Below are 107,106 nucleotides of genomic sequence, written 5' to 3' on the forward strand. Positions count from 1 at the left end.
AGTGGAAGCCGGGCCCCTGGGCCACAGGAATGGGGGCAGGTCCCCTGGGCTGGGCAGACCAGGAAGGGAGGTGGCTCCTTGGCTTTGAAGCTTAAGAGTCCTTATGGGCCATTGTTCTATACTCTTAGCAGCCTCGGCCCAGTTTAAATAACCACCAAACTTCTCATTCTACAATTAAAGAATTCCACAAACACATGCCTACCTGCACTGGGTCCTTTATCATCTTAAAGGGCCCTGGGTTAAAGAAGCACTTTTTTTTTTTTTTGGTGCACATATGCATAAGTAGAGCCCAGAGGGCCTCTCAGCTGACTGGGTCCCCCCCAGCCCCCCAGTGGAGGAGGCTTCGCAAGGCCGGCTGCTACAAAGCACCAAGCTTGGCTGCATAGATTTTAATGAGAGCGTCAGGCAGAGCTGTGCTGTTGCTCTCCGGGACTTGCAGATCATTACCAAACCAGCTGTAGGATGAGAACACAGCACATGGAAACCCTAGGAGGTCACTGAGCTAATGATCTAATCCTACCTTCCGCAGGCAGGCCCTCCCCATCTCCTCCTGCCCCCAGCCCTTTCCACGGTGGACTCTGTCCATTCCAGAAGCTAGGCCAACACCGCCCCCTTCAAGGTCAGAGAGAATGATAGCAGTGGCTCCGGCTCCCCCTTTTTCCGGAAAGGAGGAGGATGGGGGTAATTTAGTCAAAGCCATTAGGCCCAAACCCTGGCCTGGCTAGGCCCCAGGACTCCTATTTGGAAGAACCACCGCCCTCCGCCTGCCTGCCTCTCCAGCCACTGCTGGGCTGCAGCCGGGCACCTTCAACGGCCATTTTAGGGTTCTGATGAAAGCGGAGGGCAAGGTGGGAAGTGTAACAGAGCAGGCAAGCGGGTGGGCTCAGCATGGGGCGCGGTGCCCAGCCCTGTGGCCCAGCCCCGGATGGGGGTACGACACTGGAGGAGCGGCAGGAGGGCCTCTGGCATCTGCAGACTGAGTCAGAGGGAAGCAGAGGGAGGCACTGGGTAAGGGCAGCAGCATGGCCGTGATTACGCACTCTCTCCTCACTCCCCTCAAGCCGGAGGGGTTTATGAGGGCTTTGGCAATTACTACAACCATTTGCTGTGCTGGGTAGAGGCAGATCCTGTTTCTCTTTGTTTCAGGCTCTCAACGCCGGAGAAGCCAGGAGAAGCTGATTTCAGCCTAAGAGGCTACACAATAGTTGGAGCAGAAGGGAAGAAACCTTGCTGCTGGCCAGAGCTGACCAGTTTTTGTTTTCCTGAAAAATAGCACCTGTGTATTAGCTCTGGGCAGGGAGGCAGAGGGGGAGCCAACACCATCACATCCGTGAGTGGGGAGCTGGGAGGAAGACCCTGAGTCCTTCTCCTTTCAGCCGCCTTCATGGCTGCCAGCCCCCGCCCTCAGGCAGGTATCTTGCGGCAGGCAGCTGCCAGCCTGAGCGACTGAAGTTTCTACTGCTGGCAGAATCCTGGCTGAAAATGGAGAAATAAAAGGGGACGGGGCGGCAGAGGGACTGAAAATAGCACTTGTCAAGGCTGCCTGCCCCCTTTCTTCTCTCCCTATTCCTGGTCCCTCAAAGTGCAGCTCCTTGGCCACCTGAGTGGCTGGAAGTAGCAAGGGGTGACAAGCGGCTACAAGGGAGGCCACAAGGATCAGAAGCGCATAGACAGGGCTGGCACAGGCCCTGGGTCCTCCAACAGGGACCTCTGCCTACAGGCAGTCTCAAGCAGCACAGTCAGAACTGCTTTGCCCTGACTCCAGCAGGTGCCCATTATTTGGTCCTAGAAAGCACAGGTGACTTGGAGTTTGGAAGTTTGGGCTCTGCTCTGTCACTATCCAACTGTGAACCTGAGCAAGTCCCTTCCTACTGGCAAGCCTCAGTATCCTTCAGAGAGCTGGACCCCAGGAATTCGACTCTCCTTGGAGTTCCAAGTCTCTATGCTTTCTTCCTGACAACCAGCAGAGGCCCAGGTCCCTGTGTGTCAGGGCGAGTTTGGTCATGGATATTGGAGGTTAAAACTGGGCTATGCAGCTGAAAGGCACCTGGGGGTGAGGGAGAAAGACATTTAAAAGACACTTGAACACCAGGAGTTCAGGAGGGAGTCTGGGAGAAAGATAACAGCCAGGCAGGGCAAGATGCCTCCTGGAGCAGAGGCAGCCAAGCCTAGAGATCACTGAGCAAAAGCAGCCCGCCTGCTAAAAAGGGTGGCGCAGGGGGCAGAAGCCTGCCACAGCCTGGCTATGGACACTTGCCCTCGCTGCCTTCCTCCTGGGCGCGGGAAGCGCCGGCTCCATCCACACAGGCCATTCTCACTGCTTTAGACTAGAATAATGGCTGGCATTATTTGAAGTAGCTGAGGGCAAGGATTTTGGAAGAAGGCCACCATTGAAAATGGCTCTTAGGGGAAGGCACTATCTCCAACTGCAACCCAATCAAAGGATCTGCTTTGGGGGTTTTCTTCCTTCCAATATGCACCAGTCACTTGAAGGGAAGAGGGAGCGACTTGGCTAGAGACCCTCAGGAGCCCACGGGCCCTGCAAAGGAGAAAATGCATGGCAATTTGGAGGAAGCACTTGGATATATCTTTGGTTGCTTCAGGGAAGGCTTTGGCCCCTTGAAATTCTTTTTTCCTTCCTTTCTCCCATGGGATTGTTAGATATCAAAGATGGGAGGGAAGGGAAGAAAAGGGAAGGCAGCAGGCAGCACGAGTTAATCCGACCAGTCATCTTCATCAAACTCGGAGGAGTCATCTTCAGAGTCGCTGTACTCAACAGCGATGCGACGTGACAGTATGGTGGCCACATCATTGCCCACGACATCACGCTTCTCTTGCTCCCGCTGTTCTTCAACCCTGCGCAGCTGAAAGCCTGGTGACAGAGAGGGAGAAGGGTGAAAAAGGAGCTTCCAGCTGCAGAACCCATTCAGCACTAAGGGACGTGGCCTCTGATGGAGGGAGAGATTGTAAAAGGACAGGAAAAAGAAGGATCCTTTAGGAATGTGAAGAGGCAGGGCAAGCAGGAAGAGAAGACAGGCTTCATGAGATGGGTGTTCCAGTGCTGTGGGCGTGTGTGGTTGCTGAGGATGGCACTTTCTTGTCAGGCTCTGAGTGGGGAGTGCCGCAATAACCCATCCAGTAAACGTACAGACTGCTCAAGTCCCCAGCTGCAATAGGACTCAGCAGCTCCCGACTGTCTCTTGAGGCTCACCCTCAGAACAAACCCACTCGAACTCTTTGGGACCAGATGTAGGCCCTGGCAAAGAACAAATGCTCCAGGAGGGTCAGATCAGCTGGGGAGGGCAAAGGGGAAAAAAGGGATAAGAGAAAAACAGGCTACGACCCACCCAGTAGCAATTCTTACATGTAAATACACACACACAGCACATATTTCAAGCAGTGCCAAGGGCCCAAGAATCTTTGCAATTCTTCACTGTAGCCAGGCAAAGTGCTATTTAACTGTAATCCTAGCTATGCAGGGCTGGGAATGTGGCCTAGTGGTAGAGTGCTTGCCTAGCAGGAATAAAGCCCTGGGTTCAATTCCTTAGTACCACATAAATAGAAAAGGCTGGAAGTGGTGCTGTGGCTCAAGTGGTAGAGTGCTAGCCTTGAGCAAAAGCAGCTCAGGGAGGGTTGGGAATGTGGCTTAGTGGTAGGTGCTTGCCTTGTATACATAAAGCACCAAATATATAGAAAAAGCCAGAAGTGGCACTGTGGCTCAAGTGGTAGAGTGCTAGCCTTGAGCAAAAAAGAAGCCAGGGACAGTGTTCAGGCCCAGAATCCAGACCCCAGGACTGGTTAAAAAAAAAAAAAGTTCCAAGCCCAGTTCAGACAAAAATGCTGATGAGATTTTAAAAAACAAAAACAAATGGCCACTGAGTTGGGCATGGTACTCCACGGTAGGAGGTGGGTCCCAGGCAAAAGCACCAGCACCAGATCCTATTTAAAAACAAACTGTAACAAAAAGAACTAGAGAAAGTGGCTCTATGGGTCCAAGTAGTAGAGCACTAGCTCTGACTGACAGTGTCCAGGGAGTTTAAGCACCATGACAGGGGAAAAAACAACCAAAAGAACTAGAGCTGTGGGCTGGGGATATGGCCTAGTGGCAAAAGTGCTTGTCGCATATACATGAAGCCCTGGGTTCAATTCCCCAGCACCACATATACAGAAAATGGCCAGAAGTGGCGCTGTGGCTCATGTGTCAGAGTGCTAGTAGCCTTGAGCAAAAAAAAGCCAGGGACAGTGCTCAGGCCCTGAGTCTAAGGCTCAGGACTGGCCAAAAAAAAAAAAAAAGAACTAGAGCTGTGGCTCAGATGGGAAAGCATTTGCCTAGCAAGCAAGAGGTCCTGAGTTCAATCCACACATATTCTGCCAATAAACAAACAAACAAGAAAGCCTTCAATTTTGATCAATGCAATAAAAAAAATCTGATTCTTCACATTTTTAGGACAAAGCTTTTGTCCAGCCTAAGGCCCCGATTGTTCTCTGTACTCCATGAATGCTGTCCCTTGAGAAGGCTGAGCCCCCTCCCAACCCTTAGTCATACCAGTGACAGAATGATAAGGCTCCGGAGCCCCAGACCCACCATGGGGATTTACCTTGACGACCACGGGGACCCGCCACGGGATTTACCTTGCCGGATGGCAGAAAGCAGGTCGCTCCGGGCATCACTCACAGCAGGCAAGGAAGACCTGGGCTTGGTGGTATCAGAAGGTGGTGATGGCATGGCAGGCTGGCCATCTGCACCACTGAAGGGGGGAGGTGGGGGTCCCGGGGGAGGGGGGGGAGGAGGAGGCGGAGGGGCTCCTCCTGAGGGTTGGGACAAGGGAGGTGGTGGGGGGTAGTCAGCTGCTGGTGGTGGGGGAGGAGGGGGAGGGGCAGCAAAATCAGGGTGAGGTGGAAAAGATGGGGGCGAGGGTGGCGGTGGAGTCCCTGGAGACCCAAATCCTGCAGGTGGCGGTGGAGGCGGCACACTCATGGGTGGGGGAGGGGGAGGGGCAGGGGGAGGGGCAAACCCAGGTTTGGGGCCTGGCGGAGAGCCCAGAGGAGGAGCTGGAGGCGGGTGGCTTGGGCTGACCACACTGGTTCTTTTGGGTCCAGCCAAGCCAGATCCTCTTTGGTTGTCTGCTGGGTAGCTAGAGGGACAAAGAAGACACACCTTCACTTTGAGGGCAGACACACTCACCTAGAGGTAGGCTCGCCTACAGGCCCAGGCTCCCCTTAGCTGGCCATGTTCACTGGCTTCACTTAGGCCTAAACAGAACTGACCAAGCAGGAACTGAACAGCCTTATAAGGAGCTAGCTTCCTGATGGCAGGGAGGCACCATCGGAAAGTGAGGGGAACTACCTGGGAGAAGGGGACTTCAGATGCCCCTAGCAGTTAAGAGCTAGCCGAGACACCTCAGGGGAAGGAAGGCATGCTCTCAAACTGGAACCTGAGCCTGCGCTCTCCTCAAGAGGAATGGCCCATGGTGACCACCAGTTTAAGCCTGGAGCCAGGATTCAGAACACATACAAGAAAGAACTGGGATGAAAATTCAAACACCACCCACCCACTGGGCTCTGTTTCTCAGGTTATTAACATTCAGCAGATTTTGTGAGGAAAGGAACCCACGCTGAGCTGACCAAGCCTGAGCGGGTATAGATTTAGGTGCATGCATCTTCACTTGAAGGAGAGTAAATCTCTATCTGAGGATCTGAAAGATGGAAACGCCCGGGCTACCAACTCTTGATCCAGGCTGGAAAAAGGATTAAGGCTCCTCTTCTCCTGGGAACAGATTCGTGGGCCTGTAACTGCAGCAGGTCATGTGTGAGCCTGAAGCTTTTCTTCTACCTTTGCATCTGCCCTGCACTAATAGCTACTCTTTAGAAAAGCATCCATCTTGGAATTTTCCACAGACCTTCAAGCCTTAGCTGCATCTGACAGGGCAGCCAGCAGGAAGTGATTTGGGAGGCAGAAGGAGATTTGGGATTAGTGGTTCCAAGGGCCAAGAAGAATGGGGGAGGGGAGGACAGCACTGCTTTAGACGGCCTCTAAGGGGCCTCCACATACTCACTAATTAAACAGTGCAAGGAGAAAAGTGCACCTTTCAATGTGCTCATTTGTCAGGCATCAGAAAGGAAAAAAGTAACTGTAAGGAAATAGTTCACTGCAAACCACCCTCAGCCCTCTTTCCAGCCATTACTGGCAGGCAATCTTCTCCGTACATCTCTGCCAGAGACGCTAAGCTTCATTCCCCTTTCTCTCTGCTTTCATTCTTTCTGAATGTCTACAGAGCAGTGAAAATTTCCAGAGCAACAGGAGGTTGCGGGGCAGGGTGGTGGTGGTGGTGGTGGTGGTGGTAGCTATCTGCAAGATTCCCAGATTCTGGGCAAGGTGTCTGCTAACTCCTGTACGGACTGGACCACTTTACTTCCTACTAGTTAAAGCTGGTGACTTCCATCTGTTCCTACAGGCAGAATAGCAAGTAGTAAGAATTAGGCTTGACTAATCATGGCTCTGCCTCTTGCTGGCTGTGTGACTTTAGGTAATTATATTCACTGACCTTTCTGTGCCTCAGTATACTCATCTGTAACATGGGGATAATAACAGTACCTACCTCAAGAGGCCTCCTGTGAGAATAAGTAACATATACAGTGTTCAGTACAATATCCAGCACCTTCAGACACTTGATAAGGGCTCATTATTTCTATCACCTGGACAGACTTGCCTAACATCATTCCAGTGGTCCTGTCCTGTATTTTGGACTCTGGAACTTATTAGCCTCACAGGATGGGTGGAAGAGGTTCTACCACTTACCTGAATTCTGCTGGTGGGGGAGGCAAGTTGTCCTCGGAGAAGGAAGGAGAAGGTGAAGAGGCAGAGTCCGACTGTGGCGGTGGTGGGTAGCTGCCTGCATCCACGTTTTCAACAGAGCCAATGCTGCCATTCTGATACACCAAGGATGGTGAGTAACTGACAATAAACCCAAGGTGAAAAGCTGTCATTTAAAGAGTAGTTCCAGCACAAAAAAAGTAAAAATAAAATAAAGAACCTGAATGGTACCCCTTTCCTCTTAGATACTACAAAAATATATGTGAAAAGCTACTTGGGAGAAATAAAGTCAGTAGATTTCCCACCTATTTTCTGATATACTGAAATTTTATTTTAGGACTAAATGTCCTATTGTTATTCATCTTTCAGACATTTTTGCTGATGATCAAAACCATGCTGTTCTCTTCTGGTATCAGCCCTATCAACTCTACCATTCTTTCAAATTTTCTCTAAATATTAGGGACAGCTATACCCGAAGCCCAAAGGCTGCCGTGGTCAAAGGGTGAAGCCAAACCCACAGGCCGTTGAGCTGCAAACACCTGACGGGCCCACAGCCTGATTCTGAGTGCTCAAAGGCCAAGGAAGCATTTGATTGCAAAAATCATGCCAAGGTTGCTATGTGGTAGTAAATGCGGTCCCTACACCAGATCGCTCATCCAACAAAATGAGCTGCTGCTTAAAGCAGGGTGCTAAGGGCTTGCCTCGTGGAAATCTTTCCCTCAAAACACTGGACCTTGAGTGAACTTGCTCTGAGTGAATGGTATCAAAATGTCACACAAGGATGGGTGCTGTGGCATGCCTATAATCCTCGCTACTCAGTACACCGAGATCGGAAGATTGAGGTTTGAAGCCAGCCTAGGGAAGAAAGTTTTTGATATTCTTATCTCCCATAAACCATCAAAAATCCAAAAGTAGAGCTGTGGCTCAAGTGCTAGAGTGCTAGCCTTGAGCATAAAAGTAGGGACAGCACATAGGCTCTGAGTTCAAGTACCAGAACTGGAAAAAACAAAAAACAAAACACCAAAAAAACAAAAAACAACCCAGAACAAAAACACCACAAAAATCCTTCAAGTAAGCACACATGCACGAAGCACTGAGACGCTATAAATGTACAAACACATCAAGTACCAGTTAGCAAAATTTCAGTCTACTCTGCTTCCCCTCGCTCTTTTTTCTACCATTGCTGGAAGAATTGATCCAAACAGATCCTAGGGAGAAGAGTTAGAGGGAAATAACTAGATGAAAAGATATGATGAGGCTGGGAATATGGCCCAGTGGCAAGAGTGCTTGCCTGGTATACATGAAGCTCTAGGTTCGATTCCTCAGCACCACATATATAGAAAATGGCCAGGGGCTGGGGATATAGCCTAGTGGCAAGAGTGCCTGCCTCGGATACACGAGGCCCTAGGTTCGATTCCCCAGCACCACATATACAGAAAATGGCCAGAAGCGGCGCTGTGGCTCAGGTGGCAGAGTGCTAGCCTTGAGCGAGAAGAAGCCAGGGACAGTGCTCAGGCCCTGAGTCCAAGGCCCAGGACTGGCCAAAAAAAAAAAAAAAAAGAAAATGGCCAGAAGTGGCGCTGTGGCTCAAGTGGCTAGCCTTAAGCAAAAGGAAGCCAGGGACAGTGCTCAGGCCCTGAGTTCAAGGCCCAGGACTAGCCAAAAAAAAAAAAAAAAAAGATGGTATGATATGGAACTACTGCGGCTTGGCACACTCTTTTTATTTATGTATGTATGTACTTATTTATTCATTTTTTATGTGATACTAAGGGACTGAACCCAGGGCATCATGCATGTTAGGCAAGCACTCTACCACTAAGCCACATTCCTAGCCCCGTCTTTTTTTCTTTTATCAGTCATGGGGCTTGAACTCAGGGCCTGTGTGCCATTCCTGAGTTCTTTCACTCAAGGTTAGCGCTCTACCTCTTTAAGCCACAGCTTCACTTCTGGTTTTCTGGAGGGTAACTGGAGATCAAGAGTCTCACAGATTTTCCTACCTGGGATAGCTTTAAACCATGATCCTCCAATCTTAGCCTTCTGAGTGGCTAGGATTATAGAGGTGAGCCACCAGTGCCCGGCTTGACACACTGCTTGGTAAGTTCATCAACAAGCATGTCTAGATAGACCAAGCATGTAGCCCAACACCAAACTTTCTGGGCAGCAGGAAAACGACAGGCAAACTCCTCATCTTCACTACCCCCACTTCACAAAACAGGACAAAGAGGCTGGCATCCTAAACATGTGCGTTTCTGGCCTTAAGAGTCACTGAACCTAGCAGATGTGCCTGTCTCAACAGGATGGTACCACAGAACAAAATAGCCCCTTGTACTAGGCAATGAAGGCACCCTCGGGGCTGAATTCTCCATAGAAAGAAAGGTTCATTTTCCCTCTCACCATCTTCTTCACTCTTTAAAACAAATCTCTTAATCCAGGAAGAACGAGTGTCAGAAGTGTCAAGATTTTTAAAAGTCAAGGTTTTCATGGTAGAGTTACTCCTAAAAGCAAGAACAACTTAAGTCTTTCTTTTTATCATCCCTAGACGCCCAGCATGGACTGGCATGGATCTCTGACAGCAAGGATGCAATGTATTTAGAGGAAAAACCAGAGTGACAATATGCCAAGCAGTCGTGGTGACTTGGTTCTCAATGTCACACAGGTCAGACAACAGGATAAGCATCAAACCAAGCTTTACAACCCATTTCCCCCTTTAAAACTCCCGTATGATTTGGTATTGGGAAATGGGGTCAGAATGACATCTCCTATTTCTCCACAGAGATATATAGCCTCCACAGTGGCCGAGCAACCTTTCCCACAGTGACTCTGAGCTCTGCATTCAGCCCCTTGGCCAGCCTTTCTCCCAACCCTGACAAAGGCTGTCTGAGAAGTTGCTTTGGCAATGCACGACTTCCCTGCCTGGCCCTTCCTACTCCCTCAAAATGACGGGCTCTTAGGCTTGACCTTCAAGAATCCACGCTCCGGAAGCAAAGGGCTCCTCGGACCACTTTTCTTCCTTTCCAATCTTGAGTCCCTTAGACGTATGAGTGTCTGGCAGAGTAAGGCACTAGAAGCCATGGGTCTTTTTTTTTTCCAGACCACTCCAGTCACTTCATTTAAATTGCTGAGTCTCTTGATTTATTTAGCAAATTTTAATCACCAGATGGCTGCACTTAAAAGTAGCTGATTAATGGTGGTATTGATCTAAACCCCATAGCCAAATTTCAGACAGTGTGAAAGGTATTATGCCAGACCGTTACCCCAGGTCCCCAATCTCTTCAAAGAAGGCTATGGATAGTACAAAAGCATCACCTACCCAGAAGGCCCCAGCTTTTCTTTGGACTCCACAAATTCTTGTCCCATCTTCATTTTCTCCCACTCTTCCTTACGCGTCTTGATTTTACGTGGGTTTACATTTCCTCGATTTGGATTATCTTTCTTTTCTTTCTATAATAAGAGGGAACAAAAAAGCCTTGGTAAAATATTTTCCAAAGTTCTTCATTAAAATTCCACCCATCTTCCAGGATGCACATTCAAGAGATGATTTGCCTAGACAACACTCGATAACAGCAGAATTTATAGAATTGCTAGGTTTGGAGTGACCTAGAGGCCATCTAATTCAAACCACCTCCTGGGCAAAACATTTGCTCAGTCCCACACTCCACACCTCTAGCAATGGGAAACCGTTACATCTCTGGGTAACTCTTTCACGTCTTTGAACAGTTCTAATTGTGAGGAAGTGAGTAAACAGCTATTTGTTATTTGCTCTGCCACAAAGGTCAGTTTAAAGAGATGAAAAAGAATAATAGCTGTTGATATCATGGGTAGATAGAAGGAAATAGTTAAAAACAAAACAAAACAAAAACCACTAAAGAATTTTCCAGCCCATGCAGCTGCACTAGCCTCTGGCAGTCTCTTGGGTCTGCTAGCAGCCATGCTAATGGGATTGTGGGGTCGAAACTGGTAGGTCACGTATAGCATCAGGAGCCTAAGGGGAGAGAAGGAGCTCCACAACCCAGGCATATCCCCCCTCCCTCAGCCCCACCCAGGAGCAAAGGGGTTAACCTGCTCCTGTTGTAAATTGTACTGCAGAACTGGGTGCTGGTCTCAGAACTGAGCTGCAAAGCTGGTGGGAAAGGGACTAGCCTCATGTCCAGCAGGGTCAGGTGCAATTTGCAAGAGAAATAAATGGTGACCAGAAAAGTCTATTCCTAAAACCCAGCCTGAATATACTCAATTGTTAATAGTGCTAGAGGGAACAAACACATTTTTGGTGTGATTTATACTTTCATCTTGGTGGTGCTTAGTGTAGACACTTTTTTTTTTTTAAGAGTTTCACCTGGCATTCTCCATGCAAGCAGTCACTTGGAATTACTTCACATAAGACTGGTTTCCTTTTTATCCCCCCTCCACAAGCGTGCCTACTGATGTGTAGAACAGAGGCCCTCTTCCCCTCACCCTATGCTTTCTCTTCTCTTTCATGATATCCTTGGTGTCCTGCAGCATCTTCTCCCTCCAAAGATCAAAGAAGTACGAAGGGTTGGTGTAGAATTTGAGTGCCTCTTTTCCATCATCCCTGGGATAGAAATGAAGACAAGTAGCTGTCAGTAGACAGATGAGCTCTCAACCAAATCCAATATTCCAAACACCTACCAGTGAGCAGTTTTACAGTAAGGAATCAAGAAGTCATTCAAATCAATTGCGTATTTCCTCTCCCATACCCGCATTCCAATGCCCCTGAGTGGCACCTCTCTGCTACTTAAGAACCTTGGTTTTCCTTTCAACTCCTGATAGGAAAATCTGCACAGTCAGGGCAAGAACAGGCTACAGCAACAGGGATGTTGATTGTTTCTAATGATCTGCATGGCCACAGACAGTCTCTGAGGATATCTGGATATTCTGGTACCTGTGAGAGGATTTCTGGCACGGGTTGCTACTCCCCCGACAATTTCTCAAGATTCTCTAGAATGAGTTAGTGGCTTTCCACCCACCTGTGTAGGTTCACACGTACCCAAATATGTGCTTTAAACAACTCTATTTCTCTATGAAGATAATCAGTGCATAGCACCTTCTGGCTCCGTCCTAGAATAGGCTGGCATCCAATAATGCCCCAACCACAAGGGGGCCTCACTGAGAACAGACCACCAGCTGTTTCAAGACCACAAGCATTTTTTTTGGGGGGGGGGGGGGGAAGCGGTACCAGTCCTGGGGCTTGAACTCAGGGCCTGGGTGCTGTCTCTTAAGCTTTTTATTAAAGGCTGGTGCTCTACCACTTTCAGGTTAATTGGAGGTAAGAGTTTCATGAATTTTTCTTCTTTTTTTTTGCCAGTCCTGGGCCTTGGACTCAGGGCCTGAGCACTGTCCCTGGCTTCTTCCTGCTCAAGGCTAGCACTCTGCCACCTGAGCCACAGCGCCCCTTCTGGCCGTTTTCCATATATGTGGTGCTGGGGAATCGAACCGAGAGCTTCATGTGTAGGAGGCAAGCACTCTTGCCACTAGGCCATATTCCCAGCCCTCATGAATTTTTCTGTCTAGACTGGCTTTACAACCCTTAGATCTCAGCCTGCTGAGTGTCTAGGATTACAGATGTGAGCCACTGGCATCACAAAGTTTTAATCACCACTTTTTTTTTTTTTTTTGCCAGTCCTGGGGCTTGGACTCAGGGCCTGAGCACTGTCCCTGGCTTCTTTTTGCTCAAGGCTAGCACTCTGCCACTTGAGCCACAGCGCCACTTCTGGCCTTTTCTATATATGTGGTGCTGGGGTATTGAACCCAGGGCTTCATGTATACGAGGCAAGCACTTTGCCACTAGGCTATATTCCCAGCGCCGAGAGAATTAATTTCTAAATCAAATACTAATGAGTCTGAGATAGGCATGGGTGCTGGGTGAGGCAGAAGAATCATGAGCTCAAGGCCAGGCTAAGTTACACAGTGAGACCCTATCTCAAAAAAAAGTACTGGTTGGGGCTGGGAATGTGGCCTAGTGGCAAGAGCGCTTACCTCGTATACATGAAGCCCTGGGTTCAATTCCCCAGCACCACATATATAGAAAAGGCCAGAAGTGGCGCTGTGGCTCAAGTGGCAGAGTGCTAGCCTTGAGCAAAAAGAAGCCAGGGACAGTGCTCAGGCCCTGAGTCCAAGCCCCAGGACTGGCAAAAAAAAAAAAAAAAAAAAGTGGTGATTAAAACTTTGTGATGCCAGTGGCTCACATCTGTAATCCTAGACACTCAGCAGGCTGAGATCTAAGGGTTGTAAAGCCAGTCTAGACAGAAAAATTCATGAGGGCTGGGAATATGGCCTAGTGGCAAGAGTGCTTGCCTCCTACACATGAAGCTCTCGGTTCGATTCCCCAGCACCACATATATGGAAAACGGCCAGAAGGGGCGCTGTGGCTCAGGTGGCAGAGTGCTAGCCTTGAGCAAAAAGAAGCCAGGGACAGTGCTCAGGCCCTGAGTCCAAGGCCCAGGACTGGCCAAAAAAAAAAAAAAAAAAAAGTACTGGGCACCAGTGGTCATGCCCATAATCCTAGCTACTCAGGAGCCTGGGATCAGAGGATCAAAGTTCAAAAGCAGCCTGGGCAGAATAGTCCATGATACTCCTATCTCCAATTAATTACCAAATAGCCAGAAGTGGAGCTGTGCTTCAAGAGGTAAAGTGCTAGCCTTGAGAACAAAAAAAAAGCTCAAGGATAGCGCCCAATAAAGGCTAAAAAAAGAAAAAGTGAAACACGAATGATTCCTATGTTATATCTTGTTCTGCGTTAGACATTCCATGCTTGTTTTTCTTTTCTTTTCTTTTTTTCTTTCCAGTCCTGGGGCTTGAACTCAGGGCCCGAGCACTGTCCCTGGCTTTGTTTTGCTCAAGGCTAGCACTCTGCCACTTGAGCCACAGCGCCACTTCTGGCCGTTTTCTATATATGTGGTGCTGGGGTATCGAACCCAGGGCTTCATGTATACAAGGCAAGCACCCTTGCCACTAGGTCATATCCCCAGCCCCGCCATGCTTGTTTTTCTTAGGATAAATCTATAGTTAAATGAAAGGAGATACTAATTCTGCACTAATTTCTAATTTCTTTCTTTCTTTCTTTCTTTCTTTCTTTCTTTCTTTCTTTCTTTCTTTCTTTCCTTCCTTCCTTCCCTCCTTCCTTCCTTCATTCCTTCCTTCTTTTTTTGTTTGTCATGGGCTTGAACTCTGGGCCTGGGTGCTGTCCCTGAGCTCTTCAGCCCAAGGCTATAGCACTCTACCACGACTTGAGCCACAGAACCACTTCCAGTTTTCTGGTGGTTATTAGAGATAAGAGTCTCACAGACTTTCCTGCCTGGGCTGGCTTTTTTTTTTTTGGCCAGTCCTGGGTCTTGGACTCAGGGCCTGAGCACTGTCCCTGGCTTCTTCCTGCCCAAGGCTAGCACTCTGCCACCTGAGCCACAGCGCCCCTTCTGGCTGTTTTCCATATATGTGGTGCTGGGGAATCGAACCGAGAGCTTCATGTGTAGGAGGCAAGCACTCTTGCCACTAGGCCATATTCCCAGCCCGACTGGGCTGGCTTTGAACCACAATCTTTAGATCTTAGGCTCCTAAGTGGCTAGGGTTACAAGTGTGAGCCACTGGTGCCTGGCAAATTCTGGTATTATATATGTAAAAGGAAAATAGTGTTATCAGAAAAATGGATTCCCCATAGAATATCATTCGCTTATTCTATCCTATCATACAAACCCTGCATTATATTCCATCTAAACACAACTAAACTCGAGGATGGAGGGAGACCAGAATCAAAACTGTCTTGCCAGCTGGATGCTGGTGGCCCATGTCTGAGTTGCTAGGGCAACTCAGAAGGCTGAGATCTGAGGATCACAGTTCAAAGCCAGCCCGGGCAGTAAAGTCTGTGAGACGCTCATCTCCCATTAACTCCAAAAAACTGGAAGTGGTGCTATGGCTCAAGTGGTAGAGTGCTAGTTTGGGCTGAAGAGATCAGGGACAGCACTCAGGCCCAGAGTTCAAGCCTCACGACTGTCAAAAGGAAAAACAAAACAAAACAAAAAATTGTCTTACTATGCTCGCTAGCCCCTTTGACAGCCAAGAAATGAGTCTAATAGTTGAAAAGAACAGATGCCATAGACTTCATGTATGTGTGAGAAGCTACCAAGCTCTTGTTCCAGGCTCCCTGAATCAGAATGATGTCCTTGAATTTCACAGGGGTACACACACACAAACATTCCACTTTGCAGTATATGTGCCTGATGGAAGACATTGTCCTTCAGCTATCAGAATTACTTTTTAACCTGTCCCAAAGATATACATGGATACAAACAAGACAGATATTCATTTTCTGCCCCTGTTTAGTGTTTCTATGTAGGATGACAACACCCCCACACTACAAGGGGGAAGGAAAGGGCTTTGAGTTGTCTTTGAGGCTGCATTCTTTTGCAAGTCCAGCTGCAACAGGGTAGGTCCTTGCAGAAGGAAATGTCAAAAGGATGTTCAAAACAAAGCAAATGACACTCACTTGGAAGAATGCCAACTGCTCTTTTTGGAAGGACCCCTCTGAGCCCAGAGCAGCCAGTCCATGAAGATGGTCCCACTAACACGTCCAAACATCTGGCAATCTGGTGGTTTTTCCAAGTTAGCAGGAGCCTTTCTAGAATGTTGCCCCTGGGACTCAGGCTGTAGGACTGCCTTGGAACAAAGGCCTTTTGGTTCTATAATAACTAAATTCTTTGGATGGAATCCAAGATGGACCTGGCTTTTACCAAATTAAACTCTGCAGCATGTAATGGTACAGCAAACCTTCGATATGTATTATACTCACTAGGAATTTCAGGAGCCCAACAACCAAACAGTAAATGACAACTGTTTATAGTATAAACCTAGCTTCTGCTGCCACAAGCAACTTTGGGGTAGATAGTAAGCTTTTGATACAATCCTCTATCAACAACATCCTTACATATTTTAAGCAATCTCATTGTTAGCCTCAGGCCTTAAACAAGGAAAGCTAGCCAGTTACCTGTAAGGGGTAAGATTGTTGAGGGGAGGTGGGGTGTCACAGGTATTGTAGGTCTCCAACACAGGCACTGGGAGAGAGTTTCGGTCAAAAAGCTTCTGGTCTTGAATGGTAGAGCTTCTGAAGGCCTTTCGAGTGTTGATTCCTTGTAGTGACACTGAGACAAGATGGAAGGTGTTAGGAAATGGACGGCAGGCTATTTGAGCAAACACTGAGTCACACCAGTCAGAGCAACCTCAGCTGCTGCATTTCTTGGCTGCGGCTGTCTGCAGCCAGGTTTTTTTTTTCCCTCCCCCTCTGGGGAGGCCCCATGAGGCTGTCAGCAGCCCAGCCATTTCACGACTGAACAGCATGAGGCAACACAAAGGTTTCCTATGAGGCCTGATCTAGCAGGCCTCTCCTCCAGCAGAGAGAATCTTCTGAGTACTATGGTAGCAAACAGGGCCACAGGAAGGGAAGCTTGAGAGCAAGGGAACTGGTGAGTATGGAGGGGAGTGGTAGAGCTCAAAAGGTTTCTTACACAACCCAGTCTTGTGTCATTTCAAGGTACAACTGCATAGATGTAGGCGATTTCTCCTTTTCCTTCTTTTTATACATCAGGGGAAAAAAAATTCTAAGAAACTGCTCAGCAGAGCCTGCAAATGCTGAGCTCAGCTTCCTTACCTTCTTCTTCCTTGGGATCCAGCTGAGTGACTTTAACTTGTAGTCGGTCGACCCTCTCAGCAAGTGAGCTTACTCGGCAGGCAAAGGTGTTTGCCTGAGTAAAGAGCTCTCCAAAAATGTCCTCTGCATATTTACCTGGAAAGAGCAAAAGAACCAAGTCACTAGTAGTACACAGAAGTGATTTAAAGAGAATTAGCCAATGAAGTCTGCTTTCCTCATTCCCCCCCCCACACGTAGACATTTACACATGCACACACACATACATCTCCTTTAAGATATACTCTCCATAGCTGGTATAGTCTGCATATATTCTATACCTCACAGCAGGCTAAATAAAAGCACAAGGTATAATGCCAAAAACTGACCCTGAATGAACAGACAGTATGTCTACACATTTGCCCAGGGCCCTCAGTCACTTGCTACTATTGTTCTACAAAGCACCTTGTACTTGGTATGGAAAACAGATTGAGAGTTAAGGGGACCTACTAATCCAAAATTACTATGATAAATAATAAACTACTTCCTCAATGGAGCTTCAAAAGTCCATTAAACAGCCAGGCACACACCTATAATCCCAGCTACTTGGGAGGCAGAGACAAGAGGATTTCAAATTCAAGGCCAGTCTGGGCAAAGATAGTGAAGGTGAAGGCATGTCTCAAAGGCAAATACAAACTAAAGGGCCAGGGTATGGCTAAAGTGATTAGAAGACTTAGTGCCCAATTCAAGCCCTGTACTCAAAAAGCAAAAAGTTCACTTAACAACCAAGATGAGTTACGACTAAGTGGCTATGAACTTATCAATATCCCTCAAGAGAAAAAATATATATAACTTTTTCTAAAGGAAGAAAAGGTTACTTTATGCTCTAGAACCAAGAACTTCCAAAGTATTTGCTCTAGGTTACATTCCTCACATCTATGTCTAGTGTAGAAGTGAACAGCTAAAACGTTCAAGGCCTCCCGGAAAAACAACATACCAGTGGTACATTTTCCACAATCTTTTGTTTTTAAGAGTTCTGTACTTCCAACCCTGGAATGCAAGGAGAATTTGTAGCCAAAGAAACACAGGAGTTGGGCTGGGAATATGACCTATGGGTTCGATTTCTCAGCACCACATATATAGAAAAGGCCAGAGGTGGAGCTGTGGCTCAAGTGGCAGAGTGCTAGCCTTGAGTTCAAGACCCAGGACTGGAAGGAAGGAAGGAAGGAAGGAAGGAAGGAAGGAAGGAAGGAAGGAAGGAAGGAAGGAAGGAAGAAACATAGCAGCAATTGGAACCTACCTCTACACTGTCATTCCGAGCCACAAGGTACTTTCTTTTTTTGTTCTTTAAGGTCCAAGACTGGGACTCAACTCTGTACCTGATGCTTTCACTCATTGGCTAGTGCTCTACCAATTGAGCCACAAGAACCAAAGGGTTCTCTCTTTCTTCTCTCCCCCCCCCCCCGCCCCCGGGCCTTTCTTTCAGCACTCTTACTAAGGATGCAAAGTGGTACATATGGCAAGGTGCTGGTGGCTCAGGCCTGTAATCCTAGCTACTAAGGAAGCTGAGATCTCAAGTCTGTGGTTTGAAGCCAGCCTGGCGCAGGAAAGTCTGTGAGACTTTTATTTCCAATTAACCAGCAAAAAGTCAGAAGTGGAGCTGTGGCTCAAGTGGTAGAGCACTAGTCAGGGACAGTGCCCAAGCCTTGAGATCTAGCCCCAGGACCTGGACACTCTCCACCCCCGCCCTCAAAGTGTTGCATATGAATAAATATACCTATCAGAGTAAGCGTTTATCTTTATTAATGCTTATTAGTCCATATTTGGAGGGATTAATCTGAGAAGCTAAAACAGCACTTTTTGAGTGAACTGTTGCTCATCTTTCCAGTATAACCTGGAGAATAAGGATAACACCAATCAACTTCATAGTTTGAATTGGTGGAAAAGAGAAGTGAATTAAGGAGGTTCTAATCAAGGAAGAGGAGAGAGAGTCCTTGCATACGGAATGGTTCTGTAATCTACACAACTATGGGAGGCTCCACAGCTTAAAGGCCTCAAGCTGCTTTAACAAGCTGTATGAATACTCTGCAGGTGAAGGGTCTGATCTGATCCCTGTCCACAAGGCTATACTCTATAAATAAGCTACATTGCATCGTGGTAGGCAAGGTAAGGAAAGCTGCATTTGAAGCAAAAGAAATATGTGCCAGGTGCTGGTGGCTCACACCTTGTAATCCTAGCTAATCAGGAGGCTGATATCTGAGGATTGTGGTTCAAAGCCGACCTGGGCAGGACTGGCTCATGAGACTCCAATTAATCATCAGGAAACCGGAAAAGTAGAGCTGTGGCTCAAAGTGGTAGAGCACAAACCTTGAGTGAAAAAGCTCAGGGACACAGCACCCAGGTCCTGAGGTCAAGCCCCACAACTGACAACAAGAAAAACAAACAAACAAACATGTGGAAAATAAATCAGGCTCAAAAACATTCAAGTGTTCTGGAGGCAAAGAAAATCCAAAATCATCATGTCCTTGGGTCATCAAAAGAGACTCCAGGATTTCTTTCTCTTCAATGTAGGGGCAGTGACAGTGGGAGCAGTAACTCAAGTGTTGCAGAGTGGTTTTCTGGATAAAATCTTAACTCAAACATATAATAAGATTAATAACTTTTGTGTGTGAGAGTGCTGATATTAGGGCTTGAGCTCTCACAGCTTGGAAACACTCACTTGCTTTTTTAAATTTTTTGGTGCTGATACTGAGGTTGAACTCAGGGCCTTGCACTCTTGCTTTAACTCTAAAGCTGGCATTCTATCACTTGAGCAGAACTTCCTCTTCCAGCTTTTTACTGATTAATTATAGATACAGTCTCTTTTATACCTGTGTTGGCTTCAAACTAGGATCCTCAAATCTCAGCCCCGAGTAGTTAGTATTCATAAGAGTGAGCCATCAGTGCCTGGAAAAGCATATTCCTCTAGTCAGGGAAATGGGGACAGGAGGGTCTTGAGTCTATCAAGACTAGAAGTTGGGTTATTTTATTTTTCCCAGTACTGAGTTTGAACTCGAACTTTGTGCTTGCTCAGCTTGCTTGTCTGGCAGATAATCTACTATCTAAGCCACCTTCTACCCCAGGACCTTTTAAAACAGGGTGATGACTGGGGCTGGGGATATGGCCTAGTGGCAAGAGGCCTAGTGGCAAGAGTGCTTGCCTCATATACATGAGGCCCTGGGTTCGATTCCCAAGCACCACATATACAGAAAGCAGCCAGAAGTGGCGCTGTGGCTCAAGTGGCAGAGTGCTAGCCTTGAGCAAAAAGGAAGCCAGGGACAGTGCTCAGGCCCTGAGTCCAAGGCCCAGGACTGGCCAAAAAACAACAACACACACACAAAAAAAAACCAGGGTGGTGAGGTGAAAGTTTTCCACTGTCACCTTAGCTTGAGTCCTAAGCAGATTCAGAATTGCACTACTGCATGTGCAAGGAACAGTGGACCTTAAGTCTGAAGACCTGGATTTTATACTCAGCTTTTCCTAATCATACCTGTACATTCCTTAGCAAGTCACAATTTCTCAAGTGTAGTTTCCTTTCTGTAAACTAGGTATAATAATTTTATGTACCTCAATAATTTATCATAAGAATTAACAAGCTAAAAATCTCAGTTGTTAGAATGAAATACTACTTTATATTGTTGAGTCACATCGCTTAGCACCTTTCTAATTAGGCCTTGAATTCAGGGCCTGAGCACTGTCCCTGGCTTCCTTTTGCTCAAGGCTAGCACTCTGCCACTTGAGCCACAGCACCACTTCTAGCCATTTTCTATATATGTGGTGCTGAGGAATCGAACCAAGAGCTTCATGTATACAAGGCAAGCACTCTTGCAACTAGGCCATATTCCCAGCCCATTGAGTCACATAGGAGATTTTTAACTAATCCAGATATAGTGCTATATAACTATAGTCCCAGCTACTTGGGTAGACTGAGGTGAATCACTTGAACACCTAAGTTCAAGTGCAACTTAGGAAACATAGCAAGATCTTGTCTCTAAAACAAAAACTAGGCACTGGTGCCTCATGTATGTGATCCTAAATACTCAGAAGGTGGAGAGATCTGAAAATCTAGGTTCAAAACCGCCCTGGTTTTTTTTTTTGTTGTTGTTGTTTTTTTAAAGCACAGGAGACTCTTATCTCCAATTAACCAGCAAAAAGCTGGAAGGAGAGGTGTGGCTCAAGTGGCAGAGCACTAACCTAGAGCAAAAAAGCTAAGCAATGGCACTCAGCCCTGCGTTCAAGCCCCAGTACACTACACTACACACACACACACCAACAAACAAAATCCTAATTTTAAAGAAAATTGTAAATACAATTCTGATTGGTGATTTGATAGTCCCTTAAACTCAGGGCTTCACGCTTGCTAGGCAAGTCCTCTACCATGTGAGGCACACAGCCACTTTTTCTTTTTTTGGTCAGTCATATGGCTTGAACTCAGTGACTGAGCACTGCCCTGAGCTTTTGTGCTCAAGGCTAACATTCTACCACTTTGAATCACAGCACCACTTCTGGTTTCCTAGTGGCTAATTGGAGGTAAGAGTCTCAGGGAATTTCCAGCCCCAGCTGCCTTCAAACCATGATCCTCAGATCTCAGCCTCTTGAGTAGCTAGGATTATAGGCATGAGCCACAAGTGCCCAGCCCCACTTCCTTATTGTTTTATTTATTTATTTATTTTTGGCCAGTCCTGGGCCTTGGACGCAGGGCCTGAGCACTGTCCCTGGCTTCTTCCTGCTCAAGGCTAGCACTCTGCCACCTGAGCCACAGCGCCCCTTCTGGCCGTTTTCCATATATGTGGTGCTGGGGAATCGAACCTAGAGCTTCATGTGTAGGAGGCAAGCACTCTTGCCACTAGGCCATATTCCCAGCCCCTTATTGTTTTATTTTTGAATAGGGTCTTTTTTTATTTTTATTTTTTGCCTTGGCTGGTCTTACGTCAGTGATCTACCTACTTATGCCTCCCCAAGAGCTGAAATTACAGGTGCACTATTACCACACTCAGTTTACTGGTTGAGAGGAAAATAAAAAGTCTTTTTCACTTTTGTATGGGCTGGCACTGAACTGCAATCTTCCTAATCTCTAACTCTAGAGCACCTATGACTGATGGAGTAATCTACTATTCTTGGCCTAATAGTCCCTACTAAAACTTCTGAAAACAGAGGTGTGACACCTAGATACTTAAACCAAAGCTAAATTTCACTCATCCAGATTACCAAGGTAGACAATACCCATCACAATATTCATTAAGAGATACTACATTTGGCAAAAAGATTTCAGGGCAGTCTTATTGTTTTTAACAAAACTCCTCAAATGAAATGCTACATGTAGAATAGGTAACCTGGTATTTACAAACATGTAGCTGCTCTTGTTGATGTCCGAGTGGGAGTTTTGGTGTTTTTTTTGGTTGATAAAATCTTTTTTTTTCTTTATTGTCAAAGTGAAGTACAGAGGGGTTACAGATTCATATGTAAGGTAGTGAGTACATTTCTGTTCAACTTGTTACCTTCCTCCCTCATTTCCCCTCTCCCCCTTTCCCTCTCCCCCCATGAGTTGTACAGTTGGTTTACACCAAATGGTTTTGTAAGTATTGCTTTTGGAATGGTTTGTCTTTTTATCCTTTGTCTCTCAATTTTGATATTCCCTTTCCCTTCTCTAGTTCTAATACACACACACACACACACACACACACACACACACACACATATAGTATCCAGGGTACTCAGATGAGATACAGTGATAGTGGCAGTACAACCACAGGAAGGGAATATAAGAGAAACAAAACAAACAAACAAAAAAGGCACAGTTTCACATGGCATGTTGAAAATAACTACAACAATGATATCACACTTGTTTCTATAACGTGGAGTTCATTTTACTTAGCATCATCTTATGTGTTCATATGGGTATAGCTACTGGGCTATTTTGATCATCTGCTATGACTAGCCTAATCATGTACTAGCTATTCCCTATGAAGGACACCATAGGGTTTCTGTCCTTTGGGTCTGGGTCACTTCACTTAGTATGATTTTGTCCAAGTCCTTCTATTTCCTTACGAATGGAGCAGTATCATTCCTTCTGATAGAAGCATAGAATTCCATTGTGTATATTTACCACATTTTCCTGATTGAGTGGGAGTTCTTGAAGACCTGATGGCTTGGGATGCCCTTCCACCCCAATGCAATCAGTCTGAAATAGTATCATGGCATGATTTCCCAGTGACCCATGTCACCCCTCCTAGATGGCCACAGTACAGATGGAAAGTGCCAGCTGAGGGGGCTGGGAAAGTGGCCTACTAGTAGAGTGCTTGCTTCATATACATGAAGTCCTGGGTTCGATTCCTCAGCACCACATATACAGAAAAAGCCAGAAGTGGCACTGAGGCTCAAGTGGTAGAGTGTGCCTTGAGCACAAAGAAGGGACAGTGCTCAGGCCTTGAGTTCAAACCCCAGGATTGGCCAAAAAAAAAAGAAAGAAAAAAAAAGTTCCAGCTGGGCTTGTATTTCCTGATTGTGGCAACCTAATCTGTGAAACATAATTTCATTATACTTAGGAAAAATAAAAATACTGAATGTGTTACCATGGAGGGAGTCATGGCTATGGAATTTATGTTTTATGTTTTATTTATCCATAATCACAGTTTCACAGTTAGAAAGCAGTTCTAGCTGTGGTACAATGAACAAAGCCAAGGTCTGGAGCACACAGGAACCACTTCTGAAGCTCTCTTTGCTAGGTGAAATCCTAGTTATCTTTTGAGGCCCAGTTCAAGTGTAACCTCTTCTCAAAAGCCTTCCTTTATTCTCCCTGTCCCCATGAGCAGGCCTCTTCCACAGAAATTATCCCTTCCTCCTTTATATTCTCTCTAGTGACAACACGGAACATACAGGCACAAATCATTCAGCTTCTACTGGGTTCGTTATTATATTGATACTGAAGCTCAAGGATAACACATGAGGTCTTGCTTTAAAAAAAATTCATTTAGTATAAGAAACTATTATTTGCAATGTTATCTGGTAGGTCATAATACAGGCATGTAATTGGAGTTCATAGGAATATTTCAACAGAAGTCTTATTTAAAAATTGTAAAATGAGAGCCAGGACATGACTCAATTAGTACAGTACCTGCCTAGTAAGTGTGAGGCCCTGAGTTCAAACCTCCACACCACCAAAAACAGGGAGGAAAAAAAAATTCATGATAAAGGTTATAAAATGGGAGATGACAAACTGCGAACATTGAGACCCTATGGAAAGGAAGGCAGGTCTTAGATGCCAGGCCAAGGAACTTAAGATTATTCCATAGTGTGGAACAGGAGAGACAAAAAGATTTGTATTCTTAGTTTACAAACTTCTTTTAAGATGGGTATGTTGGCAGTTGTTAAGAAAGGCATGGTGGCACACAACTGCAATCCAGCTATTCAGGAAGCTGTGACAGGAGGATAACAAGTTCAACAAGTGAATGAACGAACAAACAAAAAAAAAACTGACTGGCTAGGTTGTAGCTAAATGTTCCTGAGTTTATCCCCCAGTAGTACAAACAAAAACAAAAAACTTGAAAAATTACATGTTAATGCCAGGAGCTAGTGACTCATGCCTGTGATCAGAAGGCTGAGATAAGAGGATCGTGGTTCAGAGCCAGTCTGGGCAGGAAAGTCCATGAGACTCTTATCTCCAATTAACTACCAGAAAACTGGAAGTGTCGCTGTGGCTCAAAGTGGTAGGACCACTAGCCTTGAGTGAAAAGTGCAAGGACAGCACCCAGGCCCTGAGTTCAAGCCCTACAATTGACTGAAAAAAATAGCAAAAAGCTGGGACTGGAGGTGTGGCTCAAATGACAGAGTGCTAGCTGAAAACAAAAACAAGCCAAGTAAGAAGTGTCACCCAGGGGCTGGGAATATGGCCTAGTGGCAAGAGTGCTTGCCTCGAATACATGAAGCCCTGGATTCAATTCCTCAGCACCACATACCTCAGCACCACATATATAGAAAATGGCCAGAAGTGGCGCTGTGGCTCAAGTGGCAGAGTGCTAGCTTTGAGCAAAAAGAAGCCAGGGACAGTGCTCAGGCCCTGAGTTCAAGGCCCAGGACTGGCAGAAAAAAAAAATCAGCCCCAGGCAAAATGTAAGATTCTATTAAAGAAGAGAAAGAAAAGAAAGTGGGTGCCAGTGGCTCATGCCACTTAGTAGCTAATCCTAGCTACTAAGGAGGTTGTGATTTGAGGATGGCAGATCAAGGCCCAACTAGGAAAATCTGTGAGACTCTTATTTTCAATTAACCACCAGAAGACAGAAAATGGCCTGTAGGTCAAAGTGGTAGAGCACTAACAAGAGGTCAAGGATAGCACCCAAGCCCAGAGTTCGAGCCCCACAACTGACAAGAAAAATAGAGCTGAAGGTAGGCTGGGCACCAGTGGCTTAATCAGGAGGCTGAGATCTGAGGATCACAGTTGAAGCCAGCCTGGGCAGAAAAGTTTGTGATACTCTTATTTCCAATAAACCACTCAGAAAAGCCCAAAGTGGTGCTGTGGCTCAAAGTGGTAGAGTGCACTAGCCTTGAGCAGAAAGAGCTCAGGGACAGCACCCAGGCTCTGAATTCAAGCTCCTTTACTGACCCAAAAAAAAAAAAAAAAAAAAAAAAAAAGAGTTGAGGGTGCGATGTTACAGTGCCTGCTTAGAACAAGGTCCTTAGTTCAAACCCCACTACTGCCACCGCCCCCAAATGAAATTCTTGGTTTTTTTGTTTTTTTTTTGTTTTTGGCCAGTCCTGGGGCTTGGACTCAGGGCCTGAGCACTGTCCCTGGCTTCTTTTTTTTGCTCAAGGCTAGCACTCTGCCACTTGAGCCACAGCGCCACTTCTGGCCATTTTCTGTATATGTGGTGCTGGGGAATTGAACCCAGGGCCTCACGTATACGAGGCAAGCACTCTTGCCACTAGGCCATGTCCCCAGCCCCCAAATGAAATTCTTAGGGAAGTTTAAATATTCATTTTTGGAGACTGAGGTGTGGGTGGGTGAGTGAGCTTCACATGTATATACTAGTGTCAGGGCTTAAGTCCCAATACCAAAAAGTTACATAGCTAGATCGATTGATGAGACAGATAAACCAATATTGGCTGTGTCTCTTTGGGAATGTTACTTCATGCTTCTGAGCTTTCATGTCTTCATCTGAAAAGTGGGAACAGCATTTCCTACAATCTCAGGATTATTGAGGATTATTGACTAAATGAGATGATGTCAAGATCCCGTAAAAACCTGGCACAAAGCAGGCAATCAGCAAATGTAAGTTTCCTTCTCACCCTCTCCCCATTGTCTCCTCAAGAATTATTTATTTTTTTCTCCCTTGATAGATAATGAGCTCCTGGTAGGCAGAGACCATTTCTTCTCATCCTTTATCTTCTCCTCAGTATCCAGCACAGGAAATACGCCCATTACATGTTTACTGGATGGATAAAGGTCAGTCAGATTCATACTGTCAGGAAATCTTGTTTCTTAGGCAAAAGCTCCCCCTGGCCCAAGCTGAGATCAGCTTCCTGAAGACAGGAATGGTCTGGTCTCAAGTTGGAGAATCCACAATGGCATCCATCAACACTATTCTAGAAAAGCACCTCAGAGGAGCCTAACTCCTGCTGGGTGGGAATAAGAACCATCATTAGCTACATGTTCTTTGTCCCATGGAGAAGGAAGCAGTGTGTGATTGACTTCCAGCCATTTGGCCTTCTCTGGGTGACAGAAGCAGAAATGATGCTTTTAAGAAGCAGTTCGGCTCTCTGCAGCTTTCATGTGCTTCACTGTCAGCTGCACTGCCGTTGCGCTGCTGTCAATGTTCCTTTGTATAAGACAGGCACTGGCAGGGTTTCATTTCTTTGTGACGCCCCTTCCAGGTTTCCCTAAGCCCTGGATCAACTGAGATGGTCCTGGAGCTAGGCGCAGGCTTAGGAACCCGGACTCCATACATCATCTGCTCGCAAAGCTCACACAGCTCTGGCTCCTCCGGCTCCTATTTTAAAGGTAGGGCCTATTACTATCTGGGGGAATGCAGGCTTTCTTGATATTCCGTTGATTTTACTAAGGGCTGTGATGCGACAGGAGGGGTGAATGTCTGAAATAATTCACACCAAGATGCCTTTGCTAAAGAAGATCACTAGGACAGCATTTTGATAGAGGTGCTTGTGGGAGCTGGAGTGGCAGTAGAGAAATGTAGAGCCAGTCCAAGCATCTGCCTTTCCTACACCTCAGCTTCAAGCAAACATCATCCCAATTCGGAATGAATGAAATCCAAACCACATGCATGTACCCCACTCAATGCAGTCTCATCATTCATGCCATTTAAAAACATGATAGTTAAGTTGGATTTCCCTTATTTCCAGAAAATACCGGGCTAACTTTCATCTTCCTTTTAGAGAAGAAAGGAAGGCTCCGGCTACTACCTGTGTCACTGTGTGTTCCTGAAACCTGCAAAACTCCCAATGCCCCTGAGAATGCAGAAGTAATCTGCATTCTCTGTACCCTGAACTTGGACCTGGGGGCTTGCTGCACAATTAAATGTGTACCACAGTAGACAAGCCTGCTAGAATATCTGAGTGCGTGTTTGTGTTCCTTCTCTTTGGGAAGAAAGTGGGGAGGGTGTTGAGTAGATAAAGACTATTGGCACATTTGAGGCTTCCACAGAGTCAGGCTGCATGGAACAGCTCATATAATTACAGGCACATTCTCCAACCCTAGACACTGCTCTCGGAACCTCCCACTTTACACGGAGAATTCTGCTCTGTCATTCCATCTGCAGCTTTCACTGCAGCTCTTCCTGCCACCCTTCCCACAGATTTCTTTTGAAGCAGGTGGAGGGGAAGGTGGAAGAAACCTACAGGGTGGTGGTAAGTGAAGATAGGGTAGAAGGGAAGACTCAGTACCAAAAAAGGAGGCTCTCTTGGGGAAGGAGGATGGGCTACATTTTCATATTACCTAGGGAAGGCAGATGGAGGAGAAATAGGAACATGGGAAGAGAAGGAAACTAAATAAAGAGCACCAACGACCCCTGAGGGCAAAGCACAGGCTCTCGGAGGCACTCACTCAGGCTGCCCAGCTGTCGGATGACATTTGCCAGGGTGATGTTGGTCACGCATTCCAGCTCGTTGCTTCTAACGCTAGGCAACGTCTGACGGCACAGGTGCCTTGGCTCGATGTTCCTCGTTACTAACGGCATGGTGGACCTGCTTCAGGCAATGTTCTAAATGATGAAAAACAACCTAAAAAAGAAATAACAGGAAAGTATTACTCAACCACAAATTCCAGGCACATTAGGGCTGTGTGTCTTTTGTTTTTGTTGTGTTTTTTTTTTAAAGCTGACTCTGATCTAAAACAGCTTTCCTTTTCTTCTTTTCTTTCCTCCCTCCTTTCTTCCCTGCCTCTCTCTCTCCTTCCTTCCTTCCTTCCTTTCTTTTTTTTTAAAGACAAGATCTTGTCTAAACTGGCCTACAACTTGCAATCCTCCTGCCTAGGTCTCTCCCAAATGCTGACATTATAAAGGTGTAGCATTGTGCCTAGCTTTACAAAAAAAAAAAAAAAACCTTTACTCATCTTTTTCTTTTCTATTCTTTTGTCTGCTTGTTTGTTTTTGCCAGTCCTAAGGCTTGAACTCAGAGCCTGAGCACTGTCCCTGGCTTCTTTTTGCTCAAGGCTAGCACTCTATCACAGCGCCACTTCTGGCTTTTTCTATATATGTGGTGCTGAGGAATCAAACCCAGGGCTTCATGTACAAGGCAAGCACTTTACCACTAGGCCATATTCCCAGCCCTCTATTCTTTTTTTTTTTTTTTAAAGTCCCTCAATCATTTCAAGGTTTGCTACTAGAATACTTGCTATGGAACTTTAGACAACCTAAACTGGTAAGTGCTAGCTAAGGTACACAGGCAGCACAAAAGCCTAAGTGACAACCATTACTCCAGCTAACAACAGTCCCCAGAGACAAGGAGATGTGGTCACAAAACAGTCCATTCAGCAGGCCTTGGATGGTAAAAACCCTATCCTTGGGTATCCGTAACCAAGACAAATCAGACCCACCAATTGTAAGGATCAAAAAAGACCTCCTCTCAAATAATAATTTCTACACTGAAATAAAGCTGCCAACAGTGATTCTGGTGCTCTACATCTGGACATAACTTCTCCAGTTCTTCCTGGGTGGATAATCGTCACTGTACAAGTAATGCTAGCTGCCAGCATCTATTAACACTACCAAAGTATAGTCTGTAAGCTGACACAATGAAAGAATATCAAGGAAAACTAAACATGCTGAATAGATTCAACCTGATGCTGAGCATGCTATGCTGTGCTAAGGTTCCCTGGTCTTTTCTCTTCTATCCAGCAGCTCCCTTCCTCTCTCCCATCCTGTTCAATACACCTGGGCCAAAGAGCTTTAGAGACAGCAGGAAGTGTCTGGAGCAGATCCGGAAACCTTCCAGTTACTGTTTTATCCTGGCAGCTGAGCCCCTTTCCCTAGGAAATCCCCTAGCACTTCAGGCTTATGCTATGCTGAGCCATTGTTTCAGATTTAGATTACCAAATGCTTAATTTTACCAGTTTAGGAGGAGGTTTTAATTTCAACAAAATGGCACACTGGATTGGTCTTATGTTCACAGACTGTAAAACAACAACAAAAATCTAAAATACTCTAATGGTAAAATGACAAAATTCATTTCAAAGGAAAAGACAAGACATAAAAGGTAACTTATCTAAGTACACAATAATATAAATTTTTCTTTAAGTACAAAACAAAGAGGTTTACTTACATCAAATCTTAAAACACCAGCTCACCATCAAAACTGATTGTGCATACAAAATGCTTAAACCAAACTAATCATCGCAGATCCAACAAATTGGGAACCAAGGTATTATCTGGCCAAAAGAAAAGAAAAAAAAGTCCTTTGGGTTCAAAGGGGGAGAAGAGCCCTTTGGAACAGACTGCTCCAAGTTATGGACACTCTGGTCTGCTACAGTAAAAATAAAACAGGAAGCCAGCAGCTTGGGGAACAAGATTTCCTGTCTCTAACAGCAACAGCCCAAGAACCAAGAGAATCAGCTGTTTGCTTGCAAATGCGATCCTCCCTTTAATAGTTACTGCGTGGCAGCTGTGCCTATCTTTGGGGTGCAGAGGTGTTTCCTGAATACTTGCCTACTGTCTTAGGAAATGACCTCCATTCCATTTCTCTGCTAAGTTCCTCCTTTGACTCAACAGGTTTTTAAGTCCAAACTCCAGACTTTCCAGTTTAAAACTTCCCTCTTTTCTTTATTATAAAGAGTCTCAGGTAGAAGATTGTAGAAGAAAGGCAAGTATAAAAACCTCACAGAGCTCTGTACACATCCTTGGGCTTTTTTTTTTTTTTAAAGAGAAACAGGCATTCAGGACACCGCAGAATGACTGGAAAGGGTCACTGTGCTTCATTCTTCTGAGTACCATTCCAGCTTCTTAGAGGAACTACAGGAGCTAGACCATGTTGAAATTCTGTGTTCAATGTGATCAGTCAGTGCATTCTCAACTTTCCTTCTGGACATCTAATGGGAACAGATCCCAGGTGGCTAGTAACTTGTCATCTGAGGAGCAGAGAAGCAAATGCTAACATCCTGGTACTTTAGTATTTATACATTCCCAGGACCTTGAGTTAGCAGCCACAAGCAGAATTAACTCCTATCACCTGCATGGTGTTTCCTTAGAAACAAATATTCAGTAACAAGATGTCTCCTCTTGCCAAGATAAGTCAGCTCCCAAAACTAACTAGAAAGAACCCCCAAAAAAGAGGCTGGGCATCAGGGGTGCCGGTGGCTCACATCTGTAATCCTAGCTACTCAGAGGCTGAGATCCGAGAATCATGGTTCAAAGCCAGCCTAGGCAGGAAAGTCCATGAGACTCAGCTGAAGAGTTCAGGGACAGCCCCAGGACCAGGGTTCAAACCCCATGACCGACAAAAAAAAAAAGGAGCCTGGGTATGTCATACCTATAATCGCAGCTACTTGGAAACTCGGAGCACTAGGACTTGGCAAAAGAGCACTAGCCTGGGGAAAAAAAAAAATTAGGCCATCTTTACCCAGCACTGGTGGCTTAAACCTATAATCTTAGCTACTCAGGAGACTGAGACCTAAGGATCACAGTTTAAAGCCAACCCAGGCAGGAAAACAGGAAAGTGTGAGATTCCTACCTCCAACTAATCACCCAAAAGTTGAAAGTAGAGGCGTGGCTCAAGTGGGAGAGCACCAGACTTGAACAAAAAAAAAAGCTCAGGGCTCCAAGACTCCAATTCTTACTATTTAAACAAGGTTAAGCTCTTTGAAGAGGAAGATGAGACAGTTAAAATGGGCTGAAGTGCTATCTTCCCTGGTATGTCTTTGCATGTTGCTCTATTTCTCTGTCACAATTCTCTTCCAAAAAATTTCCTATCACCTTTACTATACTCATTTGTCTTGCCTGAATTCTTCTCTTTCCACAGGAAAGGACTGAGGTCAACTTAGCTGTCCTAAATTCCTGGTAACATATTTGGTGCACTGGCTGGGAAGTCAGGGATTAAGTATGACCTTTTCTGATTAGTACGACCCCATTTCAATAAATAAACTAGGCATGGTAGTTCATATATAATGACAGCCATGTGGAGTTAGGATATTCAAAGCCTGAGCAGGTTTGTTTTATCTTTTGCACAACAGATATGGAATTATACGTGATTTGAACTATAATGACAACTTGGGCTAGAATGTAGCTCAGTGACAAAGTGCTTGCCTAGCAAGTGCAATGTCCTGGGTTTGATCTCCAGTACCAAAAAAAAAAAAGTACAGTTACAATAGTAACTTGACTAAGAAAGTCCTATGTTCCAATAAAGATAACTTAGAAATGACAAAAAGATTTCCAGCCTCTTAACTCTCTCAATTTAATTTCAAGCTGTTTTAGAAAACACATGCATTGTGGAGCTGAGATGCATCTAGGTTAGTACCTTGACTCTGACACTTTACCAATTGTGTGATCTTGGCAATTTTCCAATAGACACTAAATAATATGACATATATAAAATGCCTCAGGCTAAACATGGTAGCACTTGCCTATAAACTTAGCACTGAAGTAGCTAAGGCAGGAAAACCCAGACTGGGGATTAGGACCAGTCTGGGAAATTTAGTGAAATACTGTCTCCAAACAACAGTAACAAAAATTGATAAATAATAATAACAAAGAACTCGGTAGCTGGGTACCAGTGGCTCATGCCTGTAATCCTAGCTATTCAGGAGGCTGAGATCTGAGGGTCATGATTCAAAGCCAGTCCAGGCAAGAAAGTCTTTTAGACTCGTATCTTCAATTAGCCACCGAAAAAAAGCTGGCAGTGGAGCTGTAGCTCACATGGGAAGAGCACTAGCCTTGAACAAAAATAAAACGTTCAGGGACAGTGCCCAGGCCTCAATTTCAAGCCTCACCCAGGTCTGGCAAACACACAAACAAATAAATAAATAAAAATTAAAATAGTTTTAACCATAGAAGAATAATGCAGTAGAATGGAACCTTCACATAAAATCCCAGGCTTGACTGAAATTTGATGGGGTTTTCCCCTAAAATCCACTTTTAACTATGTGCTCCTGGACCTTCTGAAAAAGATTCTCTCTTTTCTAATCTTTCCTAACTGGGTTCCTCTGACCAACAAACAGAACAAAGAAAATGATTAGAGTAACTGTACTCTCAATTTACATAACTAGCACCGTTCTAAATTAAGTGGAGAAAAGCTAACACATTACACACAGTACAGACGCTGAATGGCATCATGGTTTCATTCTCTCATGAAAACTATTTGAGAAAGGCTCCTCCAAGACCAGAAGCACTCACTTTCCCGTAAAAACTGTAGAACACTGGGGTGCTGAGGGGTCACTGAATTAAGGAAGTAAAGGCTCAAATGTGCATTTTAGAGAAATCATTCCCACATAGCGGTAGAAGTTACATTGGGACAGGAGAAGGCCAACTAGGATACTTGAGAGGCTCAGAGGAAGAACAGAACTAGAAAGGCTCCCCGTATCACCGCTAGCACATACACACCAGGAAGTCCAGGCAGGCTGCAGAAGTGATCCTGCCCTTCACATCCACCTGCTTTTCTCCTTACAGCTTCATACAGTTATAAGCACAAAGTGTTCTTGTTTTTAATGTATGTTTCCTTATTAAAAAGTGCCAGGAAAGAGCTAGTGCTTGTGACAGAAATGAAAAATGAAGAGATTCAAGAAAGTAGTGGTTCCTCAGTAGAAAAAAAGTTATGGTGGACTAATAGAACACTTATTTAGCATAAACAAGGTCCTAGGTTCAATCCCTAGCACTTATGTGCACTGTGCATGCTTGCATGCGTGTATGTGACACACACACTCACACACACTCGATTATAAGCATATAAAAGAGTAGATCAGGGCTGGGAATAGGGCCTAGTGGCAAGAGTGCTTGCCTCATATACATGAAGCTCTGGGTTGGATTCCTCAGCACCACATATATATAAAAAGGCCAGAAGTGGCACTGTGGCTCAAGTGGTAGAGTGCTAACCTTGAGCAAAAAGAAGCCAGGGACAGTGCCCAAGCCCTGAGTCCAAGGCCCAGGACTGGCCAAAAATAAATAAAAAAAATGAGTAGATCACTGTCTTTATAGAATCAGCAAAGGTCTTTTTTTTTTTTTTTTTTAAGGTCTAAGACTGGGATTCAAATTAGATACCTGACATGTAAGACTGTAAGACTGGGATTCAAATTAGATACCTGACACGTAAGACTGGGATTCAAATTTGATACCTGACATGTTCCTTCACTGGCAAGCGTTCTACCTACTGAGCCAGGCCTCCAACCAATGTTGGCCTCCAGCAAAGGTTTTTTTATTAGGTAAAGTATATATTATAGTAATACTTGCTAATTTGAAGATTTAAGATCTTACCTTTGGAGATGTTACAGAGGAGATAAACTGAATTAGAACTGTCAAGAAAATAAAAGTCATAGGGAAGTAATATTTAGTTCCTTTTAAATTAAAGCTGTTCTAAAGTAGAATGGAGTTCTCCTTTTTTTTTTGGTGTTGGTCCTGGTGCTTGAACTCAGAGCCTAGGCGCTGTCCCTGAGCATTTTTGCTCAGGGCCAGGACTCTACCACTTGAGCCACAGCTCCACTTCCAGCTTTTTGCTGGTTAATTGGAGAAAATAATCTCAGGGGCTGGGAACGTGGCTTAGTGGTAAAGTGCTTGCCTAGCATGCATGAAGCCTGGGTTCGATTCCTCACTACCACAAAAGCCGGAAGTGGTGCTGTGGCTCAAGAGGTTGAGAACTAGCCCTGAGCAAAAGAAGCTCATGGACAGTGCCCAGGCCCTGACTGGTTCAAGCCCCAGGACTGGCAAAAAAAAAAAAAAAAAAGAATCTCAGGGACTTTCTTGCCTGGGCTGGCTTTCAACCGTGATCCTCAAATCTTAGCTTCCAGAATAGCTAGGATTACAGGTATGAGCCACTAGCACCCAGTATGGATTCTCTTTAGATACAGTTGCATGAACAGCTATCAGCCATGTTGAAGGAAAACATTCCTAGAGCTTAAGAAGTACTGGGACTGGAACATGGAATATAGGTCAGTGGTAGAGCCCATGCCTGGTGCATGCCAGGTGGATTTTACCCCTGCACTACGTGTCTGAGCCATGCTGGGATTTATATCTTGAAAGGGAAACTGGATAAGAAGCTTTCTCCAATCTCCCTCCAACAATGAGATTGTTAAGTCTGCAGACTAGAAGTTACCATTGAATACTTGCATGCCACATTTGGTCAATGTAAAGTCAAAGGGAGACTGACCACTTTCTGAACTCCCACAACCCTTGCCAAGTGCCTTGGATAGAGGGGAGGGAGGGAGGAGGCACTCATCTTTACCCCTCCTCTGAACCTTTGCTATTACCAGGACAGAAGACAGATGACTGCTTGTTCTGAAAATGATATTTATTATTACTGTTTATCACAAATAATCAAGTGCTGCACTGAGAAACATGATCACTGATAATACCTGTAGATTTCTATGGGTCACATCCCAAACACCAAGTATCCATGAGCTATAAAGTAACTATCACACAATAGAAATGCTTCTAAAGGCAGTTCCTCTTTGAAACATACCCTCAGAATGCTGACCAGCAGTAGCAGGAGATGAGACCATGTGAGGATGTTGTATTTGTGGCAATTAGGACTTCTGCTTTCACTTCAGCACTTCCCACTATTGTGCAGTTAACAATATTTCGAAAGGAAGTATATGAAAAGTTTACTTTGTAGTTTCCACTTGCAAGAGGCATATATCTTTCTGCTTAAAAGTATGCATTCCAGGGCTGGGGATATGGCCTAGTGGCGAGAGAGCTTGCCTCGTATACATGAGGCCCTGGGTTCGATTCCCCAGCACCACATATACAGAAAACGGCCAGAAGTGGCACTGTGGCTCAAGTGGCAGAGTGCTATCCTTGAGCAAAAAGGAAGCCAGGGACAGTGCTCAGGAGGCCCAGGACTGGCCAAAAAAAAAAAAAAAAAAAAAAAAAGTATGCATTCCAACAAAGGTTGATAATAAATGGCTATTATATGGGACTAAAGGCCTGGCGTGATGGTGAATATCTGCAATCCCAGCACTGAGGAAAATAAGGCAGGAGGATCTTGAGTTTGAGGCTAGTTTGGGCAACATAATGAGACCTCTTCTTAAAAAAATAAAATAAAACAGGCAAGGCACTGGCAGCTCACATCTGTAATTGTAGTTACACAGGAGGCTGGGATCTGGAGGCTTTCTGTTTGAACCCAGCCCAAACAGAAAAATCTTCAAAATAACCAGTAAAAAGCTGGGCTGCAGCATGGATCAAGTGGCAGAGCACCGCCTAAACCCAGAGTTTAAACCCCAGTACTGGCTAAACAAATAAATAGCTACATAGATTATTTTTCTCTTTGGTTAGTGCTGGGGTTTAAATTCAGGGCCTCTGCTACTTGAACCACTACACCAGGTTTTCAGGTAAGATTTATATTCTTTCCTAGGGGCTGACAAGACCATGTAGCTGAGAAGACAGATAAGTATCATAATTAATGCCCATTCAGATGGAGTACTGCTAGCCCATCAAGCCCACCTATGACTAGCCTTGAACAAGCATGCAGTTATATCTCCACCTCCTGAGTAGCAAAAATTACAGATGTAAGTCATCGCTCCTGGCTTGAATTCAATACTTTTTACTGAAAATGTGCATTAATTGTACAAAGGGGTTTCATGAATGTGCTATTTTTACACATGTAATGTACTCTGATCAAATTCACTCCCTATCAATTGATTTTAAAATGACAGGTAACACAGTCTTCCTGTAATCTAAGCTGGCACTAAGTATGATTTTACTATTCAACATAGCAGTTCTCCTGGTGCAGCATCTATGAAAGAATGCTTCATTATAGGATTGAGTACCCATCCACTTCCTGTTAAATCTCCTTCACTTCCTGTTAAAATAGAGTAAGACTAAACTGACAAATACAACCACTTTGTGCAAACACAGGGAATTACTAACAAATCAGTTTAGATCACTATGACAATGTGCAATAGATCTATCTAACAAGACAGAAATGGAACTCCTAGGGTGGACAGCATGTGACAATGAGAACAGCAGCAACAACAACAACAAAACCCAACTTGTTCATAATCTAAAACCAGGAGAAATTTCCAACTTTACAAAGGAATGATACTAAGCCCAGCTCTAACCTATAGGCAATCAACATAACGGACATTCTTGTCTTACTTGGCGTTGGAATGGTAACCCAGGGAACAGGATTTCCAAACTTCAAAATCTTACTGATTGACTCTGAGCACACTGAACATTTCTCAAGGACCATTCATTCACACCTGGTAATCCCTGAACTTTCCATTATCTTTTGGGGTAATTCCACCTTTTGTTCATACCTTTATTACTCTTCAGGCTCTAGTCATAGATTTGCTCTGAGTAGATCACTTTCACCTTCAAAACTGGCTTCTTCTAGTATCAACTTTTCCACAAGTTTTTTTTTTTACCATAAATGATCAAAATTAGGCTTTTTGATAAAAATCTATCTATTTATCCAAAAGAAAGTACATTTAAACTGCAAGTTAGAAACCTGGGCTCTACTTCTTAGTCTAATGATGACTGGTAATCAAGGATAAAATTTCAGATATGCTCTATAGTTCAGCATTTATCTAGACTTAGAAAAGGCTTGAGAGATGCTATATAGAATTGACATTTTGTTTCTATTTTTTTTTTCCTTTTTTTGCCAGTCCTGGGCCCTGGACTCAGGGCCTGAGCACTGTCCCTGGCTTCTTTTTGCTCAAGGCTACCACTCTGCCACTTGAGCCACAGATACACTTCTGGCTTTTTGGTAGTTAGCTGGAGTCTCAGATATTTCTGACCCCCGCTGGTTTCAAATCTTGATCCTGTATCTCAACCTCCTGTGTAGCTAGGATTACAGGCATGACCCAATACTGCCCAGATTAAAGTATTTCTTGTATTGAGCTGGGTGCTGGTGGCTCAAGCCTGTAATCCTAGCTACTACTCAGGAGGCTGAGATCTGGAGATCATAATTCAAAACCAGCCTGGGCAGGAAACTCTGTGAGACTCTGATCTCCAATTAATCACAGAAAAAGCCAGAAGTGGCAATGTGACTCAAGTGGTAGAGTGCCAACCTTGAGCAAAAAAAGGAGCTCAGGGATAGTGCCCAGGCTCAGAGTTCAAGCCTGGGACCAGCAAGTAAATAAACAAATGTTTTTTTTTTCCTTGTATCTACTTTTTAGCCCAACTTCCTGTTATTGATCCACTTATATTCCACAGAATCTACAATGTTGTCACTGATGATTTTCAGATACAAATATAAAATTCATTTTTACTTCCCCAATGTAAGGTCATTTTCTAGTAATATTCAACTCATTAAAACAGTATGATTTGGGGCTGGGGATATAGCCTAGTGGCAAGAGTGCCTGCCTCGGATACACGAGGCCCTAGGTTCGATTCCCCAGCACCACATATACAGAAAACGGCCAGAAGTGGCGCTGTGGCTCAAGTGGCGGAGTGCTAGCCTTGAGCGGGAAGAAGCCAGGGACAGTGCTCAGGCCCTGAGTCCAAGGCCCAGGACTGGCCAAAAAAAAACAAAAAAAAAACAAAACAGTATGATTTGAAATATTTCAAGCTACCTATTATCTAAATGAGCTTTCTTTTACCTTTAGTTAAGTAAACACAGATTATGAGTACTTTGCCTCATACATGGAGAAATTTTATTCCCAGCATTTATATGCACTAGATTTCCTTCAGCCACAGTCATCAATCGAACATTAACGTCACACAGGAATGTAACATAAAAAAAAAACTACTCTGAAAAGCCAACATCTACCAATCCATTTCTACACAAAAGTCACAGACCTCAGCAAATCATTTGAAAGGATTATTATCAATAACTCATGTAAGCCCCAACAAAGTATATTCCATATTCAAATGTCTCCTTGCTTAATTACTGCCAACAATAGAAGAAAATAATCTGATTGATGGTTCCTAAAATGTGGGATACAACAAACACAAAATGCATTCCTCAAGGAGTGTAGTGGTACACACCTGGGATCCCCAACACTAACTAGGGAGGTTGAGGGTGGAGGAGCCAGTTCCAGGCCACCCTTGTCACAATATGAAAGGAAGGGGCCAGGTGCCAATGGCTCACACCTGTAATCCTAGCTATTCAGGAGGCTGAGATCTAAGGACTGAGATTCAAAGCCAGACTGGGCAGTGAAGTCCATGAGACTCTTTTCTCCAGTTAAGCTCCAAAAAAGGTTGGAAGTGAATCTGTGGCTCAAGTAGAATGCTAGCCCTGAGCAACAAACCTCAGGGACAGCGCCCAGGCCCCGAGTCCAAGCCCAAGGACCAGAACAAAAAAAGGGGTGGGAAGCAAAGAAGAGAAAAAAGGAAAGGCATTCCCTCTCCAAGTGATGAGGAGGAAGCCAAACCTAGGCATGTGTTTTAGAGTCCCAGTTTCTTGTTTCTTGTTCTTTCCAGCTGAGAATTTAACCTAGGGCCCCACACAGGCCAGGCCAGTGCTCCACTACTGAACTATCCCAACCCCAAAGCTTACCTTTTAAATATTATTTTGAGTGAAGGTCTCACTAAATTGGTCTTGAACTTGTGACCTTCCTGCCTCAGCCTCGCAAGTAAGTGAGACTGTAGACCTGTGCCACCATAGCGGGCCAAGGCTGGTCTTTATGAGAAGGCCGATTGCACTTCCCTACTTCGGGACCAAGAGTGTACTAGGCAGTAACCTTTCTTTTCTGGCTCTTACAAGTAAGCAGTGGTGAGTACTAAACACTGTACTAGATTCAACTCTCTACAGACAAGACACTGGAGTACCCACTGGCAGTAGGTCTAAAGCTGAAGAAAAAAGGAGATAATCGAGCCAAACTGCACATCAGGCACCGAGTCTTATTTCATTTTGTAACCATTCCTTGTGTGTGTGTGTGTGTGTGTGTGTGTGTGTGTGTGTGTGTGAGAGAGAGAGAGAGAGAGAGAGAGAGAGACAGAGACAGAGACAGAGACAGAGAGACACAGAGAAATGAGGCTTCACACTTGCTAGGTAGGTACTCTGCCACTGGACACTTGTTAGTAGGTACTCTGCCACTGAGCCATGCTTTTAGCCCTGTTTTCGTTTTTTTATCTTGTTTTTTCCTTTTGCCACTCCTGGGGCTTGAACTCAGTACCTGAGCACTGTCCCTGGCTTCTTTTTGCTCAAGGCTAGCACTCTACCTCTTGAGCCACAGCATTTCTGGCCTTTTCTGTTTATGTAGTGCTGAGGAATTGAACCCAGGGCTTCATGCATGCTAGGCAAGCATTCTACCAATAAGCCACATTCCCAGCCCTCTTTTTTTTTTTATCTTTTTCTTTTTCTTTTTTTTTGGCCAGTCCTGGGGCTTGGACTCAGGGCCTGAGCACTGTCCCTGGCTTCTTCTTGCTCAAGGCTAGCACTCTGCCACTTGAGCCACAGCGCCACTTCTGGCCATTTTCTGTATATGTGGTGCTGGGGAATCGGGCCTCATGTATACGAGGCAAGCACTCTTGCCACTAGGCCATATCCCCAGCCCTCTTTTTTTTTTTTTTTTATCTTGTTTTGTTATTTTCGAGGCAGGGTCCTGCTTCCTGCTGAAGTATGCATACAGACCACAACCCTTCCATCTACTTTAGGCTTGCATTGGTGCTGGACTCACAGGCACGGGCCAATGTGTCCAGCTTCCCTCTGCTGAGAAGCAGTCTAAGACTTCTCTGCCTGGGTTGGAATGGACACAAGATCCTCCCAATTGCAGACTCCTATGTAGCTTGGGATGACAGACACACACACCACTGTACTCAGTTATGGGTTGAGAAGGGAATTTCCCAAACTTTTCTGTCCAGACTGGCCTTGAACCTCAATCCTTCCATTTTCAGCCTCCTACGTAGCTAGGATTACAAGCATTTTAATACTGGTTTCATTTCAAATTTTAAGCTTCTCTCCAGTATGAGACATAACAGCCTAAAAAGAAATCAACTTTACACAACTGAGAAAGGCTGTGGAAAATAGGTTTGCAGAGCAACAACAAAGAAGGAAAGTCAGCAGCACAAGGTGTGGTTGACAGCTCAGGGCAACACAGAGCAAGCAGAAGTAGCAGTCAGTACTGAGATGGGACCTGAGTGAGGAGAGAGACCTAGCAAGTACAACCACATCTGAACAACAGGGAGTGGTATTATGGGGCAAGCTGTCATGCAATTCTATATCAACTCTTCTATTCTGCTACCTATAACAAAAACTCACTCCTGGAAAAGTGTCACACTCATCTGTCACTTAATTGTCAAGCTGCCACCACTAAGAATCAGCAGCAAAGGGCTGGGGATATGGCCTAGTGGCAAAAGTGCTTGCCTCGTATACATGAAAGCCCTGGGTTCGATTCCCCAGCACCACATATACAGAAAATGGCCAGAAGTGGCGCTGTGGCTCAAGTGGCAGAGTGCTAGCCTTGAGCAAAAAGAAGCCAGGGACAGTGCTCAGGCCCTGAGTCCAAGCCCCAGGACTGGCCAAAAAAAAGGAATCAGCAGCAAAGGGCAGATGTACTTCTACTTCCTCTCACAAGGTGCATTCACTACTAAAAACATAGAGCCAGGCAATTGTGGCTCACGACTGTAATCCTAGCTACTCAGAAGACTTGAGATCTGAGGATGGTGGTTTGAAGCCAGCTTGGACAAGAAAGTTTGTGAGACTTGTATCTCCAATTAACCACAGCTCTGTGACACAAGAGGATGAGCAATATAGTTTAAAGTTTTTCCTAGGCCAGGCACCTGTGGGCTCATGCCTATAATCCTAGGAGATTGAGATTTGAAGATCACATTTTGAAGCCAGCCCAGGCAGGAAAGTCCATGAGAATCCTATCTCCAATAAACCACCAAAAAGCCGGGAGAGGAGTAGTGGTTCAAGTGGTAGAGCACGAGTCTTGAGCACAAAGAGGCTCAGGGAGAGCCCCCAGGGTCTGAATTCAAGCCCCACTACTGGCACAAAAAATAAATAATAAGCTCTTCCTGAACTTAAAATGCTATAATAATTCAGCTGTGTAAAAGACTTCAAATTTTACCCAATATGAAAACAGCTATAACAAAAATAAGAGAATAAACAATATTCCTTCCACATATTGCAAGGCAAAACATCTACCTTAGTAGTATGTCGATGTTTTACTTCATATATGTTCCAGTGTAAGTTCCAGTTGTAACCGGCTGTCTTACTACCTTTGTCTGCTTATTTGCAGGGTTGTATCATCTATGTCATTTTCCTCTTTCTCCTAACTCACTTTTCTCCAAGTTACATATCCTATACTTTTCTTTTCTTGGCCAGTCCTGGGGCTTGAACTCAGGGCCTGAGCACTGTCCCGGGCTTATTTTGCTCAAGGCTAGCACTCTACCACTTGGGCCACAGGGCCATTTCTAGCTTTTTCTATATATGTGGTACTAAGAAATCGAACCCAGGGCTTCATGTATACTAGGCAAGCACCCTACCACTAGGCCACATTCTCAGCCCTCCTGGTATGTTTTATTATTGTTGTTACTAAGTAACTGTACAAAGGAGTTACAATTCCCTAAATGAGGTTATGAGCACAATGCTTCTTGGTCAATGTCACCCCTTTCTTCATTCTCCCTTATTTTCCTCCTTCCGAGGCTACCCTCAAGTTACACAGTTCATTTTTTACATAATATATTTTGAATATAATGACATTTGCTCACCCTTGCTCCCTCCATTCCTGTGCCTCCTCTTTGCCCACACACCACCCGCCCCAACATGTTTCCTACTTCCTGGTCCTGGTATTTTTTTTTCAAATATATTCTTATGGGGGCTGAGGATTTAGCTCAGTGGAAAAACATTTGCCTGGTAAGTGCAAGGCCCTAAGTTCAATCCTTGGCTCTGAGGGACACACACACACACACACACACACACACACGATTATTGTAAAGGTGATATAGAGAGGTTTCAGTTAGATAAGTAGGGTAGTATTTTTTTTTTTCATTTTGCTTATCCTGGGGCTTGAACTTAGGGCCGGAGGGCTGTCCCTGAGCCTCTTTGTGCTCAAGGCTAGTGCTCTACCATTTGAGCCATACCTCAGATCTCAGCCTCCTAAGTAGCTAGGATTGCAGGCGTTGAGACATTGCCCTGCTATGAGTACATTTCATTTAGGACAAGGTTACCTTTTCCCTCCCTTTCTCCAAGTTTTTTCCTCTGTCCCCACCCACAAGTTACACAGTTCATTTTCAACATAGTGTCTAGTGAATACCATTACTGTATTTGTTCCCTGTTGTTTTTTTTAGCTTTTTAATTTTTTCTTTAAAGATACTGAGATTTTTTAACTCAAGACCTGTACTCACTCTTACTAGTTCAGCCACACCTCCACCCCTGCCTTTGCTAGTTATTTTCATGATAGATGGGAGTCTCATGGATTTATCTGTCTGGGGTTGGCTTCAAACTGAAATCTCTATACCTCAGCCTCCTGAGTAGCTAGGATTACAGTGTAAACCACTGGTGTGTGTAGCATCTTGAAAATTTTTTGGGGGGAGGGGGGGTGCAGGTATATAGAGGCATGAATTCAGGGCCTCCCATGCTCACTCAGCTTTTTAAATTTTTATTTATTTTTTGCCAGCCCTGGGCCTTGAATTCGAGGCCTGAGCACTGTCCCGGGCTTCTCTTGGCTCAAGGCAAGCACTCTACCACTTGAGCCACAATGCCACTTCTAGCTTTTTCTCTATATGTGGTGCTGAGGAATTGAACTCAGGACTTCATGTTAGCAAGGCAAACACTCTAACACTAGGCCATATTCCCAGCCTCTTACTCAGCTTTTATAGCCACAACTACCACTCTACCACTTAAGCCACACCGCCAGTCTGGCATTTTTAAATTAATTTTATTTTTTGTTTATGTGGTACGAAGCAATCAATCCCAGGGCCTCATACATGGCTGGGCAAGCATTCTACCATATTAAGCCACATTCTCAGCCCCAGTCTGGCATTTTGATTACTGCTTTGGCTTTAGTTATTTTTCAGAGAGTCTAATGTTTTGCTTTGTTTTGAGGGGGCAGGTCTTGGGCTTGAACTCAAAGCCTAAGCACTGTCTGTGTGCTTTTTTTTTTCCCTCTTAAGGTTTAGTGCTCTGGTCTGGGAATATGGCCTAGTGGTAGAGTGCTTGCCTCCTATAAATGAAGCCCTGGCTTCAATTCCCCAGCACCACATATACAGAAAACAGCCAGGAGTGGCGCTGTGGTTCAAGTGGCAGAGTAATAGCCTTGAGCAAAAAGAAGCCAGGGACAGTGCTCAGGCCTTGAGTCCAAGCCCCTGGACTGGCAAAAAAAAAAAAAAAAAGTTAGTGCCCTACAACTTGAGCCACAACTCCACTTCCTACTTTTTGGTGGTTGACTGGAGATTAGAGTCTCATGATTCATGCCCAGACTAGCATTGAGCCTTTATCCTCAGATCTCAGCCTCCCGAGTAGGTAGGATTACAGGTGTGTACTACCATGACCCACTAAAATTTTAAAAACTCTTTTGCCAGGCACTGGTAGTTCACGCCTGTAATCCTAGCTATTCAGGAGGCTGAAATCTGAAGATCACAATTCAAAGCCAGGCTGGGCAGGAAAGTCAGGGAGACTCGTGTCCAATAAACTACCAGAAAACCAGAAGTAGATCTATGGCTCAAAGTGATAGAGCACTAGCCTTGAGCAAAAAAGCTCAGGGACAACGCCCAGGCCCTGAGTTCAAGCTCCACGACCACTACCAACAATAACAACAAAAATTCCTTTGTATCCTAGACCTGGCTCAACATATTTATTACATTCCTAAATGTACCACATATTTTTTTCACATTTTATTGAATAGCTACTTGAAAGTCCAAGACCAGGTGATTATAGTTCAAGGCCAACTTTGGCAAAAAGAAGTCTTCAAGATTCCATCTCGAGCTGGGAATATGGCCTACTGGTAGAGGGTTTGCTTTGCATACATGAAGCCCTGGGTTCAATTCCTCACCACCACATATATAGAAAAGGCCAGAAGTGGCTCTGTGGCTCAAGTGGTAGAGTGCTAGCCTTGAGCAAAAAGAAACCAGCGACAGGTCTGGGAATACGGCTTAGTGGTAGAGTGCTTGCCTTGCATGCATGAAGCCCTGGGTTCAATTCCTCAGCACCACATAAACAGTAAAGGTCAGAAGTGGCACTGTGGCTCAAGTGGTAGAGCCCTAGCTTTGAGCAAAAAGAAACCAGGGACAGTGCTCAGGCCTGGAGTCCAAGCCCCAGGACTGGCAAAAAAATAAAATAAAATACCAAGGCAGAAAGGTACTTGAGATACAGTTTACATGGTAGAGCAGCTACTTAGCAAGAATAAGACCTGAGGGGCTGGGGATATAGCCTAGTGGCAAGAGTGCCTGCCTCGGATACACGAGGCCCTAGGTTCGATTCCCCAGCACCACATATACAGAAAACGGCCAGAAGCGGCGCTGTGGCTCAAGTGGCAGAGTGCTAGCCTTGAGCGGGAAGAAGCCAGGGACAGTGCTCAGGCCCTGAGTCCAAGGCCCAGGACTGGCCAAAAAAAAAAAAAAAAAAAAAAAAAAGAATAAGACCTGAGTTTAAATCCAGAAGTACTGGGCTGGGGATATGGCCCAGTGGCAAGAGAGCTTGTCTCGTATACATGAGGCCCTGGGTTCGATTCCCCAGCACCACATATACAGAAAACGGCCACAAGTGGCGCTGTGGCTCAAGTGGCAGAGTGCTAGCCTTGAGCTAAAGGAAGCCAGGGACAGTGCTCAGGCCCTGAGTCCAAGGCCCAGGACTGGCCAAAAAAAAAAAAAAAAAAACAATAAATCCAGAAGTACTGGGATTTTCTAGATGAGAAAATTAAAATTCCAAATGGTTCTGGAACTTTTATCAAAGCAATGAAATCAGCAGTCAGCAGTTGTTTGGCTTGAACTGGGTTTGGGCCTTGACCCTGAGCTCTTCAGCTCAAGGCTAGTGCTCTATCACTTGAGCCATAGTGCCACTTCCAGTTTTCTACTTCCAGTTTTCTGGTGGTTAATTGGAGTTAAGAGTCTCACGGACTTTCCTGCCCAGGCTGGCTTTGAACCAAGATCCTCAGATCTCAGCTTCCTGGGTAGCTAGGATTACAGGAGTAAACCACTGGCACCCAGATTATAAAATAACTTTTAAGCCCAAATCCATCTCTGTCCAAAGTGCATGTTCTGTCCAGGACACTGCTCACTCATCAAATAACCCCCACACCAAGAAGTTACACAAAACTGCTCCTATTTCTACTCTGCACACACAGGTGCCTCTAAGCCCCAGACAAGTAAATTCTCCCTGGGAAAACAGACTGCAGCTAGTACAGGAAAGCTTCCTGGCATATTTACCCTAGAATGGAAATGGTGTTAATGAGAATAACACACTGCTCTCTCCCTCTCCACATCCAATTTTAGCCAGCTACATGGGGGAGGGGGGACTCACATCTTTCACTTTAAACAATGTAAACATTGACTAATTTAAAGTGCCAGCCACAGATTACATGTTCAGATGCTATTGCTTTTCAAAAAAAAACAAAAAACAAAAAAAAAAACACCCCAAACACTATTTTCAAACAGCTAGGCATTTGGGGTTCCGTCATTTCTGACAGGTTACTTTTATCTATGGGGTCCCTGAGAATCACTTTAAGCTTCATTCTCGGTTCCCTGTTCCACTCATCAAATCTTGTCACCAGGGACTTTTTTTTTTAAAGCACCTAATCTTTCATCTTCTTTTACAATGAACCAAAACACACTCCTATGGGTAATTCCTAAGCTGCAGACGTATATTTTAAAATAATATTCTTCCAATTCTTTTTCTAAAAAGCCCAGTTGTTTTTTTCTATTTAGCTCTAGTCAGGATAATTTTATCAGAAATGAGCTTCTCCCATCTCTTTCTGGATATAGGGAATACTGAAAAGATAAGTCTTTTTTAATTATTAAATGTAAATAGCTCATTAAATATAATCCAATTACTTTAATTGTAAAAAGGAGGTAATTACAATATTACATGCATTCTTGCCTAGTAGATTTAATATCTTAAATTAATCTTTTCAGTGTTAATATTTTAAATTAACCTTTGACACTGGGGGAAAAAAAAACAAGAAACTGATGTCTCTTTTTTTAAAGATGTATGTATAAAACTGTACTTTATGGATCTTTGTTGTGATTTTACCCATGAACAATCTTAGTGGGGAAGAGCCCACTTCCACATATAGGAGTAATTATATACCACCTGTCTATATTGGAATTTTTTTTGTTTGTCAAAAAATTATGTTACGGGCTAGGAATATGGCCTAGTGGCAAGGGTGCTCGCCTTGTATACATGAAGCCCTGGGTTCGATTCCCCAGCACCACATATACAGAAAAAGCTGTAAGTGGAGCTTTGGCTCAAGTGGTAGAGTGCTAGCCTTGAGCAAAAAAGAAGCCAGGGACAGTGCTCAGGCCCTGAGTTCAAGCCCCAGGATTGGCCAAAAAGAAAAATATATATATATATGTTTACGGGATCTGTTTAAATTCTAATGTCTTGGGGCTGGGGATGCAGCTCAGAAAGTAATGGCCTAGGCTCAATCTTCAATGTGCAATGAATGAATGAATGAATGAATGAATGAATCCATCTTAATGCTTTAGAGGCAGCCAGAAAACAAGTCAAGAGATGAGTTCTATGGAATTCCAATCATTACAAAAGCTACACTTGGAAAGACAACTGCTAGACAAAATGTTAGAAGAATGTTTTTGGTACAATAGCCTAAACTTTCTATTCCCTAATTTCTTTCTATTCTGTCACTCACTATCAATCAGCTCCCTGGGATTCCCCACCCCTCCCCCTCTTACAGTCTTCTTGTCTTTATCACATCTGGTTCGGCCATCTGGTTCTTTGGTTTTTACTCTTTCCTGGTGACCAACAGTAAACAAATTGTTTAGCTAACTAAGCCTCTACTAGCTGTTTTGAAAATGAGCTCTGCCAGTGTATGAACTGAAGAATATTTGTTAAAACAAAGAAGAGAAGGAGTTAAGGAGTTTGAGGAGCTAGGTTTTGGCTCATGCCGGTAATCCTAGCTACTCGGGTGGCTGAGCCACAGGGGCACTGTGGAAAAGCTAAGAGACAGTTGCCCAGGCCCTGAGTTTAGGTCCCAGGATCAACACCAAAAAAACAAAAATAAAAAAAAACTGCCAAAAAAAAGGCTTTGGATACATGGTTCAGTGGTAAGGATGCCGGTCTCTGCTTGAAGCCCTGAAGATGGGAGGAAGGACGGGAGGAAGGGAGGGAGGGAGGGAGGGTTGGTTTGAGCTGTTTTCTTCCCTCTTATCAAAATCTATGAATGAATATTATCTTAAGATATGAGTATTTATTTAGAAAAATATTACAGTATCACAGAACTTTAGGGTTTGCATACACACACACACACACACACACACACACACACACACACACACACTAGCTATCAACTGGAAGGCCAAGGATAGTAGTACACACCAATAATGCCAGCACCTTAGAAGCCTGAGACAGGAGGATCTGGAGTTTGAGACCAGACTGGGCTACATCCTGTCTTTAAAAAAAAGTAACAACTATGTTTGAACTGCAACTTCCCTCCAAAGCAGAAAAATTCTATTTAAAGGACTGGGAACCATGTGTTTATGTGTTTTCAACAATTCTCAAAGACTTCACTGAAAAAGATTTTCCAGTTCAAACTTTGTATTATTGAGCTAAAAGTACAGCTCTGCCTTACTAATACCATTGGCAATTAATGAAATGGATGAAGGTGACTAATTCCCACAGCTATTCAGACTGTGCATGCTGGAGCAGTTCCTGACTTCTGCTGTCCTTCAGCCTAACTTTGGCAAGTTATTTCATGGTCTGAAAGGACAGTGACATGGGTCACTGTGGGGGATCTGAACAGTCATCAAAGGCTAGCAAGGGATAGAGGTTGGCATCTGGGGATGATCACAGTGCTCCAAAGGACAGCACCATTACAAGATTTCAAGAAGTAGTTTCACAGGTAAAAGGTGCACCAGCAGTTAAAACTAAGCCCCTTTCAAAACTTCAAGGAGTCAAGTTTCATCTTGATAACACTAGTATTTTTGTACAAAATATATCTTATTAGCCCAGCTCTTAAATGTTAAAAAGGTGTCTTTAAATGCCTGCTGACCTAAAATTGCAATGTTCCATGCTTTAAAGGGATTGATTTTCTGGAAAAGGACAATAAGATGCCAAATTCTGTTCAATGGAGATCAGAATACTATTTGGTGAACCTATTCTGCACCTGTAGAAGTGAAAGAATAAGACTAGCTCACACACCCAAGAGAGAGGATGGTATTTATATGGGCTCTCCCTATGACCTCTTGGCAGCAAATGTAAGAAAGTCCTTTTTTGAGGCTAAGGGGCGGGCCCAGGACTTTCAACCATCCATTCAAGCAGGGTTACATTCCCCTCCTCCATAATTAAGTTCCCTTTCCTACTCTCCATGCATGCATGAATTGCAGTGACACTGACATGGGGGCCTGACATTAGTCTTTGAAGGTCATTTAAATCCTCCTCCTTCCAAGCTGCCCTAAAAGCAATGCATCATCCATTCCACAATGCCTGAGTGCAGGGTTTGACTAGACAGTAATCAAAGCAGAACCACCTAAAGAATAAAAAGGGCTCCAAATCCAGGTATAAAAAAGAACAAATCAAAGATATAAAACTCAGTTACAAGTGGGGTGCTAGGGTGGTTCATGCCTGTAATCCTAGGTAGGTACTCAGGAGGCTGAGATCTAAGAATCATGCTTCAAAGCCGACCTTAAAAGAAAAGTCTGTGAGGTTTTTTTTGAGGGGGGGGGCAGTCCTGGGGCTTTATCTCAAGGCCTGGGCCCCTGAGCTTCTTTTTGCTCAAGGCTAGCTAGCACTCCACCATTTGAGCCACAGCACCACTTCTGGCTTTTTTTCTTCTTCTGTTTATGTGGTACTGAGGAATCAAATTCAGGGTTTTATGCATGCTTCGCAATTACTCTACCACTAAGCCACATTCTCAGCCCCTCTGTGAGGCTCCTATCTCCAATTAACTACTCAGAAAAGGCCAAAAGTAGTGCTGTGGCTCAAATGGTAGAACGCTAGCTAGCCCTGAGCACAAAGAGGCTCAAGGACTGGACCCACGCCCTGAGTTCAAGCCCCAGGACCAGGAAAAAAGTAAAAGTAAAACTCAGTGATGAAGCTGAATGCCAGTGGCTCACACCTGTAAACCTAACAACTCAGGAGGCTGAGATCTGAGATCCAAGCCAGACCAGGCAGGCAAATCCATGAGACTCTCTAATCTCCAATTAATCACCAAAAAACAAGAAGTAGAGCTATGACTCAAGTGGTAGGTGTAGAGTACTAGGCTTGAACCCAAAAGTGCAGGAACAGCACCCAGCCCTGAATTCAAGACCCAGGATCCCCTCCCATAATAATGATAATTTGTACAAAAGTGTAACTACAAACTGGGCATGATAGTGACACCTGTGGCAGAGGCAGAAAAATCTTAAGTTTAAAGCCAGCATGGGCAAAGTTGGCAAGATAAAGATCCTAGCTAAAAAACAAAAGACAAGGGCTGGGGATATAGCCTAGTGGCAAGAGTGCCTGCCTCGGATACACGAGGCCCTAGGTTCGATTCCCCAGCACCACATATACAGAAAACGGCCAGAAGCGGCGCTGTGGCTCAAGTGGCAGAGTGCTAGCCTTGAGCGGGAAGAGGCCAGGGACAGTGCTCAGGCCCTGAGTCCAAGGCCCAGGACTGGCCAAAAAAAAAAAAAAAACAAAAGACAAAAAAGTCAAGAGAAGAGGTGACACTGTCCAGAAAAAAATACTCTTTACCTGACTTATGTAATTGTAACTTCTCTGTACACCACCTTTATAACAACAACAACAAAAAAAAGAATATGGTGACCAATGTGTATTTCAAGGTGTTATGGGTACATCTAGCTCACTGGGGTGGGAATGGAGTTAGTTAAAGGATTTCTCAGGGCTGGGAATATGGCCTAGTGGTAGAGTGCTTGCCTTGTATACACAAAGCCCTGGGTTTGATTCCTCAGCACCACATATACAGAAAAGGCCAGAAGTGGCACTGTGGCTTAAGTGGTAGAGTGCTGGCCTTGAGCAAAAAGAAGCCAGGGACAGTGCTCAGGCCCTGAGTCCCAAGCCCCAGCACTGGTAGGGGGAAAAAATGATTTCTGCTTGGGTCTGTCTGTGCTACCAGCTCTCCCTCAGTTTTTATGAGAGGTCTTACCAGGTATCCCCAGAGGGCCTCAAACTGGCTATGTAACCCAGACAAACCACAAACACATGATCCTCTTGCATGAGCTCCTGAGTAATGGGATTACAGGCAAAAATGATATCTTCATCCCCCACAATCGCTGGTCCTGCGGCTTGAACTCAGAGCCTTAGAACTTAACCTCCTGAATAGCTAAGATTATAGGTGTGAGCAATCAGAGCCCAGATGAAAAGGGGTATCTTAAAAGACAAATAAGGTTGGTTAAGAGACAATCCAGGTGCAGGGAACAATAAGTACAGAAGCAAACAGTATTCTAGAAACAGCAAATAGCTTGGTGTGGCTGAAATGCAGGAAGCCATGAGTGATGAGGCTAATAAGGCAGACAGAGGCTGAGGCACAGAGGGCCTTGCATGCCATGCAATAGCACTTAAGAGTGTGCTGAAGGCTACATGAAACTATTTAAGTTTGGAGCCAGAGAGTGACAAGATCAGATTTGCATTTAGAAAGCTCTTTTTGGCATTAGTGTGGAGATTGTACAACATGACGGGTGAAAGACTGAGGCAGTAGCCCAAGCAGAAGCACTTGTAATGGATCGATAGAATCTACAGAATCTAACAGGAGAGATGCAATGAAAGATGATAGAAAATGCTCTACACTGAGTTAAATAGACACTGGATTCTATCACTGAAAAGGATATATACTGAAAATGGTATCTCATATACCTCTCTAATCTTTTTTTTTTTTTTTGCCAGTCCCGGGGCTTGAACTCGGGGTCTGAGCACTGTCCCTGGCTTCTTTTTTGCTCAAGGCTAGCACTCTACCACTTAAGCCACAGAACCACTTCTGCCTTTTTCTATATATGTGGTGCTGTGGCATTGAACCCAAGTCTTCATGTATACGAGGCAAGTACTCTACCACTAGGCCATATTCCCAGACCTGTACCTCTAATTTTAATGTGTATATTCTTTGGTAACTTTTCACCCTTGAACTTACTTGATCTTTCTGGATTGTAGGGTTCTATGCCAGTTCTATGGCTTGAACTGAGAGCCTAGACATTGTCCATGAGCTTTTTTGCTGAAGAATACTGCTCTACCAGTTGAACCATGGCTCCACTTCTGGCTTTTTGGTATTTAACAGAGATAATAGTCTCATGGACTTCCCTTCCTGGGCTAGCTTTGAAACTCGATCCTCAGATCTCAACCTCCTGAATAGCTACGATTACTACAGTTGGGAGCCACTGATTAAAGAAATTCCTGCTGGTATTTTTAAGACTTGGAGAAAGTGGAGTTCAGAAAAAAGAATATTTCCCAAATGGTCTGGAAGGAAGCAAAAGAACTAGCAAAATCAGGAGAAGAAAATATATCAAGTAAAGGTCTGGGTTCTGTTGGCATAAGAAAAAAAACCACTTATACTGCATTGAAAAGAATCCGTGGTAAACACAATTCAATTATAATGACACTATATCATGGTCTGCGATATTTGTTAAAACCGAACCTTGCCAAGAGGTATCCTTTTAGGGTGTCCATTCATTTTGGTTTATATCCATTGCCCCGCAGTGATTATTAAAAATATTCCCTCCTTATCCTTTAAAGTGAACGAGTTTACACAATAAATTACATGAGCACCCTGGCCTTGAAGAAGCAGGAGGCAGAGCTGTTAACACACATTGGTGTTTGGGATCCACAGTCCAGTAGTGAGAATTCAGTACAGATTCATTGATCTGCTGTGTACAGAGCAGCATCATAGCTGTAATTATGAATATGGATTCTGGGGGCTGGGAATATGGCCTAGTGGCAAGAGTGCTTGCCTTGTATACATGAAGTCCTGGGTTCAATTCCCCAGCACCACATATATAGAAGCACTGTGGCTCACATGGTAGAGTGCTAGCCTTGAGCAAAAATTAGTCAAGGACATTGCTCAGGACCTGACTTCAAACTCCATGACTGGCCAAAAAAAAAAAAAAAAGAAGAAGAAGAAAGAAGAAGAAGGAGAAGAAGGAGAAGAAAGAGGAGGAGGAGGAGGAGGAGGAGGAGGAGGAGGAGGAGGAGGAGGAGGAGGAGGAGGAGGAGGAGGAGGAGGAGAAGGAGGAGGAGGAGGGGGAGGAGGAGGAGGAGGGGGAGGAGGGGGAGGAGGAAGAGGAAGAGGAGGAGGAGGAGGAGGAGGAGGAGGAGGAGGAGGAGGAGAAGGAAGAAGGAAAAAGGAAGAAGAAAGGGAAAAACAAGAAAGAAGAAAAAGAAATTCTATATGTATTTGACATAGGTCTATCAATTATTAATATTTTGTCACAATTAACTTTCTTTACATATACACACTAGTTTTGCTACTAATTTTTAAATGAACTGATAATACACTGACTTAACAGTCCCTTTCTCCAAGTAAGTACTTCCATGTGTTATTTTCTAAAAACAAACTACAGTACAATTATCACGTTAGAAATTTAACACTGATAGAACATTATTATTTAACATAAAATTCATGCCTACATTCTATCAGTTGTCCTAATTATACTCTTTCTAGAAACTTTTACCTCAATTCAAGATCCCAGCACACAATCTTGGGCAAATATTAACCCTTTGTGCATCAGCTTAACTATCTGTAAAATGGAGATAATAACAGTACCTATCTTTTGAAATTACTGAGAAAAATGAAGGAGTAAATAAATGTAATAGAAAACTCAGAACAACTACTGGCATTAAGTACATTAGCTACTTTTAGAGAATGGTAGATACAGAGCTGTCAGATGACAAAAATAACTCTTTAGAAAAAAATATATAGATGCATGTATGAATTTTTTTTTTGTTTTTGTGCCAGTCCTGGGGCTTGAACTTAGGGCGTGGGCACTGTCCCTGAGCTTCTTTTTGCTCAAGGCTAGCACTCTACCACTTGAGCCACAGAACTATGTGGGCTCTCTCGACTTCCCCTCACTTGGGGGGGGGGGGAAGGGGCTTGTCCGCCCCTTCCTGGGTGGCCCTTTATCGCTCTCACGGGAGCGATGGCCACGGGTAGCCTCGGTGGCGTGTGGTCGCAGGGTGCCCCAAAGCCGCCAAGAACAATACGGACTCGTGGGCACCTGGAGAAAGCCTCTAGGGCTTCTGTTTATTCAAATGAGGAACCTCCCAGATATACCCTAAAGGCGGGCACAAGAGAGGGGCCCCTGATTGGTCCCAAGGAGCTGTCCCTTAAGTGATATCAGACTTCCTTCTCTTCGGTTAAAGACAGGAAGGGGAGGGACAGGCTGAGGTCAGCTGTGGCCCCTTAAAGGTGCAGCTGACCCCAACATCACTACTTCTGGCTTTTTCTGTTTATGCAGTACTGAGGAATTGAACCCAAGGCTTCATGAATACTATAGGTAATAAGCACTCAATAAGCCACATTCCCAGCCCAAGAATATTTTTGTGCTACCAAAATTGTACTGTTTTTAAAAGGAGGTTTGAAATCATGGTCTCAGGCTTTCAGGACAGACATTCTACCATTTCAGCCACACTTCCAGCTCCTTTTTGCACTGGTTATCTTCAAGGTAGGAGCTCACTTTATGTCCAGGCATGCTTGGGCTGCAATTCTCTCACTTGTGCTTCCTTCTTCCTGTTGCAAAGAGTAGGAAGTGCCACTGCACCCAGGCATTGTGCTTCTGCCACAGCGGGATACAAGCACACACCACAGCAAACAGTCATGTGTTCAGATGCAGTCTCTCAAACTTTTTACCTGGGCTGGCCTCAAATCACAATCCCCTAACCTCTGCCTCCCAAGCAGCTAGGATTTCAAACCGCAGCCACCACACTCAGCACTAGACATACTTTTGAAGCAATTTTTTATGAAAATATATCATGCTTATGCAGAGGATATTAAATATAACTTAATCCAATTTGGTAAATCAGGCCTTCACACCAGCAGTGGTGCTTCTATAATGCCGATAGAGACTCTTAGGGGAGGGCCGTTATCTTCTGTAGTGAAATGGCTGCAAATTTAGGATATATTCAAAGTTCTCAAATCTCCTGCTTAGCCAGGCACTAGTGCTTCACGTCTATAACTCAGGAGACTGAGGATCGTGGTTCAAAGCCAGCCCCAGCAGGAAAGTCTGTGAAATTCTTATCTCTAATAAATACTCAAAAAAAGCCAGAAGTGGAACTGTGGCCCAAGTAGCAGAGTGCTACCTTGAGCAAAAACCCTCAGGGATAGAAGCTAATCTATATTATTTTAATAATACTTATGGTCACAAAAAGCACTTTCACATCAGCTCTTAGTAATTCAATAAATATCCACTATATCAATCATTTGATTAATCAGCTCATTTGAATCTTACAAGTAGTGTGTTAGACAAAACAAAAATAAAAATGTTTATCTTCAAATCCTAGTGCTACCTTAAAAAAAAAAATAAAAGGCTAGAGGGCATAGCTTAAGTGGATAGAGCACCTAACTAGTAAGGCCCTGAGTTAAAACCCAAGTATCATCACAGAAACAAAACCACAAACTACTGCTCCCATTTTACCTACCTCATTAAGATGAGGAAATGAAGGCTCAGAGAGGTCAAGTGATTTATTTGGGGGCACAAGAGTCAACAAGCAACATAGCCCTTGAATACACAGGTCCTGTGCCTCAGTATCCAGTTATCTATGTGAGGCCTTGTGATGCTACTTTGAGATGAAGTAAAACAGCTTCCTGGAAGTTTTCACAACTCAGAAGCACCTGGTGCTTACTTTCAGATGGAATTACAATCTGATGGCTGAGACTGCCAGACTTGCGATACTCCTCTTCTATACTTTCTTTTTTTTTCTTTTCTTTTTGCTCAAGGGTAGCCACAGTGTCATTTCTGGCTTTTTCTATATATGTGGTGCTGAGGAATCAAACCCAGGGCTTCAAGTGTAGGAGGCAAGCACTCTATCACTAGGCCATATTCCTAGCCCCCTGCACTTTCTTAAATATTGGTCTAAGCTTCTCTGAATTTTACAAGCCAACAGTTCATTGATATAGACTTCACACATTTGAAACTTGAGATAAATTCAGATCTGAGCTAAAGTTTACCTCTGTACTCTAATAAAGAAAAGACTAAGAAAACTGTGTAAATAAGATTGCAGGGAGAAACATTTAATGAGCTGTTTTTAAGCATTTCAAGAGTCTAATTTACATAAATTAAAGTTAAATTGCACATCATTCTCTGCTATTCATTAAACCAGGTACAAGGACCTCTATCAACAAAATAACCTAGTAACACCATTAGCCTAGTTTCAGTTACTGTATGAACTCAAAGTAACAGCTGCACCTAAAGAAAAACAACATACAACACCCTCACCAGGTTTCCCCCAATTAGCCCTAATTAATGAGGTTTGATTGTACCTCCAATGATGACCCACAAAACTTGTCTTCCCCTGATGGCCTAGAGTAGATGTTGAAATGCAGCTAAACCACCCATCCTAGAAACTAGAGGGAAAAAAAAACACAAGAGTAAAACCAGAGGGCTAGATTGTGGGCAGATCATTGCCTGTTAGACCTTGGTCAAATCACTCAAGTTCATTGGCCTTCAGCTGTGTCATTGACACAGAGACCTTGAGTTCTTTGGGGGAAAAGACTGGGAAGCACACAGGATTAATTTGGACATCAACTAGAACATCTTTTCTACTGAAATGTGAGAAATACATCTACTACAAACTATACTACAAAGCCATAGTAACAAAAACATCATGGGATTAACCAGAACAAAATCAGACCTGAAGACCAGAGAACAGAAGACCAAAGACTAACACAAAGAATTAGATATATTTAATTCTTTTTTTTATTTTTCTTTCTTTCTTTTTTTCCTGGGGCTTGATCTTAGGGCCTGGGCACTGTCCCTGAGCTTCTTTTGCTCAAAGATAGCACTCTACCACTTGATCTACAGCACCACTTCCGGCTTTTGTTCTGTATATGTGGTGCTGAGGAATAGAGCCCAGGGCTTCATGCATGCTAGGCAAGCACTCTACCACTAAGCCACATTCCCAACCTCTATATCTAATTTTGACAAAGCCAAAAATATACACTGGAGAAAAAGCCTCTTCAACAATGGTAGTGATACCTGACCTAGAGAAGGGAAAGAAAAACAGGGCGTAAGATATCACAAGAAATGTACACACTGCCCTACTATGTAACTGTACCCTTTTTGCACAACACCTTGTCAAAAAAATTTGTGTTCAATTAATAAATTAAATTTTTTAAAAAATGGTAGTGAGGGGCTGGGGATATGGCCTAGTGGCAAGAGAGCTTGCCTCGTATACATGAGGCCCTGAGTTCGATTCCCCAGCACCACATATACAGAAAACGGCCAGAAGTGGCACTGTGGCTCAAGTGGCAGAGTGCTAGCCTTGAGCAAAAGGAAGCCAGGGACAGTACTCAGGCCCTGAGTCCAAGGCCCAGGACTGGCCAAAAAAAAAAAAAAGGTAGTGAGAAAATTAGACTGAAACTTGACTCCTCTTACCAAGTACAAAAATTAGAACTTTAAGTATGTAGGCAAACTCTGGAAGAAACAGAAACAAGTTATTATATTCTAAATAAAATTAAAACTGCCCAGAAAACAGGAACAAGAACTGACAAATGGAACTATATCAAATTAAAAAGTTCCTGCAGGGTGAGTCTGCTCAAGGTATGTTGCAAGCATATATAAATATGCCCAAATGAAACCTTGAACAATTAATTGGTGCTAATAAATAAATGTGAAAAAAACACTAAAAATAAATAAAAGTAGTTTGGCTCACAACTGTAATTCTAGCTACTCATGAGGCTGAGATCTGAGGACAGCAGTTCAAAGCCAGCCCAGGCAGGAAAATCTATGAGACTCTTACCTCCAATACTCAGAAAAAGCCAGAAGTTGCTCAAGTGGTAGAGTGCTAGCCTTGAGCATAGAGAGGCTCAGGGTCTCAGGCCAGCCTCTGAGTTCAAGCCCCAGGACTGGCAAAAATAAAATAAAATAAACTTTCTGACCAGGCACTGGTAACTCAGACTTGTTATCCTAGCTACTCTTTAAGAGGCTGAAATCTGAGGGTTTCATTTCAAAGCCAGCCTGGTCAGAAAAGTCCAATTAACTACCAGAAAACAGGAAGTGTAGCTTTGGCTCACAGTGGTAGGACACTAAGCTTTGAGCAAGAACACACACACACACACACACACACACACACACACCACCCCACCCCCCCCCCAAGTGAAAAGAACTGCAAAGCCACAGGTGCTTAGTCAAGAAAATCCTTATTGTAGTCAAAGAAAAGGCTGGCAATGTAATTCAGTTTGTAGAACTGGGATCAGCCCCCGGGACTGCAACTGTGCTTAAAAGAAAAAAAATAGTCAGGTACTGGTGGCCCACACTGATAATCCTAGTTACTGAGGAAGCTGAAATAGAAAGAAAAGAAAGATGGAAGCCTACTATGGACTACACATTGATGGACAATAGGTAGTGACAGAACTGTAGGTAGAACTGGACAGATGGGTAGGTATGTTTGTTTTGCAGTGCAAGGGTTCCAAGCCAGTCTTACCCTGGGGCCTAATGCATGCTAGACTACCACTGAGCCACATTTCCAGTGAAGTATACTTTCTATTGTCTTTTGGTTTTTGTGTTATTGTGCTATAGTGCTAAAGATCAAACCCTAGGCTACTGTAAAGAGAAAACAAACTACTTTTTCCTCTTGAAGAGAATTCATTTAGAAACTGAGGGAAAATTTGTGATATAGTCCCTTCTTTAGATAAAGATGTACAAATAAATGCTCTCCCAGGTAGTCAGACTGACCAAATAACATTTAAAATTTATCCAGAAAGAAGACTAGTGAAATCTCTCCAGTTTGCAAAAGACTCTATAGTACTAAGTACTAAAAAAGAGGCATGAAGGTAAAAAGTTGTATGTGTTCAGAAATACAGAAAATAATGTTCATATAGATAAAAGTAATGCTGTAATGGAAAAATAGTCTAAATTATCATTATTGGTTGATGAGCTTTAAGCTACCTGATATAACACAGGAAAGGGGTTTCGGAATCTGGTCTACATCCTGAATACAAAGGCCACAAAATGATGAATGTTATTACGAAAGCCTGGGAAACACAGAACATATTATCCTATCCTGGTACAAACTAAAGTGTATCTGTACCTAGAATAGAATGTGCAGTTGTAGTCACCGTAACACAAAGAAGGTAAGTAGGGAAGGCTAGAAAAATGTCTCAAAGACCAAGAAGGGCAGAGGGGCTTCTGCTTCCATATGAGGACAGTTCTTAAAATTATATAGATGTGTCTAGATACACACACACACACACACACACACACACACACACACACACACATATTTATATGCTACTTGAATGTGAAGCAAAGAAAGAGTAAAATGGTAGAGTTCTACATCAAATCTTAAAAGTTATAAAGCAACACCATGTACAGCAACTTCAGCAACAATATCAGCACCTGGAAGACTACATCAGGAGGAACTCAGGTTTGAGATCTGCCTGGACTTCACAGACTGAAAGAAAGAAAGAAAGAAAGAAGAGAAAAAAAGCTATGAAGCAGAAATCTAAAGAGGTAATTACATGTGTGCACACACACACACATACACACACACACATTTTGAGCTCAGGTTCAGATAAAAGGAGTTTTTGTGGTTGCTTTGGATTTTGAGATGGAGTATTGCTATGTGGTCCAACTGATCTTTAACTTCCAATCTTCCTGCTTCAGCTTCACTAGGGGCTGGGAACAGATGTACACCACCATAGCCAGAGAATAAGGGTCTAGTTCTTTCTGTGACTAGGGGCTGAATTATTTTTTTTAACCTTTCTTATCTGTAAATAACTAATTTGAAGAACTACTATAAGACTGGAAATATGGGGCTGGGAATGTGGGCTCAGTGGTAGAGTGCTTACCTAGCACGCGTGAAGTCCTGGGTTCAATTCCTCAGTACCATATAAACAGAAAAAAAAAAAAAGACTGGAAATATGCACAAATGCCTAACACATACATTTACTATATAGTAGCTATTTTATTAGAATCAATAAAAAGCAAGTTACTACTCGGTCTAGTATATAAAGTAATAAAACTCACTAACAGGTAGAGAGTAGAGCCTATAACAAAAAGCAACTCAAAGATACTATAGATAAATTCACAGATGACATTTCCATAAGAACTACCAACAATTATGAATTTTAGACAAGAAAGACCTAATTTTTTATTTTGTGTGTATGTATGTGTTTGTGTATATGGGGGATAGGGAGCAGGCAGGCTTGAATTCCAGGCCTTGTGCTCTGGCTCAGCTTTTTCATTCATAGCTGGCACTTCATCACTTGAGCGAAGCCTCCAGCTTTTTGTTGGCTATTTGAAGATAATTATCTCCAGCAAAAGGTCAGTCTGGAAGTATGGCCCATAAAGAATAGCACCAGCTATAAGCAAGAAAGCCAAGAATGAAAGGCCCCATGTTCAAGCCATGACACTGTGTACTACCTCAGTGTGATACTAAAGGCCAAGGCCAACACCCAGATCATGTGCGATGGGGAGAAAACTTAGGTTCAACTGGCCAGTAACTACAATGTCAACAAAAGTGGGATAATCTAGCCAGGTACTGGTGGTTTATGCCTATAATCCTAGCTACTTCAGGAAGCTGAGATCTGAGGATCATAGTTCAAAGCCAGCCCAGGAAGGAAAGTCTGTGACTGTGACTCCTATCTCCAAATAACCACCAAAAAAACAGAAGCGGAGCTATGGCTCAAAGTGGTAGAGTTTTGAGCAAAAGAGCTCAGGAACAGCACCCAGGCTCTAAGTTCAAGCCGGACAACAGAAACAAAAAACAAAAAAACAAAAAAAAAGTTGGATAATCTAAACTGAATCCACCTGGCAAATCCTAAACATACCTTTTTTTGTTAATCATTTAAAAAAAGAATTCAAGCTGGGTGCCAGTGGTTTACGCTTGCCTATAATCCTAGCTACTCAGGGAGGCTGAGATCTGAGGATCAGAGTTCAAAGCCAACCTGGGTAGGAAATTATGTGAGACTCTTGTCTCACAGACTACTCAAAAAAGCCAGAAGTGGCGCTGTGAGTCACGTGGTAGAGTGCTAGCCTTGGGTAAAAAGTTCAAGGAAAGTGCCCAGATCCAGAATTCAAGCCCCAGGACTGGGGGGGGGGGGGGGGGGAGGGCCCGGGGTGATTCTGGGGGCTGGGGATGTGGCCTAGTGGCAGAGTGCTTGCCTAGCATGCATGAAGCCCTGGGTTCGATTCCTCAGCACCACATATACAGAAAAAGCCAGAAGTAGCGCTGTGGCTCAAGTGGCAGAGTGCTAGCCTTGAGCAAAAGGAAGTCAGGGACAGTGCTCAGGCCCTGAGTACAAGCACCAGAGCTAGCAAAATAAATGAATAAAATAAAAATAAAATCCCTACACAATAGGTTTAACTGTGGTAAACAAAGTGGGGAAAAAAAAGAAAATGTATCAAAAATTTACCTAATGGGTTGATAGGTGACTCTATAGTTTTGTCTTTGATATAGGTTCTTACTATGTAATTTAGGGTGGCACAGAAGTTGAGATCTTCATGACTCAGCTTCTGAAGGCCTAGGCTTACAAGTGTATGCCAGCCACCACGCCTAGTTATGATAGGTGATTCTTACTCTCTGCCTGATAGTATCTAAATTGGGCAACATTTTTTCTTTACAAAGAGCACTTATTTCCATAATTGGAAAAAAAGGCAGCAATAAAAATGAGTCTGAGGATATTTTTACGCTTTATTCACTTCTGCTTACATAATGTTTTGCACTGAGCATTTATGACTTTGGTAATTTCAATGAGATACACTTTCTTAGTACTTTTACTTAGTACTCAGGGCTGCAGGCTTGCAAAGCAGGCACTCTACCACTTAGGTCATGCTTCCAGTACCCTTTGCAATGGTTATTTTGTAGGTAAAGTCTTGAGTTATGCCCAGGCCAACCTAGGCTGTAATTCTCCTGCTTGTGCTTCCCCCCAGTCGCTGGGATGATACCTGGCCATTGTGCTCCTCCATAGCTGGTACAACAAAACTGCACCACTGGGCTGGGGATATGGCCTAGTGGCAAGAGTGCTTGCCCCGTATACATGAGGCCCTGGGTTCAATTCCCCAGCACCACATATATAGAAAATGGCCAGAGGTGGCGCTGTGGCTCAGTGGCAGAGTGCTAGCCTTGAGCAAAAAGAAGCCAGGGACAGTGCTCAGGCCCTGAGTCCAAGCCCCAGGACTGGCCAAAAAAAACAAACAAACAAACAAACTAAACTGCACCACTGGGGGAAATGAGGAAGGAGGTAACAAGTAGAACAAGAAATGTACTCACTGCCTTTCATATGAATCTGTAACCCCACTGTATTACACTTTGACAATAAAGAAAAAAAAGAAATATAATGCCAAAACTCAACCCACAAAACAAAAAAACAAACAAACAAAAAACACAAAACTGCACCACTGTACCCAGCCATTAGTTGAGATGAAGCCTATCAAACTTCTTTTTGTCCAGGCTAGCCTGAAACCCTGATTCCTTCTCTCTGACTCTCAAGTAGCTAGGATGACAGGCTTCAGTCACCATTCCCACAATGAGATTTCTGAAACAATATGGGGGGGGGGGGTAATTACATGTAAATACCAAAGTAAACAAGTAAACAATGGGGAAGTTGGGGACATATGCACAGTAGAAGAGCACATGCCTAGTATGTAGGTGGGTTTGGTCCTCAACCTATTTTTTTAAAGTGAGGTAAGAATAACCAAATTAGCACAAGAACCAGGCGTCAGTAACTCATGCCTGTAATCCTAGTTACTCAGGAGGCTGAGATCTAAGAACCACAGTCAGACAGGAAAGTCCCTGAGTCTCTTATCTTCAATTAATCACCAGAAAAGCTGGAAGTGGCATGGTGACTCAAGTTGTAGAGTGCTAAGCTTGAGCAAAAGGAGTCGTGGAGCTGGGCCAGCTCACTCCTGTAATTCTAGCTACTCAGGAGACTGAAATCTGAGGACAAAGATTTGAAGCCAGGGCCAGGAATACGGCCTAGTGGCAAGAGTGCTTGCCTCATATACACGAAGCCCTGGGTTCGATTCCTCAGCACCACATATATAGAAAATGGCCAGAAGTGGCGCTGTGGCTCAAGTGGTAGTGTGCTAGCCTTGAGGAAAAAGAAGCCAGGGGCAGTGCTCAGGCCCTGAATTCAAGCCCCAGGACTGGCCGGAAAAAAAAAAAAAAGATTTGAAGCCAGCCTAGGCAGAAAAGTCCATGAGACTCTAACCTCCAATTAACCATCAGAAAATCAGAAGTAGAACTGTGGTTCAAAGTAGTAGAATGCTAGCATTGAGCACAAAAGCTAGAACTTAGGCCCAGCGTTCAAGCCCCAGGACTGGCCAAAAAAAGAAAAAAATTAGTACACAGCCATGATAAAAAATGAAATCATGTCATTTGCAGGAAAATGGATAAAATTAGGAAACATTATCTTGAGCAAGATAAGCCAAGCTCAAAAAGGCAATACCGTATGTTTTCACTCATATGTGGAAGCTAGACCTAAAAAATGTACATATGTATATATACTTACACACACACAAAGAACGTGATTCTAACTATGGAAATTCAGAGAAAAGTGAGGAAAAAGGAAAAGGGGGAAAAGATGGTGGTAAATAATTCTGAAATACAGTTGAACTATGTATTTGAAAAGAAAGCAAGCCAGGTACCAGTGGCTCACAGGTGTAATCCTAGATACTCAGAAGGCTGAGATCTGAGGATCACATGAGACTCTCCTCTCCAGTTAACCACCAAAAAAAAACAGAAGTGAAGCTGTGTCTCAAGTGGTAGAACACTACAGCCTTGAGCACCAAAGTCAGGGACAGTGTCTCTAGGCCCTGAGTTCAAGCTTCCAGAACCAGGAAAAAAAAAATTCTATTTGGGGACTGGTAATCAGTGGGAAGAGGAAGACTAAGAGGATGAATGGCCCACATAGTTTACTGGAAGCTATGAAAATATAACAATGTGGAAGTGGGATGGGGGAGAGGGACAGAGTAGGTGAGGTTGATTGAGATACACTATGTGTGGAATGTCACAATAAACCCCCCTTGTACAATTAACATACATTAAAAATGTTTTTAAAGGATAATCAAATGAGGAGCTATGGTTTATCAGAAAAAATACTATATATGCATCAAAAGACTTGGGTTCATACTGATACACACATTAACATGAATGAATCTAATATTTTTACATTAAAATACAAAATGTCAGGGGCCAAAGAGTATGTATATGGTATAGTTCAAACAAAGTTATTACTTATGTGGAAATAGAAGTTGAAATCAATGGTTGTCTATGAAATAATAGGACTGACCTTGAAGAGAAATGAGCAAACTTTTGAGGGTTACAAAAATGGTCTTTTGATTGGCTACACAATCATCAAAACATATAAGCACTCCTATGCATTTTTGTGCATTTCACTGTATGTAATTTTTACATTTTGGAATCTCTCATTTAGACTGTGGCTCAGTAGTACAGTACTTACCCAGCAAAGGAGTGCTACCTGTGTTTAATCCCAGCACCACTTCAAAAAAAACCTTATTTAAAAAGGGGGGGGCTGGGAATATGGCCTAGTGGTAAAGTGTTACCCTCGAATACATGAAGCCCTGGGTTCAATTCCTCAGCATCACATATATAGAAAAAGCCGGAAGTGGCACTGTGGCTCAAGTGGTAGAGTGCTAGCCTTGAGCAAAAAAGAAGCCAGGAACAATGCTCAGGCCCTGAGTCCAAGCCCCAGGACTGGCAAAAAAAAAAAAAGGACATATCTTAAGCCAGGCCTTGTGCTACACATCTGTAATTCTAGTGCTTGGGAGACTGAGGCAAGAAGATCAAGAGTTTAAGGCCAACCTCAGCTACATAGCAAGACTCTGTCTTAACAAAACAAAAACAAAACCCAAGACTGCACAAGTGGCTCACGCCTGTAATCCTATCTACTCAGGAGGCTGAGATCTGAGGACCAAAGTTTGAAACCAGCCTGGGCTGTTAAGTCTGGAAGGTTCCAATAAACTAATAAAAAAAAGCTGGAAGTAAAGCTGTGGCTCAAGTGGTAGAGCACTAATGCTCCCTTGAGTTCAAGCCCAGGACTAGCACAAAAGTAAAAAAGTTAAGAGAGGTACAAAGTTAGTCTACTTCTCATAACCCTCAGATATCTTTGGTATTAGAAATACTAGTTCCAGTTGTGAATAACAACAGCATGACTCAAGACCTTCTATAGAGTTAAAGAATTTCCCAAGACTTGCTATGAAAGAGGGTTGAGATTTGTTTTTGTTTTTAGGATTAAGTGCTTGCTAGAACAATGGCGTAATCAGGTGGAGAAAGGGTTTCAACTAAATACTCACAAGCTGGGACTGAAACAAACCATAGCTTCTCTTTGGGAAAGAGTTTTTCTTGGGGAGAGGGGGTGGCCAATACTAGGGCTTAAACTCAGGGCCTAGGTACTCTTAGTGTATGTGTGTACGTGCTAGTCCTGGGGCTTGAACTCAGGGCCTAGGCAATGAACTATTTTGCTCAAGGCCAGTGCTCTACCACTTGAGCCACAGCTACACCTCCAGCTTTTTCCTGGTTAATTGGAGATCAGAGTCTCAAAGGCTTCCTGTTCCCGCTAGCTTTCAGGCTTCAAACCGTGGTCATCAGATCTCGGCCTCCTGAGTAACTAGGAGTAGAGACATAAGCCACCAGCACCCACTAAGAAAGAAAATCTATACCCTAAAAGATATTTATTTTGGGGCCAGCTGCAGTGATTCACTTATCATAGCTACTTCGGAGGTTAAAACTGGGAGAATCATAGTTTGAGGTGTTGTGCTCAGACACTCCGAAATGCAAAAGCAAGGCAAGGCTTTATTTAACGAGCTGCCAACTCGGGCCTCGTCCTACCCACCGACACAGCAGAGGTTAGGAGGAAGCCCCGAGCTGTGATTACACAGGGCTTATAAAGGCAAAGAACAAGGTTACAACAATCAGCTGTGCAAGCAAGATTAGAACACAGGTACAAATCTGATTGGCTCAGGGTTCGATTCTAAAATGGGGTTCACGTGGTGGGGCCTGACTTCAAAGTCTGGCACCTCATTTCCCCCTTTTTCTTTTTGGTACATGGGAGCCAATCATGGCTCCATTCTGTCCATTTCAATCGCTTGCATGTCTAGGGGATGACATAGAGGTAAGGCATGGGCCAGTAGGGCCCAATGTAGTAACCAAAGGGCCTGTCACCATTTCTTACAAGAATAGTCTCTGTACCTCTGTTTTGCATGCCTCTAGTTTATCCTGCCTCATCTTCACAAAAACAACTCTGGTCCCTTGATTTTAAAGGGGGGCTGATGGGTGAAGATCATCCATCTTCTGTAATTTCTTCAGGCTGACTCAGGGGCGTTGACCTTACCTAGCCAGGAACCTATAACCTTAGTCTACTTTTCCAAGGGACTGCAGGATTGCTGCAAACTGAAAATTAACTTTCAGCTATACAGACTTACCATTAGCTCTATAGTGTTTAGTATCCAAATGTAAGCAACAAAATAATACATAAACTTCTCAACTGTGCTCTAAGGGTCGGGTGGCTATACCCGTATTCCTGAGCAAGCTCAAAACTACCTAAAATAAGGGGGTCACCTCACTTTGGAGTGAGCTGCCAAAATGACATCAACACTAGCCAGGGTAGTAAGGAAAGAAGGCAAAAAGAAAATTATAACAATATTCAGTCTAACTTTCTTTTCTTGAGGCAAAGGCGAAGCGGCCCAGCTGGGTGCTTGGAGACCTCCCATGTTCCATCACGGTAGTTGTCATCCAGGGCAAAGGGGTCAGCTGGCCTGGCGTGGGAGCAATGAACCCAAGTGGCGATGCCGTCTAGGGTCCCTTCCACCGTGGTTAATCTGTTGATTGGGGGCATTGGCAAGCTGACAGGCCTTTAACAGATCTCAATAAGGACACAACACAATCTCAGGTCTACAAGCTTTCTTTCCTAAACAGATGTATCAGCTTAAAATTCTTACTGCCAGTCAGGGCTTTGAGTAAATGTGGGGGGTGAGATTTTAATCTATCCTCTCATTTGACAAACTTACCCTTACTAACCACTATCACAGATGACTGGCAAATTCCTGCCCAGTAGACAGACATGGGCATTGGAAAGGCATGCTTATGAACTATTCTTCTAGGACTTCCCGGCTTTAACTTTTGAAAGGCCAACAGTAGTGACTCTAGGATCTGACACCATCTCTGCCATCCAAGCAGTGGCTTACTGCCTCTGGATGCTCCATCACTTTTGTCCCAGGAGGAGTGACTTTTGACTTGGACTCAGGGCCTGAGTGCTGTCCCTCAGCTCTCCAGCTCAAGACTAGCACCGTACCACTTTTGAGCTCCACACTACTCCATTCCCAGCACTCTGCTGGCTGATTAGAGACAAGTCTCTCACAGGGACCTTTCTTTGCCCGGCTGGCTTCGAACCGCAGATTCAGATCAATGAGTCTTATAAGGGGCCACTTTACTCCAATTATAAGCAACAAGGTGGTCCACACAGAAGTAGTTTTTAAGCATGCTCTCTTACCTGGAACTTATTAAGGGTCAGTATTAGATCTTGACAAACTTGTAGGAATCACCTGTGCTTCTCTGTGGGCCTGCTGGAAACTGTTACAAAAAAACCTACAAAGAAGCTGGAATGGCAATTAAACATTTTGGTAGCCATAATTCTCCTTTTCTCACTTTGCAATAATTATTTAGGACAATTTTACTTCCAAATTTCTTCCAAAAGGCTACAAAAACAAAACAATTAATACAAAAGGAGGAAAACACACAGGCCTAAGAAAAGCTACGAGTTGGAGATCTCCCAAGCTGGCCCACAACCTCCTACAAGGGTGCAGAAGGAATGGACCCGAGTTGGCCCACAACCTCCTGTAAGAAGGAGTGGACCCGAGTTGGCCCACAACCTCCTGCAAGAAGGAGTGGACCCGAGTTGGCCCACAACCTCCTGCAAGGGTGCAGAAGGAGTGGACCCGAGTTGGCCCACAACCTCCTGCAAGGGTGCAGAAGGAGTGGACCCGAGTTACGAGTTGGAGATCTCCCAAGTTGGCCCACAACCTCCTGCCAGGGTACAGGAGGAGTGGACCCAAGTACAAGGTGGGCGGGTTGAGTCTCGTTTAGGAGGCCCTCCTGGTCAGTTCCGGCCAAAAACCAAACTGACTCGTGCCCTACAAGTATAAGCAAAAGCAAAACAGACAAACAGACAAATTACAGGACAAGACAAATGAACAGCGCTGTTTTCTCACCTTCGGAGTCTGGGATCTCGGGGTCTCTGGGGCTATCCCGGACGAGCCCCCAAATGTTGTGCCAAGTCGCAAGACCACCCCCAAGAAGACCACCGAGATTCAGACACTCCGAAATGCAAAAGCAAGGCAAGGCTTTATTTAACGAGCTGCCAACTCGGGCCTCGTCCTACCCACCGACACAGCAGAGGTTAGGAGGAAGCCCCGAGCTGTGATTACACAGGGCTTATAAAGGCAAAGAACAAGGTTACAACAATCAGCTGTGCAAGCAAGATTAGAACACAGGTACAAATCTGATTGGCTCAGGGTTCGATTCTAAAATGGGGTTCACGTGGTGGGGCCTGACTTCAAAGTCTGGCACCTCAGAGGCATCCCAGACAAAAGGTCACAAGATCCCATGAGAACAAACAACTAGGTACGGTGACATGGGACTGTCATCCCAGGAAGGTATACAGGATGCTAACCTGAAGGATGGTAGTTCCAGACAGGGCAGAAAAAGTTTGCAAGACCCCATCTCCACAGAAAAAAAAGCTGGACATGGTGGTGTAGGCTTATCATCCCAGGAACAGCAAAGCTGAAATACAAAGATCCAAGTTCAGACTACAAGGGAAAAAAAACAACACCAAAGACCCTACCTCAAAAACAGCTAGAGTAAACAGTGCTAGATGCCTAGCTCCAGAACAAAGTACTAAATTCAAACCCCAGTATTACCTCAAAGAAAAGAAAGGGGGGGGCTGGGACTGTGGCTTAGCAGTAGCGTGCATACCTAGCATGCATGAAGCCCTGGGTTCCAATTCCTCAGCACCACATAAACAGAAAAGGCTGGAAGTGGCGCTGTGGCTCAAGAGGTAGAGTGCTAGCCCCAAGCAAAAAGAAGCCAGGGACAGTGCTCAGGTCCTGAGTTCAAGCCCCAGGACTGGCAAAAAAAAAAGAAAAAAAATGATGTTATTTTATTCAACTGAAATTAATCTTACAAGAATGTATCTCAGATTTTTTCCATGTTTTACCAAAAAATAGAGCTTAAAAAGAAATACCATACGTATAGTTAAATACCTTCATCTATCAATCTCATACCATTTTTTATTTTTGCTTTTTTGAGACAGGGTCTTCCTACATAGTTCAGGCTCTCCTAAATTCCTTCTGTAGCTCAGAGTCAGCCAGAATTCATAATCCTACTCCAGCCTCCTTAATGCTAGGATTACAGATGTGTATCACCAAGCCCAGCTTCAAACTGTTTATTACCCTGGAAATTATAACAAAAGCAATTTTTCCTATAACACTTCTATATCTGAACTTTATTTCCTCTGAAAGCATTCAACAATTCTGTTCTTTTTTCTAATTCAATTCTGTTTGGTTTCTAAGTTAAGAAGTGTGTTTCATTTGCATAAATGGTAACTATTCTGAGATACTATTCATAACTATACATTTGAATTCTCCAGAGAACCATTCATGACTTCAAATGAAACAGAAAAAAAAATTCATTCAACTTTGAAGATCTTAATGGTGACTAAGACATGAATGACTATAATGCTATATTGTAAAGGGTTGGCCAAAAGAGAATAAAGTTCTGAAGCCCTGTGTGGTGGCTCACGCCTGTAATCCTAGCTATTCTGAGTGTTGAGATGTGATGATCACAGATTCGGTGGAAAGTCTCTCTCTGAGACTCTGATCTCTAATTAACCACCAAAGAAGCCAGAAGCAGACCTGAGCAAAAGAGCTCAGAGACAGCAACCAGACCCTTAGTTCAGCCCCAGGACTGGCACAAAAAAGAGTAAAGTTCCCAAATATCACTACTACTTAATTTCTGGATGCCCAAGAAACCAAAGACTATAACCTTGACCAATCTACCCATCTAAAAACATTCAGCTAGCCAGGTGCCGGTAGCTCACACCTATACCTATAATCCTAGCTACTCAGGAGGCTGAGATCTGAGGATCACAATTCAAAGCTAGCTCCAGCAGAAAATTCCCCACAAGACGACTCCTTCCCCACCCCCCCACCCCCCCCACCCCCGGCAAGTCTTGGGGCTTGGACTCAGAGCTTGAGCACTGTCCCTAGCTTCTTTTTGCTCAAGGCTAGCTAGCACTCTACCTCTTGAGCCACAGTGCCACTTCTACCACTAGGCCACATTCCCAGCCCCCACCCACCCACCTTATCTCCAATTAACCACTCAAAAACCAGCACTAGGGCTGGGGATATAGCCTAGTGGCAAGAGTGCCTGCCTCGGATACACGAGGCCCTAGGTTCGATTCCCCAGCACCACATATACAGAAAACGGCCAGAAGCGGCGCTGTGGCTCAAGTGGCAGAGTGCTAGCCTTGAGCAAAAAGAGGCCAGGGACAGTGCTCAGGCCCTGAGTCCAAGGCCCAGGACTGGCCAAAAAAAAAAAAAAAAAAAACCAGCACTAGCCTTGAGCAAAAGAGCTCAGAGACAGCTGCCAGGTCCTGAGTTTGAACCCCAAAATGTACATAAATAAATAAATAAAAATAAGACCATTCAGCTTAAAAAAGCATGCTCACTGGGTACTTAGTGGCTCACACTTGTAATCCTAGCTATTAAGGAAGCTGAGATACAAGGATCCCAGTCCCAAGCCAAGGCAGGAAAGTCTGTAAGATTCTTTTATCCAATTAACCACCAAAAAGCAGGGAAATGTAGCTGTGGCTCAAGTGGTAGAGTGCTAGCCTCAAGCAAAGGAGAGCGGTGACAGCACCTCAGATGTGAGTTCAATCCCTAGGACCAACACAAAAAAAAAAACAAAAATTTTTTCAGCTATGAGCTTATCTGAGAAAGTCTTTCATGCATGGTAGTAATATGCTAGTTAAATTTTACTCCATCTAATCTTAATCAGTGATAGAAATTGAATTTACATAGATTTGCATAAATAATTCAGCTATCTGTTCTGCTCTAATATATTTAAAGTGAATAAAATAATTTGGGCAGAATAAAAATGATGAGGCTACTTTACAGTTGTCATTTCCTGATTTCCCTCATTTTCCTTTCTTGTCCAAAGCGAAAGAAGAAACAAAGGGAGAGCACACATCTGAGGATATCTACATTCAAGCCCTGAACCATTCCACCATCACTACCAGTTAATTCAGCATTCTCAACAGGGGGCAACTCTGCCTGCCAGGGTACGTGTAACAACGTCTAGAAAAATTTTTAGATGTCATACAAGAAAAGAGAGCATATTGGTATCTAGTGGGTACCAAACAATGCTTCTTAATAATATGATCTAACAATGAAACAGAAGAGAAAAAACTCATAAAAATTAAGCAGACGCTGGACATGGTGTATTCCTATAGCTTCAGCAGTCAGGATACTAAGGAAGGAGGATTGTGAGATCGAGACCAGCATGGCTACATAATGAGACCCTGTGTCAAGGGGGGCAGGGGGGAGGCATAAAAATAAATTTAAATATTAAAAAAAAAGCTGTGCGCTGGTGGCTCATGCCTGTAATCCTAGCTACTCAAGAGGCTGAGGCTGAAATCTGAGGATTTGGGTTCAAAGCCAGCCCAGGCAGGAAAGTGGTAGAGAGCTAGCTTTGAGCTGAAGAGCTCAACAACAGCACCCAGACCAAGTTCAAGCCACACTACCAACAAAAAATAAATAAAATAATAAATCTAGAGGTCATGATTCAATCATTGTAAGCATATATACATACATTTATTAGCTTACTCTGTACTATATATTGATTATACAAAAATTAACAATATATAGAAGCTTTATATATGATCAAAGTACATTAGATAAACCTATAGAAATGACTGATGCACAAATTTCAAAATACCTTAAAACTATGCATGAAGAGAGCATAAGGCACCTCAATGAAAGCTATTGACCAATGAAAGAGAAAGGAGAAAGCAATAGGGAGGGATATTCTGAGAAAAATATAATACATGAGTATCTTAAATATCATGGTGAAAACCTTTCACACAATTAACACAAACTGAAAAAGAAAAAAAGAAGCAGCAGCTGAGCGATGGTGGCTCACACCTGTAATCCTTGCTACTCAGAAAGCTAAGATCTGAGGATCACAGTTCAAAGCCAGCCTCAGCAGGAAAGAGACTCTTATTTCCAATTAACCACCAGAAAACTAGAAGTGGTGCTGTGGCTCAAAATGGTAGAGCCCTAGCTTTGAGCAAAAAAGCTTAGAGATGGTGCCCAGGCCCTGAGTTCAAATCCCATTACCAACAACAACAACAAAAAAGATGACAGGAAAGCAAAATAGGTTTTGTTTGGGGGTTGGACACTAGTCGGAGGGGAGAGGGCAAAGAAGGTGAGTGACTATGAATGATCAAAATAGTTTTGTTTGCATGTATGAAAATTAGAACAATGAAATCCACTGAAACTACTTTAAGTTGTGGGGAGGGGGAAGGAAAAAGGAGGGTAATAGAGGGTGGATAGAAGTTGACAGGGATACAATATACACACATGTGTAGAAATGTCACAATGAGCCCCCTTCATTGTACAACTAATGTATGCTAATAAAAAATAAAATAAATAGAAAAACAAAGAACATAGGGGCTGAATGTACTGCTTAGTGTAGAGCATTACCTGGCACAGGTGAGGTATTTGATTCAGTCACCACTATCATCAAAAACAAAGAGCAATCTAAGTTCTGTCCTTAAGGAACATGATCACTGTCAGGCAGGACATTTTTAACTTATGTGATACCAGTTTTGACTCTCTGATAAATACTTTCACAAAGGAGAAAACACACAAGAGAATCAATCAACTTTCCCAGGGATGGCATCAGGAATAGATGACTTCTTAGACCAACACTGAAGGATAGCAGGAAGCACCTTATTTACAGACTAAAGTCCTCTTCCCAAACAAGAAGCACTCAGATCTTTAGCCAACAAAAGCTTTGAGGGGGACACTGGTAGAAATTCAAATTCTTGGATGAGGGAGGTGGGTACCACCATCACTGGGGACCACTAATACCAGAGGAAGAAATGGAAAATTCTAATCTGAGTCTTCAACTGATGCTCCAAGGCTGCTTTTTTTTTTTTTTTTTGGCCAGTCCTGGGCCTTGGACTCAGGGCCTGAGCACTGTCCCTGGCTTCTTCCCGCTCAAGGCTAGCACTCTGCCTCTTGAGCCACAGCGCCGCTTCTGGCCGTTTTCTGTATATGTGGTGCTGGGGAATCGAACCTAGGGCCTCGGGTATACCAAGGCAGGCACTCTTGCCACTAGGCTATATCCCCAGCCCTTTTTTTTTTTTTAAATGAGAAGAGTCTTATGCTTTATGCCCAGGGCCAAACTCAGACTCTGATCATGCTACCTAAGCCTCCAGAATACCTGGGATTAAAGAGTACATCACCATGCCTAGAGTGTCTGGTTAAGATGAAGCCTGCCTCTAGAACAGTTTCAGTTGTAAACAGACTGCATCCAATACTGCCTACTCACAAAATGGAAGTGGCGATATTGGCAATATACCTAATAAACTATGGATACAAGTATCTTGGAAAACTATCAAAACTATCTTAGTTTATGGGGGGGGGGGGGGACCAGACTCCTACTTTAACTCAATTCATGTCAATATCAGTAGCAAATGAATTTTAAAAAACAAAATTTCAGTGGTGCTGTGGCTTGAATTCAAGGCCTTCTGCTTGGTAGGCAGGTACTGTATCACTTGAGTCATACTTTCTTCTAGCCCCTCAAAAAAGTGTTGAACATTTACAATGTCAATGGTTCTCAAACATTGCTGTGTGCTGACAACAGTACTCTCAAACCAAATACACACATTTAATGGAAAATTTGAATATAAGTTTGAACTCTGGCCTTTAGACATTAATATACCAAAAAAAAAAATCTATACAAGACACAGTACCTAGAACCACACAAAGTATATCAGAATAAGATGTTAGTTAAAGCAGGTGCCGGTGGTTCATACCTGTAATCCTAGCTACTTAGGATATCTGAGGATACCGGTTTGAAGCCATCCTGAGCAGAAAAGTCTGTGAGACTCTCAACTCCAATAAACTATCCCCAAAAAGTCAGAAGCAGAGCTTTAGCTCACTTGGTAGAGCACTAGCCCTGAGCAAAGAAGCAGCTAAGGGTCAGAGCCCATGATGTAAGGTGACTAATTTGTAATTATTCTGCAATAGTGTCAGTACTTATGAAATAGAAGTGAGGCATCCAAGTAAGAATTGTTCATATTCCCTAGTCTAATCATGCCTACTCCACCTGCAAATCCTGATGAAGAGTTCCACTCCCTTCTATATCCCAGACAGTGAAGGTGCCATTCTCAGGAGCCAGAAGTCAACCCAAGTAGGAAGATAAATGGAGGCCCTCAAACCAGGTGGCTACATAGTTTTCTGGAGACAGAATGCTTTAAATCCTTGCTGTCATGAGGCTTCTTCTAAAGAGAAGAAACAATTCATCTTCTAGCAATACTTGATCCCATAGTAGAAGTGGTCCACCAGGAAAGCTAGAAGTAATCTGATTTTTTTTTTAAGCAAAACTATGTTCATAAGCCAAGTACTAGTAGCTCATGCCTGTGATCCTAGCTACTCAGGAGGCCGAGATCTGAGGGTCCCAGTTCAAAGCCAGCCCAGGCAGGAAAGTCCATGAGACTTTCCAATTAGCCACCAAAAAGCCAAACGTAGAGCTGTGGTTCAAGTGTCACAGTGTTAGTCTTGACTTTAAAAGCTCAGGAACTACATTCAGGCCCTGAGTTCAAATTCTAGGACTGGCACATATGCACACGTGTGAGTACACACACACACACAAATGTTCATAAAAGTCCCTGGCCACTTAAACCACCCAAATGCATATGGCTGATAAATATAGCATACACATTAATACTCTAGATTAAATATATTTTAGTAAACTCCCTAAGCAAGATGTGCAAACTATGAAAGCATCACAAATTAAAAATTTTTTTAAAAACTGACACAAAGTTCATCTAGTGGTGATTATCTCATACTATCACACTGAAGTGGGAACAAACTCCGCTCTACAATGCTGCAAACATGAATCCTCACATGATTAGTCTTTCTCTGAATTACATGGGAAAAGGTATTACTCTTAATTGCTATACAAGAAAAGGATGAGCAGACTGCCTACATATTACTATTTATAAAAGAAGTGGAAGAGAAGTAGAGAGAGCTGCTGATGTAATTCAGTGGTAGCATACACAGAGAAAGCCATGAGCACCGCAGAAAAGGAAAGAAAGCAAGGAGGGGGAAAAAGGTGAACAGAGTCATTTTAACATATTGAGCCAGTGACAGTATTAGAGACAAATTTGACACAGGTTAAAATGCACATCAGCAAGCTCAGCATGGTGTTGCACACATGTAACACCAGCCCTCAGGTGGATGAACCACAGGATCTTAAGGTCAAAGACAGCCTGGGTTATCTACTTGCTATAGATCAGCCACCTTCCACCCTGCCTCAAAAAAAAAATAACCCAGATGCTTTAATTAGAGTAAGATTTTTATTTTTTATTTTAACAGTATTGAGGTAACGTTAAGATTTTTATATGATATAAACCAAAACCACAAACCTCTTCTACATATACTATCTTTAGGAGTTTGGCATTAACTTGGTTATACAATATTTTACTCTATTACTCAGTATTTTTCCTTACTATGCTTGCCATCATATAAGGTTTATCACAGTCCCTCCACTTCAATTCTAAAATCCAAGACTTGGAGAAATGAGTTTTTCATTATTCATGTGGTGGCAAAATCTGACAAGAAATGAAACAAGACTATAATATTTACCCCAGTTAGAGTGAACACTCAAGCATTTGACTACTGAAATAGTAATGTGTTTGATTACAACACAAGGATCTAAACATTTCTGTGTTTTACATATACACAGTACATATTCCACACTTACTTTCTAAAACCTCCAAATTTCTAAATTCAAAAACATTATTTGGGGGCTGGAGATGTGACTCAACTGGTAGAGAGCCTGCCTAGCACACATGAAGCACTGAGTTCAAATCCCTGAACAGAAAAAAAAAAAATCTCTGGCCCCAACAACCTTTCTTTGGCATCAAGGACTTTGAATTAGATACTATAGATTAGCATATTAACTAATTAAAACTAATATAATACTCAGAATTAATGTAGGCCTTCACATGTAATGAATTCTGTGTGTGCCCCCCTCCCTTTTCTTAGAAACCAAAGCATTAAGAAGACTTAATAAAGGTCAAAAGCCACAGGACGTGGTGTATACACCTGTAATCCCAGCACTCAGGAGGATGAAGCAGGAGGACAGAGTTGGAGGCCAGGCTGAGCTACATAGCAAGACTGTCTCAAAAGAAAAAAATATAAATAAGTATCAGAAACTCTATTATATTTTTCAAGTGATGATAACACTTACATCCCCTAATATCTAAGTCAATTCCTCTTAGATTGAAATCCACTGATTTAAATCACAGACAAAACACAGCCCAAAACTGAACTAGTAAATATGCTGAGGAAATGAATCATGAGTAATAAGTAATTTATTCAGTAAAATGTTGACAAAAATAACAACTCTATAGATTTAAAATTATCTCATTCTAGAAGGCAACTTCTAAAACACTCAACAGATCATAACTGACTTTCTCTATGAGAGCAGGCCTCACACATGGACAAGGACAGCTCTTAAAGATCTTTGAACAGGAAGATGAGTTTCACAGTTCTTCCCTTCCTTCCTCCTTTAGCTAAGGCTGTTCTCGATTTAGAATGTCAAACAAAGAAAATACATATTGGCTCCACTGCTGAGAACCGCCCTCTTTCTCTGCAACTTCCTCTTCCAATTTTTGTCCCCTGCATTGACATATGAGAACAATACCCAGGCCTAAACCATTTTGATTAAGCCCAAACTCGAGGTTTTGGAAAATATTAAGGGCTGCAAATTCACTGTACCCAACTACTTCCTGCCCCAAGTTCAAAGTCTTCAGATCAACAACTAACTCAGACAACATGATGGAGGCATGGCTCAGAAGTAGTTTCCTGGCCTAGGAAGCATAAGGCCCTGAGTTCAAACCCCACTACCACAAAGAGTAAAGTCTGACAATAGAAAACACAAAGAAAAACTAAGCTTAATCACAGGCAGGTTATTGAACATTTCACCCAAGGAATCCAAAGAAACTTGAACTAACAAATGGTAAATATCTCTATTTCAGTAACACACAGCCTTCTTAGGAAGGAGAGGAAAATAAAACAATACTAGGCTAGCATCACCCAAAATTAAAAGTTAAGTCTATACCCCAAGAGCTGTGAGCGTTTTTCCCAATAAGACACCTAAACGGGATACAAACTGAATTCTGAATTCTCTGAAGTTAGGGCACTTTTTAAGATGACTGAGAATTTCAAATATAGAAATGGCCCTCGCCAACATATTATGAACAAAAGGGATAGGCTGATAATTAACCATTAATTAATAATCTTAGATCAAGATCCAGCCAGTCTCCATGCCAGAAGTCAAAGTCTGTCCGTCCATCCGTGTGTCTGTCTCTGTCTCTTTCTCTCCCTCCATCTGTAATAAAGCAAACTTCCATATCTTTAGGTGGGCAGTGACTCACCCCTACCCAGTGACTCTCAGGGGAGACAACACATGGGCCTGCACTTTGCTGTGCGGCCCTGAGCATGTTATTAAACTTCTCTGTAACTTCTCAACTTCTCAGGGGTGGCTGTAAAATGCCTTAACCGGGCTTGACACACAGTATGCCAACCATCCCGTTCTTCCTCCTCACTTCTGGTCCCAGATTCCAGTCTTGGTCCCGAGGCTCCCCGGATCCCTTCCTCACCCCCTCAACCCATGGGCAACTACACAAGGCTTCCCCACCGCCACCCCATCGAGCCCTGGGCAGCGCCCGGTGACCTGGGAGGGGCCCCTGTAGGCCGACCCTCCCCGTGATTCGCAGCCCACCCAGCCGGTGCACGCGCGCCTCCCTCCAGCTCCGCAGGTTCGGGGCCCACAGATGACCCCAGGGTCCGCTCGGCCCGGGGAAGAACTTGTCAGAGAGTTCAGGAAGCGCTCGGAACCCCGACTCCCGTACTTCTGCCCGTGAACTCTCTGCTTCACATGTGACAAACCCAGGCCCGAGGAAGGGAAGTGACTTGCCCACGACCCTACGGTCACTTGGTGGTGGCAGACCCGGGTCTGGTGGCGGCACTCGTGGCCTCACACCCTCGCGGGAGCCTCCAAGTTTCCAAGGAAGGCCCCGGGTCACCGCTCCCTGAGGGGTGGAGGCCCCCACGGCTCGCGGGCTCCGGCGGGTCCACCGCGGGGGGCTCCCCCTTCAGCCCCGCTCGGGCCCGTGGGGCGGCCCAGCTGCGGCCCGCGCCTCACTCGGCGGGACCCGCCCAAGGGGACTTGTTGCTCACCTGGCCTCGCGCAGTCGCCCTCAGCCACAGGAAGGGCTGACGGCTGCCCAGCCTCCGTACCCAGTCGGCTCCCGCCGACCGCCTCGCGGGCTACTTCACAGATGGACCCCCCTCAATGCGCTACGCCCCCAGCCGCGCCTGCCGGGCCTGAGTCCGCCATTACGTGATTCCCCGCCCCGAGACGCAGCCACACCCCGCCAACGGCTCTGATTGGCTCTCTGCCTCACCCGCCCTAAGCTTCTGGCCATCCCATTGGTCTCCATGGATGCCAGTTAACTAACTACGCAAAAGACGTACTCAAGAAACTGTCCCGGGAGCTCCACCCGAGCGACTTCCGCAATCGGAGTAAACAGCAAGGGGCAAACCAAGTGGAAGGGGAGGTAGGGATGAAGGTGAATCTTCTCATAAACTCAAGAGTGCAAAAATCCCACAGAAGTAAATGCGAGCCCTCACCTGAAGGGTGAGGAAAGACGAATTCTTTGGATGAGAGTTCAAAGGGCCTGTGTCTTTGGTTACAGGGAGGAGGAGCTGAGCTGGTGAACTTTCTGAAGCCACCCCTCGAGTTGTAGATAGTTCTGTCCCTTCACTCCCTGTCCCGGGCGGGGCCGAAAGTCCGGTGGGAAGGGGGTGGGTGAGTCACTCACGGCTCTCTCCGGGACGGCCCCGCCCCTGAGGGATCGGGCCCTGGCCGAGCTCTGCTCCCGGGACTGGGCGCCGTTTCCAAGAGGCCACTCTCAGGTGAGCTGCGCCACCTTACTTTGTCACCTCAGCCAACTCCCTGAACTTATCCGAGTCTCGGTTTGCCCATAGACAAAATAGATGCAATAGGTTTGGGCATCCTCTGCCGGGCTCTTGCCTCGGCGTCAACTTCTGCGGGCGGGGCCTGTTGATTAGGGAAGGCCGCGGCGGCGGCGGCGGCGGGGCGGTGGATGGGCAACAACGGTACCAGCAGAGTCACAGTCTCATCCTCTGGAACAACTCTGTAAGCAGATATTTTCCTCATCTTGCAAAATAAAAAAACAAAAAACGGAGTCCCTGTGGCATTGCATAATTTTCTCAATGTCACCGAGGAAATGAGGAACAACCTTGGGGCTCAAACCTGTATCATTGCTGGTCGCCTGTGGCTCATATTTGTAATCCTAGCTACTCAAGAGGCTGAGATATAAGGATAGTGGCTCAAAGCTAGCCTGGGCAGAAAAGTCGATGAGACTTTTATCTCCAATGAACCACCAAAAAGCCAGAAGGGAAGCTGTGGCTCAAGTAGTAGAGGGTTAGCCTTGAACACAAAACCTCAGGCACAGTGCCCAGGCCCTGAGTTCAAGCCCCAGGACTGGCACAAGAAAAAACAAAACAAAAAATACCTGTATCCTTTTGTCATTTAGCTTCTTTCTATATTTCTCCCCCCGGGCATAGTATCACTTGAGAAAATCTTCCCTGGCCACCCATTCCTTTAACAAGTCAAGGATGGTCTTAGGGGTACCAGGCCAGTCTCCCCACTCTGGTCACCATAGACTTGGGCACAGATTATAACCTCCACCACTGTTGTTTACCACCACCGCTATTGTGGAAAGTGAACCTGTGGTGTGTCCGATTTTCTCGCATTCGAGGAGTCCCAGCTGAGTAAGAGAACAGGTGGATCAGCTTTCTAGGCAGAATCCTCTATAAGGACATCACTGAGTCCTCCACAGGGAGGCCTCATGCCACAATTTAAACCTAGGCCTGCCCAATTCTCAGAATAGGGATCTATTTACCCCAGGATTGTTTTTCCCAAAAGGGCTGCCTTGATGATATTTCCTCCTCCTGTTCCCTCTTTGGAAAGAAATGAGACCAAAAAGGAAGTGGGAGGGGCAGTGGCCTTCAGAAGGCCAGAGACTTCCACGTGGCCACGGCCATCAGGGCCCATCATGACAATCCGTTGGTGTCCTCCAGGCTTGATGCCTGTGACTATTGAGTACTGGGAGGCACCAGAGCTGCAGGCAGTGACTTTGGGGGTTAGACAGACCTGAAATAAAATCCTAGCTGAACCTTCCTTCTCCAAAATGGAGGCCCTGGATAATTGTAAGGATGGGGTGAGTTACTTGTGGAACAAATGAGTCATGTGTGTGAAGTGTCAGGTAGCTATTTCCTCCTTTATGGATTCATTCACTCAGTAAGAGATGGCATTAAATGTACAGTGCAGAGAAATGACAGTGGTGAGTGGGCCTCAGATTCTTCTGGAGCTTGGCATCTGGCAAAAACAAAAGAAGGTGGTTAAACAAGTGATCAGTCAAAGGCAAACAGGAACTCCAATAAGGAACAAGAAGACAAAGGGCAATGTGTTTATGAGAATGAATGCCAAAGAATTGAAAGGATCAAAAGAAATTTCCCACCAGGCGCCAGTGGCTCATGCCTATAATCCTAACTACTCAGGAGGCTGAGATCTGAGTGAGGATCATAGTTCAAAGCCAATCCGGGCAAAAAAAAAAAAAAAAAGGGTTGGGGATATAGCCTAGTGGCAAGAGTGCCTGCCTCGGATACACGAGGCCCTAGGTTCGATTCCCCAGCACCACATATACAGAAAACGGCCAGAAGTGGCGCTGTGGCTCAAGTGGCAGAGTGCTAGCCTTGAGCGGGAAGAAGCCAGGGACAGTGCTCAGGCCCTGAGTCCAAGGCCCAGGACTGGCCAAAAAAAAAAAAAAAGGTCCCCATGAGATTCATCTCCAATTAACAATTCAAAAACCAAAAGTGGTACTGTGGCTCAAAGTGGTAGAGCACTAGCCTTGAGAAAAAGAGTTCTGGACATCACCTTGTCAATAAAATTTAATTAAAAAAAAAAGTTTCCCTGAAACTTTATCCAAAAGAGCTGAATGCCAATGGTTAATCTCAGAGGATCAAGGTTCGAAGCCAGTGCAGACAGAAGATTCTTACCTCCAAACAACTATCAAAAAGCCAGAAGTGATGGGCTGGGAATATGGCCTAGTGGTAAAGTGTTCGCCTTGTATACATGAAGCCCTGGGTTTCATTCCTCAGCACCACATATACAGAAAAGACCAGAAGTAGCGCTGTGGCTCAAGTGGTAGAGTGCTAGCCTTGAGCAAAAAGGAAGCCAGGGACAGTGCTCAGGCCCTGAGTTCAAGCCCCAGGACTGGCAAAAAAAAAAAAAGCCAGAAATGAGCTGTGGTGCTAGTGATATAGCATTAGTCTTGGGCAAAGCAGGTCAAAGACAGTGCCCAGGCCCTGAGTTCAAGCCCCAAGACCAGCATATACACAAAAAAGATTAAATAAAGCCAGTGTTGGTGTAATCCTAGCTACTCAGGAGTCGGAGAATTGAGAATGGTGGTTTAAAGCCAGCCCAGGCAGGAAATCCCTGAGGCTCTTCAATGAAACTTACACACACACACAACACACACACACACACACACACACACACAGAGTGGAGCTGTGACTCAAGTGGTAAAGTACTAAAGTACTAAACTCGGGGAGTTCACGGGCCCTGATTTGAAGCCCCAGGACCAGCACCAAAAAGAAAAAAAAAAAGGGGGGCTGGGAATATGGCCTAGTGGCAAGAGTGCTTGCCTTGTATACATGAGGCCCTGGGTTCGATTCCCCAGCACCACATATACAGAAAACGGCCAGAAGTGGCGCTGTGGCTCAAGTGGCAGAGTGCTAGCCTTGAGCAAAAAGAAGCCAGGGACAGTACTCGGGCCCTGAGTTCAAGGCCCAGGACTGGCAAAAAAAAAAAAAAAAAAGACAGTAAATGTGAATCATGTAACACAGTGATTGATTGGCACATAATAGGTTGCTGTTGGATATTGTCTAATAATAACCATTATTATTTATTTATTAACAATAGCAGTGTGTTGGGAATGTAGCTTAGTGGTAGAGTGCTTGCCAAGGATGCATGAAGCCCTGGGTTCAATTCCTCAGTACCACAAAAACAGAAAAAGCCAGAAGTGGCACTGTGGCTCAAGTGGTAGAGACCTATCCTTGAGCAGAAGAGATGCAGAGACAGTGCCCAGGCCCTGAGTTCAAGGCCTAGAACTGGGAAAAATATTAATAATAATAATAATTCTTCCCTATTCCCTGAGAAAAGCAGAAAACAGCCACTCCTCCTCCACAAGGGGAGGCAGAGAAAGACATTCAAAATCCCCAGAACTTGGTTTAATCCCAATGGCTCTGTATTTTTGCCAAGTCACACATATTTGGGCCTCAGTTTCCTTATCTACAAAGTGGGTTCCTGGATGGCTCACACGTATAATGGTAGCTTCTCAGGAAGCTGAGATCTGAAGATTGCAGTTCAAAGCCAACTTGGGCAGGAAAGTCCTGTCTGTGAAACTCTCATTTCCACTAAGAAGCCAGACATGGAGCTGTGGCCTAGTGGCCAGAGCATCAGCTATAAGTGAAAAAGCTAAAGTGTAGTGCCTGAGTTCAAGCCCTAGTACCAGTGCGCGCACGCACACACACACACACACACACACACACACACACACCTACAAAGGCTGAGAATCACAAGCAATAAAGCCTACAAAGGATAAAGTACAGTCCATAGAGTACCTGCCTAGCGAGTTTGAGATCCTAAGTTCAAACATCAGTACTGCCAAAATAAATAAATAAATAATAAAGTTCCGTAGAAGTTCCTGTCCTTGTTGCTATGGAGTTGCCGAAGGGCTGCCAATGTAGCTTAGAGGGAAGGCGTTTGCCTAGCATGCACAGGAGATGCTGAGCCCTTTGGGAGAGGAGCCTATCCATCCCGCAGGCTAGATTGCCACCTGTGGAAAAATAGATAAACAGATCAACTCCTAGATCTGCCTCTTACATACTGTACAGAGCAGGATGTGGTGGTGTATGCCTGTAATACCAGACCTTGAGAGGCTGAGGCAAAGAATCACCAGTTCAAGGCTGGTCTGGGGGTACATAGCAAAATCTTGTCTCAAAAATTAAAAAAATAATAATAACAAATGAAAAAGCTCAGGGACAGTGCCCAGGCTCTGAGTTCAAGCCCCATGACCAACAAAAAATAGAATTAAAAATATTTGCTAGGTGCTGGTGGCTCATGCCTGTAATCCTAGCTACTCAGGAAGCTGCGATCTGAGGATTACAGTTTCAAAGCCAGCCAGAGCAGGAAAGTCCATTAGCGTCTTATCTCCAATTAACCACCAGAAAGCTAGAAGTAGTGCTGTGGCTCAAAGTGGTAGAGCACTATGCTTGAGCAAAAGAGCTTAGGGATCGCCTCTAGCCTCTGAGTTCAAGCCCCATGGCTCACAAAAATAAAATAGTAAATAACTCAAAAGCAAAAAACCCAAGTCTGACCTTAGACAAATTATGTATCTTGGCCGAGCCTCGGTTTTCTCATCTATAAAGGAGAATGAACAATGGGTATCTTTTTTTTTTTTGTCAGACCTGGGGCTTGAACTCAGGGCCTGGGCACTGTCCCTGAGCTGCTTTCATTCTACCACTTGAGCCACAGGGCCCACTTCCAGCTTTTTCTGCCTATGTGGTACTGAGGAATCGAACCCAGGGCTTCATGCATGCTAGGCGAGCACTCTACCACTAAGCCACATTCCCAGCCTCAACAATGTTTATCTTGTGAAGCTGGAGAGAAAATGCAGTGTGGAATGTATAAAAAGCCATGAACCAGAGCCTGGCACAGAACTGGCAGAGCAAGAAACAGAGAGCAAAGGGACCAAGAAGAATCACCCTCCGTATCCCCCTGGTTGTCTGAGGGGAAGAGCCTAGGATCAGTCTCCTCCCTCAGTATCCTCAGTTCTCGGTCCACAGCACCCCCTACCCCCATGTGTCTCTCTTTCCTCTCTCCTTTCACTATCTCCCCCCATCAAACAAGTTCTCCTCCACTGAGCAGTCCCAGCCCCCTCTCGGTTCCAGTCCAGCTCGCAGGCTTTCCCCCGCCTCCACAGCCTTAATCCGCAGTCTTTGCATTTGCCATTCCTTCCACCTGGAATGCTCTCTCCTCCCTGGAGCGCCTTTGATGGGGAAGGGGGGTGCTGGAGGGGAAGGATCTGGAAGGATGCTCCCCTCCCTCTCCCCCCTCCCCGGCATCTCCTGTGGCATGCCTGACCTCCTCCTCCCAGTGAGGGGGCTGAGGCAGCGCTGGAAGGGGGAAGGAAGGGGGGAATCAGGGAAGGGCCCTCGGTGGGGTTTTTTCACCTGCTTAGAAGAGGCAGACAGAAATGAAAGCTCTGGAAAAATGCCTGCTGCTCTGCTTCTGAGGCCCCAGCTTGGTGAAGCCTCCCTGCCTTCCCACCATGCCACCGTGCCACCTCCTCCCCCTCCGCCTGCAGGCAGGTGCCACATGAAATAACATGAGTGGGTAGCAGGGCCAGAGAGACCCAAGTTCCAGTCCCTCCCCTGCCACTTAGCCAGCAAGTGACCTTTGCCAACTGCTCCACAACAATCCCTGCCCCTTGGGGTGTTGGTGAGGACGGAGATGGCAGATAAAAGTGCCTGGCACCACTCAAGTGCCTGGTATTCAAGATAAGCACAGTGGCAGCCAAGGCCATGACCAAGTGCACCTGGCACTGTTCACAGTGCTTTTGTCGGACTGCCCAACTCTGGGTGAGGTGGAGACCATTACATTTACAGATGAGGAAACTGAGTCACAGAGAAAGCGTGAATGACTTTCCCCAGCTCACAAAGCTGGTAAAAGATGGAGACTCATCTGGTTCTCACTCAGCCCATTATGGCTTACTCAGTGGCCTTGAGAGTGAGGACGTGGAGTTCTATGTATATTAATTCCAGACCCTCGGTGGTCAGAACATGTCATTTCCCCCCCCCCTCCCTCTTGCAAAATCCTGCCTGGGAGCTTAGGTGCAGGGGGCTCACACCTATACTCTTAGCTATTCAGGAGGCTGAGATCCAAGAATTGTGGTTCAGAGCCAGCCTAAGTAGAAAAGTCTGTGACATTCTTCTTTTTTCCAACGAACACCAAAAAAGCCTGAAGTGGAAGTGTAGTTCAAGTGGTAGAGTGCCAGCCTTGAGGGGAAAAAGAGAAAAAGCTTAGGGACAATGCCCAGACCCTTAGTTCAAGCCCCAGAACCAACACACACACACACACACACACACACACACACACACACACACACACACACGACTTAGAGCGTGAAAGTGAATGACTTTCACCAAAAAAGGAGCCAAGCTGTAGGCAGGGCAATGGGGCAGAGGCAGGAGATAGCCCTTGGGGAGCTCAGAGACCAGTGATTCAGAGACAGAGGGGGAAAAAGGCATGAAAGCGGGGTGGAGAGAATGGACGGGGCGGGGGGGGGGGGGGCAGGAATCCAGATCTTGTCACTGTCACGTATGGAGGAGGTGGCCAAGTGGGAAGGGAACAAGGTCCCCAGCCAACTTCCGCTGCACCCCTACATTGTCTCAGCCCCACTGAGCGCTGCAGTTTGATTCTTCCTGGCTCCACAAAGGCAAAGCAGAGCCTGGAGGAGAAGGCGGCGGTGAGGAGGGCGGCAGGGGGACAGGCCCGGGCCTCTCCTCCAGCAGCGCCGTTCCCCCAGTGCCTGCAGCCAGCACACTGGGGAGCAGAGGTTGCAGGCAAGGATTAGGAGCTGCTTGGGTTCCTCCCCCCTCCAAAAAATAAAAATAACATGGCTGCATTTCTCTCTCCCTTCCAGTCTCTCTCTCTCTTTCTTTTTCTTTTTTTTTTTTTTTTTTTAAAGAAAAATGTTCCTGTGCATGCACCCGGAGGCTTTTGCAAGAGGCGGCTTTTGGAGAACTGGGAAAACAAGCCAAGAAATGAGCGAGAGAGGGAAAAGACCACGCCTCGCCTGGCAGATTCCTGATGGCCCAGGAGACCGGGGCTTGGGGTGGAGGGGGGTGGGAGGAGGCTGCTGGGAGCCAGCTTGGGTGGGAGAGGAGGACAGGCCGAAGGACAGCCACTTGCTGGCTGGTGACCTTGGGCCGGACACCGCCTGCTTCCCTCTGGTGGGGCTGGGGAGGAGGAGGCAGGGGCCGCGCTGGCCAGCTGAGGTCACAGCAAGGCCCCTTCCAGTCTGAAATGCGATCTCGGGATGTGGGGCCTTGCCAACCTGCAGCGACCCTGGGCCAGCAGAGATAAAAGGCTGCCTGTCCCCAGCTTCCGGACCCCCAAGGCCCCAGTGCTTCAAGCTAGGAGGACAGGAAAGCTGCTGCAGCTGGCTAGAACCAGTTGCTGGCCTTCCCTGTCCCACTTAGCTCATCACCCCCTCCTTTTACTCTTGTTTTGTAAAGGTCTACTCGGGCCCAGAGAGGGCAGGTGATCTGCCGGATGTCACACAGCAAGTTGGAGGGGCTAAGCCAGCCAAGAAGCACTTCAAAGCTGGGCTCCTCCAAGTCCAGTCCAGGCCTCTTTGCTTTTCCCAGAAACTTGACCACCCTGGGGGCTTCCCCGGGGGACGTGGAGAGACCTCTGACCAGGAAGGACAGTTCTGAGTTGTGTCTGTTTGAAGTCAAAACTCAATGTTGACTAAAGCGGGTTGTTGTGTTGTTGTTGTTTTTTTCAAAGACCCAGAGAAAATTCCTGGGTTCTGCCTGGGCCAGGACTTGCCCTGCTGGCAGGGGGGAGGAATTCAGCCTTGGCCACCACAGCTGTTGGTCGTGGCCAGCTGCAGCCTCCGCGCTGATCCCATCCAGGCAGACACTGGGACAAAAGCCTCTTCTTCCCGGGTCCCCCCCAGCCCCCGGGGCGGCTTCCTCACAGATCATCCAAATTCGTTCTCCCCTGCGCCTCAGTGGCCTTTCTGTAAAGTGGGGACAGGGCTGTGCCCAACCTGCTTCCTCTCAACAGCACCCTAGGATTCCAAGTCACGGAAACTCAAACCTTCCAGAGCCCTTCAAGAAGGGCCCTCCCGCTCACTGACCCTTCTGCCTCCAGCCAGCCCCCCTCCTCCAGTCCCCCTCCCTGCCAGCCTTCTTCCTCCTCCAGCCCCCCCACTCAGCTTCGTCCAGCCAGCCCAGCTCACTCTGGGAAGCCCGCCCTCACCTCCAGCCCGCATCATTCCTTCAGGGTATTTATCGCTGTTGTAATTAAATAATTAATTGTGTAATTGGACCTGTCTCCCCACTCAAATGCAATACCAGCAGCTAACACCGAAGGCGTCCCTGGTGCCAGGCCTTTGATGCGTTTCAACCCACTTAATTCATGTCTTGCTGTCAGGTTCTCCCCCGTCTTCCAGATGAGAACATGGAGACGATGAGAACTTCCATCATTCAGCTGAAGTCACAGCAAGCTGAAGGCTGAGCCAGAAGCCATGCAAGTAAATAGAAGAACCAGACCTCCAATCCAGTCTCCTCTCTCCTCCCCCCACTGACTGCAACTGTTTATTTAGTGTACCTGTACTGAGGCTTGAACTCGGGGCCTTGTGTGCTCATTTGGCTTTTTCATTCAAGACTGGTACTGTACTATTTGAACCACAGTGCTACTTACAGCTTTTTGGTGGTGAATTGGAGCTAAGGGCCTCATAGAGTTTCCTGCCCAGATTGGCTTCCAACCATGATCCTCAGATCTCAGGCTCCTTGAATAGCTAGGATTACAAGTGTGAGCCACACCAGTGCCCCACCTTAGATTTTTGTTTTGTTTTGTTTCTTTTGCCAGTCCTGGGGTTTGAACTCAGGGCCTGAGCACTGTCCCTGGCTTCTTTTTGCTCAAGGCTAGTACTCTACCATTTGAGCCACAGCGCCACTTCTGGCCTTTTCTATATATGTGGTGCTGGGGAATTGAACCCAGGGCTTCATGTATACAAGGAAGCACTATTGCCACTGGGCCATATTCCCAGCCCAGTATCATTTTTTTTAACCTCCCTCCCTCTACCACCTCTATGGCTCCCCACTGCTGTCTGGATGAAGCTCACATTCCTCACTAAGCCTCTCCCAACCCCTCCAGCCTTACCGCCTGCTCCTATCCCCACCTCTCCAATGGCCTTTACCCATGCTACAGTGGTGTAGTAGAAGGTCAGAGAAGGACATGCTTTGCGGGAAAACAAATCTATTCACCTCTTTCAGCCTCAGTTACCACATCTGAAAAATGGGCATCACTATACTATTTCACAGTGGAGGTGTAGATTAGTTTATACACTGAACACAGTCCTTCTTAACGTTCCCCATAGTTATTGTAATTCCTTTTATTTTTCCTCACAGTACTGAGATTTGAAATCAGCACCTCATGCCTAGCTAAGCAGGTGCTCCAGCACTTGAGCCACATTTTTTTTTTTGCCTGTCCTGGGGCTTGAACTCAGGGCCTGAGCACTGTCCCTGGCTTTTGTTTGCTCAAGGCTAGCAGTCTACCACTTGAGCCACAGCGCCACTTCTGGCTTTTTCTATATGTGGTGCTGAGGAATCGAACCCAGGGCTTCATGCATGCAAGGCAAGCACTCTACTACTAGGCCACATTCCCAGCCCCAGATGCCCAGCTTTTTATTGAGATTTGGGGTGGGGGGGCTGGTCTTGTTAAAGGCCTTGAAACTTGATCCTCATGATCTTTGCCTCCCAAGAAGCTAGGATTACAGGTGTGAGCCACCACACCTGGTTCTCTATAATTATTATTATTATTTTTTTTTGGCCAGTCCTGGGGCTTGGACTCAGGGCCTGAGCACTGTCCCTGGCTTCTTTTTGCTCAAGGCTAGCACTCTGCCACTTGAGCCACCACGCCACTTCTGGCCATTTTCTGTATATATGTGGTGCTGAGGAATTGAACCCAGGGCCTCATGTATACGAGGCAAGCACTCTTGCCACTAGGCCATATCCCCAGCCCCTCACTATAATTTCTTATACTTCCCTTTGCTACAAATAGCGTTTTTTATTGGTATTTGTAGTCACTGTGTGTCTATGTATGTAAGGGACTGGTCCCTTAACTTTTTTGCTAGCGCTCTACCATGCTCTACCGCTTGAACAACACCTCCACTTTCAGCTTTGTTTTTTAGTGGTTAATTGGAGATAAGCATCTCATAGACTTTTCTGCCAGGGCTGGCTTTGAATCATGATCTTTAGATTTCAGCCTCCTGAGTAGCTACTTTGTTTGTTCTTGCTTAGCTCAGGCGCTCCTTCTTACATGGTTCCTCAAGTAGAAGCAGCGTTGCTTTCCACGTTCTACTTTGCACCTCTAGAAAGGACTTTGGATGTGGTTGGCTGTGTAGGTCACCCTTCCCCCACACTGCCCAAGGATTCCAAGAGAACTGAGTGAGGGATGGCCTCCTCCCCCAGTGCAGGCCCTGGGTACGCAGCAGGTACTCAATACAGGTTGATTGGATCCGATGGGGTCAATGTGCTGCCTTTCCTGAGAGCCTGCAGGAGGAGAATGAGATGGGATTGTGTAGGGCCAGGTGCTGAGGCTCCCACCCCCCATCGTCCCCCCCCCCCACCCCCCCACCCCACCCCGCCAGCTCTGGCTTGGAGGGAAGGGGAGGGGAGAAGGTGCAGGTGCTTAGCCGGGCTGGGTGGGGCTGGAGCAGGGTGTGGGTGGGAGCTGGCAGAATCCAGCTCCTCTAAGACCAGGGCTGGGCCTGGCAGGACAGGGCCTCTCAGTCCCAGTCCTCACCTGCAGGGCCCCACCTCATCCTGGCACCTGGATGAAGTGACTTTTCAAGTTGTAAAAGTACATCTTGATTGCAAAGGCACCGGCTCCCAGCCTGGCTGCCTCCTCCGGGAGCAGGGAGAAAGGGGCGGGCTCCCTTTTGTTTCTTTTTGTGTAGGCAACACCTTGCAGCCCTGGGCACATCAAAGGAGGTAACTGTGGGTTTTCATTAAGGTCACATTATCTCCAGCCTTTCCTTCCATTGCCATTCCTGCCACCTCCCTACAGAAAATCTTCCTGACAGCCTAGTGCCCTCAGGATGAAGTCTCAACTCCTCCTACCCAACCCACAGATCCCTAGGTGGTCTGTCCCCTGCTCTTACAATTCCATGTATACCTCACTTTATTTCCTTTCTTTCTTACCTTTTTTTTCCCGTGTGTGTGTGTGTGTGTGTGAGTGTGTGTGTGTGTGTGTGTTGCTTCTGGGGTTTGAACTCAGGGCCTGGGCTTTGTCCTATAACCTCTCTGTGCTCAAGGCTAGCGCTGTACCACTTGAACCGCAGCACCACTTCCCATTTTTTTCTGTGTATGTGGTACTGAAGAAGTAAACCAACCGAGGGCTTCCTGCATGCTAGGCTGTAAGGTCCACATGCCTTATCTAGGGCAGGGGGCAGGGAGGTATGGCCGGGTGGATTCAAATATGATCTCAGAGAAAGGGGAGATAACTGCCTCTAGGTGTGCCAGTTACCTAGGTAAAACAGGCACTGGACTGGGTGGAGACTTAAACAGGTGGGGCAGGGATGGGGGGGGGGAAATGCCTGCAGCCGACCCATGGGTGGGCCTCACCAAGCAAGCACTACCACGCTACCACTTAAGCACTCTACCACTTGAGCCACATCTCTACTTCCAATTTTTGGTGGTTAAAATGTACCCAGAAGATGACACAGAAGACACAGAACATTTGCTGTTCCCAGAAGCCTCTCCTAAGGCTTCCAGCTTTGATTTTTTTTTTTTCTTGGCAGTACTAGGGTTTGAACTCTGTTTTGTTTGTGCTAGGCAGGCACTTTACCACATGAACCATGCCCACAGTCTTTTATGCTTTTGTTAATTTTCATGTAGGGTTTTGCTTTTTTTTTTTTTTTTTTTTTTTTTTTTGGCCAGTCCTGGGCCTTGGACTCAGGGCCTGAGCACCGTCCCTGGCTTCTTCCTGCTCAAGGCTAGCACTCTGCCACCTGAGCCACAGCGCCCCTTCTGGCCATTTTCCATATATGTGGTGCTGGGGAATTGAACCGAGAGCCTCATGTGTAGGAGGCAAGCACTCTTGCCACTAGGCCATATTTCCAGCCCATGGGTTTTGCTTTTTTTGACCAGATAAGACCGTATTGCAATCCTATTTATGCTTCTGCATAGCCAGGGTGACAGGAGCTTACCACTACATCCAACATTTTATTGATTGAAATAGGGTCTCATACCTGTAATCCCAGCTACTCAGGAGGTTGAGATCTGAGAATCATAGCCAGCCTGGGCAGGAAAACCCATGAGACTCTCTAATTAACCACCAGAAAACCAGGAGTGGTGCTGTGGTTCAAAGTGGTATAGAGCACTAGCCTTGAACAAAAAAACTCAGGGACAGTGCCCAGGCCCTGAGTTCAAGCCCATGATCGGAAAAAAGAAAAGGAAGGAAGGAAGGCACTAGTAGTTCAGATCTGTGACCCTAGCTACTCAGGGGGCTGAGATCTGAGGATCACAGTTTGAAGCCAGCCTGGGCAGGAAAGTCCAGGAGACTGCAGTCACTCAGCCTCCTGAGTAGCTAGGATTACAGATTTGAGCCGTCAGCACTAGGCAGTAAAGGGTCCTTGAAGACGTCAAGCAGGCTCCAGGCCTCTGAGCACTTCCTGGAGCCTGGGAGCCTCTGGGGTTCCACCGAGCCAGGCCCAGAGCTGGGAGAGGGAAACACACGGAGATCTGCCCTGGGGGAGGGAACGCACGGTCTGGCCATGAGACCTAGTGTGCAGCCAGGAACCAATGGAAAATGGGCTGATGGTCCAAATGATTCTGTCTGTGTGAGGTCAAGGGAAAGGGGATGGAATGCTGGGGGGAAGGGGGAGTAGAGACCTAGGGTTGAGGGTGGGGGAAGCTAGCCATGGCTTCCTGGGGGAGAAACCTCTGGAAATTGGCAGGGCAGCTGAGGGGCCTTCCCAGAGATGGGAGGAGGCAGGAAGAAGGAAATTGGGTCCAGGTGACCACAGAGCAGCAGCTTGGCCTGGTGTGTGAGAGGCAGGGCTGGAGGGAGCGTGGGCGTCGCCCTGCAGCTGTGCCTGGGAGGGGTGGGGGGGAGGGGTGGACTGACATGGCCTCAGCCCTGGGAGAGTGCCATCTTCTCAGGCCACAGGCTGGGAAGGAGGGCAGAGCAGCAAGCCAGGGGGCCTGGCTCTGAACCACCCTCAGAGCGCTGCCTGGCTGTCCTGGACTGCAGGACAGAAAGAAGGAGCAGGGTCAGGCCCAGGCCCCCAGAGCCTCTCACAGGGGCCCCCAAGACATTTTGAATCACATTTCTGCCTGGTTTTGGCTTTACAACCATAGCATCTCAGTGTCCCATTCCTCAGGCACGTGACCGAGGCAGGTAATTACCAGCCAAGTGAAAGGACAAGCATCTAACCATGATCATAGTAATAGGCAGCAGAGCTAGGGTGAAGAGTTTGACTGCCAGGGTTCAACTCCCAGCCCTGCCACTTAGGAGCTGTGCCATCTTAGGCAAGTCTTTTTTTTTTTTTTGCCAGCGCCTTACTGTGTATTCCAGGCTGGCCTTGATTTACCTGCCTCAGCCTCTGAATTGCCAAGATTACAGGTATGTGCTACTATGCTTGGCAGGCATGTCTCTTAACTTTGCTATGCTCATTTAGAAAATGGTGTGATAATATTTTATAGGGTTGTTGTGACGATTAAGTCAGGTAATAGATGTCTAACATTTAGGTATAAAGTGTTGTCACCTCAGAGAAAGGCTTTGGAAAGTCACTCTAGTCTGGGCCTTGGTTTCTTTATCTCTAAAATGGGCCACCTGTGATTTGGAAGGACAAGCTATTCCCTAGTAAGAGTACCCTGAAGGTCCTTCTTTTCCTGTACCTCCTCCCTGCCCCCTTGTTCTGTTCCCTCGCCCCTGGAGACAGCTGCCTTTGGCCAAGCCTAAAGCCCAGGAATCCACCCTGGCACTGTGGTTTGGACTAGGGCAGGGCCCGACCAGGCCCTGAAAGCAAGCTCAGGAATTCCAGGATCCTGGGTACCCAGAGCCATTCCAGAAGGGGGTGGGGTGGCCTCCAGCTGGCTATGTCCTATTGGCCTCTCTCACTCCTGACCCTGTGGGAAGGGACAGGGGAGGAAGGCTGAAATGGCTCTCTGCAATGCTGAGGCCCCACCTCCTGGGGCTCCTGAGCCTAATGGCTGTACTAATTAACAGTAAATGACAAAGCCCGGCACAGCACATGGCGGACACTTGGGAAATAGTAAAAATGACTGCCATTCTTTATCTTTGCAGCAACCCCCAGAGACAAGGGCCTTTGAGTTCATTTTGAAGATGAAGACACAGACTCAGAGAAGTATAACCACTTGTTTTGGGTCACACAGCTATATGGAAAGGCAGAACTAAGATTCAAAGCAGAGGGCCTGGGAATAAGGCCTAGTGGTGGAGTGCTTGCCTCGCATACATGAAGCCCTGGGTTCAATTCCTCAGGAACACATATATAGAAAAAGCCAGAAGTGGCACCATGGCTCAAGTGGGGCTCAAGTGGTAGAGTGCTAGCCTTGAGCATAAAGAAGTCAGGGACAGTGCTCAGGCCCTGAGTTTAAGCCCCAGGACTGGCAAAAAAAAAAAAAAAATCAAAGCAGACTCTGATTCAAAGGTGCTGCTAGCTGGGCACTGGGTACCTGTAATCCTAGCTACTCAGGAGGCCCAGATCTGAGAATCAAAGTCTGAAGCCATCCCAGGCAGGAAAAGTCCATGAGACTCTTTATCTCCAATTGATCACCAAAAAGCCATATGTTGGGGCTGGGGATGTGTCTTAGTAGTAGAGTGCTTGCCTAGCATGCTCAAAGCCCTGGGTTTTATTCCTCAGTACCACATAAACAGAAAAGCCAGAAGCGGTGCTGTGGCTCAAGTGGTAGAATACGAGCCTTGAGCTCAGGTACAGTGCCTAGGCCCTGAATTCAAGCCCCAGGACAGGCAAAAAAGAAAAGAAAAGTCAGAAGTGAGGCTATAGCTCAAGTGGTAGAGGTCCAGTCTTGAGTGAAAAAGCTTAAGGGGCAATGATCAGATCCTGTGTTCAAGGCCCAGAACTAGCACACAAAAAATGGATGGACTAGGGCTGGGAATGTGGCCTAGTGGTAGGGTGCTTGCCTAGTAGCATGCATGAAGCCCTGGGTTCGATTCCTCAGCACCACATATACAGAAAATGGCCAGAAGGGGCGCTGTGGCTCAAGTGGCAGAGTGCTAGCCTTGAGCAAAAGAAGCTCAGGGACAGTGCTCAGGCTTGGAGTTCAAGCCCAGGACTGACCAAAACAAAGGTATGGACAGACATTTCCTTTTTTTTTTTTTTTTTTTTGCCAGTCCTAGGCTGTGAACTCAGGGCCTGAGCACTGTCCCTGGCTTCTCTTTGCTCAAGGTTAGCACTCTGCCACTTGAGCCACAGCGCCCCTTCTGGCCATTTTCTATATATGTGGTGCTGGGGAATCGAACCCAGGGCCTCATGTATAGGAGGCAAGCACTCTTGCCACTAGGCCATATTCCCAGCCCCTGGACAGACATTTCCAAAGTCACCAGAAGAGCCAGGAGACAGAGGCTGGGCTGGACTGGATGTGTGTGTGTGTGGGGGGGGGGGGGCTCTGTCCTGGGATGGAGAATGTGGGGGTGGGGAGGGCTACCCTCAGTAATCTGCCCAGGAGCCCTTCTCATGCCCCTCCTGTGATAACCTGAGGGGCGTAAGCCTGCCCACCTCGGCATCCTTGCCATGCTCCACTGCTGAGCATGAAAGGGGATCCTGACCCACGTTGACAGGGCCGGAACCACCGTGGGTGGGAGGATATAAGAGGGCGGGATTTCCGTTAAAAGGGGGAGACGCCAAGTGGTGCCTCGTGGGCCTGCGGACAGAGGAGTTCCGAACCCCAGGCCTGTGGTGCAGAAAGGCCTGAAGTCGGGCCTGCATAGCAGAGAGGCCCGAGCCACCGGCCTGCGGACAGGAGAGACCCGAGTCCGGACGAGTGGTGCAGGGAGGCCCGAGTCAGGACCGGCGAGGCCCGAGCCTGAACCGGCAGTGAAGCGAGGCCAGAGTCCGGGCCAGCGGCGCCGGAAGGTCTGGAACTCGGACCTGGCGAGAAGAGGCCCAAATCCGGGCCTGCAGAGAACAGAGGGTGGAGCGGCCGGGGCTCCAGACTGGTGGAGAGAGGTGAGGCCTGCGGAGAGCCACGAGGCCTGAGGAAAGGAAGAAAGGAAAGGAACTCGCCCCCTTGGAAGCTGCAACTGCTCCTAGCTCTGGGGTAGCCAGGGGCAAGGCAGTTGCAGAATGACTAATAAAACTCACTTGTCACCTTTAACTGTGCCTCGGTGGATTTTCTCATCCCCAGGCCACAGCATTCCCGCCGCCGCAGTCTACCTAGACTTAGTCATTTTGTACATTTGCACTCCAACCTGTGGGTGGAGCCACGCGTTGGGCCCCCGAGGACCCTGAATGAATCAGGCTTGAACTCTGTCTTCGGCGACTAGCCTGGTACGGGAGGTAAATACACAGCCGAAAAAATTTTACCACAGCATGGACAAGAACTGTGGCAACAAAGCCAGGCTTCAAGCCCAACTCAGTCACTTTACTACCTTTGGGAACTGGGCCAGTCACTTCACTTCTCTGAGCCTCAGTTTCCCCTGAGTAAAATGGGGATAAGATCTTTACAAGCTAGTCATGACTGGTGAAATCAGATCATGGACACAAAATGCTTCAGATCAGGGACACAAACTGCTTACATAAAGTGTGATAAAATAGTCCAGGAGCATCAGTTTGCAGTGATTCCGTGTGGAGAGAAGATACCTGTTCCTGTGGAGGAAGCTTCAAGACATCTGAGCAGAGCCCTCAAAGGACAAAGTGGGGGAGAGGGCATTTCAGGAGGAATGTATAACCAGGGCAAAGGCCTAGAGACGCGGAAGGATATGACTTGAGTGGGTGCGGCTAGCAGAGCTGGCGGGGAGGAGTGGGAAGAAATGAGGTTGGATAGGCGGCTGCTTGGGCCTGGAGTCCCGCACTGCTGAGCTTGGATTTTAAAGGGCTGTGGAGATAGAGCAGGACTGTGCCTGTTTTGGACAGATGATTCTAACTGTAGCGTGGAGAGCGAACCGGAAGGGGAGAGGCTGGATGTCGGGGAGCAGATCCAAGCATGCTTCCCCTTGGGCTCAAGTCCCATGGTGGCTCCCCACCAGCCTCCAGATCCGGCTCTGACCTCTCACTTCCTGCCTTCCCACAGGCGTGTTCTCTTCTCTGTTTGGAACATCTTCCCCCTTGCTTTGCAGGTCTCAGTGCGCCTTCAGGTCACGGGTGATCTGGATTTCCGCCTGTATCACGGCTAGACCCCTGTCTGGGTTAGATCCTCCCACTCCTCTGCACTTCATTTACACACCTGCCAGCCTCCCCCGGGCTGGACTTTGGCCCAGGGCAGGGACTGGGTGCCTGCTCACTGCTGGAGCCACAAGGCCCTGTGGCCCAGCAACAGGCACACAGAGCGCCTGACCTACGATCAGAGGAACCGAATGGCTGGGCCAGCTAGGGGCAGGGATGAGTGTGCTGGGGTCTGCAGAGCCAATGAGAAGAGACGGGGTAGGAGGTGACAGGACAGGAATGAGGAGAGGTGAGCACCTAGGAAAGAGTGGGCGATGACTCAGAGGTTTCTCTGCACTTGGATAAGGAAAGGGGGTTAGAAGCTAGGAGGGAGGAGCAGGCAGGATGGAGGGGTGGGAGACTGGGGCCTGCCATCCCTGCTGGGAATGCTCCTCCCCTTCTGTCTGCCCACAGTGGAGCCTCACCAATGTCCCTGACTCTCAAAATGTTGTCTCCTCAGCAAAGCCACCTTGACCACTCTAAACAGGCTGTTCCCAGCAGCTCTCCATTTCCTCCCCAGCCAGCATGCTGCAGTACTTTACTGTAGCTTAGTGTTGTCTGTGAGTGTGTGTGTGTGCGCATGTGCACACAATACTAGGGCCTCCTCACTTGTAGTTTCTGGTCAATTCTGGACTGCAATCTTCCTGCCTGTTCCTCCACTACAGTGGGGGTTGCAGGTATACATCACTGCAACCAGTCATTCATTTTTCTTTTGTTTTTGGTCACTTGAGCCATAGTTCCACTTCTGGTGTATTTGCTGGTTAATAAAGAGTCTCAAGGACTTTCCTGCCCTGGCTGGCTTCAAATAGAGATCTTCAGATCTCAGCCTCCTGAGTAGCTAGGATTAGAGGTGTGAGTCACCAGTGCTCAGCTCATTTTTCTTTTCTTTTTCTTTCTTCTTCTTTTCTTTTTCTTTTTTTTTCTTTTGCCAGTCCTAGGGCTTGGACTCAGGACCTGAGCACTGGCCCTGGCTTCCTTTCGCTCAAGGCTAGCACTCTACCACTTGAGCCACAGCACCACTTCCAGCTTTTTTTTCTTTATGTGGTACTGAGGAATTGAACCCAGGGCTTTATGCATGGGAGGTAAGCACTCTTCCACAAATCCACATTCCCAGCCCCTTATTTTTCTTTTCTTAAGATAGAGTCTCATGGGGCTGGGGATATGGCCTAATGGTAAAATGCTCACCTCCTATGCATGAAGCCCTGGGTTCAATTCCTCAGCACCAAATATACAGAGAAAGTCAGAAGTGGCGCTGTGGTTCAAGTGATAGAATACTAGCCTTGAGCCAAAAGAAGCCAGGGACAGCTCAGGCCCTGAGTTCAAGCCCCCAGACTGGCAAAAGAAAAAAGAGTCTCACTATGTAGCACAGGCTGGCTTTGAACCAGAGACCCTTTGCTTTGGCTTCCTGAGTGCTGGGATCACATGTTTCACTGTGGTAGGCAGCTGAATCTCTCTTGAACTGGTACTGGGGTTTGAACTCAGAACTTCTGAGCTCTCACTTGGCTTTTTCCACTCATGGCTGGCACTCTACCACTTGAGCTCATGCCTCCACTTCTAGCTTTTTGGTGTTTACTTGGAGATGAGTCAGGCTTTTCTTTCCCTAGTCTGACTCTGAACTTCAATTCTCATATCTCAGCCTCTGAGTAGCTAAGGTTATAAGTTCAAGCCACTAATGCCCAGCTTGATTCTCTTAATTTGAGAGAGGTACGTGTATGTTTGTATGTGTGTGTGTATATATGTGTATGAGTGAGAGAGAGCAAGTGAGTGAGGCTTGATCTTAGGGCCTAGGCACTGTTCCTGAGCTGTGTTGTTGCCAGTCCTGGGGCTTAAACTCAGGGCCTGAGCACTGTTCCTGGTTTCTTTTTGCTCAAGGCTAACACTCTGCCAACTTGAGCCACAGTGCCATTTCTGGCTTTTTCTTTTTTTTTTTTTGGCCAGTCCTGGGCCTTGGTCTCAAGGCCTGAGCACTGTCCCTGGCTTCTTTTTGCTCAAGGCTAGCACTCTGCCACTTGAGCCGCAGCGCCACTTCTGGCCGTTTTCCATATATGTGGTGCTGGGGAATCGAACCGAGGGCTTCATGTATAAGAGGCAAGCGCTCTTGCCACTAGGCCATATCCCCAGCCCTGGCTTTTTCTATATATATACACGTGGTGCTGAGGAATCAGACCTAGGGCTTCATGTATACAAGGCGACCACTCTTGCCATTAGGCCATATTCCCACCCCCCCCCCCCCTTGGGCTGCTTTTGCTCAAAGCTAATGCCTACCTACCAATCTCCTGAGTAGCTAGGATTACAAGTGTGAGCCACCAGTACCTGGCAAAATTTGCGGGTTTTTTTTTTTTTTTTTAATAGTGTGTCTTCCTTGCTAGACTGGAAGTTCTGTGGAGGCAGGGACCTTGGAATCTAATGGAGGGCCTCACCCATACTAGGTAGTGCTGCACCATTTAGCCACACTCCCAGCCCAAAGGTAGAATCTTGTTTATTTCATTGAAGGCTCCCTAATGCATAGTAGGGTGCTCAGGAAAGATTGGCTGAGTACATGTGTGACTGCCTGAAATACCACGATAAGGAATTAGACTCAGCCTCCAGGGTATGGGGTGCCATGGAAAGTTCTTCAGGAAGGCGGTGTCAGGATTCAGCTCGTGTTTGAGAAGTGTTTTCCAAAGCTCACCCTGGTGGCTGTATGAAAGATGGATTATGGATTGGTGAGGGAAGGCAGGCAACCAGAGGAGGGGGAATGGAGGAGCTGCTAGGGGAGACAAAGATGCAGCACCTGGGGCTGGGCCTGGCGCCCCCCTGCCTGTGAGAGCCCTGAGCCCCCCATCCCCCGCCACCTTGCAGGCCTGTTGTCTCCAGCCCAGCGGCAGGCGGTGGGAAGAGCAGGGCTGGCAAAGCTGACACTCACTAATCACGGCCCTCACCCCGGAGCCGCACTGACTGTCTGGTCTCCATGGAGACACGGCAACCTCCGGCCACTTGTTAATGGCAGCTCAACAAGGCTGCAGCAACAAGGGATGGGCCCAGCCGGCATGCCCAGCTCCGTACCACCCGTCCTAGCCTCGGCCTTGCAGAAGACCCCAGGGGTGCTGGAGTTGGGGGACAGGACAGAGAGCTGGTGGCTGGATTGGCTTTGCATCTCTCCACAGCCCCGCCTCCCTTGGCACTGCCAAGCAGAGAGGGCAGAGGCGGCCTCTGCCCAGGCTGACTCCTCCGCAGGGCTGCTGGGAAGCTGAGCTCATGCGGGTCACCCAGGCAAGGCCAAAGGGCTGGCGGGAGATGGTGAGGAGTCCAGAGGGGATCTGACTGCATCCCACACACAGCAGAATGGAGAGGGACGTGCCTTGCCTGCCCTGACAACCCTCGGTAATGCTAGCCGGAGGCAGGGGCCCAATTGGGAACCATCTGTCCAGAGCCTCTTCCCAGAGCATTGTCATTACATCTGAAATGCCACCATTAGCAATTTGCTCCTTCGGGAGGCAGTGTGGCATAGCGCACAAAACCCTGGCTTTGCAGTCAGGCAGGCAGACCTGGGAGCAAGGCCTGGTGCTGGCTTCACCACTGAGTGTGGATTTCCCCATCCGTAAGATGGGGATAATAATTGCGCATGCACAAGCACATGTTCACCCCAAGCACCCCTCCCCCTCCCGCATGCTAAAGTTGACTTGTCCTGGAAACCTAAACTCTACACCTGGCCACTTCTCCTCCCAGAGGCTTTATTTATTTGGAGAGGGGACTAGAGTCTGAATTCCCGGCCTTACACATGCTAGGTGGGTTTTCTACCACTTGAGCCATCCTCTTAGCTCTTTTTGCTTTAGTTCTTTATTTGTGAACTCTTTTCTTTCTCTTTCTTTCTTTCTTTCTTTCTTTCTTTCTTTCTTTCTTTCTTTCTTTTTTTGCCAATCCTAGGGCTTGAACTCAGGACCTGGGCACTGTCCCTGAGCTTCTTTTGTTCAAGGCTAGCACTCTACCCCTTGAGCCACAGTGCCACTTCTGTGTATGTGGTACTGAGGAACTGAACGCAGGGCTTCATGCATGCTAGGCAAGCACCACTAAGCCACATTCCCAACCTTTAGTTCTTTTTTTGAATAGAGTCTTGCATTTATGCTCATGATTTTGATTGTTCTATATATGCTGTCCTCTTAGCTGGGATGACAGATGTCATGATCCCAGCTGGGATCATCGTACTCAGCTCTTTCTTTTTTTTCCTTTGTGTTGGTCCTGGGCCTTGAACTCAGGGCCTAGATGCTGTCCCTGAGCTCTTTTGCTCAAGGCTAGCCCTCTACCTTTTGAGCCACAGCTTCACTTCAGGCTTTTTAGCAGTTAACTGGAGATAAGAGTCTCAAAAATTTTCCTGCCTGGGATGGCTTTTAATTGTGATCCTCAGATCTCAGCCTCCTGAGTAGCTAGGATTAGAGGCGTGAGCCACCCGTGCTTGGCTCCAAGGTTTTTCATTATCCCTTTAGACTAACGGAGTTCTTCATCCACAGTACCCAGAATGGTCCCACAGATTAGCTCCTCACCTCTAGCTGCCCCTGATCCCCTATGTACCCTTTCCACAGCCTAGGACCAGTAGGGCTGGGTCGTGAGCAGCAGGAGAGGGCCAGGAAGTAAAGACCAGAGCTGGGTAGGGGAAACCTTGGCCTTTTGTGTTCCTTCCTCTCCTTAGCACTCTCTAAGCCCCTGAGCAAGGGTTCACAGCCTCTGTCCCCCTCCCTCCTTTATACCTTTGCAGTCCATCTGCCCCTCCATCCTCTGGCAACCACTTCCGGAGTCCCTCCCTTCCTCCCCGTGTGGCCCCTCAGAGGAGGCAGGCGGCCTGCAGGAGAGGCAGGGGCCAGCTTCCCACCTCCCAGACCCCTCAGGCACACCCAGCTGCTCAGGGACTGAGATCCAGCCATCTTCCCTTGCTCACTCCAAGCTGAAAGGGTCCTTGGAAATCTAGTCCAACTGAAGACAGCCAGCCGGAGGAAGAAACTGAGGTCTGGGGCAGGCCAACATCCCCCAGCAAGCAGCTCTGTGTCTGAGCTGGCAATGTTCCGATTATGTGCACTTGCTGGAGAGGTGAGAGGCGGGGTCTGGCTCTCCGGGCCCTGCTGACAGCTGTGCTCTGGTGGCAGCTGGAATGCTAGTGGGAGACCTGTCTGGCCTTTGCACCCTGATTTCCTAGGGCAGAACCAGGTGACTCTGGTAGGGCCCAGGATGGGGTAGGGTGAGGCAGTGACTGATTCTGAGGGGACAGTTGGGGCATGGGATGACTGGAAGATGTAGCAGCAGTGTTGATTTTATTACTATTAGTGTTATTGTTATTTTCTTGTGCTAGTACTGGAGTTTGAACTTAGGGCCTGGGCGCTGTCCCTGAACTCTTTTGCTCAAGGCTAGCACTCTACCACTTTGAACTCCAGCACCACTTCCAGTTTTCTTGTGGTTTATTGGAGATAAGAGTCTCACGGACTTTCCTGCTGAGGCTGGCTTTGAACCGAGATCCTTAGATCTCAGCCTCCTGAGTAGCTAGGATTATAGGTGTGAGCCACCAGTGCCCAGTGACAATGTTGATTTTAGAGAGCATATCAGAAACTCCATTGTCCTGTCACATCTCTCTCATCCACTTGCTGGGTAGTTTGGGGTATATTGCTTGAAAACCAAGCCTCAGGGGCTGGGAATGTGGCTTAGCAGTAGAGTGCTTGCCTAGCATGCATGAAGCCCTAGATTCCATTCCCCAGCACCACACAAACAGAAAAAGCTGGAAGTGGCGCTGTGGCTCAAGTGGTAGAGAGCTTAGCCTTGAACAAAAGAAGCTCAGACAGGCCCTGAGTTCAAGCCCCAGGACTGACCAAAAAAATGAAAGAAAACAAACAAAAAAAAATTGGAGGGCTGGGACTATGGCCTAGTGGCAAGAGCACTTGCCATGAAGCCCTGGGTTCAATTCCCCAGTACCACATATATAGAAAAGGCCAGAAGTGGCGCTGTGGCTCAAGTGGCAGAGTGCTAGCCTTGAGCAGGAAGAAGCCAGGGACAGTGCTCAGGCCCTGAGTCCAAGGCCCAGAACTGGCCAAAAAAAAAAAAAAAAAAAAATTGGAGTGGAGCTGTGGCTCAAAGTGGTACTGTACTGGGTGTCTGCAAAGGAGCTCGGTCAGAGCCCAGGCCCTGAGTTCAAGCTCCACAACTGGAAAAACAAAACAAAACAAACAAAAGCCTCAGTTTTCTTGTCTATGAAGTGGCCCAACCTGGCTGGGCATGGCGGCTCACACCTGTGATCCTAGCTACTTGGGAAGCTGAGATTAGCAGGATAGCAGTTTGAGATTTGATTACACAAAAGTTTGTAAGGCTCCATGTTAACTAATGAATAATTTAAGTACAGAAATGAACACCTGTCACCCCAGCTATAAGAGTTACATGAGAGGTGTAAGCACCAGGTTATGGTCTAGGCCATATGAGGAAGTGGGGGAAGCAAGACTACTCAACAAAGAACAAAATTAGCTAGGTGCTGGTGGCTCACACCTATAGTCCCAGCTATTCAGGAGGCTGAGGTCTAAGAATCACAGTTCAAAGCCAGTCTGGGCAGGAAAGTCTATGAGATTCATCTCCAAGTAACTACCAGAAAACTGGAAGTGAAGCTGTGGCTCAAAGTGGTAGAGTGCTAGCCTTGAGCAAAAAAGCTCAGAGACAGCACTCAGGCCCTGAGTTTAAGCCCTACAACTGACAGAAAAACAGAAGAGGCTGGAAACATGGCTCAGATGGGTAGTGCATCTGTATAGTGAAGTGTAAGGTTCATTCGAACCCTAGTACTGCCAAAAAAAAACAATAAACAAATAATAAATAAATGTATTGGTGGACAACTTCTATAATCCTAGTTACTCGAGGAAACTGAGGTCTGAGGCTATCAATTTGAAACCAGCCAGGGCAGGAAAGTCTCTAGAGTCTTATTTCCAATTAACCTCCAAAAGTTGACAGTGGAGCTGTGGCTCAAATGGTACAGCACCAGCCTTGAGTGAAAAAGGTAAGGGTTAGTGCTCAGGTCCTGAGTTCAAATCCCATACCTACACCAGAAAACAGAGTGGTGCTACCTTTGTAGAAAGGAAATATTTTGGCAATGGTAGTGGCTGGACAAAGGGCAAAGCCGGGGCCACAGCGCCAGCCTCTGCCTCTGTCTGCTGTGGGTTTCCTGAAGGAAACAAGGATTTGAAAGACGCATGCAGTGCAGGCTTCCCGTCCTGATGGAGGAAACAGGGCCAGAGATGGGCAACAAATCGCTCAAGGTCACCTGGTGAGTTTGGGGCCAATGTAGGCCCATGGCCCAGGCTGTGCACAAGGTCCCCCTGCCCAGCTGCCCTTGATTTTGTCTCCCCTAGTGAGTGGGCCCACAATGGGCTCCGCTTCCTTCCTGCCGCCCTGCCCGCCGTCTGCCACGTTGGCAGCCGCCTGCAGCCTTCTCACCCCTGCTGCTGCTGCTGCCGCATCAGCAAACCCCGACCCTCGGCGAGGAGAGCTTTTGCCCAGAGCAGCCAGGGCTGCCTGCGCCAGGCTGGGCTGGCTGACTCTGCCAGACAGGAGGGAGCAAGCCAGCCCCCAGCCTTTCCCTTCCCCCGGCCTGCCAGTGGAGGGGGGCAGGAGACTGGGTTAGGGGAGCCTGGTAGTGAGGTTCCATCCCCGCAGGTGTGTGTGCATACGTGTGTGCATGGAAGAACTCGTATTGGGGTGTTTGCTTCACTCTGGGCAGATGCTGCCGAGTGTATTTGTACCAACACGGAGCCATTGTGTGTGTGTGTGTGTGTGTGTGTGTGTGTGTAAGCACAAGGGAAAGCTGGGAGTGTGTCCTGAGTTTGAACACAGGCTCTGGACAAAGAAATGCCATGTCTAGCATCGTGTGCCCCCGGGAGTGGATGTGCACCACATGGGTGACAAGGACTCTGTATGTCCCCAGGGAGGGTCCACATGCCTCCTCCGAGTTCCTTATGGTGTACAAGAGGAGAGTGACACACTGCATACAAGGACTAGCAATTGTGTGTGCAAAAGGGGCTGCGGTGTGGGCCTGTGGGTTTGTGCACGCCTCCATGGCCTGGCAGACAATGTATAGCCATGTGCGTCCATCGTATCGTCCAGGAATGCCAGAGCACCTGGATTCCAGTGGATTTTTGGAGTGTGGCTTTTCTTTTGTTTGTTTATCTGTCAGAGACAGGATCTTACTATATAGCCATAGCTGGCCTGGAACTCATGATCCTCCGGCCTTCCAAGTGCTGTGGTTACAGCTGTACACTACCACACTCACTCTGAGTGGGTTGTCAGTGACAAAGGGGACACAGTGGCACTGTGGCTGCATTTACACAGGCTGGATTTGGTGGCAGTGGTGGGGAGATGGCGATGGTATTGTCTCTGTGCACTAGGATTGCCCTTGCTCCTCTGTGTGCCACAGCCAGTGTGTGACTGTGTGTGTGCCTGTCTGTGAGAGCTGCGTGCTGCTGAGTGTAGGCAGAGGGATGGAGGAGGTGGCTGGGTTTGTACTTGTCTGGGAGCCCAGGGTCAAATGTGCGCTGTGGGTGCCCAGGTGGCCGCCGTGTCCAGCCGTGTCTTTGTGTGTCTCGGGTCGCCTGAATGCGCCCAGGAGGCAGGCGTGGGGGGACCGGAGTGCGTGCCTGTGCAGGCCCCTTTAACGTGGCAAGTCTAAGAAATGTCGGCCTTCTTGGCAGCAGATCTGGGCTTGGCTCCACTGGGGGTGTCTGCTGCAGAGAGGGGCTCTTAGAAGGGACGTGCTTGAGCGAGAGAGACAGGAAGGGAAGGGGGGGCAGCCCCAGCTCGGGGCTTCCAGGAGGGAAAGGCAGACATTGGAACTTGTCAACGCCGCTACCTCCTTCTCTACCCCCACCTCTCTGCGGCTGCCTCTTCTCCTGGCGCCTGAAGGCTGTTGGCAGACGGACAGACAGACAGACAGTGCACACACAGACTGGCTCAGTGGCACAGAGCCCAAACCCAGGACCCCAAATCCACAAGGCCTGGCCATGGAGGTCCAGGAGGGCGGAGGAAATGGCCACTCGTTGGAGGAGCACATGTGTTTATGTGTTTTAGGACCAGGCGGTGCTGGTGGCCTCTAGTGCACTAAGCAGACTAGCAGGCCTGCGAGGGGGAAGGAGGCTGCTGGGGGGAGGGAGCCCCCGGGAAGGGGCTTTTGTGGCTCTCACCAGGCTCCAAAAGCGCCCAGCTCCATTCTCTGTTTATACAACTGCGGCAGTGTCTGACATTCCTGGTGCCTCCAGACTCACCCACTGCAACTCCCTCTTTTGACCTAGACAGAGGAGGCCCAGAGAAGGACAGCAAGGGATCCAAGGTCACTCAGCAGAAGCAGGACTGGAACTCAGGACTCCTCCCCCCCATCATCACTGCTGTGAATGTGAGTTCACGGGCCAGATAACCCTTCCTTCCTGTCATTCGTTTAGCTCTTTCTTCTTTTCAAGTCTGCAGGGGGTGATAATAAACCCCCCTTCTACTCCCCACCCCATTCCTGTTTGACTGTTAGCCCACGTATTGGTCACAGGGGCTCTGATACTGTGGAATGAACCCAGAAGAGGAAGAGAAGACATTGACCAAGAAGAACAAAGAGGGGCGAGGGGGCAGATCAGAACAGCACAGACCATCAAGGCACACGCAGAGTTCAGAGTCCTACCTGCCTTAGGGGCTGGCATTGGGGAGTCTTGGTTCCCTGGACTCGACCCTTAAACCCTGGGGGCTGGAGAGTAACAAACTTAGGGAATCATTGCAGGAACACGCTGGCCTGACCACTGGGCTGACCACACTGAGCTCATGAGAAAGAGGCTGAGGCCGAGCCCAGGTGCCTGGGTCTGTGCCCAGTCAGTGTAATTGTAAGCTTGCTAGGAAATCCACTGTCCATCCATGACTGTGGGCAAGTAGGCTGGGACTGCACAGGGACAGAGGGGGACTTTGGGAGTGTGTGTGTGTGTGTGATCGTCAGCGAATGGTTGTGCACAGGATAGTTGTGTGATTCTGTATATGTGTAGGTACATTATACCACTATGTACAGCAGTGTGTGTGTATATGGCTGGATTTGCATATCTTGTGTATAGCTCTGTGTGTGTGTGGTTGTGTGTATGCATGATGTTTGTGTTTTGAGGTACACATCTATTGTATGAGTCTTGACTATAAGTAGTTGTATATAGTTGAGGGGCAGTGAATGTAGGGGTTCACACATAGATTTTTAAGTGGATTGGATCTTATATGTAGTTATTGTGTGTGTGTGTGTGTGTGTGTGTGTGTGTGTGTGTGTGTGTGTGCACATGCTGGTATTAGGATTTGAACTCAAGGCCTTGTGCTTTCACTTGGCTTTTCATTTAAGGCTGGTGCTTTCCCATTTGAGCCATACCTCCACTTCTGAGTTTTTTGTTTTTTTTTGGCCAGTCCTGGGCCTTGGACTCAGGGCCTGAGCACTGTCCCTGGCTTCTTCCCGCTCAAGGCTAGCACTCCGCCACTTGAGCCACAGCGCCGCTTCTGGCCGTTTTCTATATATGTGGTGCTGGGGAATCGAACCTAGGGCCTCGTGTATCCGAGGCAGGCACTCTTGCCACTAGGCTATATCCCCAGCCCCACTTCTGAGTTTTTGCTGGCTATTGGAGATAAGAGTTTCATGGAGCTGGGTGCTGGTGGCTCACACCTGTCATTCTAGCTACTCAGGAGGTTGAGATCTGAAGATCATGGTTCAGAGCCAGCCTGGGCAAGAAAGTCCATGAGACTCTTATATCCAATTAACCACCAGAAAATTGGCAGTGAGGCTGTGGCTCAAGTGGTAGAGTGCTAGCCTTGAGCTGAGGTGCTCAGGGACAGCAAGCCCAGAGTTCAAGCTCCAGGACTGACCAAGAAAAAAAAAAAGAAAGAAAGAAAAAAAAGGAGTTTCAGGGACTTCCCACCTGGACTGGCCCCAAAACATGATTCTCACATCTCAGCCTCCTGAATAGTTGGGGTTACAGGCAGAAGTCTCTGGCACCATATGGCAAGGTGTTTTGTTTTTGCAAGTCCTGGGTCTCTGGGTCTGGATGCTGTCCCTTAACTTATTTTGCTCAAGACTAGCACGCTACCATTTGAGCCTCAGTGCCAGTTCTGGCTTTTGTTGTTGTAGTTTATTGGAGATAAGAGTCTTTCCTGTCTGGGTTGGCTTTGAACCATGAT

General features: G+C 46.1%; 1 protein-coding gene and 1 long non-coding RNA gene across 2 annotated transcripts; one reads left to right on the forward strand and one right to left on the reverse strand.

Annotated features, from left to right (window-relative positions):
• Nucleotides 1–1,257: 1,257 nt before the first annotated feature.
• Nucleotides 1,258–77,990, reverse strand: Wasf2 (WASP family member 2). The gene is made up of 9 exons (XM_048350618.1): nt 77,822–77,990; nt 27,538–27,713; nt 16,470–16,604; nt 15,810–15,963; nt 11,267–11,384; nt 10,125–10,255; nt 6,800–6,955; nt 4,633–5,135; nt 1,258–2,872 (listed from the first exon to the last, which is right to left on the reverse strand). The coding sequence occupies exons 2-9, from the start codon at nt 27,668–27,670 to the stop codon at nt 2,715–2,717; spliced, it is 1,488 nt and encodes a 495-aa protein (XP_048206575.1). The 5' UTR covers nt 27,671–27,713; nt 77,822–77,990; the 3' UTR covers nt 1,258–2,714.
• On the forward strand, nt 70,143–70,907 carry LOC125354788. Its single transcript, XR_007211542.1, has 2 exons — nt 70,143–70,623; nt 70,668–70,907. It is a non-coding gene; the product is annotated as an uncharacterized LOC125354788 (long non-coding RNA).
• Nucleotides 77,991–107,106: the final 29,116 nt, after the last annotated feature.

Source organism: Perognathus longimembris, chromosome 7, assembly GCF_023159225.1.
Source record: "Perognathus longimembris pacificus isolate PPM17 chromosome 7, ASM2315922v1, whole genome shotgun sequence".
NCBI classification, from domain to species: Eukaryota; Metazoa; Chordata; class Mammalia; order Rodentia; family Heteromyidae; genus Perognathus; species Perognathus longimembris.

Coding starts and splice junctions, on each gene's coding strand:
- Wasf2 (XM_048350618.1), bottom strand. CDS start 27,670: ATGCCGTTAGTAACGAGGAACATCGAGCCAAGGCACCTGTGCCGTCAG. Junction 10,256..11,266: donor AAGAGAAGAGAAAGCATAGG/GTGAGGGGAAGA, acceptor CTCTTATTATAG/AAAGAAAAGAAAGATAATCC. Junction 5,136..6,799: donor CCCCCACCAGCAGAATTCAG/GTAAGTGGTAGA, acceptor TTGTCCCTCTAG/CTACCCAGCAGACAACCAAA.